General features: G+C 46.8%; 1 long non-coding RNA gene across 1 annotated transcript; it reads right to left on the reverse strand.

Moving 5' to 3' along the window:
* Positions 1-10,072: 10,072 nt before the first annotated feature.
* Positions 10,073-72,172, reverse strand: LOC134935185 (uncharacterized). The gene is made up of 4 exons (XR_010179970.1): positions 72,044-72,172; positions 11,723-11,853; positions 10,857-11,252; positions 10,073-10,355 (listed from the first exon to the last, which is right to left on the reverse strand). It is a non-coding gene; the product is annotated as an uncharacterized LOC134935185 (long non-coding RNA).
* Positions 72,173-144,179: the final 72,007 nt, after the last annotated feature.

Here is a 144,179-nt window from a genome sequence, read left to right on the forward strand (position 1 = left end):
ATGGAGCCCTTAATTCGCTTAACAAGGATTCACGGGTGGTCAATCTGTTGAAATCAGAGCACTACATTTTGGCCACCGTGCTCGATCCTAGATTTAAAACCTACCTTGGATCTCTCTTTCCGGCAGACACAAGTCTGCTGGGGTTCAAAGACCTGCTGGTGAGAAAATTGTCAAGTCAAGCGGAACGCGACCTGTCAACATCTCCTCCTTCACATTCTCCCGCAACTGGGGGTGCGAGGAAAAGGCTCAGAATTCCGAGCCCACCCGCTGGCGGTGATGCAGGGCAGTCTGGAGCGACTGCTGATGCTGACATCTGGTCCGGACTGAAGGACCTGTCAACGATTACGGACATGTCGTCTACTGTCACTGCATATGATTCTCTCCCCATTGAAAGAATGGTGGAGGATTATATGAGTGACCGCATCCAAGTAGGCACGTCACACAGTCCGTACTTATACTGGCAGGAAAAAGAGGCAATTTGGAGGCCCTTGCACAAACTGGCTTTATTCTACCTAAGTTGCCCTCCCACAAGTGTGTACTCCGAAAGAGTGTTTAGTGCCGCCGCTCACCTTGTCAGCAATCGGCGTACGAGGTTACTTCCAGAAAATGTGGAGAAGATGATGTTCATTAAAATGAATTATAATCAATTCCTCCGTGGAAACATTGACCAGCAGCAATTGCCTCCACAAAGTACACAGGGAGCTGAGATGGTGGATTCCAGTGGGGACGAATTGATAATCTGTGAGGAGGGGGATGTACACGGTGATATATCGGAGGATGATGATGAGGTGTACATCTTGCCTCTGTAGAGCCAGTTTGTGCAAGGAGAGATTAATTGCTTCTTTTTCGGTGGGGGTCCAAACCAACCCGTCATTTCAGTCACAGTCGTGTGGCAGACCCTGTCACTGAAATGATGGGTTGGTTAAAGTGTGCATGTCCTGTTTATACAACATAAGGGTGGGTGGGAGGGCCCAAGGACAATTCCATCTTGCACCTCTTTTTTCTTTAATTTTTCTTTGCGTCATGTGCTGTTTGGGGAGTGTTTTTTGGAAGGGCCATCCTGCGTGACACTGCAGTGCCACTCCTAGATGGGCCAGGTGTTTGTGTCGGCCACTAGGGTCGCTTATCTTACTCACACAGCTACCTCATTGTGCCTCTTTTTTTCTTTGCGTCATGTGCTGTTTGGGGAGTGTTTTTTGGAAGGGCCATCCTGCGTGACACTGCAGTGCCACTCCTAGATGGGCCCGGTGTTTGTGTCGGCCACTAGGGTCGCTTATCTTACTCACACAGCTACCTCATTGCGCCTCTTTTTTTCTTTGCGTCATGTGCTGTTTGGGGAGTGTTTTTTGGAAGGGCCATCCTGCGTGACACTGCAGTGCCACTCCTAGATGGGCCAGGTGTTTGTGTCGGCCACTAGGGTCGCTTATCTTACTCACACAGCTACCTCATTGCGCCTCTTTTTTTCTTTGCGTCATGTGCTGTTTGGGGAGTGTTTTTTTGAAGGGCCATCCTGCGTGACTGCAGTGCCACTCCAAGATGGGCCCGGTGTTTGTGTCGGCCACTAGGGTCGCTTATCTTACTCACACAGCTACCTCGGTGCAAATTTTAGGACTAAAAATAATATTGTGAGGTGTGAGGTATTCAGAATAGACTGACATTGAGTGGAAATTATGGTTTTTGAGGTTAATAATACTTTGGGATCAAAATGACCCCCAAATTCTATGATTTAAGCTGTTTTTTAGGGTTTTTTGAAAAAAACACCTGAATCCAAAACACACCCGAATCCGACAAAAAAAATTCGGTGAGGTTTTGCCAAAACGCGGTCGAACCCAAAACACGGCCGCGGAACCGAACCCAAAACCAAAACACAAAACCCGAAAAATTTCAAGTGCACATCTCTATTACACACACAACGCCCCATATACCAGTGACGCTTACACACGAACACCCCCTGTACCAGTGATGCTTGCACACGTAACGCCCCCTGTACCAGTAATGCTTACACACATTGTGCTACACAGTCACACATACACCACACCCTGGAGGGAGAATAAATAGTGTGGCGCGCGTAGCTCTTTTGCGCTCACCCAACTGCCTACATGCCGACGGTCAGGATCCCAGACGCCGGTATGCTGGGCACCGGGATCCCAAGTGCCGGCATAACAGAGTACACCCGTCAAAATGTATTGGTGGCAGTGAGGATATCAAGTATGTCAGTTTGCTATACTCTCCTACTCTCAAATTGTTGGAAAATCCTATAGACTTCCAGGAGACTAGTTAGCCAATAGCCTCTCACTCACTTCCTAGTGAAATGAATGGTAATGACGCGTTTCGCTGAGAATTGTGACATTTTAGCACTGCCTCCTCTTCACAGACCTGCAATTTGTGCGATTATGCAGTGAGGAGCAGCGCCTAATAACAGGAAGTGCCACCTCATGCCCCACCCCCACAGGGATCAGCCGTTTCTTTTGCAGATTTGAAATTTGGTAAGTTTGCAGCTAGATTTGTGCATCTGGCATGCAATTGCTCAGTCCATTTTAACACTAGAAATAATAATGTATTCCTGATATGTGGTATTAATTTGCAGCTCCTATATATGAATGCTGTAATGGCATATCTCTAAAACATACCAGTTGTAATGCTGAAGTGGTTTATCTCTATGACATTACCTTAGTGAGAAAATAATTATATTGATCCCAATGGAATGTTTGCACTTACACAATCTCAACAACTATCAGCCAATCTTCATTTAGTAACTAAGCATGTGAGCCTTAGGATTTGCTTTGTTCTAGAAACGTATTAGAGTCATAATTTGCTAAACTGTGGTAGTTATGTTGGCTTGTTATCACATGCAAGTCTTCGATTACCTAAGGCAGAGCTTTAGTGTGAGAGTAGCCCACAGTAGTATGTCACGGGTGTGGTTCGTTTTATTGACAGTATCTAGGTCGTCAATGTTTAGGTCGACCACTATAGGTCAACAGTCACTAGGTCGACATGGATGGAAGGTCGACAGGGTTTCTAGGTCGACATGTGCTAGGTCGACAGGCCTAAAGGTCGACATGAGGAATGTTTTTTTTTTTGGTGTCGTTTTCTTCGTAGAGTGACCGGGATCCCAAATTAGTGCACCGCGTCCCCTCGCATGGCTCGCTTCGCTCGCCATGCTTCGGGCATGGTGCCTTCGCTCCGCTACCGCTTCGCTCGGCACACTTTACCATTCCAATTGTAGTCCACGTGGATCGTTAAGTATGAAAAGATCCAAAAAAAATTAAATTTGAAAAACTCATGTCGACCTTTAGACCTGTCGACCTAGCACATGTCGACCTAGAAACCCTGTCGACCTTCCATCCATGTCGACCTAGTGACTGTCGACCTATAGTGGTCGACATAAACATTGTCGACCTAGACACTGTCGATCTTCAGACCGGATCCCGTATGTCACTGTGCTGGAGTAATATTGCATATACAGTAGTACAGGTCAAGTAACAGGGTTAAAACTATGGAAGATTATGGTAAGAGGATAAATGTTGGCGAGGATTTACTGCAAATTTGGGAATAAATTACAGTAAAAATCAATGTTATTTTATTACTCATTAATGAAACATACATGATGGTGGGAAACTGCACAATGGAAACATTATGGATAAAATGCCAATGCTCTACACCAAATACAGCACTGACATATACTATCATTACCAATTACTTTAAAGTGGTTGTATTAAAGTTTCTATCATTAACACATTTTATGATGGTACAAGTGACAGGGTTGGGTAATTTGCATTCTATAAATAATGAATTTACAGTTGTATAACATTGCACTAATAACAGAAGGAAGTGTCACTAGAACATTCTGTAGAGTTACGGCCCGCATACACTTGTGCGATTGCATTCGACGCAATATCAGGCCCGATTTCCCTTGAAGCTCACCTTGAGATAAATCACATCGAAAGTGATTTTTTGTGTGCATTCGATGCGCATACAATCCTGAGATTTATCTCATGCCCCTTACGACCGGAAATCGTGTGACATCATATGATCGAATGCAAGCGCATCGCATGCTGACCAAAGCACACCAGATGTATCTGCAAGATCTTTAAAAATGTAAATAGAGGGCTGGGCTATCTGGGGGATATATAAACAAGCAGCCATTTTAACTCTGCACTTCTGTTTGCTGTGTGACTAAAGAAGTTTGGTTTATACCTGCTGCTCATTCCACATTGCTAGCTACTGTGCACTGCTTTGTTCTACTTGCATTACAAAGTGTTTCTATACTGCTGTGTGTAGACATGGATTCTAGTGATGTGCACAGGAAATTTTTCGCGCTTTGTGTTTTGGTTTTGGGTTCGGTTCCGCGGCCGTGTTTTGGATTCGGACGCGTTTTGGCAAAACCTCACCGAAATTTTTTTATCGGATTCGGGTGTGTTTTGGATTCGGGTGTTTTTTTCAAAAAACCCTAAAAAACAGCTTAAATCATAGAATTTGGGGGTCATTTTGATCCCATAGTATTATTAACCTCAATAACCATAATTTCCACTCATTTCCAGTCTATTCTGAACACCTCACACCTCATAATATTATTTTTAGTCCTAAAATTTGCACCGAGGTCGCTGGATGGCTAAGCTAAGCGACACAAGTGGCCGACACAAACACCTGGCCCATCTAGGAGTGGCACTGCAGTGTCAGGCAGGATGGCCCTTCCAAAAAATAGTCCCCAAACAGCACATTATGCAAAGAAAAAAAGAGGCGCAATGAGGTGGCTGTGTGACTAAGCTAAGTGACACAAGTGGCCGACACAAACACCTGGCCCATCTAGGAGTGGCACTGCAGTGTCAATCAAGACAGGATGGCCCTTCCAAAAAATTGTCCCCAAACAGCACATGATGCAAAGAAAAAAAGAGGCGCACCAAGGTGGCTGTGTGACTAAGCTAAGCGACACAAGTGGCCGACACAAACACCTGGCCCATCTAGGAGTGGCACTGCAGTGTCAATCAAGACAGGATGGCCCTTCCAAAAAATAGTCCCCAAACAGCACATGATGCAAAGTAAAAAAGAGGAGCACCAAGGTGGCTGTGTGACTAAGCTAAGCGACACAAGTGGCCGACACAAACACCTGGCCCATCTAGGAGTGGCACTGCAGTGTCAATCAAGACATGATGGCACTTCCAAAAAATTGTCCCCAAACAGCACATGATGCAAAGAAAAATGAAAGAAAAAAGAGGTGCAAGATGGAATTGTCCTTGGGCCCTCCCACCCACCCTTATGTTGTATAAACAGGACATGCACACTTTAACGAACCCATCATTTCAGCGACAGGGTCTGCCACACGACTGTGACTGAAATGACTGGTTGGTTTGTGCCCCCACCAAAAAAGAAGCAATCAATCTCTCCTTGCACAAACTGGCTCTACAGAGGCAAGATGTCCACCTCATCATCATCCTCCAATTCCTCACCCCTTTCACAGTGTACATCCCCCTCCTCACAGATTATTAATTCGTCCCCACTGGAATCCACCATCTCAGGTCCCCATGTTCTTTCTGGAGGCAATTGCTGCTGGTGAATGTCTCCACGGAGGAATTGATTATAATTCATTTTGATGAACATCATCTTCTCCACATTTTCTGGAAGTAACCTCGTACGCCGATTGCTGACAAGGTGAGCGGCTGCACTAAACACTCTTTCGGAGTACACACTGGAGGGAGGGCAACTTAGGTAGAATAAAGCCAGTTTGTGCAAGGGCCTCCAAATTGCCTCTATTTCCTGCCAGTATACGTACGGACTGTCTGACGTGCCTACTTGGATGCAGTCACTCATATAATCCTCCACCATTCTTTCCATGGTGAGAGAATCATATGCAGTGACAGTAGACGACATGTCAGTAATCATTGACAGGTCCTTCAGTCCGGACCAGATGTCAGCACTCGCTCCAGACTGCCCTGCATCACCGCCAGCGGGTGGGCTAGGAATTCTTAGCCTTTTCCTCGCACCCCCAGTTGCGGGAGAATGTGAAGGAGGAGATGTTGATGGGTCACGTTCCGCTTGACTTGACAATTTTCTCACCAGCAGGTCTTTGAACCTCTGCAGACTTGTGTCTGCCGGAAAGAGAGATACAACATAGGTTTTAAATCTAGGATCGAGCACGGTGGCCAAAATGTAGTGCTCTGATTTCAACAGATAGACCACCCGTGAATCCTGGTTAAGCGAATTAAGGGCTCCATCCACAAGTCCCACATGCCTAGCGGAATCGCTCTGTTTTAGCTCCTCCTTCAATGTCTCCAGCTTCTTCTGCAAAAGCCTGATGAGGGGAATGACCTGACTCAGGCTGGCAGTGTCTGAACTGACTTCACGTGTGGCAAGTTCAAAGGGTTGCAGAACCTTGCACAACGTTGAAATCATTCTCCACTGCGCTTGAGTCAGGTGCATTCCCCCTCCTTTGCCTATATCATGGGCAGATGTATAGGCTTGAATGGCCTTTTGCTGCTCCTCCATCCTCTGAAGCATATAGAGGGTTGAATTCCACCTCGTTACCACCTCTTGCTTCAGATGATGGCAGGGCAGGTTCAGGAATGTTTGGTGGTGCTCCAGTCTTCTGTACGCGGTGCCTGAATGCCGAAAGTGGCCCGCAATTCTTCGGGCCACCGACAGCATCTCTTGCACGCCCCTGTCGTTTTTTAAATAATTCTGCACCACCAAATTCAATGTATGTGCAAAACATGGGACGTGCTGGAATTTGCCCAGATGTAATGCATGCACAATATTGCTGGCGTTGTCCGATGTCACAAATCCCCAGGAGAGTCCAATTGGGGTAAGCCATTCTGCGATGATCTTCCTCAGTTGCCGTAAGAGGTTGTCAGCTGTGTGCCTATTCTGGAAAGCGGTGATACAAAGCGTAGCCTGCCTAGGAATGAGTTGGCGTTTGCGAGATGCTGCTACTGGTGCCGCCGCTGCTGTTCTTGCTGCGGGAGGCTATACATCTACCCAGTGGGCTGTCACAGTCATATAGTCCTGAGTCTGCCCTGCTCCACTTGTCCACATGTCCGTGGTTAAGTGGACATTGGGTACAACTGCATTTTTTAGGACACTGGTGAGTCTTTTTCTGAGGTCTGTGTACATTTTTGGTATCGCCTGCCTAGAGAAATGGAACCTAGATGGTATTTGGTACAGGGGACACAGTACCTCAATCAAGTCTATAGTTGCCTCTGAATTAACAATGAATACCGGAACCACGTTTCTCACCGCCCAGGCTGCCAAGGCCTGAGTTATCTGCTTTGCAGCAGGATGACTGCTGTGATATTTCATCTTCCTCGCAAAGGACTGTTGGACAGTCAATTGCTTACTGGAAGTAGTACAAGTGGTCTTCCGACTTCCCGTCTTGGATGACGATCGACTCCCAGCAGCAACAACAGCAGCGCCAGCAGCATTAGGCGTTACACTCAAGGATGCAGCGGAGGAATCCCAGGCAGGAGAGGACTCGTCAGACTTGACAGTGACATGGCCTGCAGGACTATTAGCTTTCCTGGGTAAGGAGGAAATTGACACTGAGGCAGTTGGTGGTGTGGTTTGCAGGAGCTTGGTTACAAGAGGAAGGGATTTAGTGGTCAGTGGACTGCTTCCGCTGTCACCCAAAGTTTTTGAACTTGTCACTGACTTATGATGAATGCGCTGCAGGTGACGTATAAGGGAGGATGTTCCGAGGTGGTTAACGTCCTTACCCCTACTTATTACAGCTTGACAAAGGCAACACACGGCTTGACACCTGTTGTCCGCATTTGTGTTGAAATAATTCCACACCGAAGAGCTGATTTTTTTTGTATTTTCACCAGGCATGTCAATGGCCATATTCCTCCCACGGACAACAGGTGTCTCCCCGGGTGCCTGACTTAAACAAACCACCTCACCATCAGAATCCTCCTTGTCAATTTCCTCCCAAGCGCCAGCAACACCCATATCCTCATCCTGGTGTACTTCAACAGTGACATCTTCAATTTGACTATCAGGAACTGGACTGCGGGTGCTCCTTACAGCACTTGCAGGGGGCGTGCAAATGGTGGAAGGCGCAAGCTCTTCCCGTCCAGTGTTGGGAAGGTCAGGCATCGCAACCGACACAATTGGACTCTCCTTGGGGATTTGTGATTTTGAAGAACGCACAGTTCTTTGCTGTGCTTTTGCCAGCTTGAGTCTTTTCTTTTTTCTAGTGAGAGGATGAGTGCTTCCATCCTCATGTGAAGCTGAACCACTAGCCATGAACATAGGCCAGGGCCTCAGCCGTTCCTTGCCACTCCGTGTTGTAAATGGCATATTGGCAAGTTTACGCTTCTCCTCAGACGCTTTTAATTTTGATTTTTGGGTCATTTTACTGAACTTTTGTGTTTTGGATTTTACATGCTCTCTACTATGACATTGGGCATCGGCCTTGGCAGACGACGTTGATGGCATTTCATCGTCTCGGCCATGACTAGTGGCAGCAGCTTCAGCACGAGGTGGAAGTGGATCTTGATCTTTCCCTTTAACCTCCACATTTTTGTTCTCCATTTTAAATGTGTGGAATTATATGCCAGTATCAATAGCAATGGCCTACTACTATATTTACTGTGCAAAACTGTCTAAAATGCACCACAGGTATATAATGTAGATGGATAGTATACTTAATGGATGACGAGTGACGAGTGACTGCTATAAGTATATATATAATAAACTGCTGGACACTGTCAGCAAACTGCAAAACTAAAATGCACCACAGGTATAGAATGTAGATGGATACAGGTTGAGTATCCCTTATCCAAAATGCTTGGGACCAGAGGTATTTTGGATATGGGATTTTTCCGTATTTTGGAATAATTGCATACCATAATGAGATATCATGGTAATGGGACCTAAATCTAAGCACAGAATGCATTTATGTTTCATATACACCTTATACACACAGCCTGAAGGTAATTTTAGCCAATATTTTTTATAGCTTTGTGCATTAAACAAAGTGTGTCTACATTCACACAATTCATTTATGTTTCATATACACCTTATACACACAGCCTGAAGGTCATTTAATACAATATTTTTAATAACTTTGTGTATTAAACAAAGTTTGTGTACATTGAGCCATCAAAAAACAAAGGTTTCACTATCTCACTCTCACTCAAAAAAGTCCGTATTTCAGAATATTCCGTATTTCGGAATATTTGGATATGGGATACTCAACCTGTACTAACAGATGTGGTGCATTCTGATACTACGGTATTTAGTGTCACTGGTGCCAGGGGTGCAATGCACACATGCAGCTAGGGGCAGGAAGATGGGTCCCCGGTACCATCAACCTGTCCCTAGCAGCATGTGCATTGTCCGCCTGAAAGCGTTGACACGGTAGTATCAGAATGCACCACATCTGTTGGTATGTACCGGTATAACAAGGGCAGCAGTAAATGAGAATCACCCTACATTTGAAAGAGACTTGTCTCCTCCACCTCCTCCTGATCCCCCTGTGACATCAAGGAGGTCAAAGTTGCAGAGGGGACGGTGGATGTGTGGCTGGTTTGGGAAGGGTTGCTGGTTTGAGGAGGAAATTGGATAGTGGGGGGAAGGGTGGGTGGATGGGGGTGGGGGTTGACGATAATGGGAAGGGTGGCTGGTTTGAGGAGGAGGATGGAAATTGGAGGAAAGGTAGGTGGGTGAGATCTGCGGTTGCGGATAACCGGAATGGTAGCTGGGATGCGGAGGAGGATAAGTACTGGAGGAAGGGTAGGTGGGTGGTGAACTGAAGGTAAAAGGGAGATGAGGAGCAGGTGCTTGCATGAACATTCCACTCTGATGTCAGTTGCCCTGTGAGTGTTTTGTACAAAACCTGTGACACCAGGTGCATGCTGCTTGGAAACCTTACGCATGGTTTTACTAACATATGACGCAAAGTCATCAAATTCATCAGGTTTCCATAGCAGCTGTGAACGGGCCTCCAATTGTAGCAGGTCTTCAACAAATTTGTTTTTTCCGTGGCTTCCTCCTGGCACCCTGTCGCTTTGGAGATTTTAGTTCCTCTGGTGATGTGTTGTTGAGGTCGGGGGTATGGTTCACTACAAGCGTGGAAGAATGGAAAACTATTGCCAAGGACTTTAACAGACGCTGGAATTACCCAAACTGTGGTGGTGCGATAGACAGGAAACATGTGCGCATCACCAAACCCACCAACAGCATGTCAGACTATTTCAATTATAAAGGCTACTTTAGCATTGTTCTCATGGCGGTGGTCAATGCAGACTATGAATTTATTTTCCTGGATGTTGGGAAAAATGGTTGTTGCTCAGATGGTGGATCCTTGAAAAATACATGCTTCTATGATAGGCTTACCACCAACTCCATTCATCAGCCGCCTATTGAGCAAACAAAGAATTAGCTGGGATTTGTGTTTGTGGCAGATGAGACCTTCACACTGCACGAACACATAATGAAGCCCTACCCGGAAAGAGTCCTGAACCATGATAGGCGCATTTTCAACTACCGCCTTTCTAGGGCCCATCGGTTTGCTGAGAATGCATTTGGCATTCTCAGCAACCGGTTCAGGATCTTCCACTGACCCATCAACTTGAGGGTGGACAAAATAGACTGTGTCATAACAGCATACAGTATACTGCACAACATGTTCCAACGCAAGACCACAAGGCAAATGCCTTTGCTCCCGGCAGGACCGGAAGACCCCAACCAGCCATTGGGGAAAGTGCAGATTTCATCGGTGGGACCACCTGCAGTAACCTTACGCGGCACTGCAAGGGCAGAAGAGGTCAGTGAAAATGATAATGCCTTTTTCAATGGGGAAGGAGCTGTGGCATGGCAGGAAGAATATATTAGCTAAGAAAAATTTATAAGCAACTTACCCCTTCGGCTACCTCCACATCCAGACTTCCCTCCTCGGGCTCTACCATCACCACTAGGGACTCCTTAACTGACCGTTTCTCCAGGAGGAAGTTTAGTTCATTGTAATACCACAGCTGCGGCTCATAGACCTTGTCTGCACCGGCCCCTGACCTTTTCGACTCCTCCACCTTGCGGTTCTCTTTTACGAACACTGTCTTTATATTCGCAATTTACTTCCGGACCCAGGTCACTGAGGCCCCAGAGAAGGTGGGCTTGGAGTACTCCTCCAGGCAGTTGTAAGCAGCCTCCCTCTTCTGATAGTTGCTGTAGTCCGGTGAGGACGTCAGCCAGAGACACTCCTTCCCACGGTACAGGCTGATAAAGCCTAATAGAAAATCGCGGCTCTCATAGGACATCTGCAGAATGCAAAAAAAGGAAATGAATAAACATGAAAAAAGTTCCATTATTCTGGTTAAATAAAGTTTGTTTTCTAGTTACTGCTGTGAGAGTTATCTGAAATATGTTGTGATAAAACACTGGTGTGCAGGGTGCAGCAGTAAAATGGTGGGCATTAGCTTGCAGTAGGGCAGCATAAAGGCAGGCAGGGCGCGGCTAGTGCCTTGCAGTGGTGCAGCATTTTGGGCAGTGGGCCAGCATAATTGCGGACAGTGGCTTGCAGTGGGGCAGCATTTTGAGCAGTGGGCCAGTATAATGGTGGGTAGATAAGCATATTGGTGGGCAGTGGAGCAGCATAATGGTGGACAGGGCGTGGCCAGCAATTCGGGCAGTGGGTCAGTATAATGGTGGGTAGAGAAGCATAATGGTGGGCAGTGGTGGTAAAATAGCATAATAATCATTGGTGGCCAGTGGTGTATAGCCTGCCTACCTTTTCTGCTGTTTGGGAGCTCAGAAGCGTGCTTACAGCCTCCTCTCTAGTCATGTGCACAGTGGGTGGAAGAGGAGTGGCCAGGAAGTCGGCTCCTATCTTCACAGATCGCACATCGCAGTGTGATAAATCTAAAATGATAAAAAACAGCATGCGATCGCACTGCAATTCGATAAATATTAAGTGCAGCACATAATATCTTGAGACACGACATTCGACTGACGTGCCCACGCACCACGTCGCATGGTACCTAAAATGTGCATACAATTCTGCGATTATCTCACAGATGCGGTCGAAATCTGAGGATTGTACCTGATATCTCACAAGTGTATGGGGTGCATTAGGATGACTTTAAATTCCTCCCTAGTTTCCTACTAGATCCTGTTCTGTGTTTACCTCAATAATAATGAAAATCATATAACACTAACGTTTAACATCGACAAAAAAGAGGTGAACTTTTTGGATCTTACCATTTATATTGAAGACGGTCTGATTAAAACAAAATTTTTTATCAAACCTACTGACTCAAGATCTTATATTAACAGATCAAGTTGCCACCATGACAGCTGGTTGAATAGTGTTCCTGTCAGCCAGTTTAAGAGATTACGACGTAATTGTACAGATCAATCAGTCTTTAAGGCACAGGCCTCATCTATGGAGGAAAGGTTTATTAATTGTGGTTATGCTAAGGGACCTGTAGGGAAATCACTAGAAGAAGTTGCCATATTGGATAGGACAGATCTACTAACCACTAAGAAGAAAAATAAAGAGACAGACAATAGATTCAAATGGGCATTTATTTCTGACTATTCTTCTCAATATAAGAAAGTCCAAAACATTCTGAAGAAACACTGGCCAATACTTAAAAAAGATCCAGTTATTGGAATGGATCTACCAGATAGGCCGACATGTATATATAGGAAGGCACCAAATTTGCAATCTAAATTGGTACATAGCTTCCATCAACAGCCCCTGTGGGACCTAGAATAACATCAGAAGGTTTCTACAGGTGTGGTTCCTGTATTGCCTGTAAAACCATTCCTAATAACTTCGGGAATAAAAAAAACGAAATTATCATTAATGAAAGAAAACTTATTATTAAGGGGTTTATCACATGTCATTCCGTCAGTGTAATCTATGGCGTTGAATGTACGTGTGGTAAATTTTATATTGGACGTACTAGCAGAGCTTTGAAAGTAAGATTGGGAGAGCACTTCAGGAACATAAAAAAAGGGTTGGAAACCCATGCTCTCTCAGCCCATTTCAAAAAAATGCATGGCTGTGACCTTAGAGAAATAAGGAATTTTTATGCCCTTAAACAAGTGAAGCCTGATATTAGAGGAGGTGATTTATCACAAAAATTAGCTAGAACTGAGATGCAAACTATTTTTAAGTTTAAAACTTTAGAACCAGGAGGTCTCAATAAAGATTTCGAGACCAAATGGTTCCTTTGAGTTTGAATAATCAATTAAGATGTTGTGGCATTTAGTAGATATGAAATTATTTTACGAATCTAATTGGTTTTTATTCTTGTATTTTATGTATATATGATTTGGCTACAACAAAATGGCTCCGCGGAATGAGATCTCTAACAGTACATGATCCCTGCATTTCCGGTGAGGGGTGTCGTGGACGTGAATTATAAGCATGTACGCTCACGCTAGCGGGACTTCCGTATTCCGGTCAGGTGACTTCAGCTATCCGCGTCACTTCCGGTGATGGGACGCCGCATCAAGACGGGCGTTGACGATTTAGCATTACAGGTCCCACGTCACTTCCGGTTTCGGAGAACGTAGAGAGACGGACAAGGAAACCCTCTCTCAAAAGAAAACAGCTATCTGGACCGCATTAATAAAGCCTATGACCACTTCCGCAGGAACTGAATACATGCTATTGGAGGACGATTTCGGGCGGGAAATAGGTTTCCAAAGAAAATCGGGAATACATGGAATGGACTTTTCTCATTACTGTTTTTTATTAGGTGTTTAGGCTTTTTAGTGACTAGGTGATCCATGTCTGGCATTAGGTTTTAGATTAATTAGGATCCTGGGAGGATAAATACTTAGGGCCTACTGCTACCATCTACACCTTGAGGAAGATAACCTGTGTTATCGAAACGCGTCGGTGAGTGTAGCAGGACTCTGGTGGACCTCTTGCCTGGCTGGGGACGATTACTCCTGGGGACGCCTGGTAGTTATCCAAAACAAAACGCTTTTGTCTACTTCGGTAGACCACTCAGTCTGGTGAGAATCCATCTTTTAGACAATATATGTTGTTTGTGGAAATACATTTTTAATGGTAATACACTATCCTAGTGTTATTTCCTTCACATATGTCAAATTGGTTGAATAAGGAAAAACCATCTATGCAGTAAACAGACTCAGAATATTTCCAAGTCGGTGATCCGCTCCATAAAAAGCGAATTTGTCTACTATCAGTAGACCACCTCTTCTGGTACAAGTCTGGACCTTTTATCCATTTATTGTGTACTTTACTGTTGTCACAGTATTACGCTATGTCTGTGTTATGTTCTATCTTTCAAGGGCAATCATCCCTATAAACATTGAGATTGAACATCCACCTGACGATCTATTAAGAAGCGCCTTAAGATAAAGGGTGGTAAATTATTTATTCCAGTGTATGTTTTTGAAGTATTGGTGATACTTTTAACCACCCCTTGTGTTGGCTGCTGAGCGCACTGATTGTTATCAACCATATACATAAGAATTTTTGCAGTAAAGTACAAGAAGAGGCCGGGGCCAGGGCCATCTTGACAGGATTGTAGGCCCTGGCAAAGCAATGCACTGGGGACTGTACCCAACTGTTTACAGGAACAAATTAAAAAAACAAAAACATAACACACCCCTCCTGTTGCTCTGAGCCATCTCTGCACATGCTTCCATACAGTGAATGGCGGTCAGCTCTCTGATTTGTGACTCCGCTAACACCAAACCCCCCAACCCCTGAGTATACCTGTGGCCGGCCGATGGTGGTGCCATTTTTCCAGTGATATCTTCAGGAAGATGACGTTGCACATAGAAAGCAAAATCTTTGATCTCTAATGACCAGAATCACCTTCTCATATATTACTGGGAAGATGGTGCTGGCCCGGGAAGGAAGGACCCTCTCTCAGATCAAGTAAGGTAGGAAGCGGGTGCCCTCTCCCTTGCCCCTCCCCTCTGTTAAAATGACAACCCCCCCCCCCCCCCCCACCTGTTGTGGAGCACACGGGCTCTTTAGGCTCTCTACGGCCCTGCCTGCACCTCCTATCTCAGCTTCCCCTCTGGCATCTCCCAGGCAGCTTGGCTAAAACAATCAGTAACTATGGTCGACATTGTAGAGTTCCAGTTTACTAGATTTTTATTTCTCTCTGACAGCAACTGCCTATATCGACATCTTCCATTCAGAATCTCTTAGCTCCTCTCTAGTAGAATGACCTGTGTACGTTTCTGTACCATAATTTGCAGCATTGCTTGTTGGCCGGACATAGACATGCATTGATTTATTTTCAATGCTTTATAGCATACAGAGGAACACTGTTAAAAGTAATTACGTCTAGCTAATTTTCTTACATGTATTGCTCTATTCTAAAGTAAACCTCTATACACATTTTAGAAAATGTGCAGGCTAAAAACATATTTCTTACACTGTCCAACTACGTGAAAGCACTTTATTTAAATAAGCATAATAACAAAGTTATTCACATTAGACATAAGTGTACCTTTCTGGGAGATAATTGTATGAAGCAGTGTGAAGTGGAGAGTAAACACAGTAGATGAAGGGGAATAGAAAGTCTAGACTAGGCACGATGATACAAAAGAAAGTCATAACCTGCCTTTTAGAGAAGTCTGGTCTACAGCAGTCTTCAGTTGTAGAATTTGGAAGTGATGGTTTATTCATGAAGCTTGCTGATGTGTGGCTACATACTGAAAATTCTGCTGATGGAAACCCTTCCTGAGAAACAGACCAGAATCTCCTTATGAAGGTGACCTCTGCGGGAAAGCACAAAAGTGCTAAGGCAGCAGCTTTAGGTGAGGGCATGTAATACCTGCATGTCGTTAAACCTGAGGTTTATTTCATACATAAAAAGGCAGTTATTGCCACTACTAAGTATGCCTGTAATTATAGATATAACACACATATACTACATTGTGATAGATTTGTATTTCAAAATAATGTGAACAGGTTTTATTACTTATTTTAGTCATGGGTATTTGAAGACCTGGAAGCATCAACTGGAACTGCTTGAAACAAAAGTCATTGTGGGACGCAGTAGGTGAGAAGTGGGACTCCCGTCTGGGAGATCCTGGAGGGGGAGGTCCCCGGGGCAACTGCATTGTGTGTGGTGCCGTGAATCACAGCATCACTGGGCCCACTGGAGGCTGGGTCACAATCGCAACCCTACCTTGCCTGCGACACTGCAGTAGCAGACACGGTATAGGAGGGTTGTCTACATTCCTGGGATTCCCAGAGAGCTCCCCAAAAGTCAGACATTCAGTAAGAGTAGGCAAATAAGACTATGATATGGCTCCATGGAAGCAGGAAGAGGCCAGCTGTAGTTGTGAATACAATTATTTGGGCAGTGTCAAAAAGAGCAGACCACACTGATCACTTGTGGTGCGCATTAGTCACCTTACAAATGAATGCGCTATTGTTAGTTTTTTTAGATTATCAATACTTTGTTATAGTATTATACTCTAATCCAATATCACTGCCACCCCTCTGCATATTACGTCAAGTGAGAGCCCTTAATCTTAGGTATAGGCTGGTGCAGCACTGCATCTCTACATCTACACAGTTAATAATGGTCATAGCCCTACTGGTATCAGAATACAAATAGCATAAATGTTCTATCTCTCCTCAGATTTCTACCCACATTTTTAGTATAAACTCCTAAATCAGACTCTTATTCCAAACAACCAGATATATGAAGACTAGTGCAGAGGTAAAAAATGTTTTGTGCTCAAGCAAATAATAGGATTTTAATACCTACCGGTAAATCCTTTTCTCCTAGTCTGTAGAGGATGCTGGGGTCCACTTCAGTACCATGGGGTATAGACGGTTCCGCAGGAGCCATGGGCACTTTAAGACTTTTCAAGGGTGTGAACTGGCTACTCCCTCTATGCCCCTCCTCCAGACCTCAGTTATAGGAACTGTGCCCATGGAGACGGACATTTCGAGGAAAGGATTTACTTTCATACTAATGGTGAGATTCATACCATCTCACATCCCAACCATGCCGCACAACATGGCATTCAACATGACACACGCCAACAGGCATGAACCATTTACAGCAAAATGCTGAAAACAAATGAAACACAACTTGTGTAACTATAAAGAACAAACTGCAGGTAAAGTACGCACTGGGTCGGGTGCCCAGCATCCTCCACGGACTAGGAGAAAAGGATTTACCGGTAGGTATTAAAATCCTATTTTCTCATATGTCCTAGAGGATGCTGGGGTCCACTTTAGTACCATGGGGTTATACCAAAGCTCCAGTACGGGCGGGAGAGTGCGGATGACCCTGCAGTACCAATTGACCGAACTTGAGGTCCTCATCGGCCAAGGTGTCAAACTTATAAAATTTAGCAAATGTGTTTGGACCCTGACCAAGTAGCTGCTCAGCAAAGTTGTAAAGCCGAGACGCCCCGGGCAGCCGCCCAGGATGAGCCCACTTTCCTAGTAGAATGGGCCTTCACCGACTTCGGTACTGGCAAGCCTGCCGTAGAATGAGCGTGCTGAATTGTCCCTCTGATCCAGCGCGCAATAGTCTGCTTAGAAGCAGGACACCCAATCTTGTTGGGAGCATACAGGACTAACAGAGCCTCTGTTTTCCATAATCGAGCTGTTCTTGCAACATACATCTTCAAAGCTCTGACCACATCTGAGACTGTGACTCAGTGAAAGTGTCAGTAGCTACTGGCACCACAATAGGTTGGTTTATGTGGAAGGACGAAACCACCTTTGGAAGATATTGTTGACGAGTTCTTAACTCTGCCCTATCTTCATGGAAGATCAGGTAAGGGCTCTTGTGACAAAAGGCCCCCAACTCAGACACCCGCCTTGCGGATGCCAAGGCCAAAAGCATCACCACTTTCCAAGTGAGAAACTTCAATTCTATCTCCTGCAGAGGTTCAAACCAATCTGATTGAAAGAACTGCAACACCACATTAAGGTCCCATGGTGCCACTGGAGGCACAAATGGAGGCTGGATGTACAGAACCCCTTTCACGAACGTCTGAACTTCTGGAAAGGAGGCCAATTGTTTTTGAAAGAAAACTGATAAGGCCGAAATCTGGACCTTGCTTGACCCCAATCTAAGGCCCGCATCCACACCAGCCTGCAGAAAATGGAGAAAACGTCCCAACTGAAACTCTTCCGTAGGAGCCTTCTTGGATTCACACCAAGACACATATTTTCTCCAAATACGGTGGAAATGTTTAGACGTTATTCCTTTCCTGGCCTGAATAAGAGTGGGGATGACTTCCTTGGGAATACCCTTTCGGGCTAGGATCCGACGCTCAACAGCCATGCCGTCAAACGTAGCCATGGTAAGTCTTGATACACACACGGCCCCTGCTGTAGTAGGTCCTCTCGAGGAGGAAGAGGCCGAGGATCTTCTATGAGCAACTCCTTAAGATCTGGATACCAAGCCCTTCTTGGCCAGTCTGGGGCAATGAAGATTGCTCAAACTCTTGTTGTACTAATTATTTTGAGAACTTTTGGAATCAGTGGAAGTGGAGGGAAAACATATACCGACCGAAACACCCACTGGGTCATTAGTGCATCCACTGCTATTGCTTGAGGGTCTCTCGACCTGGAACAATATCTCTGAAGCTTCTTGTTTAGACGAGATGCCATCATGTCTACTTGAGGAACTCCCCAAAGACTTGTCACCTCTGCGAAGACTTCTTGGTGGTGGCCCCACTCTCCTGGATGGAGATTGTGTCTGCTGAGGAAGTCTGCTTCCCAGTTGTCCACTCCCGGAATGAAAATTGCTGACAGAGCTCTAACATGTCTTTCTGCCCAGAGAAGAATCCTTGTCACCTCTGCCATTGCCGCTCTGCTTTTCATTCCGCCTTGCCTGTTTATGTACGCGACTGCTGTTACGTTGTCCGACTGGATCTGCACGGGATCTTGAAGAAGATGTACCGCTTGTAGAAGGCCGTTGTAAATGGCTCTCAATTCCAGAACGTTTATGTGAAGGCTGACTTCCTGACTTGACCATTTTCCTTGAAAGCTTTCCCCCTATGTGACAGCTCCCCAGCCTCGGAGACTTGCATCTGTGGTTATTAGGACCCAGTCGTGAATCCCAAACCTGCGTCCCTCTAGTAGGTGAGAACTGTGTAGCCACCACAGGAGCAAAATCCTGGCTTTGGGGGACAGGATTATTTTCCGGGTGCATGTGTAGGTGGGATCCGGACCACTTGTCCAACAGGTCCCACTGGAATACTCTGGCATGAAATCAGCCAAACTGTATGGCCTCGTAGGCCACTACCATTTTCCCCAACAACCGAATGCATTGATGGATCGACACGCTTGTTGGTTTCAATATTTGTTTAACCATTCTCTGGATTTCCAGAGCCTTTTCCACTGGAAGAAATACTCTCCGTACTTCTGTGTCCAGAATCATCCCTTAAAAAGGACAATCTTGTCGTCGGTTCCAACTGCGACTTTGGAAAATTCATGATCCAACCGTGTTGTTGGAGTATTGACCGGGAGCAAAGCCGGTCCTAGGCATAGGCAAATGCCTAGGGCATTTGGCATGCCTAGGGGCACAAGCTGCTTCTGCTGATTAAAATGATATGCGGCATGCCTATATTCTGTGTGTGACTGTAGCTGTATCTCTTTACAAAATGCTACATTACAGTGTATTCCTGGAAATCACTGTAACGTAGCATTTCGTATGCAGATACAGCCACAGTAGCACACAGAATACAGGCATGCTGCATATCATTTTAATCAGCAGAAGCTGCTTGTGCATCCTAGCCACATAGTAATGAAAATAAGACGCATTTTCGTCAAAAAGGGCACCTGACGTTAACAGAGCAGCCAGCTGACTCATGCCAGGCATCTCCTGCTACATGGTGTATTAAGGCAAGATGTATGAGGACATATCTGTATCCACTCCAGAGGCAGAGGTCACAGTGTTAGCAGCCATATGAGTGCTGTGTGCAGGTGGTTGGTTGTGCAGTAGTGTTCGGCATATGTGTAAGGGGCATTATGTGTATAAGGCAGTGGTTCCCAAACTTTTTTGAATCACGGCGCCCCAGAATATCAGAATTTTTTTCACGGCACCCATAGGCCAAAAATTTCTTATTGAGAAATAAATATTACATTAACTAGATCATGTTTATAGGTCATCCTTAGGGTCAGTTGTGTGGTGAGGGACAAGATTTGCTTCTGTTTGGCCACATATTTTATGACTGGCAGCCACCAGCACTGGTTTTGCCTATTATATTGACCATGAATAATTTGAATTGGTCCTGGACCACCAACCCAGGGCACCCCTGCAAGTGTCCCGAGGCACCCCAGGGAGCCACGGCACACAGTTTGGGAACCTCTGGTATAAGGGCATTAATAAAGAGTGAGGAGTGATGGTGCTGGGAAACGGGTGCAGGATCAGAGGCAGAACTAGCGGCGGTGCTAGAGGGCACCAGCCAAAATCTTGCCTAGGGCATCATATTGGTTAGGGCCGGCTCTGACCGGGAGAGTGCGATGTTCTGCACCAACTGTTCCCTGGATCTCGCTTTTATCAGGAGATCGTCCAGATAAGGAATTATATTGACTCCTTTTTAACGAAGGCGGACCATCATCTCCGCCATCACCTTGGTGAATACCCTCGGTGCCGTGGAGAGTCCGAACGGCAACATCTGAAACTGGTAATGGCAATCCTGTACTGCGAATCTCAGATAAGCTTGGTGAGGAGGATAAATGGGAACATGCAAGTAAGCATCTTTTATGTCTACTGACACCATGAAGTCCCCCTCTTCCAGACTGGAAATCACTACCCTCAGGGATTCCATCTTGAACTTGAATCTTTTCAGGTAGAGATTCAGATTTTGCAGGTTTAAAATCGTCTGACCGAGCCGTCTGGCTTCGGAACTACGAAGAGGCTTGAATAAAAAACTTTCTCCTAACTGTGCCAAGGGTACCAGGACAATGACCTGATCCTGACATAATTTTTGAATTGCCGTTGTTACTGCCTCTCTTCCCGGAAGAGAAGCTGGCAAGGTCGATTTGAAAAATGGGCATGGGGGGACGTCTTGAAACTCTAGTTTGTACCCATGGGACACTATTTGTAAGACCCATTGGTCCAGGCCAGATTGAATTCAGATTTGGCTGAAAAGTTTCATACGTGCTCCCACCCGAGCGGACTCCCGCAAGGGAGCCCCAGCGTTATGCTGCAGAATTGGCAGAAGCAGGGGTGGATTTCTTCTCCTGCGATCCGGGAGACGCTGCAGATTTCTTTCCTTTTCCCCTTCCCCTACCTGCAAAAAAGTGGGAACCTTTGGCCTTTTTGTATTTGTTGGGCCGAAAGGACTGTATGTGAGAGTGATGTGTCTTTTTCGCCGGTGTAGGAGCATAAGGCAAGAATGTTGAATTACCTGCGGTAGCCGCCGAGACTAACGCATCCAGCCCATCACCAAACAAGGCCTCACCTTTATACGGGAGAGCCTCCATATTTCTTTTGGAATCTGCATCTGCATTCCACTGGCAAATCCACAAAGCCCTCCGAGCCGATACTGCCATGGTAGCGGTTCTTGATCCCAAGAAACCAATATATTTCATGGTTTCTAGTACGTACGCAGCAGCATCTTTGATATGATCTAACGTTAGGAGTATCTCGTCTCCATCTATTGTGTCAATGTCTAATGACAAGTTTTCTGACCACTTTTCAATAGCCCTACTCACCCACGCACAGACAATGGTAGGCCTGAGTAGTGTCCCATTGGCCACATCAATAGATCACCTCACTCACTTGCGGTCTGTCGGCTCCTTAAGTGAAGCCATTCCAGACGCAGGGAGAAACACCTTTTCTCTTTTATGAGAGGGCCCTGTCTAAAATGCGGGGTGACTCCCACATTTTGGAAAAAGGTAAGCTGCCTGAATTTCTTTTGGGAATCTGAAATTTCTTTTCAGGTTAAATCAGTCTCCCTCCAAGAGACTGTTCAACTCCTGAGGTGGAGGGAAAATTACATTACTTCTTTACTAAAGTAAACCCTCTCCTTGTGGTAAAAGAGGGGGCTTCATAACTTCTAACACCGCGTGTGGCCGGAGAGACCCCCAGCCCACGTGGACAATGGGCGCTGCAGCACTGAAGGGGTTAACCCCTAGTGCCCGGCGCCATGTTGCGGACAATAGGCGCTTGGCGTCACTGTTAAATGTACTAACGGCGCTGGCGCAGACTGTTTAAAAATATGTTTAATGATGTGTCTTAACATGTCATATGTAGTGCTCTGTGCACAATTGCAGGAATGCATGTTTAAATGTATTTATATTTAAGATGTGGTCACCTGTATTTTAAAGGAAAAATTCACTTACTATAGATGTCTGAATAATCATCTCCTGTCAGTAGGAAGTAGGAAGTGGCATGCTAATGTCCCTGCCCTAGCAGAGAGGTGTGAATGACAAAACCTTTTGATGTGTAAGTTCCTTAGAGAGCGGTGTTACTGACGGGGAATCTCCTTATCCCATATGTAAAGTAGTTTACCCCCCTGTGGTACTGTGTGGAAATGTGACATAAAAAGGAGGCCTGCGTGCCTCCAGATTGTATTATACCATCTTCATTCTGCTGGAACATCTTGCTGTATGCTGTTGCCCCTAGCAATAGGGAAGAGTCTTTTTTAAGGCTATTATTGAGCAAATAAACATCTCATCTGCCTCAAGATTGCTTCATCCTCCGGCTGTCCAGGGAAGCACCTAACGTCTCCAAGTTCCGCCTTCCGCCAGCTACCGGTAGAGGCCTAGCAAGTGGCTAGTGGGGATTCGTCAACACCACACAGGTGTGGTAAGGCAGTGCGTCGGCACATACAGAGCAGAACCGTGGTTCCAAACGCCACGGCAGGTTAGGAGTTTGGTGGTGGCAGCATAAACCCGCCCACAACGCAGTGGGTGGAGTCAGTAACAGGCGGTTACTGACGGTAAGCGGGAATCCCCTATGGGGTCAGGCCTTGTGTGACCTGACCCTCCATTCTGTGCGCAGGAGACGGGACGCGAAAGCGGCGAGTGCTTTCGTACGGGACCGTCCTGTCACAGAAATTGGTGGCAGCGGTGGGATAATCCCAGGCGGCTTTTCATCACCCGATTGGAGAAGCCGAGTTACTCAGGGGAGGAGTAACTGCAGTGCAGGAAAACGCACAAGATGGCAGAATTTAGCAGAATGTCCAAGGATGATCTGGAGATCGTGTGCCAGGAGAAGGGTGTGGATATCCCTTTCAACGCGTCCAGAAGCGTCATGAAGGCGGCGCTCATGAGCGTGGAGGAGTCCCATCGGGCGGAGGTGGAAAGCACTGACGGCATCAGCATCGCAGAGGACGGCCCAACAGTGGACCTTCGTAAGGAACCGGTCAGACCCACAAGCCCCGCCCTCTCTCACAGCAGCAATGTTTCCCAGCAATCCCTAGCAGGGCCAGGATCCCAACGTCCCAGGGGGACGGTCCGGATACCCTAGCAGATCGGCTAGCAGATTTGGGGGAAAGGGCAATGGAGCAAGAATGCATTCTTGTCATTCGGATGTGGCATGCGGAGCGGGCACCACAGGCCGTGGTACCCCGGGAGCCGTTGTCAGCTGTTGTACACAGATCAGGACGCATTCAGTTTGCCAACTTTGCAGACAGTGATGGGGACATTGATGGACATTTACAAGTTTTTGAAAGGACTTGTAAACTACACGATTTACCCAAGTCGGAGTGGGTGAGACACCTTGTGCCCACTCTGCATGGAGAGGCCTTGGAGGCCTATCGAGGAGTGGCCACGGAGGACTGTGGGGACTACGACGAAGTCTCACGGGCCCTCCTCCAGCGATTCTTCATCACTCCAGAGTCTTACAGGAAGAAGTTCAGAGACTTGCCCAAGAATCCTAGCAGCACCCATGAGCAGTTCGCCACCCAGCTGCGGCAGTATGTGGTGAAGGATTCTGAAGCCACTACATGGGACGCACTGATTGACTTGATCTGCAGGGAGCAGTTCTACCGCAGGTGTGCCCCAGAAGTGAAGGAGTGGGTGCTAGACCGGGAGCCACCCAGCTTAAAGATGGCTGCCCAGTTAGCAGACAAGTATATGGCAATTCGGCCACAGGGGCAGAAGCGCCCCGCCAGCAGCCAGCTCCAAAAGACTGTACCATCAGGGGGACACCCCTCTTCAGCTCATCGCCCCCCAAAGCAAGCATCTTCCAACCCGGGTGCTCTTGGCCAGCAACCGCACCGCAGCATCCCTGCAACTGATCAGAGATCATCGGTGCCACGACTGGAGAAGAAGTGCTACGGCTGTGTGAAAATCAGACATCTGAGGATGAACTGTCCTGCATCCCAAGCACCCCAGACTCGTGCCCCAAATCCGAGTGCTGGAGCCCGGCTTGCTTGTTTGACGAGTGGAGATGTGCCTACAGAGACTGTTCCCCCTCCAGTCAGTCCGATGGAGTGTGGCGAGAGACAGGTGCACTCTGCGGAGAGAGTCACCTGCATGGCCAAACAGCCCCTACATAATATGTGGAGGCACCTGCAGCCGGTCCACGTGAGATCCCTGCAGGGGGAAGGCCAAAGAGACTCCGGGGCCTCAATCACTGTGGTGAGCCCCCATCTTATAGATCCTGCTGCAGTATTGCAGGGTCGCACTGCCAAGGTCACCCTGGCAGATGGAACAGAGAAAGAGGTTCCCATGGCAAGAGTCTACCTGGACTGGGGAGCTGGACCAGAGTTGCGAGAAGTTGCCATCATGGATGGTCTCCCAACTGATGTGGTCCTAGGAAATGACCTGGGTGGTGGTATCGTCACCACGTTTGCTGGCGCCATTCCCCAGAGTCAAGTTCCACAACCACCGTTGACATCAGCTACTCCAGCACAGCACAGCCCAGAGGAAAAGACTACAGCTGCTAGACAACTGCCAGCACAGCCAACCACAGCATCAACCAGCCCAGAGGAAAAGATTACAGCGGCTAGATCGGCACATCGACCCCGCATGACTTTTGCCTCTGGTATGCCTACGTCCCCTAGCAACGCAGAGGATGTCGGTTCCAGCTCGTTTGATCCTGTGGGGGTGCCCAATGATGCTCCTGACCCAAGTGGTTTGCCAACTTTGGCGGTGAGTATGAGAAACCACACTGACTTTTCCATGACTGACCCCTACCAGACTGACCCTAGTAGTCCCCACCTAGATCCCCCTGTAGAGTGTCCCAATTTACGAGAGATTGAGGGCCACAGGCAGGAGTTTAGGGAGGCTCAACTCTCTGACCCATCCCCGAAAGGCATGAGGCGCCACTCTGGCAGCGGCCTTGACAGGTTTGGGGCAGGAAGTTTGACCTGGCGGGAAGGGTTAAGGTACAGGGTAGACAGGAAAGTGGGAGGGGATAGACCAGATAGGGAATGTGTCCAACTGGTCCCCCCAGGGAACTTTCCTGCGCAACCGGTGTCGGTTGCCAGCGAAACCCCTTTGGGCAGTAACCCTGAGATAGGCCGTACCCTGAAGTGCCTGACACAGTGCTTACCCTGGTCTGGAATGTCGGATGACGCCCAGACCAACTGTAAGGCTGGTGCCATGCGTTGGCAGCTGGGGCACTCCAGCAGTTGTGTTGTCTCTGGGCCTCTGCCCATAGGGGAACCCTTGCAGCAAGTTGCTGTGGACATAGCAGGTCCCCTGCCTGTGCGCAGTAGATCGGGGAAGACACGCAGCCTCCCTGTAGTGGATGCCACACAGGATCCAGAGGCTGGTGGTCTGGCCGCCATCACTGTGGCACAGGTCGCGGACGAGGAGGAAGGAGTAGGCCTAGGTGACAGGGTAGGTTTCCCGAGTCATAGGTCGACAGAGGAGGATTGGAGGGCAGACAGTTGCCAGATAGAAATGACGGAGGTGCAGTGCCTGGGGCACCATGTGGGAGGAGACAGGGGTAGGCCCAAAGCAGAGGCCACCAGAGGCTGTCCCCGAGCCACATCACTCAGACAGGTACTGACCTTAGAACCTGTAATGACCTACGGACACGTTGTCCTTGACTTTAGTCCTGTAGTGAAACCCTGTACAGAGATGGCTAGGAAGGGCATTCCCAAGTCAGTGGACTTTGCACCCGCTTGCGAGTTGGCATTCCAGTCATTGAAGGAGGCTCTGGTACCCGCTCCAGTGCTGATGGCGCACATTCTTGACCAGGACTGTGTTTTACGAACTACTGCGCCACTGCACGGACTGGGAGTAGTACTGAGCCAGGAGGAGCCATATGGGCAGGAGCACCTTGTAGCCTATTTGAGCAGAAAGCTGCAACCGCGGGAGGTGGGTTATGCCACAATTGAAAAGGAGTGTTTGGCTATTGTTTGGGCTGTGAAGAAGCTTCAGCCCTATTTGTATGGCCGCCATTTTACGGTGGTAACGGACTCCAGCACACCACGGGGGAAAACGGCAGACTGTTGCGGTGGAGCCTTGCTTTTCAGGTTTATGACTTTCATATTATCCACAAGCAAGGCAAGGCTCATAGCAATGCGGATGGACTGTCACGTCAGGAGGAGCCTGAACCCCCAAAGAACTCCCGGTAACCTCATTAAGGACTGCGGGACCAGGGACCAAACCGTTGGGACATGGGTCACTGGTTGACCCGCTTGAATGGGGGGGAGGAGTGTAGCCGGAGAGAACCCCAGCTCACAAGGACAATGGGCACTGCAGCACTGAAGGGGTTAACCCCTAGTGCCCGGCGCCATGTTGCGGACAATAGGCGCTTGGCGTCACTGTTAAATGTACTTACGGCGCTGGGCGCAGACTGTTTAAAAATATGTTTAATGATGTGTCTTAACATGTCATATGTAGTGCTCTGTGCACAATTGTAGGAATGCATGTTTAAATGTATTTATATTTAAGATGTGGTCACCTGTATTTTAAAGGAAAAATGCACTTACTATAGATGTCTGAATAATCATCTCCTGTCAGTAGGAGTGGCATGCTAATGTCCCTGCCCTAGCAGAGAGGTGTGAATGACAAAACCTTTTGATGTGTAAGTTCCTTAGAGAGGGATGTTACTGACGGGGAATCTCCTTATCCCATATGTAAAGTAGTTCTGGGCTTGGAACCTGTTTCATGTAATGATTTAATTTATATACGAACCCTGAATGGCAGATGCAGGAAGGAAGACTGTTTGATGTGTTGTATAGCCTTTCCTGTTGTAATCCCAAACACTGGGTTTGCCTGAAGATGTGAATGACCAGAAACATTTGTATTTTGAAGCTATGTGATAAATTTATCAATAGTGAATGTTAATCTGATACCAAACGTTGTCTGGGTGACAGGAAGAAGGATATTGTTTTTGCACTTACTGACATCCTTGTAAAATGTAATTTATTTATATTTTGTGCGATAACCTGATTGGTTGGAGAAGACAGGGAGGGCTTACCCCCCTGTGGTACTGTGTGGAAATTTGACATAAAAAGGAGGCCTGCGTGCCTTCAGATTGTATTGTACCATCTTCATTCTGCTGGAACATCTTGCTGTATGCTGTTGCCCCTAGCAATAGGGAAGAGTCTTTTTTAAGGCTATTATTGAGCAAATAAACATCTCATCTGCCTCAAGAAGATTGCTTCATCCTCCGGCTGTCCAGGGAAGCACCTAACGTCTCCAAGTTCCGCCTTCCGCCAGCTACCGGTAGAGGCCTAGCAAGTGGCTAGTGGGGATTCGTCAACACCACACAGGTGTGGTAAGGCAGTGCGTCGGCACATACAGAGCAGAACTGTGGTTCCAAACGCCACGGCAGGTTAGGAGTTTGGTGGTGGCAGCATAAACCCACCCACAACGCAGTCGGTGGAGTCAGTAACAGGCGGTTACTGACGGTAAGCGGGAATCCCCTATGGGGTCAGGCCTCGTGTGACCTGACCCTCCATTCTGTGCGCAGAAGACGGGACGCGAAAGCGGCGAGTGCTTTCGTACGGGACCGTCCTGTCACACCTCCTTTATAGCTAAAACATGTTTTGAATGCTTTTTGCTAACTTAGGACCTATTCCCCTGGAATCACTAGTGTTGACACAGGAATCAGAGTCCGTGTCGATATCAGTTTGTACTACTTGTTTGTATGTGACCCAGGGGGGTCCCTGTGGATGAAAGGTAGAACTATTAAAAATCACATCTTCAACAGATTATATTCAGTTTTCTGTATGAGATTCAGTCCAACCTCTTACTGATATGATTCACACTATCATGTAACCTTTCACCCAGTCTCATAGGCAAAGGTAGGGGGGGTTTCTGGTTGCCCGAAACCCCCCACCCCTTGTCTTGGCAATTGGCTCAAATTATGACAATAGCAACGGTATATAATACGATTACTAGAGCTGCTGCCACATCATGCAAGTTAAGAGACATAGCGGAGCTGCTACACATGCCCAGTGGTAGCAGCTTCTTCTATCAAGTTTGCTGTGTGTGGATCTGAGCACTCAATCAGTGCACTGGACCAGGGAGTAGCTACCCGGAAGAAGAGACAGGAGCCTTATCATGAGGTGGAAGAATGTGTGCTTAGAAAGTGTAGTACTGGTTCCATTGTGTTGGCGTATTTATTTGTTATAGTATGTTTAACCTTTTTCATGACCACTTATCTTATTTATATTATTTAAATGTTTGATACAGTCTATACTATAGACCGTCTATAGTGTTACATATTAATACTGTATTCCATGTTCTGCAGAGTGGCAGACTGTGGATTACATTTGGAAACCCCCCTCTAGAAATCCTGCGTTTGCAACTGTACATATATAGAGATACTGTACATAGGTACAGTCATACACGTAGAAATAAACACACACACTGACACTTATATACATGCAGTATATATTCTCTTTTATATTTATATTTTATATCTTTTATTCCAGTGCACAGAATCAATCACACAGGAGACACCCTGGCGTGAAAGAATGCAGTATTTAAGGTGATCCTTTCCTCCCAACCATACTAATTATATCTGACTTGCAGTGTCAAAGATCACCCAATAAGTCAGGCCTGGCCAACCTGTGGATCTTCTACTGCTGTGAAACTACATGTCCCAGCACACTGTGCCACCTACCATCTGGTAAAGTATGCTGGGACCTGCATGCTTGGTAAAGCAGCTGGAGAGCCACAGGTTGGCCAGGCCTGCGATAAACTGTTAACAGATTATAATTCATACTACAAATCTTGTACTTGAGTTAACATGAATGGAAGCTGATATCATAATAAACTGTATACATCCATATCAAACTATGGGTTAAAACATACACATCATAAATGCATAGGTTTAATGCATCACTGGGGATCTGGGGGAAGAAGTGGCTTAAATATACCCTGACCTGCGCCTGTAAGGGGTTCACTACGATCTGCCGGCGGTCGGGCTCCCGGCGACCAGCATACCGGCGCTGGGAGCCCGACCGCCGGCTTACCGACAGTGTGGCGAGCGCTAAATGATCCCCTTGCGGGCTCGCTGCACTCGCCACGCTACGGGCACGGTGGCGCTATTTTATTCTCCCTCCAGGGGGGTCGTGGATCCCCACGAGGGAGAATAAGTGTCGGTATGCCGGCTGTCGGGATCCCGGCGCCGGTATACTGTGCGCCGGGATCCCGTCAGTCGGCATACTGAATACCACCCCCTGTAAGTGTGGCACATTAATGGCAGTGACAAGATAGCTGGTTCTTTCCCCACCTCTAGGGGCTGATTCAGAGCACACTGCTGAGAACGCTTTACCACCTTCTGACATAGGGGCTTATTCAGACCTGATCACTGCTGTGCGTTTTCGCACAACGGGCAATCAGGTCTGAACTGCACATGCCTATGCACCGCAGTGCACAGGCGCGACGGACTCCAGCGCTGGGGAGTGTCAGGCAGCGATGAGATGGTGCGACAAATCTGATCGCATCGGTGATCGCAAGAAGATTGACAGGAAGAGGGCATTTGTGGGTGGCAACTGACCATTTTCAGGGAGTGTCCGGAAAAACGCAGGAGGGACCAGGCGTTTTGTGGCCCCGATCATCGCAGCGGCTGAGTTTGTCCTGAGCTGTGCAGAGGCTGCACAAACTTCTGTTTGTGCAGCTCTCCTGCACATGCGATTGCACCCCTGCACAGCGAATTCCCCCTCCCCCTGTAGGCAGCAACTACCTGATCGCATGGATGCAAAAAACGCACCCTAGCAATCGGGTCTGAATTACCCCCTCGGTCACGTCTGCAGCTTAATGCTAAAGCTAGTATCAGCCCTTCTACTGGTGTACAAGTGTGTGTCTGACTGTGCAAGGACTGGTGTACAAGTGTGTGTCTGACTGTGCAAGGACTGGGACTCCCACTTTGTGCGTCTTTAGATGCAACAGTCACCATTGATGTGTCTGTAGATGCTACCATCAGACGCACCATAGAAACCTCTGACGTAAGCGATTAAGTGGTCTATGCACTAATGGGGAGATGTACTAAGCAGTGGAAAGAGTGAAGTGAGCCAGTGGAAAAATTGCTCATGGCAAACAATCAGCTGCTCTATATAATTTTATAGTATGCAAATTATAAATGTATCCAAACAATGGTAGTTCCTCGGTCATTCCTGGAGATAATTATGTATCAGGTGCTGGAAAGGGTGAGGGGTCACAGACAAACAACAGACAGAGAGGGGCGTGGGTGCAAAATCCCCACCCCTAAATTTCCCTTCAGCACACTAAAAATTACCTGTAACCATACCTGAACCTATCTGGTAATAGAAATTCAGAGAATTAGTCACACATGTTTGCAAACGCATGTTTAAGCTGGTGAGCCACTTCACAGCTTCTCTGATATCAGCAGTCCTAACACTACATAATAGCAGTGCCCACATTATAAATGTTACTTCGGTGCTGATTGGTTGGAATCACGGCGCCCTAGAATATAAGAATATTTTTCGTTGTACCCCTAGGCCAAAAGTTTCTTATTGAGAAATTTAAAAAGAAATATGAAACTAAAGCAAGTAAACCAGCACTGGTTTAGCGTAACACATTGACCATAAATTATTTGAATTGGTCCTGGGCCCAGGGCCGGTGCAAGGTGTCTCGGCACCCTAGGCAAAACTTAAGCCTACTCCCCCCCCCCCCCTATATATATACACACACACAAATATAAATGGAATGCAGTTAATTTGCTGGCTGTCGGGATCCTGGCGGTCACGATACTGACGCCGGAATCCCGACAGCTGACAGTGCCATCGGCCAGAATCTTGGCGCAACAGGTCTATTCCCACTCGTGAGTGTCCACAACACCAATAGAGTGGGAATAGAACTGTGGCGAGCGCGGCGAGCCACTTAGCCCGCAGTGTGGCGAGCACAGCGTGCCCGTGAGGGGACTCGTAGTGAACGCCCTACTGCTGGCATTCTGGCGGGTGGGATGCCGCTGTCGGGAATGTGACAACCAGCATCCCACCTGCTGGTAAACCATACAGAACCCATATAAATATATATTGTGTGTATGTATATGTGTGTGTGTATATATATATATATATATATATATATAGTTTAGTATAATTTTGTGTAACCCCTTATATACAAGGGCGTAGCTGCCATAGGTGCAGGCAGTGCAGCTGCTATGGGGCCCAGAGCTGAGAGCGGCCCACCTTCCCTGTCAAAAATACATGTGTTATATACATTTTTTTGCCATTGGGTGGTACGTAAGGGTCCTTTTAAACTTTTTCCTTGGGGTGGGCCTGCAATATATTTAGGTATGCCCTTGACTTGCTTATTGTTGTGAGATATAAGATGAACTGGAGGGCATTTTTTATATTATATAATACAAACCAGGGTACTGTAATCAGGCACAATATAAATGGGGAGCACTATATATCATAATGTGAATTGAGGGTACTGTGCAGCATAATGTGTACTGGCAGCTCTGAAATGTGACACAGGGTGAATTTAAGCACTACTACGATTCATAAAAGAAACTAGGGCACTACTATGGGGCATAACATTAAATAAGGCTCTACTACGGTTCGGAAAATGAAACTAGGGCACTATTATAAGGCATAAAATTAACAACTGCTGCAGAGAAGTGTCTCGCTAGAAGTATTGAGATGGGGGCCTCTTCAAAATGTTGCTATGGGTCCCACAAAGTCCTGGCTACGCCCCTGCTTATATATGTTTTGTTAATCACCCCCCCATCTCTTTTATACATTGTCCCTATTACACCCCCCCCTTCCTTTATATAAATTATACCTATCAACCCTTATGTAGTTCAATATCATGATGCCATACATGATTTCCACTTACTTATTTTTATGACTGTTGCTGGGGAGACTTTTTGTCATAGATGAGTGGTTCCATGGCAGCACTCCATCTCTCCTGTCTGCACACTGAGGTTGCAGGGACAGGAGGTGGAGCTGGCCGGGGTCAGGCAGATACAACGGAGCTGGGAGCAGGCTGGAGGCCGCCAGCAGCTTGCGGCAAACGGTGGGCGGCTGAGGGCAGTGACCGAACCTCCCTGCCTACGGCCTTGAGAGGGGCTGCTGCAGGGCGAGGAGGGCGAATCCGCTGCTGCCTGTCAGCAGCAGCGCAGCCTGGCTGAGCTCTAGCCAATGCGGCGGCAGAGGTGAATGGGAGCCGCAGTGGTTCCTGCTTGTTGCCGGGCGGTTGTGTCTGGGGTTCCTCAGCAGAGTGGGTGCGGCAAGGTGAGGATGACTAACAGTGGCGGCTGCGGCTGGCCAGACCAGTGCCGCAGAAGCCACTAGGATAGCCCAGCATAACATAATTTGTAAGTAAAACTGGTTCAGCAGGAGCCTGCCGCCCTCCAGTGGCCGGCGCCCATAGGCAGCTGCCTAAAGCTGCCTAATGGTAGTGCCGGCCCTGCCTGGACCACCAACCCAGGGCACCCCTGCAAATGTCCTGAGGCAACCCAGGAGGAGAGATAAAGTGGGCGGAGGTAAGTACTAACCAACCAGCCAACCAACCAGCCAGCTCCTAACTGTTATTTTTCAAACACAGCCTGTAACATGGCATTTAGGAGCTGGTGGTTGGTACTTTATCTCCATCCACTTTAGCTTTCTCCAAGGCTTAGTACATAGACTCCATAGTTCACAACCACTCCTACAACACATCTGTGACATTCCATAACGCGGCTATGAAACTGTATATCTCTGTGCACCTGAATAGCCACTTAGCTGTCACTGCCCAGGATCGCCCAATACATTTCTGAGATCACATGCCTCAAACACTACCACCCTCTGTGCTTACACACCATGGGACGCATGCGCTGTGTGGCTTTTTAACATCACAGACGCGTGAGCAGTTGAAAAACATCCACCATTTGTGCAAGTATTGGCCCCTAGTGTATATGTGTAGTCTGTGGGTGTAAATCAACACAGGCTATAATCAAGTCTGTAATATAAAACTGATAATAGTAAATTTCAACATATCTACAATATGTGTATATGTGCAATCAACAAATATTTCCTCTGCAGAAATGTTCTATTTTTTATGGCCAATCAAAAGGCAAGCAAATGTGTTCTTCATCTCCATTCATTTACAACGTTCTAGCCTAGACTTAATTTTCTTATAGTTTAGTCCTACTAAAATATTTGAAATGAGTTTCTCTTGGCAGACTTCATATAGCAATCTCTGCTCAGCAGAGGCCAATTTGAAGGGCGTAAAAGGAAATAGTTGTTATTCTTGGTGCAGATGAGCAGTGGTACATGGTACTTGCAGAAGATGAGGAAAAGTCTAATTAAAGCTGTACATTGCATAGAGTGTGATTATGTTTGGTAATTTGTACTCTAAAATATTACTGTACTAAACTGAATTACTTGTAAATACATAGCTGGGGTTTTTTCATTTATACTTCTATGCTTGTGGGTCACTAAAGTGTAAACAAACAAGCCCTGTTCTATAATGGTTAAAATAATTACCTGCTAAACAACTGTATTCCATTATTTATCTTCTTACTGAAACAAACTTGCCAACAAAAGAGACACATGCCACAAAATTACTTTCAGAATATAGTTAAATGTATAATTAAATATACCAGAATCAGTATTTTGCTGCTGGTGATAAATAGGCAAATGCCACAATGTTAGAAGGTAGACACTAATGGCAGCAAAAATTAAAAATCCATGGGGTATATTTACAAAGATTTGTATTTTTGCCGTTTTGAAGGGTGTTTGATCTCAAATGGTATCGGGTGCATTTTACTGCAACTTTTTGAATCCTGATACGGTCATTCACTAAGCTGCCGACTTTTCACAATTCGTATTTTCCGATGTCGATGTGATTCGTAATGTCAGGCAGTGTTTTACGGGAGTGATGAGTAAAACACTGCCTGACAAAACACAAGGAATCCCGGCCGGATCTGTGAGAGCCAAGCAGGGCTTCATTGTGTACCTTAAAAAGGTGTTTAAAGTCTTTAAAATTCTGAAAAAAAATGCGTGGGGTCCCCCCTCCTAAGCACGACCAGCCTCGGGCTCTTTGAGCCGGTCCTGGTTGACAAAATATGGGGGGGAAAATGACAGGGGTTCCCCCATATTTCATCAACCAGCACCGGGCTCTGCGCCTGGTCCTGGTTCCAAAAATACGGGGGACAAAAAGCGTAGGGGTCCCCCGTATTTTTAAAACCAGCACCGGGCTCCACTAGCCAGGTACATAATGCCACAGTCGGGGGACACTTTTATAGTGGTCCTTGCGGCCCTGGCATTACATACCCAACTAGTCACCCCTGGCCGGGGTACCCTGGAGGAGTGGGAACCCCTTAAATCAAGGGGTCCCCCCCTCCAGCCACCCAAGGGCCAGGGGTGAAGCCCGAGGCTGTCCCCCCCATCCAAGGGCGGCGGATGGGGGGCTGATAGCCAAGTGTAAAAAATCTGAATATTGTTTTTAGTAGCAGTACTACAAGTCCCAGCAAGCCTCCCCCACAAGCTGGTACTTGGAGAACCACAAGTACCAGCATGCGGTGGAAAACCTGGGCCGCTGGTACCTGTAGTACTACTACTAAAAAAATACCCCCCCAAAAAACAGGACACACTCACCGTGAAAGTATAAGTTTATTACATACATGCACACCTCCATACATACATACTTATCTATGTTCCCACGAGGCTCGGTCCTCTTCTCCATGTAGAATCCTTGGGGGACCTGTGAAAAAAAATTATACTCACATAATCCAGAGTAGATTCTGTCCTTTGTTTAATCCACGTACTTGGCAAAACAAAAAAACGGAAACCCGACCACGCACTGAAAGGGGTCCCATGTTTACACATGGGACCCCTTTCCCCGACTGCCAGGACCCCCCCTGACTCCTGTCAGAGAGGGTCCCTTCAGCCAATCAGGGAGGGCCACGTCGTGGCACTCTCCTGATTGGCTGTGTGCTCCTGTAGTGTCTGTGAGGCAGCACACGGCAGAGATACAATGTAGCGCCTATGCGCTCCATTGTATCCAATGGTGGGAACTTTGCGGTCAGCGGTTGACCGAGAGTAACCTCACAGCTGACCGCAAAGTTCCCACCATTGGATACAATGGAGCGCATAGGCGCTACATTGTATCTCTGCCGTGTGCTGCCTCACAGACACTACAGGAGCACACAGCCAATCAGGAGAGTGCCACGACGTGGCGCTCCCTGATTGGCTGAAGGGACCCTCTTTGACAGGAGTCAGGGGGGGTCCTGGCAGTCGGGGAAAGGGGTCCCATGTGTAAACATGGGACCCCTTTCAGTGCGTGGTCGGGTTTCCGTTTTTTTGTTTTGCCAAGTACGTGGATTATACAAAGGACAGAATCTACACTGGATTATGTGAATATTATTTTTTTCACAGGTCCCCCAAGGATTCTACATGGAGAAGAGGACCGAGCCTCGTGGGAACATAGGTAAGTATGTATTTATGGAGGTGTGCATGTATGTAATAAACTTATACTTTCACGGTGAGTGTGTCCTGTTTTTTTGGGGGGTATTTTTTTAGTAGTAGTACTACAGGTACCAGCGGCCCAGGTTTTCCACCGCATGCTGGTACTTGTGGTTCTCCAAGTACCAGCTTGCGGGGGAGGCTTGCTGGGACTTGTAGTACTGCTACTAAAAACAATATTCAGATTTTTTACACTTGGCTATCAGCACCCCATCCGCCGCCCTTGGATGGGGGGGACAGCCTCGGGCTTCACCCTTGGCCCTTGGGTGGCTGGAGGGGGGGACCCCTTGATTTAAGGGGTTCCCACTCCTCCAGGGTACCCCGGCCAGGGGTGACTAGTTGGGTATGTAATGCCAGGGCCGCAGGGACCACTATAAAAGTGTCCCCCGGCTGTGGCATTATGTACCTGGCTAGTGGAGCCCGGTGCTGGTTTTAAAAATACGGGGGACCCCTACGCTTTTTGTCCCCCGTATTTTTGGAACCAGGACCAGGCGCAGAGCCCGGTGCTGGTTGATGAAATATGGGGGAACCCCTGTCATTTTCCCCCCCATATTTTGTCAACCAGGACCGGCTCAAGGAGCCCGAGGCTGGTAGTGCTTAGGAGGGGGGACCCCACACATTTTTTTTTCGCTTTTGACACTAAACACACCCTTTCCCATAGATAACCATGCACAGATCTCACTGATCCATGCATGGTTATCCAAACTCGACTGGAAAAAGCAGGTCTATTTTTTTCCTGCTTTTTTTAACGAATCGAAAAAAAATAGACCCGCACTTGAGCACTCAGAGACTAACACCCAAATACGAATGAATAGTGAATACCCGTATTGTATGAAATAACAGCCGCGTTTGACCGATGGTCTATTCATTCGTATTTCAAAACTTTGCCAATCAAACCATTACAAATAGACCAGACACTGCTGAGTTTTCTGCTTAGTGAATTCCATGATTCGGACTTAGAAAAAAAAATAAGAATTTACTTACCGATAATTCTATTTCTCATAGTCCGTAGTGGATGCTGGGGACTCCGTAAGGACCATGGGGAATAGCGGCTCCACAGGAGACTGGGCACATCTAAAGAAAGCTTTAGGACTATCTGGTGTGCACTGGCTCCTCCCCCTATGACCCTCCTCCAAGCCTCAGTTAGGATACTGTGCCCGGACGAGCGTACACAATAAGGAAGGATTTTGAATCCCGGGTAAGACTCATACCAGCCACACCAATCACACCGTATAACCTGTGATCTGAACCCAGTTAACAGCATGATAACAGAGGAGCCTCTGAAAGATGGCTCACAACAATAATAACCCGATTTTTGTAACAATAACTATGTACAAGTATTGCAGACAATCCGCACTTGGGATGGGCGCCCAGCATCCACTACGGACTATGAGAAATAGAATTATCGGTAAGTAAATTCTTATTTTCTCTAACGTCCTAAGTGGATGCTGGGGACTCCGTAAGGACCATGGGGATTATACCAAAGCTCCCAAACGGGCGGGAGAGTGCGGATGACTCTGCAGCACCAAATGAGAGAACTCCAGGTCCTCCTCAGCCAGGATATCAATTTTGTAGAATTTTACAAACGTATTTGCTCCTGACCAAGTAGCTGCTCGGCAAAGTTGTAAAGCCGAGACCCCTCGGGCAGCCGCCCAAGATGAGCCCACCTTCCTTGTGGAGTGGGCATTACAGATTTTTGGCTGTGGCAGGCCTGCCACAGAATGTGCAAGCTGAATTGTACTACAAATCCAACGAGCAATAGTCTGCTTAGAAGCAGGAGCACCCAGCTTGTTGGGTGCATACAGGATAAACAGCGAGTCAGATTTCCTGACTCCAGCCCTCCTGGAAACATATATTTTCAGGGCCCTGACAACGTCTAGCAACTTGGAGTCCTCCAAGTCCCTAGTAGCCGCAGGCACCACAAATAGGTTGGTTCAGGTGAAACGCTGAAACCACCTTAGGGAGAAACTGAGGACGAGTCCTCAATTCCGCCCTGTCCGAATGGAACATCAGATAAGGGCTTTTTCAGGATAAAGCCGCCAATTCTGACACGCGCCTGGCCCAGGCCAGGGCCAACAGCATGACCACTTTCCATGTGAGATATTTTAACTCCACAGATTTAAGTGGTTCAAACCAATGTGACTTTTGGAACCCAAAACTACATTGAGATCCCAAAGTGCCACTGGAGGCACAAAAGGAGGCTGTATATGCAGTACCCCTTTTACAAACGTCTGAACTTCAGGGACTGAAGCTAGTTCTTTTTGGAAGAAAATTGACAGGGCCGAAATTTGAACCTTAATGGACCCCAATTTCAGGCCCATAGACACTCCTGTTTGCAGGAAATGTAGGAATCGACCCAGTTGAATTTCCACCGTCGGGCCTTACTGGCCTCGCACCACGCAACATATTTTCGCCAATTGCGGTGATAATGTTTTTGCGGTTACTTCCTTCCTGGCTTTGATCAGGATAGGGATGACTTCATCCGGAATGCCTTTTTTCCTTCAGGATCCGGCGTTCAACCGCCATGCCGTCAAACGCAGCCGCGGTAAGTCTTGGGACAGACAGGGTCCTTGCTGGAGCAGGTCCCTTCTTAGAGGTAGAGGCCACGGATCCTCCGTGAGCATCTCTTGAAGTTCCGGTTACCAAATCCTTCTTGGCCAATCCGGAGCCACGAATATAGTGCTTACTCCTCTCCATCTTATCAATCTCAGTACCTTGGGTATGAGAGGCAGAGGAGGGAACACATACCCTGACTGGTACACCCACGGTGTTACCAGAGCGTCTACAGCTATTGCCTGAGGGTCCCTGGACCTGGCGCAATACCTGTCGAGTTTTTCCCAACGGTTTATAATCATGTGGAAGACTTCTGGGTGAAGTCCCCACTCTCCCGGGTGGAGGTCGTGCTGAGGAAGTCTGCTTCCCAGTTGTCCACTCCCGGAATGAATACTGCTGACAGTGCTATCACATGATTTTCCGCCCAGCGAAGAATCCTTGCAGCTTCTGCCATTGTCCTGCTTCTTGTGCCACCCTGTCTGTTTACGTGGGTGACTGCCGTGATGTTGTCCGACTGGATCAACACCGGCTGACCTTGAAGCAGAGGTCTTGCTAAGCTTAGAGCATTGTAAATGTCCCTTAGCTTCAGGATATTTATGTGAAGTGATGTCTCCAGGCTTGACCATAAGTCCTGGATATTCCTTCCCTGTGTGACTGCTCCCCAGCCTCGCAGGCTGGCATCCGTGGTTACCAGGACCCAGTCCTGAATGCCGAATCTGCGGCCCTCTAGAAGATGAGCACTCTGCAACCACCACAGGAGGGACACCCTTGTCCTTGGTGACAGGGTTATCCGCTGATGCATCTGAAGATGCGACCCGGACCATTTGTCCAGCAGGTCCCACTGGAAAGTTCTTGCGTGGAATCTGCCGAATGGGATTGCTTCGTAGGAAGCCACCCTTTTACCCAGAACCCTTGTGCATTGATGCACTGAGACTTGGCTAGGTTTTAGGAGGTTCCTGACTAGCTCGGATAACTCCCTGGCTTTCTCCTCCGGGAGAAACACCTTTTTCTGGACTGTGTCCAGGATCATCCCTAGGAACAGAAGACAAGTCGTCGGAACCAGCTGCGATTTTGGAATATTGAGAGTCCAACCGTGCTGCAGCAACACTACCTGAGATAGTGCTACACCGACCTCCAACTGTTCCCTGGATCTTACCCTTATCAGGGAATTGTCCAAGTAAGGGATAACTAAAATTCCCTTCCTTTGAAGGAATATCATAATTTCGGCCATTACCTTGGTAAAGACCCGGGGTGCCGTGGACCATCCATACGGCAGCCTCTGAACTGATAGTGACAGTTCTGTACCATAAACCTGAGGTACCCTTGGTGAGAAGGGTAAATTTTGACATGAAGGTAAGCATCCTTGATGTCCCGAGACATCATGTAGTCCCCTTCTTCCAGGTTCGCAATCACTGCTCTGAGTGACTCAATCTTGAATTTGAACCTCTGTATGTAAGTGTTCAAAGATTTTAGATTTAGAATCGGTCTCACCGAGCCGTCCGGCTTCGGTACCACAACAGTGTGGAATAATACCCCGTTCCCTGTTGCAGGAGGGGTATCTTGAATATCACCTGCTGGGAATACAGCTTGTGAATGGCTTCCAAAACTGTCTCCCTGTCAGAAGGAGACATCGGTAAAGCCGACTTTAGGAAACGGCGAGGGGGAGACGTCTCGAATTCTAATTTGTACCCCTGAGATATCACCTGAAGGATCCAGGGGTCTACTTGCGAGTGAGCCCACTGCGCGCTGAAATTCATTGAGACGGGCCCCCCACCGTGCCTGATTCTGCTTGTAAAGCCCCAGCGTATACTGAGGGCTTGGCAGAGGCGGGAGAGGGTTTCTGTTCCTGGGAACTGGCTGATTTCTGCAGCCTTTTTCCTCTCCCTCTGTCACGGGGCAGAAATGAGGAACCTTTTGCCCGCTAATCCACGAAAAGACTGCGCCTGATAATACGGCGTCTTCTCATGTTGAGAGGCGACCTGGGGTACAAACGTGGATTTCCCAGCTGTTGCCGTGGCCACCAGGTCTGAAAAGACCGACCCCAAATAACTCCTCCCCTTAATAAGGCAATACTTCCAAATGCCGTTTGGAATACGCATCACCTGACCACTGACGTGTCCATAACCCTCTACTGGTAGAAATGGACAACGCACTTAGACTTGATGCCAGTCGGCAAATATTCCGCCGTGCATCACGCATATATAGAAATGCATCTTTCAAATGCTCTATAGGCAAAAATATACTGTCCCTATCTAGGGTATCAATATTTTCAGTCAGGGAATCCGACCACGCCAACCCAGCACTGCACATCCAGGCTGAGGCGATTGCTGGTCGCAGTATAACACCAGTATGTGTGTAAATACATTTTAGGATACCCTCCTGCTTTCTATCAGCAGGATCCTTAAGGGCGGCCATCTCAGGAGAGGATAGAGCCCTTACAAGCGTGTGAGCGCTTTATCCACCCTAGGGGGTGTTTCCCAACGCACCCTAACCTCTGGCGGGAAAGGATATAATGCCAATAACATTTTAGAAATTATCAGTTGTTATCGGGGGAAACCCACGCATCATCACACACCTCATTTAATTTCTCAGATTCAGGAAAACTACAGGTAGTTTTTCCTCACCGAACATAATACCCCTTTTTGGTGGTACTCGTATTATCAGAAATGTGTAAAACATTTTTCATTGCCTCAATCATGTAACGTGTGGCCCTACTGGAAGTCACATTTGTCTCTTCACCGTCGACACTGGAGTCAGTATCCGTGTCGGCGTCTATATCTGCCATCTGAGGTAACGGGCGCTTTAGAGCCCCTGACGGCCTATGAGACGTCTGGACAGGCACAAGCTGAGTAGCCGGCTGTCTCATGTCAACCACTGTCTTTTATACAGAGCTGACACTGTCACGTAATTTCTTCCAACAGTTCATCCACTCAGGTGTCGACCCCCTAGGGGGTGACATCACTATTACAGGCAATCTGCTCCGTCTCCACATCATTTTTCTCCTCATACATGTCGACACAAAAGTACCGACATACAGCACACACACAGGGAATGCTCTGATAGAGGACAGGACTCCACTAGCCCTTTGGGGAGACAGAGGGAGAGTTTGCCAGCACACACCAGAGCGCTATATATATACAGGGATAACCTTATATAAGTGTTTTTCCCCTTATAGCTGCTGTATAGTTAATACTGCGCGTAATTAGTGCCCCCCCTCTCTTTTTTAACCCTTTCTGTAGTGTAGTGACTGCAGGGGAGAGCCAGGGAGCTTCCCTCCAACGGAGCTGTGAGGGAAAATGGCGCCAGTGTGCTGAGGAGATAGGCTCTGCCCCCTTATCGGCGGCCTTATCTCCCGTTTTTTTATGTATTTTGGCAGGGGTTAAATGCATCCATATAGCCCAGGAGCTATATGTGATGCATTTTTTGCCATCCAAGGTGTTTATTATTGCGTCTCAGGGCGCCCCCCCCAGCGCCCTGCACCCTCAGTGACCGGAGTGTGAAGTGTGCTGAGAGCAATGGCGCACAGCTGCAGTGCTGTGCGCTACCTTGTTGAAGACAGGACGTCTTCTGCCGCCGATTTTCCGGACCTCTTCTGCCTTCTGGCTCTGTAAGGGGGCCGGCGGCGCGGCTCTGGGACCCATCCATGGCTGGGCCTGTGATCGTCCCTCTGGAGCTAATGTCCAGTAGCCTAAGAAGCCCAATCCACTCTGCACGCAGGTGAGTTCGCTTCTTCTCCCCTTAGTCCCTCGATGCAGTGAGCCTGTTGCCAGCAGGTCTCACTGAAAATAAAAAACCTAAACTAAAACTTTCACTAAGAAGCTCAGGAGAGCCCCTAGTGTGCACCCTTCTCGTTCGGGCACAGAGATCTAACTGAGGCTTGGTGGAGGGTCATAGGGGGAGGAGCCAGTGCACACCAGATAGTCCTAAAGCTTTCTTTAGATGTGCCCAGTCTCCTGCGGAGCCGCTATTCCCCATGGTCCTTACGGAGTCCCCAGCATCCACTTAGGACGTTAGAGAAAACACAAATCGTCAAAACTCTGATTTTTAGTAAATACTGGCTCATGTATGTGTTTTCTGTACCTCTTCCACTGAGCCCCTCATGTAATGATGATAATAATAGACACTATGGGTCAGATTCAAATGTTATTCCTCCCCTCCCAGCCCTAGATCACGCCCGCCGACGGTATTCTAATGTTACTGCTGAGGGGCGTGACAAATTAATTTCAGCTCGCTACTCCCAGAGGTGGGCGCCCAAGTGTGTCTTTTCACGATTGCCCCCCTTAGTTTAGTCGGCTTTAGGTGCTTTGCGTGCCTAAACTCGAATGTACTGAGCGCGATAGGGGCGATAACAGGGGACATTTGAATTTCGTCCCTCTATCTCCAGTCACTTTAAACGGGAGATAGGGGGCGCGTTAAGATTTGAATCCGGCCCTTTGAGGCTGATTCTGAGTTTCACATATATTGGCCACATTGCACCCACGGAAATAAAAACACTATAACTACCCAACATTCCCTGCACCCTAGAAATGATCAGAATATAGTTGTATTGTGCTCTACATCTAGCCAACATGACCCATAATGTAGTACTCTTACACTCTATATAGACATACTGCGCCTTCTTTTCCCACTTTTTTTAACTTTTCCATTTCTTTACCAATATGTCGCTTGTTTGACCGTCTTTGTTTTGTAAAACATTGAACGTAAGATGACACTGTTGATTGATTTATTTCATATTAATAAGAATTATTTAATAATATACATTGGTTTATAAGAAAGTATCTGTATTGCTAATGCCTAATTTATGGTTTACTTTAACTAAGATGAAGCAGAGAATTTGTTTTAATTATTTAAAAATAGTGTGTGGTGATTTATCAAAGATTGGAGAGAGCTAAAGCACCTACCAAACAGCTCCTGTCATTTTTAAAATGCAGCCTGTAAAATGACAGGATCTGATTGGTTGGTATGGGATGTAGTTAAGTGACCGATGGTCAGGAGACAGCCGGTCACATTACCAATGCCGGAATCTCGTAACACTTAATCGCCCGACAGTAAGCATGACACGACACCCATAACACCCATAGAGAGGGAATAGAACCTGCAGCGAGCCCCCAAAGGGCTACGTTGCACTTGCCCCCCCCCCCCCCTGCTGGCATTCTAAACCTTGGGATCCCGGCGTCGGTATGTTGTCTGGCGGGATCCGAAACACCGGTCACCAATACCCAACCTGTTGGTACACTGTGGCAGATGTATTAACCCAGAGAAGGCATATGGAAGTGATAAACCAGTGATAATTTACATATTGGAGCTGATTGGCTGGTGCGTTTATCACCTTACACTTATCACTGGTTTATCACTTCTCCAGGTTAATACATCTGCCCCATTATCACCAAGTTGTCACGGCTGAGGTTATTTGTGAACTCGGTCTAGGTCTGGTCTCTGGCTCTGGACTTGAGAGTTGCAGACAGAATTGCGCAGGCTTAAGATACGATCTACTCATGCAGACGTGGCAGTTGGCTTAAGGCAGTACTGCCTTAACTTTAGGACGATGTGATTCCCAGTCCTGTGAATGTATAGCAATGTCATGTAGATAGGTGGCCACATAGGCAGTATGCGGTTTCAGTACCATGTTCGTTACCCTTTACCTTGTTCAGTACCCTTTGGAAAGTGGGTGGTGCTACATACAAACCAAAAGGGTAGGACCCTGTACTGGAAAAGGCCTTCAGAAATAGAAAAAGATGTATTTTCCTTGGCTGCTGGTGTAAGAGGGATCTGCCAGTAGCCCTTGGTGGGATCAAGACTGGTCAAATATTTGCTGGTTGCCAACTTTCCACCAATTCGTCCACCCATAGCCTGGGGTAGGCATCAAACTGGAGTACGCTGTTTCATTTTATAAAGTCATTGCGGAACCATAAGCTGCTATTGGGTTTTTGTAACCAGCACAATTGGTCTGCACCACTCACTGGCATGGAGGTAGATTCCTCAATTACCCCCAGTTGGACCATGCTCTCCACTTCCTTTCTAACTGCATTCCGCCTAGCTTCAGGGATCTGGTAGGGCTTTTGCTTCACTACTACCCCGGGACATTTAACAACATCACGTTCAATCAAGTGTATGTAGGGAAGAGAATATGGGGCTAATTCAGACCTGATCGCTGCTGTGCGTTTTTGCACAGCGGGCGATCAGGTCTGAACTGCGCATGCGTATGCACTGCAATGCGCAGGCATGATGGTCCGCAGCGACGGGAGTGCTGGGCAGCGACGGGATGGTGCGATCGCAAGAAGATTGACAGGAAGAGGGCGTTTGTTGGTGGCAACTGACCGTTTCTAGGGAGCGTCCGGAAAAACGCAGGAATGACCAGGCGTTTTGTAGGAGGATTTGTGACATCAGCTCCGGCCTCAATCATCGCAGCGGCTGAGTAAGTCCTGGTCTGTGCAGAGACGGTACAAACTGCTGTTGTGTTTATGCAGCTCTCCTGCACATGCAATCGCTCATCTGCACAGCGAATTCCCCCTCACCCTGTAGGAGGCGACTACCTGATCGCAGGGAGGCAAAAAACGCACTCTGAATTACCCCCAATGTCCTTTTCCAACTGTACCATCTCCTCTGCCTGCCACTTTTGCTCTGTAGACAAAGTAGGCTCTATGGTAATTAAGGACTTTTCCACTGCCGTACTCATCATTCATTTATAAGTAGATTCTTACAAAAATGGTGTCATTCATGGGATCCTTCTGCCAGCCGCGTTCCGTGTGGCAGAGTCCAGCCACTGCCTTGCTGGGCCGGTGAGTGGGGTTAATTGTCCCGTAAAAATCGGTTTATTTGCACATCTAGAAACGTTAGGCATAGTGCAAATGTGTAAAGTCAATGCTGTGTTCTTGTAGAGAATAAGAATAAGACATCCTAAAACCTAGCTAAAGCTAGCCTTATTGAACAAAAGGGCGCCCTTCACTGTAGTGTATGTCACAGATCAGGCATCCTCCTGAGACGCGGCAGGTCCTAGAGACCGCCAACTTATGACATCTTGCACAGAATGGATGAGCTCTCCTCATCTAACAATAATGAGCATGATGCGTGGTGGAAATGAGGCATAAATCTGTCTATACACATAGCAATTTCCAAACTGTTTAGAAGTTTAGTATATAAATCATGTTTGTTGATCCAGAGCTGTATAATCAGACTGTAATCACTATGCTATATTTATTCTTAGAAGAATCTTCATTTTTCCATTCATTCTTTAATCTTGAAAAAACTAGAGATGAGCGGGTTCGGTTTCTTTGAATCCGAACCCGCACGAACTTCACTTTTTTTTTCACGGGTCAGAGCGACTCGGATCTTCCCGCCTTGCTCGGTTAACCCGAGCGCGCCCGAACGTCATCATGACGCTGTCGGATTCTCGCGAGGCTCGGATTCTATCGCGAGACTCGGATTCTATATAAGGAGCCGCGCGTCGCCGCCATTTTCACACGTGCATTGAGATTGATAGGGAGAGGACGTGGCTGGCGTCCTCTCCATTTAGATTAGATTTAGAAGAGAGAGAGAGAGAGAGATTGCTGTGATACTGTAGATTAGAAGAGAGTGCAGAGTGCAGACAGAGTTTAGTGACTGACGACCACAGTGACCAGTGACCACCAGAGACAGTGCAGTTGTTTGTTTTATTTAATATATCCGTTCTCTGCCTGAAAAAAACGATACACAGTCACACAGTGACTCAGTCTGTGTGCACTGCTCAGCCCAGTGTGCTGCACATCAATGTATTGTATATAAAGCTTATAATTGTGGGGGAGACTGGGGAGCACTGCAGGTTGTTATAGCAGGAGCCAGGAGTACATGATAAATAATATTATATTAAAATTAAACAGTGCACACTTTTGCTGCAGGAGTGCCACTCCCAGTGTGACTAGTGGTGACCAGTGCCTGACCACCAGTATATTAGTAGTATTGTATACTATCTCTTTATCAACCAGTCTATATTAGCAGCAGACACAGTACAGTGCGGTAGTTCACGGCTGTGGCTACCTCTGTGTCGGCACTCGGCAGGCAGTCCGTCCATCCATAATTGTATTATATACCACCTAACCGTGGTTTTTTTTTTCTTTCTTTATACCGTCGTCATAGTCATACTAGTTGTTACGAGTATACTACTATCTCTTTATCAACCAGTGTACAGTGCGGTAGTTCACGGCTGTGGCTACCTCTGTGTCGGAACTCGGCAGGCAGTCCGTCCATCCATAATTGTATTATAATATATACCACCTAACCGTGGTTTTTTTTTCGTTCTTTATACCGTCGTCATACTAGTTGTTACGAGTATACTACTATCTCTTTATCAACCAGTGTACAGTGCGGTAGTTCACGGCTGTGGCTACCTCTGTGTCGGAACTCGGCAGGCAGTCCGTCCATCCATAATTGTATTATAATATATACCACCTAACCGTGGTTTTTTTTTCGTTCTTTATACCGTCGTCATACTAGTTGTTACGAGTATACTACTATCTCTTTATCAACCAGTGTACAGTGCGGTAGTTCACGGCTGTGGCTACCTCTGTGTCGGCACTCGGCAGGCAGTCCGTCCAACCATAATTGTATTATATACCACCTAACCGTGGTTTTTTTTTCATTCTTTATACCGTCGTCATACTAGTTGTTACGAGTATACTACTATCTCTTTATCAACCAGTGTACAGTGCGGTAGTTCACGGCTGTGGCTACCTCTGTGTCGGCACTCGGCAGGCAGTCCGTCCAACCATAATTGTATTATATACCACCTAACCGTGGTTTTTTTTTCATTCTTTATACCGTCGTCATACTAGTTGTTACGAGTATACTACTATCTCTTTATCAACCAGTGTACAGTGCGGTAGTTCACGGCTGTGGCTACCTCTGTGTCGGCACTCGGCAGCCCGTCCATAATTGTATATACCAGTGACCTAACCGTGGTTTTTTTTTTCTTTCTTTATACATACATACTAGTTACGAGTATACTATCTCTTTATCAACCAGTCTATATATTAGCAGCAGACACAGTACAGTGCGGTAGTTCACGGCTGTGGCTACCTCTGTGTCGGCACTCGGCAGCCCGTCCATAATTGTATATACCACCTAACCGTGGTTTTTTTTTCTTTCTTTATACATACATACTAGTTACGAGTATACTATCTCTTTATCAACCAGTCTATATATTAGCAGCAGACACAGTACAGTGCGGTAGTTCACAGCTGTGGCTACCTCTGTGTCGGCACTCCGCAGCCCGTCCATAATTGTATATACCAGTGACCTAACCGTGGTTTTTTTTTCTTTCTTTATACATACATACTAGTTACGAGTATACTATCTCTTTATCAACCAGTCTATATATTAGCAGCAGACACAGTACAGTGCGGTAGTTCACGGCTGTGGCTACCTCTGTGTCGGCACTCGGCAGCCCGTCCATAATTGTATATACCAGTGACCTAACCGTGGTTTTTTTTTCTTTCTTTATACATACATACTAGTTACGAGTATACTATCTCTTTATCAACCAGTCTATATATTAGCAGCAGACACAGTACAGTGCGGTAGTTCACGGCTGTGGCTACCTCTGTGTCGGCACTCGGCAGCCCGTCCATAATTGTATATACCAGTGACCTAACCGTGGTTTTTTTTTCTTTCTTTATACATACATACTAGTTACGAGTATACTATCTCTTTATCAACCAGTCTATATATTAGCAGCAGACACAGTACAGTGCGGTAGTTCACGGCTGTGGCTACCTCTGTGTCGGCACTCGGCAGCCCGTCCATAATTGTATACTAGTATCCAATCCATCCATCTGCATTGTTTACCTGAGGTGCCTTTTAGTTGTGCCTATTAAAATATGGAGAACAAAAATGTTGAGGTTCCAAAATTAGGGAAAGATCAAGATCCACTTCCACCTCGTGCTGAAGCTGCTGCCACTAGTCATGGCCGAGACGATGAAATGCCAGCAACGTCGTCTGCCAAGGCCGATGCCCAATGGCATAGTACAGAGCATGTCAAAACCAAAACACCAAATATCAGTAAAAAAAGGACTCCAAAACCTAAAATAAAATTGTCGGAGGAGAAGCGTAAACTTGCCAATATGCCATTTACCACACGGAGTGGCAAGGAACGGCTGAGGCCCTGGCCTATGTTCATGGCTAGTGGTTCAGCTTCACATGAGGATGGAAGCACTCAGCCTCTCGCTAGAAAACTGAAAAGACTCAAGCTGGCAAAAGCACCGCAAAGAACTGTGCGTTCTTTAAAATCCCAAATCCACAAGGAGAGTCCAATTGTGTCGGTTGCGATGCCTGACCTTCCCAACACTGGACGTGAAGAGCATGCGCCTTCCACCTTTTGCACGCCCCCTGCAAGTGCTGGAAGGAGCACCCGCAGTCCAGTTCCTGATAGTCAGATTGAAGATGTCAGTGTTGAAGTACACCAGGATGAGGAGGATATGGGTGTTGCTGGCGCTGGGGAGGAAATTGACCAGGAGGATTCTGATGGTGAGGTGGTTTGTTTAAGTCAGGCACCCGGGGAGACACCTGTTGTCCGTGGGAGGAATATGGCCGTTGACATGCCAGGTGAAAATACCAAAAAAATCAGCTCTTCGGTGTGGAGGTATTTCACCAGAAATGCGGACAACAGGTGTCAAGCCGTGTGTTCCCTTTGTCAAGCTGTAATAAGTAGGGGTAAGGACGTTAACCACCTCGGAACATCCTCCCTTATACGTCACCTGCAGCGCATTCATAATAAGTCAGTGACAAGTTCAAAAACTTTGGGTGACAGCGGAAGCAGTCCACTGACCAGTAAATCCCTTCCTCTTGTAACCAAGCTCACGCAAACCACCCCACCAACTCCCTCAGTGTCAATTTCCTCCTTCCCCAGGAATGCCAATAGTCCTGCAGGCCATGTCACTGGCAAGTCTGACGAGTCCTCTCCTGCCTGGGATTCCTCCGATGCATCCTTGCGTGTAACGCCTACTGCTGCTGGCGCTGCTGTTGTTGCCGCTGGGAGTCGATGGTCATCCCAGAGGGGAAGTCGTAAGCCCACTTGTACTACTTCCAGTAAGCAATTGACTGTTCAACAGTCCTTTGCGAGGAAGATGAAATATCACAGCAGTCATCCTACTGCAAAGCGGATAACTGAGTCCTTGACAACTATGTTGGTGTTAGACGTGCGTCCGGTATCCGCCGTTAGTTCACAGGGAACTAGACAATTTATTGAGGCAGTGTGCCCCCGTTACCAAATACCATCTAGGTTCCACTTCTCTAGGCAGGCGATACCGAGAATGTACACGGACGTCAGAAAAAGACTCACCAGTCTCCTAAAAAATGCAGTTGTACCCAATGTCCACTTAACCACGGACATGTGGACAAGTGGAGCAGGGCAGGGTCAGGACTATATGACTGTGACAGCCCACTGGGTAGATGTATGGACTCCCGCCGCAAGAACAGCAGCGGCGGCACCAGTAGCAGCATCTCGCAAACGCCAACTCTTTCCTAGGCAGGCTACGCTTTGTATCACCGCTTTCCAGAATACGCACACAGCTGAAAACCTCTTACGGCAACTGAGGAAGATCATCGCGGAATGGCTTACCCCAATTGGACTCTCCTGTGGATTTGTGGCATCGGACAACGCCAGCAATATTGTGTGTGCATTAAATATGGGCAAATTCCAGCACGTCCCATGTTTTGCACATACCTTGAATTTGGTGGTGCAGAATTTTTTAAAAAACGACAGGGGCGTGCAAGAGATGCTGTCGGTGGCCAGAAAAATTGCGGGACACTTTCGGCGTACAGGCACCACGTACAGAAGACTGGAGCACCACCAAAAACTACTGAACCTGCCCTGCCATCATCTGAAGCAAGAAGTGGTAACGAGGTGGAATTCAACCCTCTATATGCTTCAGAGGTTGGAGGAGCAGCAAAAGGCCATTCAAGCCTATACAATTGAGCACGATATAGGAGATGGAATGCACCTGTCTCAAGTGCAGTGGAGAATGATTTCAACGTTGTGCAAGGTTCTGATGCCCTTTGAACTTGCCACACGTGAAGTCAGTTCAGACACTGCCAGCCTGAGTCAGGTCATTCCCCTCATCAGGCTTTTGCAGAAGAAGCTGGAGGCATTGAAGAAGGAGCTAAAAGGGAGCGATTCCGCTAGGCATGTGGGACTTGTGGATGCAGCCCTTAATTCGCTTAACAAGGATTCACGGGTGGTCAATCTGTTGAAATCAGAGCACTACATTTTGGCCACCGTGCTCGATCCTAGATTTAAAGCCTACCTTGGATCTCTCTTTCCGGCAGACACAGGTCTGCTGGGGTTGAAAGACCTGCTGGTGACAAAATTGTCAAGTCAAGCGGAACGCGACCTGTCAACATCTCCTCCTTCACATTCTCCCGCAACTGGGGGTGCGAGGAAAAGGCTCAGAATTCCGAGCCCACCCGCTGGCGGTGATGCAGGGCAGTCTGGAGCGACTGCTGATGCTGACATCTGGTCCGGACTGAAGGACCTGACAACGATTACGGACATGTCGTCTACTGTCACTGCATATGATTCTCTCAACATTGATAGAATGGTGGAGGATTATATGAGTGACCGCATCCAAGTAGGCACGTCACACAGTCCGTACTTATACTGGCAGGAAAAAGAGGCAATTTGGAGGCCCTTGCACAAACTGGCTTTATTCTACCTAAGTTGCCCTCCCACAAGTGTGTACTCCGAAAGAGTGTTTAGTGCCGCCGCTCACCTTGTCAGCAATCGGCGTACGAGGTTACATCCAGAAAATGTGGAGAAGATGATGTTCATTAAAATGAATTATAATCAATTCCTCCGCGGAGACATTGACCAGCAGCAATTGCCTCCACAAAGTACACAGGGAGCTGAGATGGTGGATTCCAGTGGGGACGAATTGATAATCTGTGAGGAGGGGGATGTACACGGTGATATATCGGAGGGTGAAGATGAGGTGGACATCTTGCCTCTGTAGAGCCAGTTTGTGCAAGGAGAGATTAATTGCTTCTTTTTTGGGGGGGGTCCAAACCAACCCGTCATATCAGTCACAGTCGTGTGGCCGACCCTGTCACTGAAATGATGGGTTGGTTAAAGTGTGCATGTCCTGTTTTGTTTATACAACATAAGGGTGGGTGGGAGGGCCCAAGGATAATTCCATCTTGCACCTCTTTTTTCTTTTCTTTTTCTTTGCATCATGTGCTGATTGGGGAGGGTTTTTTGGAAGGGACATCCTGCGTGACACTGCAGTGCCACTCCTAAATGGGCCCGGTGTTTGTGTCGGCCACTAGGGTCGCTAATCTTACTCACACAGTCAGCTACCTCATTGCGCCTCTTTTTTTCTTTGCGTCATGTGCTGTTTGGGGAGGGTTTTTTGGAAGGGACATCCTGCGTGACACTGCAGTGCCACTCCTAGATGGGCCCGGTGTTTGTGTCGGCCACTAGGGTCGCTAATCTTACTCACACAGTCAGCTACCTCATTGCGCCTCTTTTTTTCTTTGCGTCATGTGCTGTTTGGGGAGGGTTTTTTGGAAGGGCCATCCTGCGTGACACTGCAGTGCCACTCCTAGATGGGCCCGGTGTTTGTGTCGGCCACTAGGGTCGCTAATCTTACTCACACAGTCAGCTACCTCATTGCGCCTCTTTTTTTCTTTGCGTCATGTGCTGTTTGGGGAGGGTTTTTTGGAAGGGCCATCCTGCGTGACACTGCAGTGCCACTCCTAGATGGGCCCGGTGTTTGTGTCGGCCACTAGGGTCGCTAATCTTACTCACACAGCTACCTCATTGCGCCTCTTTTTTTCTTTGCGTCATGTGCTGTTTGGGGAGGGTTTTTTGGAAGGGACATCCTGCGTGACACTGCAGTGCCACTCCTAGATGGGCCCGGTGTTTGTGTCGGCCACTAGGGTCGCTTATCTTACTCACACAGCGACCTCGGTGCAAATTTTAGGACTAAAAATAATATTGTGAGGTGTGAGGTATTCAGAATAGACTGAAAATGAGTGTAAATTATGGTTTTTGAGGTTAATAATACTTTGGGATCAAAATGACCCCCAAATTCTATGATTTAAGCTGTTTTTTAGTGTTTTTGGAAAAAAACACCCGAATCCAAAACACACCCGAATCCGACAAAAATAATTCGGTGAGGTTTTGCCAAAACGCGTTCGAACCCAAAACACGGCCGCGGAACCGAACCCAAAACCAAAACACAAAACCCGAAAAATTTCAGGCGCTCATCTCTAGAAAAAACCCTCAGGGACACTTTGCTGATGAACCAAGGAAATGCGATACTGTCACTAGTCTAGGACAAGGATAAGTAGAATGACAGCTTAATAAGAGCAGCCTGTGTCAACAAAATAATCAATATCATTTATAATCCCTATAGATGCCATAAACACTGTCACAGCACATACATCAGGATACCAAAGGTAACAGGTCTGTGTCAGTACCATACGGCAATGTCATTTATATGTCAGCCAACATCTTGTAATATTTTTGCAAATATCTTCCCATCTACTACATAAATGTTGCCGTAAGGTATCCTGTGCTTCTATGGCTTCCAATTGCATCTAATCACGTGAGATGTCTTGAAGCAGATTTTTACAGAAGCAAGACTTTCTCTGTTGGAAGCTACAGCTGATCTCTGCAAACCCTTCTGGCAATGTTTGTGGCAAATGCATTTTTTTTTCTTCTTAAACTGTATTCAGGAAAACTGTGGTATCCTGAAAGCGATATGGTAACTTATCTACTGATAGAAGGCTCACAACATCTGCATAAGTGAGGAAATGTTAAAGATCTCACAATCTTTACCGATCTTACATTTCTAAGACATTACTATGCAAAAAAGCCAAGATTGCTAATATAAAGCTATACATTCTATGTATTAAGGGTGTTACTTTGAAAGGCTGGAAATCTTTGGCAGCATTGCAATACTTCTTGATTGGCTAGGAAGGCACCAGAGTCAGATGTGATCCACTGCAGACTTCATCTTGGCCAATCATAATGAATATTACAATGCGGCTGGAGTCTCCATTTCATTAGAGAAATGTCAAACGTATGAAGCTTGGCATGCCAAATAGTAATTATTTAAAAATTTGAGCTCTCCATTTTATTCAACCATTGTTATAGGCCGAATGAAACCGTAGGCATTTTTTTTTTTTAAATAAACTGGTTAGTAATGACATCCAGACAAACAGTAATATAAATAATATAAAGCAAGTGTACTGTTTGTGTGATACATAATAGCAAAAGTCATGAAGATATGCTTAACTATCTCTGTAATAGTTTTAGAACAGCATTTAAATGACTGAATGGAGTAATTACTGTGGCAAAGGTGATGAAAGATATTAAAGGATAAAAAATATTTACTTGTGTTTCCGCATATTTTATGTAACAAACCCATTCATTATTAGGGGCCTGATGGGGCTGCCTAGTATTCAGCAAACTCCAAAAAAAGAGAACATTTTCGTAGCTTGCTTGTGGGAACCAGTGCCATCTTCAGATGGCATTGACTCCCAGAACCCCGCTCCTTCCCATTAAAAGGAGGCCCGGGGTTGTGAAGACAGATTTGCCGCCTTTACACTGTGAGACTGATGGCCATGCCCATGTGTATGCAGACTGAGCCAGATTGGAAGTGGTAAGAACACTGCTATTTTGGTAGCACTGTTAGCGGTAGCAGTGTTAGGTATTGCGGAAACAGACACTTTTCAGAGCAGCTATCCCCGTACTGCAGCAATATTGAATTGCTCTGGTTCTTAACTATCAACCACCTGAACTCGAGGCGGATTGTATACCTAATTTCAGAGGCCACCTGGCTACAATGATGAATATGGCCCCTAAATATGAGTGCTATCCTAACTTGTAACCAGCTTCTTTATTATGTTTATAAGCATTTATTTTTCCTTGTTTTACCATTTCCAAGAAAGTGCCCATATGAACGCACACATCAGGCCGCTTTCTAACGTTTAGAAAAGTTATCAGTTTCTTCCGATGTAAAGGAAGAAGACTTGTGATATTTTGAGATTGGCAGAAGATGGAGACGCACTTGTATCAGAGGGGCAGTGTACAATAATAATTTTGCTAAGTTGCTCCCTCCCCATTAATACCCCTTTCAGACTGACAAGAGCCGGGTCGTACCCGGGAATGTGTACACGGGTGCTTCCCAGGTGCGACCCGGCTGAGACCCCTTCAGACTTGCGGCCCGACCCGGCATATTGCTCGGTTGGTGACGTCACCGCTGACGCTACCGCTGACCTCCTCCTATGCAGAGAACGGGTGCTGGTTCGCCTTGACCGGGCATACCCGTTCACATTGCACCGCATATCGGGACGATCCCGGATTCAACCCTGGTCGAGACCTGGGATGAAATGCCGTAATGCTCATCCCAGGATATTCTTACAGGACCCTTTTACACTGAGCAAATTCCCGGGTTGATGCGCATTCATGTGCAATATCCCAGGAAATATTTGTCAGTCTGAAAAGGGTATTAATGAGAATTAGGGACAAGCTATAAAAGTGTAAAACAGATGTGAGGGTCATGCTTAGAATTTGTGTCCCAATATTTTAAATACAGTATGTGAGTCTCACTTATTGGCAAGTTAAGGGTTAAAGAGTTTATTCTCACTCCTGGTGCAAAGCTCATCTAGTGTACAGTCTGACAGTGATTGGGTAATCTAACCTATGAAGGGATGTCCGTATTTTCTCATGAGGAAGGTTAGAGAAATACCAACCGGTCACAGTGACAGGCCAGTCACGTGCTGATTTCTACTGAGATGTCAGGTCTCTCCTTTCAAATCTCCTAGGGCCTAAATCAGACCTTATCGTAGCAGCAAATTTTGTTAGCAGATGGGCAAAACCATGGTGGTCATTCCGAGTTGTTCGCTAGCTGTTTTCGGTCGCTGCGCAGCGATCAGGCAAAAAATCGCCAGTTATGCGTATGCGGCGCAATGCACATGCGCAACGTACTTTCACAACATCCAAAGTAGTTTTACACAAGGTCTAGCGACACTTTTCAGTCGCACTGCTGGCCGCAGAGTGATTGACAGGAAGTGGGTGTTTCTGGGAGGTAACTGACCGTTTTCTGGGAGTGTGTGGAAAAATGCAGGCGTGTCACATACAAACGCAGGCGTGCCTAGGGAAACGCAGGCGTGGCTGGCCGAACGTAGGGCGTGTTCGTGACGTCAAATCAGGAAGTAAACAGTCTGAAGTGATTGCTAGCTAGGAGTAGGTCTGGAGCTGCTCAGAAACTGCACAATCTTTTTTTGTAGCAGCGCTGCGATCCTTTCGTTCGCACTTCTGCTAAGCTAAGATACACTCCCAGAGGGAGGCGGCTTAGCATTTGCACGGCTGCTAAAAGCAGCTAGCGAGCGAACAACTCGGAATGAGGGCCCATGTGCAGTGCAGGGGGGCAGATATAACCAGGGCCGGTGCAAGGTTTCTCAGCACCCTAGGCAAATAGTCAGCGGCCGCCCCTGCCAAAATACCGAGCCCTCAGGTAAAATTTAGGGATAAGATATTAGGACTGTTTTAGCAGTTTGGGTTTAGGTGTCCAGATTAGGGGCTATTATTAGGGAGGTGTGTGTGTGTGTGTGTGTGTGTGTGTGTGTGTGTGTGTGTATATATATATATTAGTGATGAGCGGATTCGGTTTTACTCGGTTCTCAAAACTGCATCTTATTGGCTCATGAATGTCATGTGTTTTGGATAGCCAAGAAGATGCCGTTTTGAGAACCGAGTAAAACCGAACCCGCTCATCACTAATAAATATATATATATATATATATATATACACACAGACAAACACACACACACACACACACACACACACACACACACACACACACAGTGGTTGAAGTGGAAATTTTGAAGTGGGGGTATGGAAAAGTGAAGGTTGTAATTATGCGCACGCTACTCCGAAAAAAGGGTGCGTGGCCACTTAAAAGGGGGCGTGCCCTTCAGTGTAGTTTACCACCCCTTATACACATTTTGCACCACAATAGTAGGACCCCTTATATTTTCTAGTACTGGTGCTCCTTTCACATTATACCACACAGTATGAGCTGAAAATCACATTATAGCACACTCTATGAGTCAAAAATCACATTATTGCACACAGTATGAGCCGAAAATCACATTATAGCACACGGTATGAGCCGAAAATCACATTATAGCACACGGTATGATCCGAAATTCACATTACAGCACACGGTATGAGCCGAAATTCACATTAGAGCACACTGTATGAGCCAAAATTCACATTATAGCACACGGTATGAGCCGAAATACACATTGTAGCACACGGTATGAGCAGAAATTCACATTAGAGCACACGGTATGACCCGAAATTCACATTAGAGCACATGGAATGAGCCGAAATTCACATTATGCCATGTGGAATGAGCTGAAATTCACATTATGCCACACACAAAGCCACATATCTACATACTCACAGCCACATACAGTATACACACACACATATATACATATAAACACACAGCCACATACATATATATACACACACACAACCACATTTACACACACACACTGTCCCCACCCTGACACTCTCCTCCACCAGTTCCCCTCTGCTCACCAGTTGCCAGGTAGCCGGGGGTATCAGCATACGGGAGCCGGAGCTGGGCAGCTATGCTGTGGAGTGGGAGCTGGCCACCCAAGTTGTCATCAGGAGAAAGCCGGAGCTGGGCAGCCGAGCTGTCAGGGGGGTGGGAGCCGGAGCCTTGGCATAATCATGCCGCATGCAGGAGCCGCAGCAGATTTGAAATAGTAGCGCCGCGGTCAGCTTGATGTGGCGGCGGACCGGCGGGGGACAGTACTTGAAGAAGTGTCGGTATAGCATACCGTTGTACACCAGCTCACTTCAGGCACGGATATATATATATATATATATATATATATATATATAAAATTGATACTGCGGCACTCAGAGTCGTACAAAAAGTGCAAAGTGTAGTCAAAAAAATTTACATCACATAGTCCAACATTTCGGGGTGCCTAACCCCATTGTCACACCTTGACAAAGGGGTTAGGCACCCCGAAACTTTGAATTGTGTGATGTAAATCTTTTGGACTACACTTTGCTCTTTTTAAATGACTCCGAGTGCCGCAGTATCAATTCTATATACTATCCTCCGCACTGAGAGCACCGGGCCAATCAACATCCAAAACGGAGTGCCGGGCTGATGGTAATATATATGAAAAATATATATGGAATACATATGATATCTTGGCGCTTAGGATGCCAAAATACTGACAGCGGTATCCCAGAGATTAAAATCCCAACACTTTCTAATTAAGTAAGCTCACCCTGACCCCTAACCCCCCCTCCCCCAAACCCTAACACACCTTTCGCGCAGCCTGACCCTAATTGCCCCCAGCTTAATCCTAACCCTCCCCGTTGGTACCTAACCACCCCCTTCCTGCAGCCTAAACCTATCCCTCCTTCTCCCCCAGCCTAACCCTCCCCAGGTGTGCCTAACCCTGACCCTCCCCCTACCCGCAGCTTAACCCTAATCCTCCCCCCCCAAGCCTACACCTAACCTCTCCCCTCCCTCCCCAGTCCCACCCACCCCCCACCCCCTGCGGCTTACTTCTCTAGGGTCGTGGCAGTTCAGGATCCCAGCAATCGGAATAGCGGCTCCGACATTTAGATTCAAGTTGGGACTCCGGCGTAGGTATTCCGAGAAGTGGCCGGATTCTGAACACAGAGATCCTGACTGCATTCCATATAGATTTTATGCATTAGCAACTTAGACCCATCCTAACTATATATATATATATATATATATATATATATATATATATATATATAATATATATATATATAAACACAGGGTAGTGTGATGCTGTGTGACACTGGGGCTGTAACTCACACTTCTGTAATGTTGCACAGAACCCAACCTCACTCCCCAACCACATAGACGTCCCCCTGCGTGTCCACAGCACCGGTGGGGGGGTGGGGGGGCAACATGTCGGGATAGCGTCCACACGGCAGTCACGGTGTAGGAGGAGGTGGCTCAACCCCGTCTGCACGGAGCAAACAGATGTAGGCCAGGGAGAGCAGATGCCGGACGTTGACAGGGAGCAATGTATGGTGCAGCGCCTGCACGTACCTTCGCTGCTACTCACCACTCGGCAGGATGAGTTGCGAGGTGGGGACAGGCAGGAGGGGGGGGGGGAGTGAGAGACACACAGCCCGAGCTCCCGGTGAAACAACCACGAGAGTCACTTTACCCGTGCTGCCAGTTAAAGAAAGGTATCATAAATAGCAAGGGGATCCACCAGTGGTTGGGGAAGCCCTCTTCGCATCGGGTTAAGGTCCCGCCCCCCGCCTCCTCCACAGGCTCCGGCAGCTTTGTTGCCTCCTTACCTGGTTTGTGGACCCAGCGCCGGCGGAGGGAGCAGATCATCTGCTACATACTCATCAGGTCGGGAGGGTGGGGGGGCAGTGAGCGACACAAGAGGGGCAGATGGGAACAGCTCTAGAGCGGTGGCGAGCACAGAGCGGTCACTTCCTTTTTTTTTTTTTTTCTTTGCTGCACTCAGAGCCGCCCGTGAAGTGTTGCCGCCCATAGGCAGCTGCCTAAAGCTGCCTAATGGTGGCGCCGGCCCTGGATATAACACGTGCAGAGAGAGTTAGATTTGGGTGGGGTGTGTTAAAACTGAAATCTAAATTGCAGTGTAAAAATAAAGCAGCCAGTATTTATCCTGCACAGAAACGATATAACACACCCAAATCTAACTCTCTCTGCACATGTTACATCTGCCCCCCCACCAGTGCACATGGTTTTGCCGATCTGCTAACAAATTTGCTGATACGATCAGGTCTGAATTAGGCCCATAGTCTTGTTCTTTAGGCACATGATAGCTAGCAGATACACTGAATCGGTGGAGAAACCCATTAGATCTGCTTGTGTTCGTTGACTTTAACCACTGATGAGTCATTGTATACAATTTGGTAGTGTACCACATAATGTTTTATGAATTAACTGAGATGCATTACTGTGTCATTTTATCATCTTATTTCTAGTTCTACTGTAAAGCCACAGAATGCACAGAGCCATTTGTATTCCATGCAAGGTTCTATTGAGTTAATTATAGCAAGATTGATCGCGTACGTTTCTGCTTCTCCCCAATGCATATAATTTACAGCAAGTAATGTATAAACTGTATGACTGCAGCTGTTGGGATTCTTTATGTCATGGTTTTATTGTATTGTAAGAGAGGAAGAGAAAGAGAGAGGAGAAGAGCGGGAGAGAGAGAGGGAGGTCGAGAAAGAGAGAGAAAGAAGCGAAAGAGAGGAAGAAAGAGGAGAGAGAGAAGAGATTCACATATTTCCTATAGGATTTTGTAATTCCCCTTACTATAAAATGCTTCACATATGTTAGAAAAACATGAATCTAGAAATACAGTTTTGGTTTAATTACATGCAATTTACTCTGGTAAATTGGGTAGAATTTATATATGATTGTTCAGGTGTTTGGCTGTAATCATATGTTTTGTTACATGCAGATTGCACAAGATATGTCACATTGCAGATTCACAAGAACATTTTATCTGTGATTATAACCAATTTCATTCACTTTAGTGTAGAACAATATCTTTTTATTTGGGTTCTTCAAAAGACTATATAAACTTGTACAACTCTGAGTTTCCTGAATGATGAACAGGGCTGAAACTGCCATTAGGCAAAACTACATGGTGGCCTGGGGTGTCAGTAGTTAGGAGTGTTTAAAATACTCAACAAGAGAGTCATCCAGTGTTTTCAATAACCATGTGGCACTTGCCACATGGATCGTTGAACATTGGCATTTGGAAGAAGCAGCTAGCACAGTGGTTCCCAAACTGTGTTCCTAGACACCCTGGGGTGCCCCGGGACACTTGTAAGGGTGCCTTGGATTGGTGGTCCAGGACTAATTAAAATTATTAATGGTCAATGTAACAGGCAAAACCGGTGCTGGTGGCTGCTAATCATAAAATATGTGGACAAGCAGAAGCAAATTGTGTCCCTCACCACACAATTTATCTTATGGATGACATATAAACGCAATTTACTTCATTCAATATTTTTTCTAAATTTCTCAATAAGAAGCTTTTTGTCCTGGAGGTGCCATGAAAAAAATTCTGATGCTCTAGGGCAAAAAGTTTGGTAACCACTGACCTAGCAGTTTCTTAACCACGTGGTGTTACTGGACTATGATGTCACACTCAACATCACTCTTCCCAGACTGAGTGGAGCGGGAGACGTCACCTGACCTGTATGCTAAGGTAAAAAAGCAATGGGGGTGCTCTCTCTGGTGACCCTACTTATGAACTTTGGTGTCTTTTAAAAGCCAAAGGGGTAAAATTGCTGTTCAAGGTTGTGAAGAACCTTTTAAAACAGGTAGCATTGATCCCTTGAATGAATGACTAGTGCCATCACTTCATCTTGGGGCTGATTTCAACAGGTGCCAAAAAGTAATGGGTTCTCTTTGCAATGTGATTTGTCAGCTTCAGTTGTTTACAACTGCACTATGGGGAGCCCAGCCTTAATGTGCTTCAATTCAGCTGCAATGAATCCTAAGAGACAAATTCAGTTGTCAGTGGGCTTTGCTACGTGGATTCTGCTCTCTAAGTGCCAGGGAGCTATTCAATTAGAATCCCATGATCAGCCCATGACCAGACCCGAGGAAGCGCAGGGTTATTGTGGACTCTAATTGAATATCTCCCAGAACTAACAATTCAGTAGGGGCAGTAACCCATAGGGGTCAGGAAGCTTTATTTAGTTGTTTATTTCTGTGCTACCCATCTACGGCAACCTGCTGAATGGGCTGAAGCTCCATCATATTATGACAGCATAAACACACGGCAGGTATCCGTATTGTAACATAACTGGCCAGACCTGGAGTTAGTTGCCACTGTTGCTGAGGTCTCCCCATGCTTATTGTTCTCTGTTTTAGTTTTTTGGGGTGAGGTAGTTATTAAAGCCTAGCAGCAACCCAGTCCAGCAGCAGCGCTGTGGTGGTGGTGGTGGAGGATGACGCTTGTGGCGGTGAGCACTACTGGGGCATTATGTGCATCTGGCAGTACTCAGGCATTATGTGTATCTGGCACTACTGGGGGCATTAAGTGTAGGGAATTGCTACTAATCTGTGGCATAATGTATAAAAGGCACTACTGCTGGGTGGCTTAATGTTCAAGGGGCACTACTACTAAGTGGCTTAATTTTCAAGGGGCACTACTACTGTGTGGCTTCATTTTCAAGGGGCACTACTACTAAGTGGCTTAATGTTCAAGGGGCACTACTACTAAGTGGCTTAATTTTCAAGGGGCACTACTACTAAGTGGCTTAATGTTCAAGGGGCACTACTACTAAGTGGCTTAATGTTCAAGGGGCACTACTACTAACTGGCTTAATGTTCAAGGGGCACTACTACTGTGTGGTGTACCGTGCTAGATACACTACTACTGTGTGGAATACCATGCAAGGGGCACTACTACTGTATGACACAACTTATGTAAAGGACACTACTGTGTGGTGTTACTTGAATTGGGTGTTATTTCTCTTATGTCCTAGTGGATACTGGGGAATACTAGATTACCATGGGGTATAGATTGGGTCCACTGGAGCCTGGCACTTTAAGAAACTAGTAGTGTGTGCTATGCCCCTCCTAGCAGTCTCAGTTTAGAAAATGTGCCCAAGGAGCCAGTGCATTCTGTTGCTCTCCAGAGAGTTTTCTTCATAAATGTATTTTACTTTATTATTTTCAGGCACACTGGTTGGCAAGCAGTCTGCCTGCGTTGTGGGATTTAAGGGGGGACCGAACCAACTTTCTAAGAGTTAATGGTTCATCATCCCAGCTGACAGATTACTGAGCTCCTGAGGTGGTGATCTCACACTCCCAGAGGGTGAGCCCATGCCAGGAGCATGCCGCCACCCCTTAACAGATGCCTAAGACAGACGTGGTGCGGTGAGTGTTACACCGGGGACCCGGTTGCTGGTCCCCGATGCATGATGGCGGCATGAGGGACAGTGCTCACCTGGCTCCGATGCACGGTGCACACTGAGTACCCAGACTGGCAGCGGTGATAGCGGGCTCTGTACTCTCGTTTTCACAGTTAAATATGGAGAAATCCAGTATAAAAGTAATACAAAGACCGTGCGCCATTATGGGGGCGGGGCTTCCCAGAGAGTGAGACCAGTAGCCAAATGGCTCCATATCCTGCTGCTGCTGCACAGGCAGCACGCAGAGACTGCTCCTCCAGGACCCACTGAATCACCATTGTAACTGGTACCAGGGGGTTATAGTGAGGGGATAGCTTATACTCAACGGTTCTACCGCTGTGTGGGAAATTACACTCAAACGTCACCCAGCGGGCCACTGCTCAGCTTGTGGTGTAGTGTGCTGGTTCCAACTTCTCTCTGTATCACTCCATTCAGGGTAGTCTGGGTTAATGTGCATATTTCACTAATACGGCACTGTGTTTAAATACTAATCTGTGTGTTTCTTTTCAAGCACCTTCCTCACAGGGGTCCCTTATGTGTACCCAATGCTCAATTCCTTCACAAGGTAGTAATGTACAGGCTCCAGAGTGGATAGAATCATTTCACACTATGATTTCCAATATTAATTCAGAGTTAGCTACGGCTAACAAACAAACAATGGCAGTTGCTCTATCATTCCTGGAGATAATTATATCAAATGCTAGAAAGGGGGAGGGGTCACAGACAAACAGCAGACAGAGAGGGTGTGCTTCCCCCCGGTATCCCCCCAGCACACTAAAAAATTACCTGTAACCATACCTGAACTTATATGGTAATAGAATTTCAGAGAATTAGTCACATGTGTTTGCAAAGACATGTTTAGCTGCTGAGCCGCGCCAAGGCTTCTCCGATATCAGCAGTCCTAACACTACATAATAGCAGTGCCCACATAGGGCCATGTAATTTGTCTACAGTAGACCTCATGATAAAGGCTCATACCAAAACACATCCAGACAGAGAGCTAACTTACCTGGGAGCCACCCCCAGGATCCCCCATTAACACTACAAGGAACAGCATGCCTTCCAAATACTGCTTCCATTCAATGCCTTTCTCAAACATGCAGACAAACAATGGCAGTTGCTCTATCATTCCTATATCAGGTGCTAGAAAGGGGGAGGGGTCACAGACAAACAGCTGACAGAGAAGGGGAGTGCTTTCCCCCCCCCCTTGGCATCCCCCCAGCACACTAAAAAAAATTCCTGTAACCAAAGCAAGAACAGCAAACCCTGAAACAAACTATGGACACGTTTATGGTAACTGCTGTCGACCGCAGGCAGGCTCCCTAGCCTCCCTTGTTGGTCTCTCACAAACGCACGCACCCTCTATTGTTACAATCTGACTCTGATTCTGAACTACCAGAGCTTGATGAGGGAGAGGCTGAGGTGGTCGAGGATGATTCCCTGTCCCCGGGGCTTGAAGCCATCATTTATGCCATCAGGGAGGTGCTTAATATCCCTAATAAGGAGGAAGAGCAGGCAGAGGAATTGTATTTTAATGTGAAACCAAAGTCCTCTGCAAACTTCCCGGTCTCTATAGAATTAGATTCCCTGGCTCGGGCAGCATGGTTAAATCCTGACAAGAAATTGATTACCCCTAAACGGGTGTTAAATACATTCCCTTTCTCTAGGAAAGGAGGATTGGAAAGTCTGGGAAACCCTGCCAACAGTGGATACCTCTGTGTCTAGGTTGTAACGCAAGATAGTTTTACCTGTACCTGGGGCTGTTTCCCTGAAAGACCCCGCTGTACGCAAAATTGAAACCACTCTTAAATCAGCAGGTGGAGCCCAACGCCCTACCATAGTATGCGGCTGGATTTCTAGAGCCATGGTAAAATGGTCTGATGAAATTTTGAAAGGGTTGCTCACACTACCTCAAGAAGAGATAGTTACATTACTACAACACATACAAGATGCTGCAAACTTTAGGAGTGAGGCCATTAAGGAACTTAGTATCATTAATGGCCGTACCACTGCTATGGCAGTATCGGCTCGTAGAGCCCTGTGGCTGCGTCAATGGTCAGCAGATGCTGATTCCAAAAAAGGGGTTGAAAACATTGCTTTTACAGGTGATGCCTTGTTTTGGGATGAACTGAACAAGTGGATATCTCGGGCAACTGCAGGGAAATCTACATTTCTATCATCTGCTCCGCCACCTGCCAGGCGTCCCTATCCTGGACACTCCCTGCAGTCCTTTCGGGTGGCCAGATTCAGAGGCAGGGCCAGAGGTGCCTCCAATGCTGCTAGAGGATCTTGCGGTAAGTCCTGTAAACCAGCTGCTGCTGGACCTCCAGACCAGGCCTCAAAATCCTCTTCCACGAAGCCCTCCGCGTGATGGTTGGCCCCAGCAGCAAGGTGACTTTCAGGTAGGTGCTCGCCTTCAAGACTTTGCCCACATATGGGCAGAGTCCTGCTGGCATCCTTGGGTGAGGGACCTTATTTCCCAGGGATACCGGCTGGAATTCCAGGAACTCCCTCCGCTCAGATTCTTCAGGTCAGGCTTACCAGCTTCACCGGAAGCAAGGGTTTCCTTACAGCAGGCGGTGCAAAAACTGCTTTCTACAGGAATTACTGTTCCAGTGCCTCCTCAACTGCACACAAAAGGGTTTTACTGAAGTCTCTTTGTGGTTCCGAAGCCAGACGGCTCGGTACGGCCTATCTTGAACCTCAAATCCATGAACCCGTATCTTTGGGTGTTCAAATTCAAGATGGAATCCCTAAAAGCAGTGATAGCAAATCTGGAGGAGGGGGAGTTTCTGGTGTCCCTGGATATAAGGGATGCATACCTACATATCCCAATTTGGCCCCCTCACCGAGCATTCCTCCGGTTCACGATTCTGGACCAAGATTTCCAATTTCAGGCCCCACAGACCCAAGGGTATTCACAAAGGTTATGGCGGAGATGATGCTACAACTGCACATGGGGGTGTTCAAATAATTCCATACCTGGACAATCTCCTGATAAAGGTGGTGTCCAGGGAACAGCTGCTGCACAGCATCGACTTGCTACTCGTTTGCTTACAGGTCACGGCTGGATACTCAATTTCCAGAAATCTCACTTGTAACCATTTCAGAGAATTCAGTTCCTGGGGATGATCCTGTCTCAGAAGGTTTACCTTCCCAGGGACAAGGCCTTGACTATTCAGTCTGTGGTCCAGATGGTGCTGAAACCTCCTGTGGTCTCGATTCATCTTTGTATCTGCTTGCTGGGCAAGATGGTGGCCTCCTACTAGGCAATACAGTACTGCAGGTTCCATGTGCGACCGTTTCAGCAGGATTTGTAGGACAAATGGTCGGATCTCACCTGCACATGCATCAGCATATCACCAAAAACACAGATATCCCTACTACGGTGGCTACAAGTGGTCACATCTAATGGAGGGTCGGAGTTTCAACACCCTATCCTGGACGCTGTTGACAATAGATGCCAGCCTCCGGGGTTGGGGGGGGGGGGGGGGGGGCTGTGACTCAAGGGGCGCAGTTCCAGGGGACGTGGTACTTTCAGGAATCTTCTCTTCCAATCAACATCCTGGAACTCAGGGCAATTTACTACGCTCTTGTACAGGCCTAATCCCTCCTTTGGAATCAGGCCATCCAGATGCAGTCAGACAACGCCACAGCGGTGGCGTACATCAAATGGCAGGGAGGTACCAGAAGCAGGGCCACAATGCGAGAGGTGTGAAGAATACTTCTCTGGGCGGAAGCCAACGCAAGGGCCATCTCAGCCACTTACATTCCAGGAGTGGACAACTGGGAAGCGGACTTCCTAAGCAGACACGACCTTTATCCGGGGGAATGGGGCCTCCACCCTCTGGTGTTTCAACAAATCGTTCACCAGTGGGGTTGTCCACAAATAGACCTGATGGCTTCTCTCCTCAACAAGAAGCTCCGTTGTTACTGCTCCAGAACGAGGGACCCGCAGGCGGTTGCGGTAGACGCTCTGACGACGCCATGGAATTACCACTTCATTTACCTGTTTCCTCCAATTCCTCTAATCTCAAGAGTTCTAAAAAGCCTCAAAAAGGAAAGGGTTCAGGCAATTCTCATTGCCCGGATTGGCCTCGACGGGTCTGGTGTGCGGACCTTCTGACCCTGTCGTTGGAGGAACCCTGGCCTCAGCCACTGCTCAGGGACCTTCTTCAACAAAGACCCTTTGTCTATCCAGATTTACAGAAGCTATATTTGACGGACTGGAGGTTGAGAGGGAAATTTTAACCAGGAAGGGTCTTCCTTCCAAGGTGGTTTCCACTATGGTTCAGGCCTGTAAGGGGGGGTTACCTCCAGACCTTACCTCCATATTTGGAATAAGTATGTTTCTTGGTGTGAGGATCAAAAATGTTCTCCTGTGGGATTTCGTCTGGGCCGGTTTCTACTGTTCCTGCAAGCAGGAGTGGATAAGGGCCTCCGATTAGGCTCCATCAAGATTCAGATCCCGGCTCTCTTTATCTTCTTTCAGAAACAACTGGCAGTACTTCTTGAAGTACAGACCTTTCTTAAGGTGGTGTTGCACATTCAGCCACCCTTTGTTCCTCCCACTGGTCCATGGAACCTCAATGTGGTGTTGACCTTTCTCCAGTCGGATTGGTTTGAACCCTTGTATAAGGTTGACTTAAAATACCTGACGTGGAAGCCAGTCATATTACTGGCCTTGGCTTTGGCCAGGCGTGTGTCAGAATTGGGGGCTTTGTCCTGCAAGAGCCCATACTTGGTGTTTCACAAGGATAGGGTGGAGCTCAGAACTCGCCCTCAGTTCTTGCTGAAGGTGGTATCGGCTTTTCATGTAAATCAACCAATCATGGTTCCTGACTTATCTGACACTTCAGTTGGTCCAAAGTCCCTGGGTGTTGTGAGGGCTTTGAGGATTTACATCAAAAGGACTCCTCGTCACAGGAAGTCTGGCTCACTTTTCGTCCTTTATGAATCTGTGAAAATTGGTCGTCCTGCCTCCAAGCAGTCCATTGCTCGTTGGCTCAAATTGACTATTCAACAAGCCTATACTTCGGCAGCTCTGCCGCTGCCGAGTTCTATTCAGGCCCACTCCACAAGGTCGTGGGTTCTTTCTGGGCGGCTGCCCGGGGTGTCTTGGCCTTACAATTGTGCCGGGTAGCTACTTGGTCTGGTGTGAACACCTTTGTTAAATTCTACAGGTTTGACACCTTGGCCAAGGATGACCTTCAGTTTGGTTAGGCTGTTTTGCAGGGGTTTCAGCACTCTCCCACCCGTTCTGGGAGCTGTGGGACATCCCCATAGTAATCTAGTATTCCCCAGTATCCACTAGGACGTAAGAGAAAATAGGAATTTAATACCTACCGGTAATTCCTTTTCTTGTAGTCCGTAGTGGATACTGGGCACCCGCCTCAGTGCTTCGTTTCTGCTTACCTGGTTGTAAGTATTATTGGTTTGGGTTGCTATTGCTTCCTGGTTCCATGTTTGGTTGGTGTGAAACCCTTATATTGTTAGCATTGCTTTCCCCTGTTCTGGTTAGCTCTGCTTCTTATTGTTGTGTGTTGGTTCGTTACCTCACCGCTTTATGTGTTATATCCTTCTCTCAAAGTATGTCCGTCTCCTCAGGCACAGTTTCCTAGACTGAGTCTGCTAGGAGGGGCATAGAGGGGAGGAGTCAGCACACACTATTAGTTTCTTAAAGTGCCAGGCTCCAGTGGACCCGATCTATACCCCATGGTAATATAGTATTCCCCAGTATCCACTACGGACTACGAGAAAAGGAATTTCCGGTAGGTATTAAATTCCTATTTTTGTGGCTACACCCCCTTCCCCACAACACTATGCCCCTTGTTTGGTGCATGCCTGCTGTCCCTGTTTAAAATATAGAGGGGCCACCAATGCTCTTTCTGGCACAGGGCACCATAATGTCTAGTTATGGCTCTGTTGGGGAGTGAGCATCTGGTGGCCAGAGCTGCATGATGCAATCACTGGGATATACAGCACAATCACCTGTGGGCCCCTATCACCACTAACCGCTCCCCCTTCCCCTATCGTGGTGCCCTCCTGCCATTTTTTTCTGGATCAATATTGTGTAGGGTATACAGGGGTCAGTGATGTAGTGTAGGGTATAGAGAGGTTAGTGATATAGGGTGGGGTATAGAGGGCTCAGTGATATAGTGTAGGGTATACAGGCGTCCGTGATGTAGTGTAGAGTATAGACGGGTCATTGATGTGGTGTAGGGTATACATGGGTCCTTGATTTAGTGAAGGGTGTAGAAGGATCGGTAATGTAGTGTAGGGTATACAGGAGTCCTTGACGTAGTGAAGGCTGTAGAGGGGTCAGTGATGTGGAGTAGGGTATACAGGGGTCAGTGATGCAGTGTAGGTTATAGAGGGGTCAGTGATGCAGTGTAAGGTATAGAGGGGTCCAGGATGTAGTGTAGGGTATAAAGAGGTCAGTTAAAATACTAATCCCAAGTACTTAGTACACCAATATTGAATTAAGGGCCTAATCAGACCTGATCGCTGTGCTGCAAATTTGCAGAGGTCTGCGATCAGATAGTCGCTGCTCAGGGAGAGTGAAAACCCACACCGTGCAAGTGTGCAAATGCATGTGTACGCCATGCGAAAATTCCGCCAGACAGCGGACAGCTGCAAATCCGTTCGTAACTCACTCACCATTGAATGATGTTTCCAGTCTGTGCAGTCTGTGTGTAGCCTAAGACTTACTCCTACAATGCAATACAAACAGGCTGATCGGGGCCAGAGCTGATGTCACACACGCGCCCTGAAAAAGCTGAAGTCATTTGATAATCGGCCGATGTGCGAATTCGCACAACAATCAGGTCTGAATCTGGCTCTAAGACGCAAAATGCAGAGAAAAGTATGCAATCTAGGTAAAAAAAAGGTCAGCGATTCAATCCGACCTGTGCCCTGGCTTGCACCACATATCGTTTTGGGGGTGGGGGCGCCAAAGGAGATTTTCGGCCTGGGGCTCCGCTTGATCTAGAACTGGCCCTGTAGCTAGTACATTCTATAAAATAATAGCTTGCATCTGATTGTACATACAGTACTTTAATGGTTTTATTTCCATAGTGATGGAAAATAAAGTTTTTAGCATTAGCTATTTTTTAAAAGAATTAATAATTAGCCTGGTGCAAAGTGCTGATCGTCCATTTTTTTTGCTGAGATACAAATGCGTTTTGTGGCGTTTTTGCTTGAAATTAAATTGCTTTTATTGACCACTAGTTTGGCAGGGGATGAAGGTGCTGAGTCAAATGTCTTTCATTGGTTTTCTGAATTTTGCTGCCTCGTTGGGGTGAAATTATTAGATTTGCTTTGTGCCATGCCTTTTCATTTTGTTTGCTACTTCTCTGAATTGCGAGGGTATCGGACACTATTTATTGAAACAACCGTGTGTTGGGATTAGCAATTTCCTATATGGATCTTATGCTTCATCTCCTGTTCATCCGAAGGATATGGTTGCTCAGTTGGTCTGTCAATACGTGTCTAGTGACAGGTTGATAAATCTTGCTTTGTTTTGACGTTTCTGCAATAAGCAAGGCACTTACCCGATATTTACCTGCAGGAGTCAGGTGAAATTGTCTACAATAGTGACTTTCCTGACTTATCAGTGGTCTGTTACGAGAATCACCTCAACTCATTACATGCTTACTGAACTTTGCGCTACTCTTTGAGAGTAGCACTTAGAAAATCCCTTGCTTTGTTTGTATTTTACTCAGGATGAAAGCATCAAGGGTATATTTCTAAAAATAAATGCACAGCGCTTAGCAAATATTCTGTGTTCTTATTGCTTATTTAGTGATAAAAGTGTATAAAGGGGAAATGCTTCTTTGATTTTTGAATGAAGCACCCTTGTAGCCTTAATTCTATTTCTCAGCATCTATGTAATTCAATTTATCTGTGGGAATGAGCATTTTTACAGATAGCGCAAAGTGGTACTAAATCTAAACGTAGACCATTAACTAAAACGCACAATTTAAAGAAAAAGATGCTACATTACAGTGCTCGGAACGGCTCAGTCTCGCCAGGTGTCTCGCACCATACGGCGTATTGAGGCCAGCTGTACAAGGGCAGACCTGTATGCTACTACTCTTGAACTTTGTAATGTTGCTATGTTCCTCCACTTTGTACCGCACTGTGGAACTGTTGTGGTGCCTAATAAAAAAAAGATGCCACAGACAAACACAAACAAACAAACAAACAAACAAACAAACAAACAAACAAACACACCAGATAAATAAAGAAAAAACACTTGTTACATTATTAGAGAGCCAGGGAACGATAAGACCAGTTATTTCATAAATATGGAGTCTGGGAATAAGGATTCTGTCCTTGACAAAGATAAATGGGCCCATTTATTAACTGTTTTTTGATCCGATAATTATAATTTCTTATTGCCACTTTTAACGGTAATAAGGAATTATGGGGCCCATTTATCAACAAGTGATAAAACCATACTTGCCTACTTTTGAAAATAGTTTCAGGGAGATTTTAGTCAGCATCAGAATGCGCCATGCACAGCACGGACCTCTGTTTAGGGGGCGTGTCATTCTCCACCCAAAGGGCATACCTATTGCCTCTCATGGGTTTTCTGCAGTGGCAGGTATTAATTTAAGTGCAGCGTGCTACCAGAGAGGGATTTTGTATGGGTGGCATGTGCAGTTGTAAAAATTGCTAATTTACATTGCACCCAAGTCAGAATGATCCCCAGTATGTGACAATGAGTCCTGAGTAGTAAGTATTTATAAAACCTCCACTGTTTGGGCACCCCAGTGGGCAGTGCCATCCTACACACACACACACACACACACACACACACACACACACACACACACACACACACACACGTAGTGCTATCCACACAAACACACACGGGCAGTGCCATCCAACACACAAACACACACACGGGCAGTGCCATCCTACACACAGGGGCAGTGCCATATCACACACACACACACACACACACACACACACACACACACACACACACACACACACACACACACACGGGGCAGTGCCATATTACACACACACACACACACACACACACACACACACACACACACACACACACACACACACACACTGGGGGCAGTGTCATATTACACACATGCACACTGGAGGTAGTGCCATAAAACACACACACTGGGGCAGTGCCATATTACACACACACACACACACACACACACACACACACACACACACACACACACTGGGAGCAGCACCATCCTACACACACACACACACACACACACACACACACACACACACACACACACACACACGGGGCAGTGCCATCCTAAATACACACACTGGGAGTAGTGCCATCCTGAACACACACACACACACACACACACACACACACACACACACACACACACACACACACACACTGGGAGTAGTGCCATCCTGAACACACACACACACACACACACACACACACACACACACACACACACACACACACACACACTGGGGGCATTGCCATATTACACACACTGGGAGCAGTGCCATCCTACACACACAGGGGGCAATGGGTGGGCAGAACTATGTAGCCCTGTGTGTGGGGGGTATGGCTGTGGATAGAAGTAGAATGAGCAGTGTAAATGACCAGATGTAAGGAGTGGGTGGGGGCAGGTGAGTACGTAGTAGCAGGGAAGGTGAGCACCCAGTGTTATGGGAGGGAGAGAGGAGCTGGGGATTACCAAGTGGCGGGGGAGGAGGTATTCACTCACTATGTAGTAGGGGGCGTCACTGCTGCTCTCAGCTGTCCTCCTGGCTCCCCGGCGGGCTGTTGCTGTCACAGCGCTGAGCGGTTCTATGATTACTGCAGAACAGTACCACGGCCAACATTTTGCTCCCTCTATGCGGGACATGTGGTACTACACTGCCCAATCACTGCCCAAAAATGTCATCACTAGAGGCAGCATGTAATCAGCTGCTGTGTCTCCAGCTAGGCTGCTATTTCCTGTTGCTAAATGCTATGTACTGTTCTCCAGGAAAATGGTTACCTGTGCATGCATGACAGTCCGGACTCTGCAGTGAATAATCCGGGGGATTTGCGTGGTGTGTCGGGGCAGCGTGAGACTCCAATGCGATCCGGGAGTCTCCAGCAGGATGCGGGAGGGTAGGCAAGTATGGGCTGACTGGAATGTGAATCTGGGAGCTTTGATACATAACCAGGATATGGTAAACTTGAATGTGAATCTGGGAGCTTTGATACATAACCAGGATATGGTAAACTTGAGCATAGCCCCGAAGGCGTAACCAGAATGGAGGAGAATATACAATAAAAGAAGTCTTTTATTCAGCACGCAAGATGGTACAGATAGCGGCAGATGGTATTAGACTCAATGATCGGTATCACAGATAATGCAGTAACATTGGCACAGGAACCAGGTAATGCAGAAGCATATGTAACTGTAAAACTTGTTGTATATGCTAAATAGTGCTCCAGCCAATCTGCTCCTGTCATTTTTCAGACACATGACTGTTAGGAGCTGATTGGCTGGAGCACCATTTATCATGCACAACGAGTTTTATCACTCATAGATAATTGGGCCCCTAAGTACTGTCTGGATGTATCATCTATGATAGGAGTCTGTCCCTACAATGTGTATAAGTAAAATGATTACGATAGGCCGTCCTGTAGAGCCACAACCCTCATTTTCATTGCATCAGGCGCATGGGGTTCAAACAATAAACAAGACCATGACCCTTAGTGTTAGTATACTTTCCGAACAGGTGTCAGAATCCTGCGCATCGAGATGCTGCTGTTGGTATTCTGACCGCTGGTATCCCAAACACGGGGGTCCCGATACCAACTTGTTTAAACTTACTGCCACAGCCCTCACTCTCTGTAGCCCTGCACACGCTCTATTGTTTCCAGCCCCCTTCTATCTCATGCTCTGCAGCCCTGCACTGACACTCTAATGCTTCCAACCCCATTATGTTTTACTCTCTGCAGTCCTGCACTGACACTGTTGTTTACAGCCCACTTCTTCTCAGCCACCATGATATGAAACTTACCCTCCTTCTTCTGTTGCAGGCTCCTCCTCAGGCGCCGAGGCTCCTATCTCCTTCAGTGGTGCAGCGTCATGTCATGGAGCCAGATAATAAACTTTACTGTACGGCGACAATGGGCAGTGGCGGGCAGGTAGTACTGGGTCTTTTCAGAGGAAATCCTGCAAATAATAATTGATAAATAGGCCACAAAAGCTGAGATAATGATACCTATTAAATGGAAATAACATTTGAAGATGATAGTACAATTGTAGTACAAAGCATTAACTGCACAACAACACGGTGATATAGCATTCAGTACGGCTTTCAAAGATGAGCATGCATCGTTATCATGCATACACACTTGATGATATGCATTATAATATCTTTATTTTTATCATGCATATCGTCCACTGAAATCGTCTACTGTGTATGCCCCTTTAGATTTGGGTGTGGTGTGATCAAACTGAAATCTAAATTGCAATGTAAAAATAAAGCAGCCAGTACTTACCGTACACAGTAACAATATAACCCACCCATCAGTGGCGGAACTAACGAGCGGTGGGCCCAGGTGCGACAAACTGCTTTGGGCGCCCCGTCCCATCCAAGTCCACCCCCTCACCCCTGGAGAGGACCTGGTGAGGGGGACCTGCTCAGGGCCAGAGAAATGGATATCTAGCAACAGTGCCATAACTAGACATTTTAGCACTGTGTGCAAAAAACGTCATCGGAGCCCCACCCCTGCATGCAAAACAGGGGCAGTGCGCGCCGTAGCCGCGGGCAAAAATACATAGTGGCGTGGCTTCGTGGGGAAGGGGTGTGGCCACAAAATAATACCAATTCATAAAACGGTGCACAGTAGTCTCCATTATTCAAATTACGCCACACAGTAGCACCACTACACCAGGTAGAGACCCTTTTACACCTTACGGCAGACAGATTCCTCTTTTTACACATTACAACAGACAGTGTCCCCTTTTTACACATTACGGCAGACAGCGTCCCCCTTTTTACACATAACGGCAGACAGCGTGCCCTTTTTACACATAGCGGCAGACAGCATGCACTTTTTACACATAGCGGCAGACAGCGTACACTTTTTGCACATAACGGCAGACAGCGTGCCCTTGTTAAACATAGCGGCAGACAGCGTACACTTTTTACACATAACGGCAGACAGCGTGCCCTTGTTACACATTACGGCAGACAGCGTGCCCTTTTTACACATTACGGCAGGCAGATTCCCCCTTTTTACACATTGCGGCAGACAGCGTCCCCTTTTTACTAGAGATGAGCGCCGGAAATTTTTCGGGTTTTGTGTTTTGGTTTTGGGTTCGGTTCCGCGGCCGTGTTTTGGGTTCGACCGCGTTTTGGCAAAACCTCACCGAATTTTTTTTTGTCGGATTCGGGTGTGTTTTGGATTCGGGTGTTTTTTTCAAAAAACCCTAAAAAACAGCTTAAATCATAGAATTTGGGGGTCATTTTGATCCCAAAGTATTATTAACCTCAAAAACCATAATTTACACTCATTTTCAGTCTATTCTGAATACCTCACACCTCACAATATTATTTTTAGTCCTAAAATTTGCACCGAGGTCGCTGTGTGAGTAAGATAAGCGACCCTAGTGGCCGACACAAACACCGGGCCCATCTAGGAGTGGCACTGCAGTGTCACGCAGGATGTCCCTTCCAAAAAACCCTCCCCAAACAGCACATGACGCAAAGAAAAAAAGAGGCGCAATGAGGTAGCTGACTGTGTGAGTAAGATAAGCGACCCTAGTGGCCGACACAAACACCGGGCCCATCTAGGAGTGGCACTGCAGTGTCACGCAGGATGGCCCTTCCAAAAAACCCTCCCCAAACAGCACATGACGCAAAGAAAAAAAGAGGTGCAATGAGGTAGCTGACTGTGTGAGTAAGATAAGCGACCCTAGTGGCCGACACAAACACCGGGCCCATCTAGGAGTGGCACTGCAGTGTCACGCAGGATGTCCCTTCCAAAAAACCCTCCCCAAACAGCACATGACGCAAAGAAAAAAAGAGGCGCAATGAGGTAGCTGACTGTGTGAGTAAGATAAGCGACCCTAGTGGCCGACACAAACACCGGGCCCATCTAGGAGTGGCACTGCAGTGTCACGCAGGATGGCCCTTCCAAAAAACCCTCCCCAAACAGCACATGACGCAAAGAAAAATAAAAGAAAAAAGAGGTGCAAGATGGAATTGTCCTTGGGCCCTCCCACCCACCCTTATGTTGTATAAACAGGACATGCACACTTTAACCAACCCATCATTTCAGTGACAGGGTCTGCCACACGACTGTGACTGATATGACGGGTTGGTTTGGACCCCCCCAAAAAAGAAGCAATTAATCTCTCCTTGCACAAACTGGCTCTACAGAGGCAAGATGTCCACCTCATCATCATCCTCCGATATATCACCGTGTACATCCCCCTCCTCACAGATTATCAATTCGTCCCCACTGGAATCCACCATCTCAGCTCCCTGTGTACTTTGTGGAGGCAATTGCTGCTGGTCAGTGTCTCCGCGGAGGAATTGATTATAATTCATTTTAATGAACATCATCTTCTCCACATTTTCTGGATGTAACCTCGTACGCCGATTGCTGACAAGGTGAGCGGCGGCACTAAACACTCTTTCGGAGTACACACTTGTGGGAGGGAAACTTAGGTAGAATAAAGCCAGTTTGTGCAAGGGCCTCCAAATTGCCTCTTTTTCCTGCCAGTATAAGTACGGACTGTGTGACGTGCCTACTTGGATGCGGTCACTCATATAATCCTCCACCATTCTTTCAATGTTGAGAGAATCATATGCAGTGACAGTAGACGACATGTCCGTAATCGTTGTCAGGTCCTTCAGTCCGGACCAGATGTCAGCATCAGCAGTCGCTCCAGACTGCCCTGCATCACCGCCAGCGGGTGGGCTCGGAATTCTGAGCCTTTTCCTCGCACCCCCAGTTGCGGGAGAATGTGAAGGAGGAGATGTTGACAGGTCGCGTTCCGCTTGACTTGACAATTTTCTCACCAGCAGGTCTTTCAACCCCAGCAGACTTGTGTCTGCCGGAAAGAGAGATCCAAGGTAGGCTTTAAATCTAGGATCGAGCACGGTGGCCAAAATGTAGTGCTCTGATTTCAACAGATTGACCACCCGTGAATCCTTGTTAAGCGAATTAAGGGCTCCATCCACAAGTCCCACATGCCTAGCGGAATCGCTCCGTGTTAGCTCCTCCTTCAATGTCTCCAGCTTCTTCTGCAAAAGCCTGATGAGGGGAATGACCTGACTCAGGCTGGCAGTGTCTGAACTGACTTCACGTGTGGCAAGTTCAAAGGGCATCAGAACCTTGCACAACGTTGAAATCATTCTCCACTGCACTTGAGACAGGTGCATTCCACCTCCTATGTCGTGCTCAATTGTATAGGCTTGAATGGCCTTTTGCTGCTCCTCCAACCTCTGAAGCATATAGAGGGTTGAATTCCACCTCGTTACCACTTCTTGCTTCAGATGATGGCAGGGCAGGTTCAGTAGTTTTTGGTGGTGCTCCAGTCTTCTGTACGTGGTGCCTGTACGCCGAAAGTGTCCCGCAATTCTTCTGGCCACCGACAGCATCTCTTGCACGCCCCTGTCGTTTTTTAAAAAATTCTGCACCACCAAATTCAAGGTATGTGCAAAACATGGGACGTGCTGGAATTTGCCCATATTTAATGCACACACAATATTGCTGGCGTTGTCCGATGCCACAAATCCACAGGAGAGTCCAATTGGGGTAAGCCATTCCGCGATGATCTTCCTCAGTTGCCGTAAGAGGTTTTCAGCTGTGTGCGTATTCTGGAAAGCGGTGATACAAAGCGTAGCCTGCCTAGGAAAGAGTTGGCGTTTGCGAGATGCTGCTACTGGTGCCGCCGCTGCTGTTCTTGTGGCGGGAGTCCATACATCTACCCAGTGGGCTGTCACAGTCATATAGTCCTGACCCTGCCCTGCTCCACTTGTCCACATGTCCGTGGTTAAGTGGACATTGGGTACAACTGCATTTTTTAGGACACTGGTGAGTCTTTTTCTGACGTCCGTGTACATTCTCGGTATCGCCTGCCTAGAGAAGTGGAACCTAGATGGTATTTGGTAACGGGGGCACACTGCCTCAATAAATTGTCTAGTTCCCTGTGAACTAACGGCGGATACCGGACGCACGTCTAACACCAACATAGTTGTCAAGGCCTCAGTTATCCGCTTTGCAGCAGGATGACTGCTGTGATATTTCATCTTCCTCGCAAAGGACTGTTGGACAGTCAATTGCTTACTGGAAGTAGTACAAGTGGGCTTACGACTTCCCCTCTGGGATGACCATCGACTCCCAGCAGCAACAACAGCAGCGCCAGCAGCAGTAGGCGTTACACGCAAGGATGCATCGGAGGAATCCCAGGCAGGAGAGGACTCGTCAGAATTGCCAGTGACATGGCCTGCAGGACTATTGGCATTCCTGGGGAAGGAGGAAATTGACACTGAGGGAGTTGGTGGGGTGGTTTGCGTGAGCTTGGTTACAAGAGGAAGGGATTTACTGGTCAGTGGACTGCTTCCGCTGTCGGCCAAAGTTTTTGAACTTGTCACTGACTTATTATGAATGCGCTGCAGGTGACGTATAAGGGAGGATGTTCCGAGGTGGTTAACGTCCTTACCCCTACTTATTACAGCTTGACAAAGGGAACACACGGCTTGACAAATGTTGTCCGCATTTCTGGTGAAATACTTCCACACCGAAGAGCTGATTTTTTTGGTATTTTCACCAGGCATGTCAACGGCCATATTCCTCCCACGGACAACAGGTGTCTCCCCGGGTGCCTGACTTAAACAAACCACCTCACCAGCAGAATCCTCCTGGTCAATTTCCTCCCCAGCGCCAGCAACACCCATATCCTCCTCATCCTGGTGTACTTCAACACTGACATCTTCAATCTGACTATCAGGAACTGGACTGCGGGTGCTCCTTCCAGCACTTGCAGGGGGCGTGCAAATGGTGGAAGGCGCATGCTCTTCACGTCCAGTGTTGGGAAGGTCAGGCATCGCAACCGACACAATTGGACTCTCCTTGTGGATTTGGGATTTCGAAGAACGCACAGTTCTTTGCGGTGCTACTGCTTTTGCCAGCTTGAGTCTTTTCATTTTTCTAGCGAGAGGCTGAGTGCCTCCATCCTCATGTGAAGCTGAACCACTAGCCATGAACATAGGCCAGGGCCTCAGCCGTTCCTTGCCACTCCGTGTGGTAAATGGCATATTGGCAAGTTTACGCTTCTCCTCCGACAATTTTATTTTAGGTTTTGGAGTCCTTTTTTTACTGATATTTGGTGTTTTGGATTTGACATGCTCTGTACTATGCCATTGGGCATCGGCCTTGGCAGACGACGTTGCTGGCATTTCATCGTCTCGGCCATGACTAGTGGCAGCAGCTTCAGCACGAGGTGGAAGTGGATCTTGATCTTTCCCTAATTTTGGAACCTCAACATTTTTGTTCTCCATATTTTAATAGGCACAACTAAAAGGCACCTCAGGTAAACAATGGAGATGGATGGATACTAGTATACAATTATGGATGGACTGCCGAGTGCCGACACAGAGGTAGCTACAGCCGTGGACTACCGTACTGTACTGTGTCTGCTGCTAATATAGACTGGATGATAATGAGATGTAGTATGTATAAAGAAGAAAGAAAAAAAAAACCACGGGTAGGTGGTATACAATTATGGACGGACTGCCGAGTGCCGACACAGAGGTAGCTACAGCTGTGGACTACCGTACTGTGTCTGCTGCTAATATAGACTGGTTGATAAAGAGATGTAGTATGTATGTATAAAGAAGAAAGAAAAAAAAACCACGGGTAGGTGGTATACAATTATGGATGGACTGCCGAGTGCCGACACAGAGGTAGCTACAGCCGTGGACTACCGTACTGTACTGTGTCTGCTGCTAATATAGACTGGTTGATAAAGAGATGTAGTATGTATGTATAAAGAAGAAAGAAAAAAAAACCACGGGTAGGTGGTATACAATTATGGATGGACTGCCGAGTGCCGACACAGAGGTAGCTACAGCCGTGGACTACCGTACTGTGTCTGCTGCTAATATAGACTGGTTGATAAAGAGATGTAGTATGTATGTATAAAGAAGAAAGAAAAAAAAAACACGGGTAGGTGGTATACAATTATGGATGGACTGCCGAGTGCCGACACAGAGGTAGCTACAGCCGTGGACTACCGTACTGTACTGTGTCTGCTGCTAATATAGACTGGATGATAATGAGATGTAGTATGTATAAAGAAGAAAGAAAAAAAAACCATGGGTAGGTGGTATACAATTATGGATGGACTGCCGAGTGCCGACACAGAGGTAGCTACAGCCGTGGACTACCGTACTGTGTCTGCTGCTAATATAGACTGGTTGATAATGAGATGTAGTATGTATAAAGAAGAAAGAAAAAAAAACCCACGGGTAGGTGGTATACAATTATGGACGGACTGCCGAGTGCCGACACAGAGGTAGCTACAGCCGTGGACTACCGTACTGTACTGTGTCTGCTGCTAATATAGACTGGATGATAATGAGATGTAGTATGTATAAAGAAGAAAGAAAAAAAAAACCACGGGTAGGTGGTATACAATTATGGATGGACTGCCGAGTGCCGACACAGAGGTAGCTACAGCCGTGAACTACCGTACTGTGTCTGCTGCGACTGGATGATAAATAATGATATAAAAAATATATATATATCACTACTGCAGCCGGACAGGTATATATTATATAATGACGGACCTGCTGGACACTGTCTGTCAGCAGAATGAGTTTTTTATTTTATAGAATAAAAAAACACCACACAAGTCACACGACGTGTGTTTAACTTTTACAGGCAGACATTCACAATACAATATAGTATACTATATACTGGTGGTCAGGTCACTGGTCAGTCACACTGGCAGTGGCACTCCTGCAGAAAAAAAGTGTGCACTGTTTAATTTTAATATGTACTCCTGGCTCCTGCTATAACCTAACTGCTCCCCAGTCTCCCCCACAATTAAGCTGTGTGAGCACAGTCAGATATTATATACATAGATGATGCAGCAGCACACTGGGCTGAGCACAGATATGGTATGTGACTGAGTCACTGTGTATCGTTTTTTCAGGCAGAGAACGGATTATATTAAATAATATAAAACTGCACTGGTGGTCACTGGTCAGTCACTAGTATAACTAACTAATACTATCAGCAAAATTCTGCACTCTCTGTCTGAGTACTCCTCCTAAGCTCCAGTAAATGAAGTGTCACTGTCTCACTCTGTCACTAGTATAACTAACTAATACTATCAGCAAAATTCTGCACTCTCTGTCTGAGTACTCCTCCTAAGCTCCAGTAAATGAAGTGTCACTGTCTCACTCTCACTCTCCTATCTATTTCTTCTCTAAACGGAGAGGACGCCAGCCACGTCCTCTCACTATCAATCTCAATGCACGTGTAAAATGGCGGCGACGCGCGGCTCCTTATATAGAATCCGAGTCTCGCGATAGAATCCGAGCCTCGCGAGAATCCGACAGCGTCATGATGACGTTCGGGCGCGCTCGGGTTAACCGAGCAAGGCGGGAAGATCCGAGTCGCTCGGATCCGTGTAAAAAAAGCTGAAGTTCGGGCGGGTTCGGATTCCGAGGAACCGAACCCGCTCATCTCTACTTTTTACACATAACAGCAGACAGCGTGCCCTTGTTACACATAGCGGCAGACAGCGTACACTTTTTACACATAACGGCAGACAGCGTGCCCTTGTTAAACATAGCCCTTGTTAAACATAGCGGCAGACAGCGTACACTTTTTACACATAACGGCAGACAGCGTGCCCTTTTTACACATAACGGCAGACAGCGTCCCCTTTTTACACATTACGGCAGACAGTGTGCCCTTGTTACACATCACGGCAGACAGATTCCCCCTTTCTCTGACGTCCTAGTGGATGCTGGGGACTCCGTCAGGACCATGGGGATTAGCGGCTCCGCAGGAGACAGGGCACAAAAATAAAGCTTTAGGATCAGGTGGTGTGCACTGGCTCCTCCCCCTATGACCCTCCTCCAAGCCTCAGTTAGGTTTTTGTGCCCGTCCGAGCAGGGTGCAATCTAGGTGGCTCTCCTAAAGAGCTGCTTAGAAAAAGTTTTTAGGTTTTTTATTTTACAGTGAGTCCTGCTGGCAACAGGCTCACTGCAACGAGGGACTTAGGGGAGAAGAAGTGAACTCACCTGCGTGCAGGATGGATTGGCTTCTTAGGCTACTGGACACCATTAGCTCCAGAGGGATCGAACACAGGCCCAGCCATGGAGTCCGGTCCCGGAGCCGCGCCGCCGACCCCCTTGCAGATGCCGAAAAGTGAAGAGGTCCAGAAACCGGCGGCAGAAGACTTTTCAGTCTTCATGAGGTAGCGCACAGCACTGCAGCTGTGCGCCATTGTTGTCACACACTTCACACCAGCGGTCACGGAGGATGCAGGGCGCTGCAGGGGGCGCCCTGGGCAGCAATGAGAATACCTTGTTCTGGCTAAAAAATACATCACATATAGCCCCTGGGGCTATATGGATGTATTTAACCCCTGCCAGGTCTCAGAAAAACGGGAGAAGAAGCCCGCCGAAAAGGGGGCGGGGCCTATTCTCCTCAGCACACAGCGCCATTTTCCCTCACAGAAATGCTGGTGGGAAGGCTCCCAGGCTCTCCCCTGCACTGCACTACAGAAACAGGGTTAAAACAGAGAGGGGGGGCACTTATTTGGCTATATGATTATATATATTAAGATGCTATAAGGGAAAAACACTTATATAAAGGTTGTCCCTGTATAATTATAGCGTTTTGGTGTGTGCTGGCAAACTCTCCCTCTGTCTCTCCAAAGGGCTAGTGGGGTCCTGTCCTCTATCAGAGCATTCCCTGTGTGTGTGCTGTGTGTCGGTACGTGTGTGTCGACATGTATGAGGACGATGTTGGTGAGGAGGCGGAGCAATTGCCTGTAATGGTGATGTCACTCTCTAGGGAGTCGACACCGGAATGGATGGCTTATTTAAGGAATTACGTGATAATGTCAACACGCTGCAAGGTCGGTTGATGACATGAGACGGCCGGCAAACCAATTAGTACCTGTCCAGGCGTCTCAAACACCGTCAGGGGCGTTAAAACGTCCTTTTACCTCAGTCGGTCGACACAGACACAGACACGGACACTGACTCCAGTGTCGAAGGTGAAGAAACAAACGTATTTTCCTTTAGGGCCACACGTTACTTGTTAAGGGCAATGAAGGAGGTGTTACATATTTCTGATACTACAAGTACCACAAAAAAGGGTATTATGTGGGTGTGAAAAAACTACATGTAGTTTTTCCTGAATCAGATAAATTAAATGAAGTGTGTGATGATGCGTGGGTTTCCCCCGATAGAAAATTATTGGCGGTATACCCTTTCCCGCCAGAAGTTAGGGCGCGTTGGGAAACACCCCTTAGGGTGGATAAGGCGCTCACACGCTTATCAAAACAAGTGGCGGTACCGTCTCCAGATAGGGCCGCCCTCAAGGAGCCAGCTGATAGGAGGCTGGAAAATATCCTAAAAAGTATATACACACATACTGGTGTTATACTGCGACCAGCGATCGCCTCAGCCTGGATGTGCAGCGCTGGGGTGGCTTGGTCGGATTCCCTGACTGAAAATATTGATACCCTTGACAGGGACAGTATTTTATTGACTATAGAGCATTTAAAGGATGCATTTCTATATATGCGAGATGCACAGAGGGATATTTGCACTCTGGCATCAAGAGTAAGTGCGATGTCCATATCTGCCAGAAGTTGTTTATGGACACGACAGTGGTCAGGTGATGCAGATTCCAAACGGCACATGGAAGTATTGCCGTATAAAGGAGAAAAAGACAACGTCTTTTCAGCCTCAGTCCTTTCGTCCCCATAAGGGCAAGCGGGCAAAAGGCCAGTCATATCTGCCATGGGATAGAGGAAAGGGAAGAAGACTGCAGCAGGCAGCCCATTCCCAGGAACAGAAGCCCTCCACCGCTTCTGCCAAGTCCTCAGCATGACGCTGGGGCCGTACAAGTGGACTCAGGTGCGGTGGGGGGGTCGTCTCAAGAGTTTCAGCACACAGTGGGCTCACTCGCAAGTGGACCCCTGGATCCTACAAGTAGTATCCCAGGGGTACAGATTGGAAATTCGAGACGTCTCCCCCTCGCAGGTTCCTGAAGTCTGCTTTACCAAAGTCTCCCTCCGACAGGGAGGCAGTAGTGAAAACAATTCACAAGCTGTATTCCCAGCAGGTGATAATCAAAGTACCCCTCCTACAACAAGGAAAGGGGTATTATTCCACACTATATTGTGGTACTGAAGCCAGACGGCTCGGTGAGACCTATTCTAAATCTGAAATATTTGAACACTTACATACAAAGGTTCAAATCAAGATGGAGTCACTCAGAGCAGTGATAGCGAACCAGGAAGAAGGGGACTATATGGTGTCCCGGGACATCAGGGATGCTTACCTCCATGTCCCAATTTGCCCTTCTCACCAAGGGTACCTCAGGTTCGTGGTACAGAACTGTCACTATCAGTTTCAGACGCTGCCGGTTGGATTGTCCACGGCACCCCGGGTCCTTACCAAGGTAATGGCCGAAATGATGATTCTTCTTCAAAGAAAATGGACGATCTCCTGATAAGGGCAAGGTCCAGAGAACAGTTGGAGGTCGGAGTAGCACTATCTCAAGTAGTTCTACGACAGCACGGGTGGATTCTAAATATTCCAAAACCGCAGCTGTTTCCGACGACACGTCTGCTGTTCCTAGGGATGATTCTGGACACAGTCCAGAAAAAGGTGTTTCTCCCGGAGAAGAAAGCCGGGGAGTTATCCGAGCTAGTCAGGAACCTCCTAAAACCAGGAAAAGTGTCAGTGCATCATTGCACAAGGGTCCTGGGAAAAATGGTGGCTTCTTACGAAGCGATTCCATTCGGCAGATTTCACGCAAGAACTTTTCAGTGGGATCTGCTGGAAAAATGGTCCGGATCGCATCTTCAGATGCATCAGCGGATAACCCTGTCTCCAAGGACAAGGGTGTTTCTTCTGCGGTGGCTGCAGAGTGCTCATCTACTAAAGGGCCGCAGATTCGGCATTCAGGACTGGGTCCTGGTGACCACGGATGCCAGCCTGAGAGGCTGGGGAGCAGTCACACAGGGAAAAAATTTCCAGGGAGTGTGATCAAGTCTGGATACTTCTCTCCACATAAATATACTGGAGCTAAGGGCAATTTACAATGTTCTAAGCTTAGCAAGACCTCTGCTTCAAGGTCAGCCGGTATTGATCCAGTGGGACAACATCACGGCAGTCGCCCACGTAAACAGACAGGGCGGCACAAGAAGCAGGAGGGCAATGGCAGAAACTGCAAGGATTCTTCGCTGGGCGAAAAATCATGTGATAGCACTGTCAGCAGTGTTCATTCCGGGAGTGGACAACTGGGAAGCAGACTTCCTCAGCAGGCACGACCTCCACCCGGGAGAGTGGGGACTTCATCGGGAAGTATTCCACATGATTGTGAACCATTGGGAAAGACCAAAGGTGGACATGATGGCGTCCCGCCTGAACAAAAAACTGGACAGGTATTGCGCCAGGTCAAGAGACCCTCAAGCAATAGCTGTGGACGTTCTGGTAACACCGTGGGTGTACCAGTCGGTGTATGTGTTCCCTCCTCTGCTTCTCATACCCAAGGTACTGAGAATTATAAGACGTAGAGGAGTAAGAACTATACTCGTGGCTCCGGATTGGCCAAGAAGGACGTGGCACCCGGAACTTCAAGAAATGCTCACAGAGGACTCATGGCCTCTGCCGCTAAGAAGGGACTTGCTTCAGCAAGTACCAGGTCTGTTCCAAGACTTACCGCGGCTGCGTTTGACGGCATGGCGGTGGAACGCCGGATCCTAAGGGAAAAAGGCATTCCGGAAGAGGTCATTCCTACCCTGGTCAAAGCCAGGAAGGAGGTGACCGCACAACATTATCACCACATGTGGCGAAAATATGTTGCGTGGTGTGAGGCCAGGAAGGCCCCACGAAGAAATTTCAACTCGGTCGATTCCTGCATTTCCTGCAAACAGGAGTGTCTATGGGCCTCAAATTGGGGTCCATTAAGGTTCAAATTTCGGCCCTGTCAATTTTCTTCCAGAAAGAATTGGCTTCAGTTCCTTGACAAGTCTAGAAGTTTGTCAAGGGAGTATTGCATATACAACCCCCTTTTTGTGCCTCCAGTGGCACTGTGGGATCTCAACGTAGTTCTGGGATTCCTCAAATCACATTTTAAACCGCTCAAATCTGTGGATTTGAAATATCTCACATGAAAAGTGACCATGCTGTTGGCCCTGGCCTCGGCCAGGCGAGTGTCAGAATTGGCGACTTTGTCTCACAAAAGCCATATCTGATTGTCCATTCGGACAGGGCAGAGCTGCGGACTCGTCCCCAGTTTCTTCCTAAGGTAGTGTCAGCGTTTCACCTGAACCAGCTTATTGTGGTACCTGCGGCTACTAGGGACTTGGAGGACTCCAAGTTGCTAGATGTTGTCAGGGCCCTGAAAATATAGGTTTCCAGGACGGCTGGAGTCAGGAAAACTGACTTGCTGTTATCCTGTATGCACCCAACAAACTGGGTGCTCTTGCTTCTAAGCAGACGATTGCTCGTTGGATTTGTAGCACATTTCAACTTGCACATTCTGTGGCAGGCCTGCCACAGCCTAAATCTGTCAAGGCCCATTCCACAAGGAAGGTGGGCTCATCCTGGGCGGCTGCCCGAGGGGTCTCGGCATTACAACTCTGCCGAGCAGCTACGTGGTCGGGGGAGAACACGTTTGTAAAATTCTACAAATTTGATACCCTGGCTAAAGAGGACCTGGAGTTCTCTCATTCGGTGCTGCAGAGTCATCCGCACTCTCCCGCCCGTTTGGGAGCTTTGGTATAATCCCCATGGTCCTGACGGAGTCCCCAGCATCCACTAGGACGTCAGAGAAAATAAGATTTTACTTACCGATAAATCTATTTCTCGTAGTCCGTAGTGGATGCTGGGCGCCCATCCCAAGTGCGGATTGTCTGCAATACTTGTACATAGTTATTGTTACAAAAAAATCGGGTTGTTATTGTTGTGAGCCGTCTGTTCAGAGGCTCCTACGTTTGTCATACTGTTAACTGGGTTCAGATCACAAGTTGTACGGTGTGATTGGTGTGGCTGGTATGAGTCTTACCCGGGATTCAAAATCCTTCCTTATTGTGTACGCTCGTCCGGGCACAGTATCCTAACTGAGGCTTGGAGGAGGGTCATAGGGGGAGGAGCCAGTGAACACCACCTGATCCTAAAGCTTTATTTTTGTGCCCTGTCTCCTGCGGAGCCGCTAATCCCCATGGTCCTGACGGAGTCCCCAGCATCCACTACGGACTACGAGAAATAGATTTATCGGTAAGTAAAATCTTATTTTTTACACATTGCGTCAGGCAGATTCCCCCTTTTTACACATTGCGTCAGGCAGATTCCCCCTTTTTACACATTACGTCAGGCAGATTCCCCCTTTTTACACATTGCGGCAGGCAGATTCCCCCTTTTTACACATTGCGGCAGGCAGATTCCCCCTTTTTACACATTCCGGCAAGCAGATTCCCCCTTTTTACACATTGCGGCAAGCAGATTCCCCCTTTTTACACATTGCGGCAGGCAGTCCCCCATTTTTACACATTGCGGCAGGCAGTCCCCCTTTTTGTACATGGAAAGAAAGAAAGACAGAAAGAAAGAAAGAAAGAAAGAAAGAAAGAAAGAAAGAAAGAAAGAAAGAAAGAAAGAAAGAAAGAAAGAAAGAAAGAAAGAAAGAAAGAAAGAAGAATTATACTTACCCTCTCCGCTGGCTCAGGCTCCTCGGTGCAGCTTCTGGTCACGATTCCCAGGCAGGAGAGAAGGAGGAGGAGGGAGGTGGAGGAGGGAGCCGCAGCAGCGCTGTGTTATTCGTGGAGGCGCTGCTGCTGCTGTCCCTCTGCTTCACTATAGGCTGTTCTCGGAAGACAGCCTATAGTGAAGCAGAGGGACAGCAGCAGCAGCGCCTCAACCAGCAGTAAAGCGCTGCTGTGGCTCCCTCCTCCACCTCCCTCCTCCTCCTTCTCCCCCGTACCGCTGCGCTCCTCTCCTCTCTGTCCGGGCGGCTGTGTGCTGCGGGCAGCGGTTGCCCGCAGCACACAGCGGCATGTAATGAGTCAGTTTGACTCATTACATGCTTTGGGCACTGGTTGCACTGGTGGTAGTTCCGCCTCTGCCACCCATATCTAACTCTCTCTGCACATTACATCTGCCCCACCTGCAGTTCAACATGCCGTTGTCCAATTGCTAACTTTTTTGGTCTTTAAGTTAGAGATGAGCGGGTTCGATTCTCAAATCCAGAACGAGGCAAAACGTCATCATCCCACTGTCGGATTCTTGCGGGGTTTGGATTCCATGTGAGGACCCACGCGTCGCCGCCATTTTCACTCCGGCATTGGAGAGTGTAGAGAGAGGACGTGTCTCCGTTCTCTCAGTGTCCTCAGTGTCCATGTCTTGTGCTGCATCTGTCCAGTCACAGTGGTTGTGTCCTCTGCTGCCATATGTCCAGTGCTGTCCAGTGGTGCTGTGTTGTGCTGCATCAGTTCAGTGGTGATGTGTTGTGCTGTGTGTTGTGGTGTGTAATCCTGCCGTATAATTACAGTAATCCTGCCGTCTAATTACAGTGGTACTGGTGTATAATTCCAGTAATCCTGACGTATAATTCCAGTAATCCTGACGTTTAATTACAGTAATCCTGACATATAATTCCAGTAATCTTGCCGTATAATTACAGTAATCCTGCCATATAATTCCAGTGATCCTGCCATATAATTCCAGTGATCCTGCCGTATAATTCCAGTAATCTTGCAGTATAATTCCAGTAATCCTGCCGTATAATTACAGTGGTACTGGCATATAATTCCAGTGATCCTGCCGTATAATTACAGTAATCCTACCGTATAATTCCATATAAATCCATATAATTCTGTGTAAATCCAGTCCAGTGGTGCCATATAAATTCAGTGGTTCTGTATATTAATTACTCCAAATAAAGGGGTTATTAATATTTAATCCAAATAAATTTTACTGGGTTTGCCCTGTGAGGTGTAGGGATACGCTCTCCTGTGCCGCATATTGGCCCTCATTCCGAGTCGTTCGCTCGGTAATTTTCTTCGCATCGCAGTGAAATTCCGCTTAGTACGCATGCGCAATATTCGCACTGCGACTGCGCCAAGTAATTTTACAATGAAGATAGTATTTTTACTCACGGCTTTTTCTTCGCTCTGGCGAACGTAGTGTGATTGACAGGAAATGGGTGTTACTGGGCGGAAACACGGCGTTTTCGGGGCGTGTGGATAAAAACGCTACCGTTTCCGGAAAAAACGCAGGAGTGGCCGGAGAAACGGGGGAGTGTCTGGGCGAACGCTGGGTGTGTTTATGACGTCAAACCAGGAACGACAAGCACTGAACTGAACGCAGATGCCGAGTAAGTCTGAAGCTACTCTGAAACTGCTAAGTAGTTTGTAATCGCAATATTGCGAATACATCGGTCGCAATTTTAAGAAGCTAAGATACACTCCCAGTAGGCGTAGGCTTAGCGTGAGCAACTCTGCTAAATTCGCCTTGCGAGCGATCAACTCGGAATGAGGGCAATTGTGTTATATAACTCCAGAAAAATAATGGAAAACAAAAATTTGTAGGATAAAATATGGAAAGATCAAGAACCACTTCCTCCTAGTGCTGAAGCTGCTGCCACTAGCCATGACATAGATGATGAAATGCAATCAACATCCCCTGCCAAGGCCGTTGCCCAATGTGATAGTAGAGGGCGTGTAAAATCCAAAAAGCCAAAATTCAGTAAAAAGAACCAAAAAAAGAAATTTAAATCGTCTGAGGAGAAACGTAAACTTGCCAATATGCCATTTACGACACAGAGTGGCAAGGAACGGCTGAGGCCCTGGCCTATGTTCATGGCTAGTGGTTCAGCTTCACATGACGATGGAAGCCCTCATCCTCCCGCTAGAAAAATTAAAAGAGTTAAGCTGGAAAGAGCACAGAAAAGAACTGTGCGCTCTGAGATGGTATCACAAATCCCCAAGGAGAGTCCAAGTGTGTCGGCGGTTGCGATGCCTGACCTTCCCAACACTGGACGGGAAGAGGTGGCTCCTTTCACCATTTGCACGCCCCCTGCAAGTGCGGGAAGGAGCATCCACAGTCCAGTTCCTGATATTCAAATTGAAGATGTCACTGTTGAAGTACACCATGATGAGGATATGGGTGTTGCTGGCGCTGAGGAGGAAGTTGACGATGAGGATTCTGATGGTGATGTGGTTTGTATAAGTCAGGCGCCGGGGGAGACACCTGTTGTCCTTGGGGTGAAGAAGCCCATTGTGATGTCTGGGCAAACTACCAAAAAAGCCACCTCTTCGGTGTGGAATTATTTCTCCACAAATCCGGACAACAGGTGTCAAGCCATCTGTTGCCTCTGTCAATCTGTAATAAGTAGGAGTAAGGATGTTAACCACCTAGAAACATCCTCCCTTATACGTCACCTGCTGCGCATTCATCAGAAGTCACTGTCAAGTTCAGAAACTGGTAAGAGCGTAAGCAGTCCACTGACACCTAAATCCCTTCTTCCTCCTGTACCCAAGCTCCTGTAAGCCACACCACCAACTCCGTCAACGTTAACGTCCTCCTCAGTCAGGAATGTCCATAGTCCGGCAGGCCATGTCACTGTCAAGACTGAGGAGTCCTCTCCTAACCGGGATTCCTCCATAGGATCCTTGTGTGTTACGCCTGCTGTTGCTGCTGGGAGTCGATCATCATCCCAGAGGGGAAGTCGGAAGACCACTTGTACTACTTCCAGTAAGCAATTGACTGTTCAACAGTCCTTTGTGAGGAAGATGAAATAGGACAGCAGTCATCCTTTTGCAAAGCGGATAACTGAGGCCTTGATAGCTATGTTGGTGTTATAGGTGCTTCCGGTATCCACCATTAGTTCAGAGTCACTTAAAGATTTGATTGAGATAGTGTGTCCCCAGCAGTGGCGTGCGGTGAGGTCAGTGGCTGGTGAGGCACTGCAGCCACAATGTCCGCTGAATCCCGCCGATGACCCCTACTGCAGCCAAGCTGATGCCTTCTACCGCCCCCAAGCCAATGCCTGCTACTGCCATCGCCCCTGATGCCTGCTACTGCTAAATGCTGCCACCACCGCTAATGGCCTACAAAATTGCCGCCATCAATTGCCCTTGCCACCATTTCACATCTCAGTCCGATGCCACCAACGCCAGCAGCATGGCTGCTCACCAAACAGGCGGCTAATATGTTGTACATTTTTATAAAATAAAAAACAAATATTAGTGTTTGGGACTGGGGAGGGAGTGGAAGGAGCACGTGAATGCAATTTTGTCCATTGCTGCAGTAATCCCACGGGGTTGTGTCTATGTTACCTTCGTGCTCAGGACCTGGAAGTGACAAAACGAGAGGGCAGGAGAGAACTTCCGCCCTTACAGCACTTAAATGTTTTCTTCGTTCTCCGTTCGTTTAGGGTAATTATTTTTTTCTATGCAGCATTGAACCCTCCCGGGCTTGCTTCGCTCGCCGCGTTCGTGCTCGGTGTCTCGCTTCGCTCGCCACCGTTTACTATTCCAAATAGATTGTGACATGGACCCAGGGGGTTATGGGAAAGGTCCTCTCCACGAAGGTAAACTAGACGCTACCAATCCACCATGGGCAAACGTAAGAGTTGCGAGGGGGGGTTTCCGTGTGTGTTACACACACACATATAAATTCTCCTCCCACCATTTAACCCTAACACACACACCCCGTGCCCAGCCTACGTCTAACCTACCCCACCCCTGTAGCCTAACCCAAACCCTCCGCTGGTATACTGACTGTTGGGATCCCGACTGCAGGGATCTTGACCGCATCCCAGTATAGGTCTATTCCTAATTTGGACTGCAGAATGCCGCGATCCCTACCACGCTTTGACTGCGGACTGTCTCCACACCGCACACACACTTTCACTGCAGAATACACACACACACACACACACACACACACACTCGGACTGTAGACTGTCGCAGTCCCACATACATACACATTACACACACACTCAGACTGCCCTCACACACACACACACACACACACACACACACACACACACACACACACACACACTGTGACTGCAGGCTGCCCCCCTCCCCCATACACACTAGGACAGTGCTGGTCACACACACACACACACACACACACACACGCACACACACACTCTGTGACTGCAGGCTGCCCCCCTCCCCCATACACACTAGGACAGTGCTGGTCACACACACACACTCTGTGACTGCAGGCTGCCCCCATCCCCCATACACACTAGGACAGTGCTGGTCACACACACACACACACACACACACACACACACATACACACACACACACACACACACACACACACACACACACACACACACACACACACGCACTCTGTGACTGCAGGCTGCCCCCCTCCCCCATACACACTAGGACAGTGCTGGTCACACACACACACACACACACACACACACACACACTGTGTGACTGCAGGCTGCCCCCATCCCCCATACATACTAGGACAGTGCTGGTCACACACACACACACACACACACACACACACACACACACACACACACTGTGTGACTGCAGGCTGCCCCCATCCCCCATACACACTAGGACAGTGCTGGTCACACACACACACACACACACACACACACACACACACACACTCTGTGACTGCAGGCTGCCCCCCTCCCCCATACACACTAGGACAGTGCTGGTCACACACACACACACACACACACACACACACACACACACACACACACTGAGTGACTGCAGGCTGCCCCCATCCCCCATACACACTAGGACAGTGCTGGTCACTCACACACACACACACACACACACACACACACACTCTGTGACTGCAAGCTGTCCCACTCCCCCATACACACTAGGACAGTGCTGGTCACACACACACACACACACACACACACACACACACACACACACACACACACACACACACACACTCTGTGACTGCAGGCTGCCCCCCTCCCCCATACACACTAGGACAGTGCCACTGCCAACACACAAACTCTGCCTGCCCCACTCCCATGCTATAAGAGGAAGCTGGTACCTGTGTACTGGTGGCAGCTGTGCTGTCTTGAAGTCCGGAGTCTGGAGCTGAGGAGGAGGGCTGCCTGTTCCCCTGCTGCACTGCTCGGTACACAACACATGGGGGCTGGGAAGAGCAGCCGAGGACAGCTCACATTACAGCCCCAGCGTTCAGTGCCCAATCACATAAGATCAGGGACAGGGGCGTGCTTTCATATGAGCTGACAGCACGCCCCTGTCAAAGAGGCACTGCTATTAGGTGCCGCTCTGGGGGGTTTTCTTCATGAGTTTTTGCTGCACAATGCTTGGCCCCGCCCCCCGCTTCCGGACCATTCACACTGACATCGGGAGGCACCAAGAGCAGTGCCTCCCACACACATTAAGACGTGTTTATACATAGTAAATTTATATAAATGCTAAAGGATTAACTATTAAAATAATACTAAGAAGATATTCTGTGTCATAAGTATCTTCTTAGTATTATTTTAATCATTATGACAGGGGAGGCACTGCCTCCCCTGCCTCCCCTGACTGCACGTCCCTGGTCCCCAGTATCAAATCCCATCTAGGTTCCACTTCTATAGGCAGGCGATACCGAGAATGTATACAGATGTCAGAAAAAGAGTCACCAGTGTCCTACAAAATGCAGTTGTATCCAGTGTCCACTTAACCACAGACATGTGGACAAGTGAAACAGGGCAGACTAAAGACTATATGACTGTAACAGCCCACTAGGTAGATGTATGGCCTCCCGCAGCGGCACCAGTAGCAGCATCTTGCAAATGCCAACTCGGCAGGTTACGCTATGTATCACCTCTTTTCATAAGAGGCACACAGCTGACAATTTCTTACGGAAACCGAGGAACATCATCGCAGAATGGCTTACCCAAATTGGACTCTCCTGGGGATTTGTGATATCAGACAACGCCACCAATATTGTGCGTGCATTACATCTGGGCAAATTCCAGCATGTCCCATGTTTTGCACATACAATTAATTTGGTGGTGCAGAATTTTTTGAAAAATGAAAGGGGTGTGCAGGAGATGCTGTCGGCGGCCCACTTTCGGCATTTTGCCACTGCGTGCTGAAGACTGGAGCACTAGCAAACACTCCTGAACCTGCCCCACCATCAACTGAAGCAAGAGGTGGTAACGAGGTGGAATTCAACACTCTATATGCTTCAGAGGATGTAGAAGCAGCAAAAGGCCATTCAAGCCTATACATCCACCTACGCTATAGGCAAAGGAGGGGTAATGCATCTGACTCAAGCATAGTGGAGAATGATTTCCGTCTTGTGCAAGGTTCTCCAACCCTTCGAACTTGCCACACGTGAAGTCAGTTCAGACACTGCCAGCTTGAGTCAGGTCATTCCCCTCATCAGGCTTTTGCAAAAGCAGCTGGATAAATTGAAGGAGGAGCTAAGACGGAGCGATTCCGCAAAGTATGTGGGACTTGTGGATGGAGCCCTTTATTCGCTTTGCCAGGATTCAAGGGTGGTCAATCTGTTGAAAACCAAGCACTACATTTTGGCCACCGTGCTCGATCCTAAGTTTAAAGCCTACGTTGTATCTCTCTTTTCAGCAGACACAAGTGTGCAGTGGTGCAAAGACCTGCTGGTTAGTAAATTGTCAACTCAAGCGGAACGTGACCCGACAACAGCTCCTCCTTCAATTTCTCCCGCCACTGGGGCTGCAAGGAAAAGGATAACATTTCCTAGCCCACCCGCTGGCAGTGATGCAGGGCAGTCAGGAGCGAAAGCTGACATCTGGTCCGGACTGAAGGACCTGCCAATGTTTACTGACATGTCTACTGTCACTGCATATGATTCTGTCACCATTGAAAAAATGGTGGAGGATTATATGAGTGACAGCATCCAAGTAGGCATGTCAGACAGTCAGTATGTAAACTGGCAGGAAAGAAGCAATTTGAAGGCCCTTGCACAAACTGGCTTTATTTTACCTAAGTTGCCCCCCCTCCAGTGTGTACTCCGAAAGAGTGTTTAGTGCAGCCGGTAACCTTGTCAGCAATCGGCGTAGGAGGTTACTTCCACTAAATGTGGAGAAGATGATGTTCATCAAAATTAATTATATAGTGCTCCGGGAAGACCTTTACCAGCAATTGCCTCCAGAAAGTACACAGGGACCTGTGATGGTGGATTCCAGTGGGGACGAATTATTACTCAGTGAGGAGGATGTACACGGTGAAAGGGGTGAGGAATCGGAGTATGATGATGAGGTGGACATCTTGCCTCTGAAGAGCCAGTTTGTGCAAGGAGAAATGGTGGGGGCCCAAACAAACCAGTCATTTCAGCCACAGTCGTGTGGCAGACCCTGTTGCTGAAATGATTGGTTTGCTAAAGTGTGCATAAGGGTGGGTGGGAGGGCCCAAGGACAATTCCATCTTGCACCTCTTTTTCTTCTTTGCATCATGTACTGTTTGGGGACTAGTTTTTTTTAAGTGCCACTCCTAGATGGGCCAGGTATTTGTGCCGCACACTTGTGTCGCTTAGCTTTGCCATCCAGCTACCTCATTGCACCTCTTTTTCTTCTTTGCATCATGTGCTGTCTGGGGCCTATTTTTTAAATCTGCCATCCTGTCTGTAACTGCAGTTCCAGTCCTAGATGGGCCAGGTGTTTGTGCCGCACACTTGTGTCGCTAAGCTTGGCCATCCAGCTACCTAATTGCACCTCTTTTTCTTCTTTGCATCATGTGCTATTTGGGGACTAGTTTTTGAATAGTTCCCTCTTGTCTGCAACTGCTGTGCCACTCCTAGATGGGCCAGGTGTTTGTGCCGGACACTTGTGTTGCTTAGCTCAGTCATACAGCCACCTTGGTGCAACTTTTAGGCCTAAAAACAATGGCCCTCATTCCGAGTTGATCGGTCGCAATGCGAATGTAGCAGAGTTACACACGCTAAGCCGCCGCCTACTGGGAGTGTATCTTAGCTTCTTAAAAGTGCGACCGAAGTAATCGCAATATTGCGATCACAAACCTCGTAGCAGTTTTGGAGTAGCTTCAGACTTACTCTGCCTGTGCGATCAGTTCAGTGCTTGTCGTTCCTGGTTGACGTCACAAACACACCCAGCGTTCGCCCAGGCACTCCCACCGTTTCTCCGGCCACTCCTGCGTTTTTTCCGGAAACGGCAGCGTTTTCAGCCACACGCCCCTGAAACGCCGTGTTTCCGCCCAGTAACACCCATTTCCTGTCAATCACATTACGATCGCCGGAGCGATGAAAAAGCCGTGAGTAAAATTACTTTCTACATAGCAAAGTTACTTGGCGCAGTCGCAGTGCGAACATTGCGCATGCGTACTAAGCGGATTTTCATTGCGATGCGATGAAAAATACCGAGCGAACAACTCGGAATGAGGGCCAATATTGTAAGGTGTTAGGTGTTCAGAATAGACTGGAAATGAGTGGAAATTATTGTTATTGAGGTTAATAATACTGTAGGAGCAAAATTACCCCCGAATTCTGTGATTTTAACTGTTTTTATGTTATTTTTTCAAAAATCATCCAGATCCAAAACCAAACCCAACACACGAAAGGGTGGTTTTGTCAAAACCAAGCCTAAACCAAAACACGAAAGTGGAATTAGAACCAAAACCAAAACACAAAACTTGAAAAGTGCCTGCCACACATCTCTAATTTTCACCCATGCCGATTAGACGAAAAAAAGTTAAACGGCATGGGCAAAAATGGATTCAAAAATGGGTGAAAATGGCACTTAATTGAATTACCCCCATAGAAGGAACACCCCCCTGCCCCCTCCCTTCCCCTTATGAATCCTGCGTTTGCCCCTGGTAGCGATGATCCGGAATGATCCAGAATATCTTGGTGAAAAAAACGTTCCCCCTGTTCATTACTTACACTACCCAAGTTGTCAGGGTAAAAGTCTATATGTGAATATATAAAGTGAATGTAGAGTGACTTTCTATAACCCATATTCTTGTAGTTGTAAAATAGTTCATTCATAATGGACAGGCAGTTGGCCTTTTTCTGTTCTCTAAGAATCCACGCACAGCATCCTTGAAGGAGGAGGAAGCAGGAGACTCAATTTCCATCAATTTAGCGTTAAATATCTGTAAGCCTTTTTTGTTATTTGGAGGCCAACAAATATGCCGCCTTTTAGCTTTGCTTCGCTTAACTTCGGAATCTTTTCCTTCAGATAACTGAAAGCCTGGCCTTCTTTATAGAGAATGTAAAAAAGACACAGTGGTGTGTATGCACTTCAAATGAATACACACAACAGTGAATGGATCAGCGCTATATATAGGAAAAAACACCAGTGTGACTGAATTAAGACTCAGCAAACTGAGTGCCCATAAAAACTTTTCTGTATTTAATTATAAAAGATGAATTAATGCGCATATATATAAAACTTATTGCAATTGCAACTCGAAATACAAACATATACACCTCTTATTTAAAAACTATTAATCAGATGCACTCCAGATTTAGTATGTGGCTCATAAACGTAGCTTATTTCTGTGGAACTACAAGTCCCATATTAGAAAGCACCATGGTTTGAAATAGTCACACAGCAATGCATTGCAATAAACAAAAAAAGTATAAATATTGCTGGTATACTACCAACCGCTGATTGCGGCTGGGTCTTTTGATGTTGCTTTGATGTCCACTCTGTTGTATACGCTTTGGAGCGGATAGCCTGAGTCTGCAAAAGAAAAGATGACACCACCGGGATCCCTAGATCTTCCACGGCTCCAGATACCAGCTCCTCCCTCACCTTAGGTGAGTATATAGTGTGACTGCTGGCCCCAGAGACCCGGCTGACCCATCACAGTTTAGGGCTGGAGTGTGAGAACTTTCAAACCCAGTTGTGCGGCTCAATCTCCGTGCACTGAAGTGGTCCCACTATAAAGGTGTGTGGGCATACACCGATCCTTACAGACTGCAGAGGGAGAATTCCGACCACCACAGTCAGAGCCGGCCCTAGGCATAGGCAAACTAGGCAATTGCCTAGGGCATCTGGTATGCCTAGGGGCACAAGCAGCTTCTGCTGATTAAAATGATATGCGGCATGCCTATATTCTGTGTGTAGCATTTCGTATGCAGATACAGCCACAGTCGCACACAGTATATAGGCATGCCGCATATCATTTTAATCAGCAGAAGCTCATAGTGCATCCTAGCCACAGAGCAATGCAAATAAGATGCATTTTCATAAAAACAAGTGCCCAACGTTATCAGAGCTGCCAGTTGACTCACGTCAGGAACTATATGTGTCATTATGTGTATAAGGGCATTAATAATGTGTTACATATGTGTAAGGGGCACTATGTGTGTCATTATGTGTATAAGGGCACTAATAATGTGCGGCATATGTGTAAGGGACATTATGTGTGTCATTATGTGTATAAGGGCATTAACAATGTGTGGCATATGTGTAAGGGAAATGATGTGTATAAAGGCATTAATAAGGGTTGGCATAATTTGTAAGGCACATTATGTTTATAAGGACATTAATAATGTGTGTCATATGTGTAAGGGGCATTACTGGTATTATGTGTATAAATGCATTACCAATGTGAGGCATTATGTGTATAAGGTGCTCTACTGTGTGTGGCGTAACGTATAGAAAGGGCACTACTGTGTGGTCTAATTTGAGTAAAGAGCAATAGGGTGTGGTGTAATGTGAATAAGGAGCAATTCAGTGTGATGTAATGTGAATAAGGGACACTATCGCATTATAAATTGTAATTAAAGTTGCAGTACTGTGAGGCATAATTTTAACTGGGGGCACTATTGTGTGGCCATGTCCTTTGCCAGCAAAAACACACCCCTTTTTGGGCTGTGCACCGGCTGTGCACACTGTTCTTATTTAAATTACAGGGGGTAGGAAAACAAAAATAAGGACTGCTATGGGTGAGGGGTGATGGTGCTGGGAAAGGGGTGCAGGGTCAGAGGCGGAACCAGCGGTGGTGCTAGGGGGCACCAGCCAAAATCTTGCCTAGGGCATCATATTGGTTAGGGCCGGCTCTGACCACAGTGGTGTGGAATGTAGACCTTTGACGCATTTCACCTACCTACCCGTAGGCTTTATCAAGAAGTATTCTTTATAGAGAGCTTTCACGAAATTCTTCATTAGGCCCAACTTAATGTGAAGCATTTTTTTAATCAATAGAGTGTACTTGACGTTTTTCTCTCAAGCAACATACAGTAGGTTTTTCTCTCTGCCCAGTGATAGAGTGATTTTTAGTGTCTTTGCTGTTCCATAAACAAAGAAAACAGCAAGCAACATGGCATCCAGAGCTAAGAGGAGGGTACTGCCCCAGGACCAGCACGTGGAGGAGAATGAGGAAGGTGAGGAGGGGGATTCTGATGACAAAGAGGATGAGGAGTCTGGGCAGGATGCATACCCTGTAGTGGAGGCAGAAGGGAGTGTTGCCGAGAACTTATTGTGATTAAATACTTTCATTTTTTAATTTAAAATTTTATAAGATATCTCAAAAACCTGTGATAACAAATGTCTGATGGTATATTTTGAGCCTATGCAGAAAACTGCACAGAAATTGATATATATCATATATATCATGTATCATGTCAGATGCAAAATAGCTGTTGAGTAGTGTTAGTAGATAGCAGCGTATCATTTTGAGAGTAGCTACAACTGTAATTCTGAGAGTAATGAGGATTTACGTTAAGCCTATCAATAAATAACAATAATTTAGAATATGACTCTCCCTCTCTTTCTAAAAGATAATGATGATGATGATGGTTGTAGTTCCAAAATGTGTAGTAGTCCCAGCAATGATGGTAATTTGTGCTAAGGATCAGGGATAATAGATTAGCAGTAATCGCGCTGAGTGAAAAAAAAAATGTGGGTCCCAGGAATCCCTTATTTTAAAAGTTGTGTCCTACTCCATTGTGTCCCATCACAAATTATGCTATTAAGCTCCCATTATGCCTTCCCACATAGCATCAACCACCCTACATGCCTTACTTATAAGAGCATGTGGCAGTTGGGATAGGAAGGGGGGGTATGGGTAGATAGAAGCTGGGGCAGTACTGGAGACTAGGAGGGAGTTAGGGCCAGGCAGTACTGGGGTAGGGAGGGAGTTAGGACCAGGCAGTACTGGGGTAGGGGGCAAGTTAGGGCCAGACAGTACTGGGGTAGGGAGGGAGTTAGGGCCAAGCAGTACTGGGGTAGGGAGGGAGTTAGGGCCAGGCAGTACTGGGTAGGGAGGGGGCAGTACTAGGCACAGTATTTAACTCCCTTCCTGGTGGAAGCACCCAGCCGGGTCACCAGAGCGGTTTCATCCAGCATGAGCTGCAGCCTCAGTTTGTTCCTAAGTATCTGGGTGTAGAGTTCCAGCTCCCTCCTGGCCTGGACAGTGTCCTCCTCCCTAGCTGTGTGCGGAGAGCTGGTGAAAGGAACTCTAAGGAATGAGCACATGCTGCTGGAGGCGTCCGATATTGCCAACATGATACTGGCAACAACACTGCTGCTACAGCACGGAGTTGCCGGTGGATACGATGTGCTGAGCCCAAGGAGGAGGATGCAGAGGCGCCCTTGGAATGCTGAATTCTGAAGTGGAGTGATGCGCTGGTGCGAAGGGAGGTGGAGACACTGCAGATGGCAGTTGAGATACTGCAGGCAGCAATTGGCTCGGGAGACACTGCAGGAGGCATATGGCTGTGCCGTGGGTGCACACAACAGATCACAGAGTGTCCTGAGGGATCCACTCAGTTCCTAAAAGTGGGTCCTAGCGGCAGCCATTTCAAGATAAAAGACATGCTATAGTGGGTTTTTGTGATCACTGGATGCGTGAATGGTCTTAAATGGACCCCCAAAGTTGGTCCATTTAAGACCAGGGGGTATATGCAATATGGTCCGAGTTGCCGGAGGTGCGGTCAATTCTGACCCTATAAGATTTACTCCCAGGCATCTTGCTCAGGTCGGCCAAAGCCTGATGTGTGGTGCAGTATGTAGCATATTACTCACAGCGGAGAAATCTGCTGCTGTCACCTATGTACCAAGATCTGGAATTCGAAGCACTAGCAAGTGTAGCCTTTGGGCTACATTCCATAAAATGTTTCTGGAAGAGGGATCCGGTACAGTCCGCTCACACATGTAGTCTAATGTGCATGTTCAGTAGAGCGACTGGGATCCGCACATGAAAGTAAAGTGATTGCATTTCTTTAACATTGCAGGGATGGGCTCCTATTGTGCCCCTGTACCTGCATGTGAACACTGATATATGCAGACTATTCTTAATTTCTTATTGCCGCAATAAGAAATTATAATTATCAGGACCAATCCCTGATAAATGTTAAATATGCCCCATAGTATCATTACTGTCACTAAATTATTCTCATCATTCTGGTTTTGTTAGAACTCTTTAACCCCTTTATGAGCTTTTAGTGTGGAGCATTAGGAGTCACAAATTAATTTTAATATTATCCGGCTTGGAACCTATTCAGCGAAGTAAAGATACAAAATCTGACTGACGGCACCACAACATCACACTGTCAGAGTATATATAAATGAGTTTCCTGCATACTGATATCTCCCTGCTATCAGAGCCAGATTTAGACCTTATGGGGCCCTAAGCAAGATATCAGTTTGGGGATCCCCTCCCTCACCTGCATGCATACACACAGTGCCCCCATAGCCACACACACACACTGCCCCCATAGCCATATGCACACACACTGACCCCATAACCACAAACACACACTGCCCTATAGCCACATAGCCACACTCTGCCCCCCTTAGCCGCACACACACACTGTCCCCATAGCTGCACACTCTGCCCTCATAGCCGCACATACACACACTGTCCCCATAGCTGCACAATCTGCCCCCATAGCCGCACACACACTGTCCCCATAGCTGCACATACACACACTGTCCCCATAGCTGCACACTCTGCCCCCATAAGCGCACACTCTGCCCCCTTTAGCCTGATAAAGCCAAATATTTATCTTATATAACACCCTATAAAGAGGTTAAGAAACACAGTACGCAATTGGCGCACGAGGTACCGTAAGGGTACGCTCTTAGCGTAGCGGACGCTGTATCGGGAGCGAGCCGCTCGAGCGACACAAACGCTCGCGAGAATACGCTGTTGGTATCGGGCACACTATAGGTGAGCGACTACCGTAATGCTACGCTATCAGCGTAGCGGACGCTCGAGACCACGAGGAGATCACGAGCGGCGCAGACGCTCACAAGATAACAATCAGTAGACCTTGAATGTAACACACAGAAATGATATTCTTATACTGTAAACCTTGTACTGAAACACTGTAGCGATATAACGCTGCTTAACCTTGTTTACACTAAAGCTGTTTGAGCGATAGAGACGCTCCTATTACCCACTGCAATATAATGAACACACAATACCGGTCTAAGGGTCTAACGCCTTTTAAGGAAATGAATGAATGTTCAAAAGAATAATACAATACAAGTCATACACTACCAAAATAACATTGAATATCTAACCAAGTAACTACACTTAAAATACAATAGCAGTACAATAACACTTTGAGAGGAAAAGAGAGAGAAAGAGGAGAGAGAGAGAGAGAGAGAGAGAGAGAGAGAGAGAGAGAGAGAGAGATATGGCTCACAATAACAAGAAAGACAATATGATTGCGGAGAAACTTACGCACAAAGGGTAACAATCGCATGCGCCTTCTGGATATCCAGCTCCCGATTATCAGCAATGAGAACCGTTGAAGAGAATAGAGAGCTGGCCCAGATCGGCTTGTCCTTTTATACCCTACACAAAATACAGTACAATGGTCCCTATATTCTTATTGTTCATTGGACACAGGAATTTGTCTTCGCATTATAACAAAAGGTCATAGGTTGATTCATACAGGTGGGCTGTGACTATTTCCAACTGCTCAGGTGGGTGGGAAACTAGGTTTCCCGCCGCATGGATAATAAAGTGCAAATATAGTAAAAGTCCATAAACTTCTTATGTCCATAACTATTCGCACGAGCGAGTTATCCGCTTCAAACCAACACCGGAATATTGCTAATTAAATACTCTTCCGATGGATACTAAACACCACTGTATAACCCTTGTCTGACCCTTCGTATCAAACAAAGAGGGATCTCTTTGTCCATGAACATGCTACATTAACTAAACTTTCAAATTCTATCAAAGAGACCATGATCTACAAAATACATTATATGGTTAAAATATGTAACGATTTAGTCGCACGCTAGACGCATACAAACTCTACCGTAAATGCGCATACCGTGCGCCTGCAGGTGCACGCACCAGCGAGTATGCGCACGCACGGGAGAGCTCATGCACACGCAGCGGGGACACGCATGAGGTGCAAATATGGCAGTAATTGGTGACAGTCCACCCTTTGGCAGTCACCAATTACTGCCACTTTCTAAAACATTTCAAAAAGAGAAAAATATATGTCATGTATAATACATTTCTATGATTGGGTAGGGGAGGAGAGGAGAAGGTAGGAAAGGGTATGACCTAGTGAGATAGCAGAAGCATGTGTGTATGAATCCATGTTTGGGGGGTCATGTATCATCGTGCCGTACGTGTTTTAAAATCAAGCTTCGAGGTATTGCGAAGTATACATTTGAATTCCTTCTTATCCCGTGGTACGGGTCTGTGGATGGGCTATCAAACTTTACCGAGCTCTCTTCGGCTTTTGGTTGCAACAAAATGGGGGAGCACATTTTAGTTGATGATACATGAATGGGGGAATATGTGAGTGCTGATATCTGTGCCTGTATTCCCTATCGACTATGTGTGTCATTACCTGAAGGTTGTAGAGATGAAGATAAAGAACACTTATGGTAAATGCATTGATATTCTATGTGAGGTTAATATACATTTGCCGATTGAGGTCTTGTCTGAAGTCTTGTCTGAAGTACATGTTGACTGTAGTCTCTTTGTGCTTTTGCCAATAAACGTAAGCAAAGCTTTATCAATGTCCATAGACTTACAAAAAGTGTTGGGCTAGCTTAAAATTAAAAGTACTAGGGATATGGGGGTCTATGGCATAGTCCATCAGTTGTCTGTGTAAAAGGTTGTCAAACTTCTTCTTTAGTCCATCTGTTGTCTGTATACAAGGCTGTCAAAATCTTCTTCCAAGCGGGTCTTTTTACCTTGGAGAAAAACGAGAAACAGGTGAAAGAAACGGACCGTAGAATCACATTTTCATCACAACAGTGTCTCTATCGTTGGGTCATAAATCACATCAGTCGTTGTTACTACAGTATCTTCACTCCTTAAACTCATCACTCGGGCGCTACGTTTACACTTTGTTAAAACCCGAACGCATCTAAATATCAGACCGACTAATATGATGACACCCAGAACACACAAAAGGAATTTCCCTACCTCCATGATAATACCTTGGGTCTATTCTCCTAAACCAGAGAACCAATTTCGCGGGTTCAACCATGACACCCAACTGGTCAGCTCATTACCCACAGCGGCAAGGGTGAGATTGTGTTTCCTTCGGAACTCCCATTTTAATTGGAGAATGTCGTCCATCTTTTGGTCTATGACCTCGACCGGGTCCTCGGTGCTGTTTGTGATATACGTGCAGCACTTTATTCCATACTGAGTTGCTAGGGTGACACAATACCCACCCGTCACAGCTGTGAGATAATTGAGAATCATCCTATGCTGAACCAGTTCTGTTTTATAAGCTTGGAGCTCCCTTCCAGTATACCTGAATGTGTCATCATACATTTCAGTGATGTTGTCTAATAAATTTGCGAGCGCAGATATATATTTATAATTTATCACTCCTCTGGCGGTACGAGTGATATCTAACGCGATTAGGAACTGAATCCCGGTGGATTCACTGATCAGGTCAGAGGCCGGATGCTCTGTTCTCTCTATCAGGTGCCGTTTAATGATGTGCTCGTAATGAGTGTGAGTATAAGGAGCTTGGGCACTGCGGTGAATATCTTTCATTTTTGTATGTGATACAGTCATTACTTCAGGCAGTACTTTTCCAATATAACACAATCCTTCAGAGTTTGGGGCAAGCCACTTATACGCCTTCCTCCCGCATATGAAATATGCATCATCGGGGAGAACATATGGGACGGAGTAGGACATAACCATATTACACATTTTCCATATGAAATCTCCTAACCCTAATTCTCCCATCTGTTTAGTACACCTATCAGTTTGTACGATCTGTGCACTGTATCCTGGTGATACTTCTCCAACTCTCATGGTCCTACTTCTTAGGGTATACCTATATCGGAAATATTTTCCACTATCGGCTATGTGGCGTATGAGCTCTGTATCTGTAGGCATTCTATCGGAAAAGGTCATGGTTTTGTTATTCCATGACACTTCCCAATTTCCCGGCTTTCGGGGATTGGAAATGTTAAAACATACTAGGGATCTATCCACATGATATTGGTGGAGCTTCAACTAGGAGGACTAGAGATATTAAACCTCTTATCCACCGGTCTCCCACCACTTAACTCAAGTACCTCCCCTATCGTTAAAGGAAATGGTACTAGTCCTGGCTTGCTGTGGCCTTGAGGTACTTGAGAGCATACCCAACAATCTGTCTGATTTAACACTTTACCCACTAAGGAGTGATAGTCACTCAATGGATGCCGGTCCATGTTAATGTTAAAACTGGACTGACATTTCTTGATGCACCCATCCTCTACTACACTGTCACAGAGTCTACAGATACAGTTCTTTTCAGTTAACAGTCCTTCACAATGTTTACAAATAACATGGCTGCTAGATCGTTTCCGGTACTCGCCTTTGCTCGGTGATTGTGTTGTTATTGGAAATTTACACCTCCGTCTCAGTCATCAGAAACCCATTCTGGATCATTTCTCGACCTCACTGGTACTCTCACTGAAACAGACTGCTCTGGTCAACATCAGGGTCAACATGAAAACACGGATCACAGTCTCTTGAGGCGAGTCCATCTTACAGGAGGAGAAAAGGAGAAATTTGTAATGGGGGTACAGGAAAACAGTTTGAGGGGGAGAGAAACTTGTTACGATAATTAGTTCTCTAGTCTTGTTGTTCTTCTTGTTCTGCTGTCATCTCAAAGGTGCTGTCTCTCAGTCTTCTAAACGAACACTCTGGTGATACAATATTCCTTCCAAACCAGCGATCTTTCTGTAAGGAGCAAAAAATCTTGCATTACCATTTGTCTAACTGATGTGTGACATACCATCTTTAAAATATGAAAACATGAGTGAGAAGAGAGAAAACAAAAAAAAAACAAAAGAGAGAGAGAACAATTCATATACATATATATTACATAAACCAACAATAAACAACAACAGGGAAAAACAAAATTTTTCAAACATTTTAAAACATTGTCAGATCTGCCGTTCATCATCAGGCTGTCATATCTACATGTCCAATGGTATCCTTGCTCAGTCCCTCCCACCAGCACCTCCATACTCCACCCTTTGTATCTGGCCAGGATACATTGATGTGGGTAGGTCATGCTGGGGCTTGGTAGACTTCTGCAAGGACCAAGTAGCTATGCAATGTTTGAGTCCTGCCGATGACCGTCAGAGATGGGGAAAAAGAAAACATTTCACAGATACATTACAAATTTTACCCGGTCATTCCTGTGTCCTCAAGGAATGACCTCCCAACTTGTTAACAATAGCCTCAGGCTTACCATCAGTCCTAATGACCACCTTTCCTGATTGCATGTTACAGGTGCGGCCCAAACTCCTTCCTATGTGATCCCTGATTATAATTTGGTGTGTCATATTCATGTCTAGGGGGTCTGACTTTATGTGGGCTGTTACAGTTACTGGCATAATGCCCTTCTCTTTTACAAAGATAACAAACCCTGGGTTTCCTCAAAGTGTCAATGACCTGAGGTCTTGGTTGATTTGATGCCTCCTCAAACGCTCGGATGCTCATCACCATCAACCGTTTTCCCTGTACTTCCCTGCTTCCTTGGATATCATGGTTATGTTGTTGTCTAGGGGGTTGATATGACTTTTGTCTACTTCCTGATCTACAATCTCTTGCAAAATGACCTTCCTTCTGGCAATTGTAACAGACTTCCACATTTGAATTTCTCGCAGGGGTTTGGGGCTTATGCTGGAGTGGTCTTGTGGTTAGGGCCTGTATACTTGCGGCCATTAACTTATCACTTTGTGACTCCCTGTGTCTGGTGATATTTCGATCATGATCAATAGCGGCCTCTCTTAATGCGGCCACCGAGATATTTCTCCAGTTTGGGTTGGTGGTCTGTACCCTTGTTCTCAATACCTCCTTTAAACCATTCATTAATACCTTAACCGCTATTTCTCTATGCTGTGCGCATGTTTTGATGTCTGTGATCCCAGTGTTCCTAGCCATTACTTGCAGTGCTCGATTGAAATAATTGGAAATACTTTCCCCTTCGTTTTGTCTTATGGAGAAAATTTCATTCCACTTGACAACGGCAGGGAAATATACTTCCAACTGTCGGTTAATCTGCTTAATACATTCCTGATTGTGTTCCTCCGTTTGAGGTACATCTGTGTCTAATTGACAATCAGTAATAAATTTCGCAGGGTCAACACCGGAGGGCAAACATGCCCTCAGCACTGTCCGCCAATCTTTGTTGGTGGGTTCTGTTGAGTTTCCTAGTTCTTTAATGAACCTTTGACATGCGACTAGATTTTTCCTAGGATCAGGAAATTCAGACATAATTGATCTCAATTCGGTCCGGGACCAGGGACAGCGCATTGCACTGTCCCCGACGGGAATGATTCCCTGATCGTCAGTCTTCCCATTGGGGACTGTGACCACCCTGACAGGATCAAACTCAACTACATCATCTTGTGTTGGTCTTACAATATGGGGTACATTTGTTTGTGCGTGACATAAAACATTGTACGTACCTGTGGACACGACCTCACCTGACCCTCCGTTAGGGGGTTTGATTATTGCCTTTACCGATTTGGTCGTGTCCACCTGGATGTCTTGTGTGATGGCTGCTGGAAGAGGTGCCGACATTGTGCTGGGCTCACTTTCTGGCTTGTAATCCTGAGGGAAGTTTGACATGGGGTGCGACTTGCACAGGTTAACATTTGTAATTTTTACACTTTCATTTTCATAAACATTATTACATTTGTTACTTTCATCCTTAATACAGTTACTAAGTGCATTTTTATCGTACAACATTGTGCCTTTCTCCGCAACCATAATCCTCTCCATTGCCATGTCTCTCTTCCCAAGATGAGAGTCAGATATGTCAGTTAAATTTCTTTGTATTTCACTTTCCTTTTGCCATAACTTTAAACAATCAAAATGTTTGATCCGTCTCTTTGCTGATTTAATGAGACATATCCTTCTCCTAAGATTTTGTAACACATCTGGGCTAAAACTACCTACTCGGGGAAACTTTTCTCCGTCATGCACAGTCATTCTTTCCCATTCATCACATAAAACCTCTGTGTGTGAACCGTATTTTTCACACATTACATACCTTGCCGACCCGATTGGCCGGTTTACTGAATCAACCCGAACCGAGGTTGATCGTCCCCTACCCGAACAACTGGCCCCCATACCTGCAGGTGTTGCTTTCACTACCTCTGACCTTCAAATCAGGGTCTTCAGCGAACCCTTACAAAACCAAGATGTCCGGTGTAGGCCGGCGGCGAAGTTTACCGAGTACTCCACTCACTCCTCGCCCATGTTGGCCAGTACTGCAATCACTGTATCCAGAGCTGCTGTACCCAACTTAGGGCCCCTATGAACCTTTACTTACTGAGGCGTGTTGGACCTAGTCCCCACCAAGTATCGGTTGTTGGATAGTTCCTGAGTGACCAGCGAACCTCCCTTAAAATAAAAAAAAATTTCACAAATCACGTTAAAATGTACAAATAGCGTTTATGACCCCTCTAGCGTACGCAAATGGTACTGGGTCAAATTACTAACTAATGCACACAATTACGTGCGGTACAATCGTTCGGCACATAAGCAACTAATCTTATGTGCGGAGCGACCAGTGGAATCGAAAATTACGGCTGCGAATTCCTTCAGCCAGAGCTTTAATGGCCTATATGGGTTCCGCACCAACCCCCTGGGTTGTGCTCTTTTCTCTATAGCGGACTTCTTAGTCTGCTGTACCTGGACCTCCTGGTCTGTTCCGGACCTCCTGGTCTGTGCTACAGTAGACCTCCTGGTCTGCTATACTCTAATGCTCAAATTTATTATTTAACAAGGGATGCCTCCCCAGCCACCATGCACGTCACTTACATGTATGTACCTCACGAGAACTCGACTTCTTGTGGTTCAATCCAAAAATTGTAAAAAAATATATATATGCAAACACTCACTCACCACATGTACACTTTACTTTTGTTTCTATTTCTGCGCAGAAATTTCTTTCCTTTAGACCAGATGAGTCATAAATTTAGAGAAGGATCTATTAGTTTAAATTTCAGACACTAAAATTGATTTGCGCTATTTATCGCGTTGCCACCTTTTCGCCTGTTAAAATAATACTATAGTGTGATTTGAGTTACGTGGGCGTACCCAGACGCTCCGTTGCGTAATATACGCTGCGTGCGTCGGCCTTTACGTTGCGTACACTAGTCTAACCCTTTTGTTAGAAACACGTGTATGCCAGCCAGATATGTCCACAGAAATACAATTAACACGTTTATCAATGTAGATGGTCTTCAATCATCTACCGAGCACCACCCAGGTCTTTCCTTGTATCTTAGGCAAAGCTGTGTGCGTGCTTTACAAATTACCCCTTAATGTATTACTTTTACTCTTTAACTACTAATAGCAACAAATCTTTCTTAGCACGTTATCAATTGTAAAATGGCAAACAGGAGAGTGATATGTGAAAATACACGAATGAAAAGAAATGCAGATATATGCGTGCGTGCGTACGCAAAACAGAAATAAACAGTTTTAAAAGACACTAGCGTGTTGTTCTTACCTCCGGTTCCGGATTCCTTCAGCACCCTTTACTAAGCGAAGCAGACGCTTATCCAGTCAGCACTACGAGGAATATGACCTCCCGCCCTTTGCTGATGGATAATGTCTGCTGAAATTACCTAGTGCAGATATGTGAAGGACGGACGAGCAGCCAATTGATAAAGCCAAATATTTATCTTATATAACACCCTATAAAGAGGTTAAGAAACACAGTACGCAATTGGCGCACGAGGTACCGTAAGGGTACGCTCTTAGCGTAGCGGACGCTGTATCGGGAGCGAGCCGCTCGAGCGACACAAACGCTCGCGAGAATACGCTGTTGGTATCGGGCACACTATAGGTGAGCGACTACCGTAATGCTACGCTATCAGCGTAGCGGACGCTCGAGACCACGAGGAGATCGCGAGCGGCGCAGACGCTCACAAGATAACAATCAGTAGACCTTGAATGTAACACACAGAAATTATATTCTTATACTGTAAACCTTGTACTGAAACACTGTAGCGATATAACGCTGCTTAACCTTGTTTACACTAAAGCTGTTTGAGCGATAGAGACGCTCCTATTACCCACTGCAATATAATGAACACACAATACCGGTCTAAGGGTCTAACGCCTTTTAAGGAAATTAATGAACGTTCAAAAGAATAATACAATACAAGTCATACACTACCAAAATAACATTGAATATCTAACCAAGTAACTACACTTAAAATACAATAGCAGTACAATAACACTTTGAGAGGAAAAGAGAGAGAAAGAGGAGAGGAGAGAGAGAGAGAGAGAGAGAGAGAGATATGGCTCACAATAACAAGAAAGACAATATGATTGCGGAGAAACTTACGCACAAAGGGTAACAATCGCATGCGCCTTCTGGATATCCAGCTCCCGATTATCAGCAATGAGAACCGTTGAAGAGAATAGAGAGCTGGCCCAGATCGGCTTGTCCTTTTATACCCTACACAAAATACAGTACAATGGTCCCTATATTCTTATTGTTCATTGGACACAGGAATTCGTCTTCGCATTATAACAAAAGGTCATAGGTTGATTCATACAGGTGGGCTGTGACTATTTCCAACTGCTCAGGTGGGTGGGAAACTAGGTTTCCCGCCGCATGGATAATAAAGTGCAAATATAGTAAAAGTCCATAAACTTCTTATGTCCATAACTATTCGCACGAGCGAGTTATCCGCTTCAAACCAACACCGGAATATTGCTAATTAAATACTCTTCCGATGGATACTAAACACCACTGTATAACCCTTGTCTGACCCTTCGTATCAAACAAAGAGGGATCTCTTTGTCCATGAACATGCTACATTAACTAAACTTTCAAATTCTATCAAAGAGACCATGATCTACAAAATACATTATATGGTTAAAATATGTAACGATTTAGTCGCACGCTAGACGCATACAAACTCTACCGTAAATGCGCATACCGTGCGCCTGCGGGTGCACGCAACAGCGAGTATGCGCACGCACGGGAGAGCTCATGCACACGCAGCGGGGACACGCATGAGGTGCAAATATGGCAGTGTGTAGCGTGATATTTTTCTGACTTTGACAAGCCGCACACACACACGGTCCCCATAGCCGCACACTCTGCCCCCCTTAGCCGCACACACACACTTTCCCCATAGCTGCACACTCTGCCCCCTTTAGCCGCACACACACACTGTCCCCATAGCTGCACACTCTGCCCCCCTTAGCCGCACACACACACTGTCCCCATAGCAGCACATACACACACTGGGGCAGATGTATTAAGCCTGGAGAAGTGATAAAGCAAGTGATAATTGCAAGGTGATAATGCACCAGCCAATCAGCTCTAATATGTAAATTAACAGTTAGGAGCTGATTGGCTGGTGCATTATCACCTTCCATTTATCACTGCTTTATCACTTCTCCAGGCGTAATACATCTGCCCCACTGTGCCCAAAGCGACACACTCTGCCCCATATCTACGCACACTACTCCCATAGCTGCACACACACAATGCCCTTATAACCACACACACTGCCCTCACAGCTGCACATACACACACTGTCCCCATAGCCGCACAATTTGCCCCCATAGCTATGCACACTACCCCCATAGCCGCACACACATAATGCCCTTATAACCACACACACTGCCCCCATAGCTACATACACACACTGCCCTCATAGCTGCACATACACACACTGTCCCCATAGCCGCACACTCTGCCTCCATAGCCGCACATACACACTGCCCCCATAGCCGCATGCATGATTTATAGGGACTTGTGGTTGCACAACAAACAGGAAGCTACAAGTTGGAGACACTAAAGCATCTAACAAAGACAAAAAAAACAACAAAAACATTTGTATCTTAGGGGGACATTTACTAAGCAGTCATAAGAGCGTAGAAGTGAGCCAGTGGAGAAGTTGCCCATGGCAACCAATCAACACTGAAGTAATATCCATAATTTGCATACTATAAAATTATACAGAGCTGCTGATTGGTTGATGGGGCAACTTCTCCACTGGCTCACTTCCCCGCTCTTATCACTGCTTAGTAAATGTCCCCCTGAATGTCGTAATGAGTATAATAAACAAGGTCTGGGAAGCATCGTATTTCATAGGTGTTTGTCTCCAGGCCGCCCAACCTCCGTCAGATCGCTGCAGCTCTTAAAAGAAAAAAGACCGTAACAAAAAGATATGTTCATAGACCTCCATACGATCCACCCACACAGATAGACATACTGTGGCTAGCAGATAGAAATTGCCGGGTGGAACGCTGGCTACCTTCTCACAATGTTTGTGTAGTATTGCAGTTAGCATGCAGGGGCTGACTGTGGGCTCTGCAATGTCAAGTTCTGCCCCAGGCCCCACAGGGAACACATACCTGCTGCACCAACTAGGGGGGACCCGGGAAGGGGGGGGGGGGGGGCGGGTTCTACATACAGTATATATACAGCCCAGAGTCAGCGTTGCACTGGGGCCCGCCACTGTCCAGGGGCCCAAAGCATGTAATGAGTCAAACTGACTCATTACATGCCGCTGTGTGCTGCAGGCAACCGCTGCCCGCAGCACACTGCCGCCCGCAGGACACAGGAGAGGAGCGCAGCGGTCACGGGGGTAAGGAGAAGGAGGGAGGTGGAGGAGGGAGCCGCAGCAGCGCATTGCTACTGGTTGAGGCGCTGCTGCTGCTGTCTCTCTGCTTCACTATAGGCTGTCTTCCGCCCGAACTTCACCTTTTTTTTACACGGGTCCGAGCGACTCGGATCCTCCCGCCTTGCTCGGTTAACCCGAGCGCGCCCGAACGTCATCATCCCGCTGTCGGATTCTCGCGAGACTCGGATTCTATATAAGGAGCCGCGCGTCGTCGCCATTTTTCACACGTGCATTGAGATTGATAGGGAGAGGACGTGGCTGGCGTCCTCTCCGTTGTATTAGAAAAAAAAAAACCTGAGTGACTTAGTTTTAATTGTGGGGAGGATTGGGGACGGAGAGCAGCTGTTAGGGAGTACAGTGCAGGGTTTTGAGTTTAATCCGTTGTTTCTCTGCCTGAAAAAAAACGCTCCACCATATCTGTGCTCACTCAGTGTGCTGCACTGCTGCATGATATATCTGTGCTGAGTGCACTGCTCACACTGCCTAATTGTGGGGACTGGGGAGCAGTTATAGCAGGAGTACAGTGCACAGTTTTGCTGACAGTGACCACCAGTCCAGTATACGTTTGTCTGCCTGAAAAACACTGTGGTGTTTTTTTTTTTCTTTCTTCATGCTAGTTTGTTTAGCAGTCTGCTGACAGTGTCCACCAGGTCCGTTATACAGTATATTATATATATAATTAAGCACTAAGCAGCAGTACGGTAGGCCACGGCTGTACCTACCTCTGTGTCGTCAGTGCACTCGTCGTCCATAAGTATAAGTAATACTATACTATCCATCCATCTACATTGTATACCTGTGGTGTTTTTCTTTCTTTCTTCATAGTCATACTAGTTTGTTTAGCAGTCTGCTGACAGTGTCCACCAGGTCCGTTATACAGTATAAATATCATATATATAAGCACTAAGCAGCAGTACGGTAGGCCACGGCTGTACCTACCTCTGTGTCGTCACTCGTCGTCCATAAGTATAAGTAATACTATACTATCCATCCATCTACATTGTATACCTGTGGTGTTTTTTTTTCTTTCTTCATACTAGTTTAGCAGTCTGCTGACACTGTCCACCAGGTCCGTTATACAGTATATCATATATATAAGCACTAAGCAGCAGTACGGTAGGCCACGGCTGTACCTACCTCTGTGTCGTCACTCGTCGTCCATAAGTATAAGTAATACTATACTATCCATCCATCTACATTGTATACCTGTGGTGTTTTTTTTTTCTTTCTTCATACTAGTTTGTTTAGCAGTCTGCTGACACTGTCCACCAGGTCCGTTATACAGTATAATATCATATATATAAGCACTAAGCAGCAGTACGGTAGGCCACGGCTGTACCTACCTCTGTGTCGTCACTCGTCGTCCATAAGTATAAGTAATACTATACTATCCATCCATCTACATTGTATACCTGTGGTGTTTTTTTTTTCTTTCTTCATACTAGTTTGTTTAGCAGTCTGCTGACAGTGTCCACCAGGTCCGTTATACAGTATATCATATATATAAGCACTAAGCAGCAGTACGGTAGGCCACGGCTGTACCTACCTCTGTCGTCAGTGCACTCGTCGTCCATAAGTATAAGTAATACTATACTATCCATCCATCTACATTGTATACCTGTGGTGGCTTTTAGTTGTGCGCAAAATATGGAGAACAAAAATGTGGAGGTTAAAAAAATAGGGAAAGATCAAGATCCACTTCCATCTCGTGCTGAAGCTGCTGCCACTAGTCATGGCCGAGACGATGAAATGCCATCAACGTCGTCTGCCAAGGCCGATGCCCAATGTCATAGTACAGAGCATGTAAAATCCAAAACACAAAAGATCAGTAAAAAAATGACCCAAAAATCAAAATTAAAAGCGTCTGAGGAGAAGCGTAAACTTGCCAATATGCCATTTACGACACGGAGTGGCAAGGAACGGCTGAGGCCCTGGCCTATGTTCATGGCTAGTGGTTCAGCTTCACATGAGGATGGAAGCACTCATCCTCTCGCTAGAAAAAAGAAAAGACTTGCGGCAAAAGCACAGCAAAGAACTGTGCGTTCTTCGAAATCACAAATCCCAAAGGAGAGTCCAATTGTGTCGGTTGCGATGCCTGACCTTCCCAACACTGGACGGGAAGAGCTTGCGCCTTCCACCATTTGCACGCCCCCTGCAAGTGTTGAAAGGAGCACCCGCAGTCCAGTTCCTGATAGTGAAATTGAAGATGTCAGTGTTGAAGTACACCAGGATGAGGATATGGGTGTTGCTTGGGCTGGGGAGGAAATTGACAAGGAGGATTCTGATGGTGAGGTGGTTTGTTTAAGTCAGGCACCCGGGGAGACACCTGTTGTCCGTGGGAGGAATATGGCCATTGACATGCCTGGTGAAAATACCAAAAAAATCAGCTCTTCAGTGTGGAAGTATTTCAACAGAAATGCGGACAACAGGTGTCAAGCCGTGTGTTGCCTTTGTCAAGCTGTAATAAGTAGGGGTAAGGACGTTAACCACCTCGGAACATCCTCCCTTATACGTCACCTGCAGCGCATTCATAATAAGTCAGTGACAAGTTCAAAAACTTTGGGCGACAGCGGAAGCAGTCCACTGACCAGTAAATCCCTTCCTCTTGTAACCAAGCTCGCGCAAACCACACCACCAACTCCCTCAGTGTCAATTTCCTCCTTACCCAGAAAAGCCAATAGTCCTGCAGGCCATGTCACTGGCAAGTCTGACGAGTCCTCTCCTGCCTGGGATTCCTCCGATGCATCCTTGAGTGTAATGCCTACTGCTGCTGGCGCTGCTGTTGTTGCTGCTGGGAGTCGATCGTCATCCCAGAGGGGAAGTCGGAAGACCACTTGTACTACTTCCAGTAAGCAATTGACTGTCCAACAGTCCTTTGCGAGGAAGATGAAATATCACAGCAGTCATCCTGCTGCAAAGCGGATAACTGAGGCCTTGACAACTATGTTGGTGTTAGACGTGCGTCCGGTACCCGCCATTAGTTCACAGGGAACTAGACAATTTATTGAGGCAGTGTGCCCCCGTTACCAAATACCATCTAGGTTCCACTTCTCTAGGCAGGCGATACCGAGAATGTACACGGACGTCAGAAAAAGACTCACCAGTGTCCTAAAAAATGCAGTTGTACCCAATGTCCACTTAACCACGGACATGTAAACAAGTGGAGCAGGGCAGACTCAGGACTACATGACTGTGACAGCCCACTGGGTAGATGTATTGCCTCCCGCTGCAAGAACAGCAGCGGCGGCACCAGTAGCAGGATCTCGCAAACGCCAACTCGTTCCTAGGCAGGCTACGCTTTGTATCACCGCTTTCCAGAATACGCACACAGCTGAAAACCTCTTACGGCAACTGAGGAAGATCATCGCAGAATGGCTTACCCCAATTGGACTCTCCTGGGGATTTGTGACATCGGACAACGCCAGCAATATTGTGCGCGCATTACATCTGGGCAAATTCCAGCACGTCCCATGTTTTGCACATACCTTGAATTTGGTGGTGCAGAATTCTTTAAAAAACGACAGGGGCGTGCAAGAGATGCTGTCGGTGGCCAGAAGAATTGCGGGCCACTTTCGGCGTGCAGGCACCGCGTACAGAAGACTGGAGCACCACCAAAAAAACCTGAACCTGGCCTGCCATCATCTGAAGCAAGAGGTGGTAACGAGGTGGAATTCAACCCTCTATATGCTTCAGAGGATGGAGGAGCAGCAAAAGGCCATTCAAGCCTATACATCTGGCCACGATATAGGCAAAGGAGGTGGAATGCACCTGTCTCAAGCGCAGTGGAGAATGATTTCAACGTTGTGCAAGGTTCTGCTGCCCTTTGAACTTGCCACACGTGAAGTCAGTTCAGACACTGCCAGCCTGAGTCAGGTCATTCCCCTCATCAGGCTTTTGCAGAAGAAGCTGGAGGCATTGAAGGAGGAGCTAAAACAGAGCGATTCCGCTAGGCATGTGGGACTTGTGGATGGAGCCCTTCATTCGCTTAACCAGGATTCACGTGTGGTCAATCTGTTGAAATCAGAGCACTACATTTTGGCCACCGTGCTCGATCCTAGATTTAAAACCTACGTTGGATCTCTCTTTCCGGCAGACACAAGTCTGCAGGGGTTCAAAGAACTGCTGGTGAGAAAATTGTCAAGTCAAGCGGAACGCGACCTGTCAACATCTCCTCCTTCACATTCTCCCGCAACTGGGGGTGCGAGGAAAAGGCTACGAATTCCGAGCCCACCCGCTGGCGGTGATGCAGGGCAGTCTGGAGCGACTGCTGATGCTGACATCTGGTCCGGACTGAAGGACCTGCCAACGATTACTGACATGTCGTCTACTGTCACTGCATATGATTCTCTCACCATTGAAAGAATGGTGGAGGATTATATGAGTGACCGCATCCAAGTAGGCACGTCAGACAGTCCGTACGTATACTGGCAGGGAAAAGAGGCAATTTGGAGGCCCTTGCACAAACTGGCTTTATTCTACCTAAGTTGCCCTCCCTCCAGTGTGTACTCCGAAAGAGTGTTTAGTGCCGCCGCTCACCTTGTCAGCAATCGGCGTACAAGGTTACTTCCAGAAAATGTGGAGAAGATGATGTTCATTAAAATTAATTATAATCAATTACTCCATGGAGACATTCACCAGAAGCAATTGCCTCCAGAAAGTACAGGGGATCTGAGATGGTGGATTCCAGTGGGGACGAATTAATAATCTGTTAGGAGGGGGATGTACACAGTGAAAGGGGTGATGAATCGGACGATGATGATGAGGTGGACATCTTGCCTCTGTAGAGCCAGTTTGTGCAAGGAGAGATTGATTGCTTCTTTTTTGGTGGGGGCCCAAACCAACCAGTCATTTCAGTCACAGTCGTGTGGCAGACCCTGTCGCTGAAATGATGGGTTGGTTAAAGTGTGCATGTCCTGTTTATACAACATAAGGGTGGGTGGGAGGGCCCAAGGACAATTCCATCTTGCACCTCTTTTTTCTTTCATTTTTCTTTGCGTCATGTGCTGTTTGGGGAGTATTTTTTAGAAGGGCCATCCTGCCTGACACTGCAGTGCCACTCCTAGATGGGCCAGGTGTTTGTGTCGGCCACTTGGGTCGCTTATCTTACTCACACAGCTACCTCATTGCGCCTCTTTTTTTTCTTCTTTGCGTAATGTGCTGTTTGGGGAGTATTTTTTGGAAGGGCCATCCTGCCTGACACTGCAGTGCCACTCCTAGATGGGCCAGGTGTTTGTGTCGGCCACTTGGGTCGCTTATCTTAATCACACAGCTACCTCATTGCGCCTCTTTTTTTCTTCTTTGCGTCATGTGCTGTTTGGGGAGTAGTTTTTGGAAGGGCCATCCTGCCTGACACTGCAGTGCCACTCCTAGATGGGCCAGGTGTTTGTGTCGGCCACTTTGGTCGCTTATCTTACTCACACAGCTACCTCATTGTGCCTCTTTTTTTTCTTCTTTGCGTCATGTGCTGTTTGGGGAGTAGTTTTTGGAAGGGCCATCCTGCCTGACACTGCAGTGCCACTCCTAGATGGGCCAGGTGTTTGTGTCGGCCACTAGTGTCGTTTATCTTACTCACACAGCTACCTCATTGCGCCTCTTTTTTTTCTTCTTTGCGTCATGTGCTGTTTGGGGAGTAGTTTTTGGAAGGGCCATCCTGCCTGACACTGCAGTGCCACTCCTAGATGGGCCAGGTGTTTGTGTCGGCCACTAGGGTCGCTTAGCTTACTCACACAGCTACCTCAGTGCGCCTCTTTTTTTTCTTCTTTGCGCCATGTGCTGTTTGGGGAGTATTTTTTGGAAGGGCCATCCTGCCTGACACTGCAGTGCCACTCCTAGATGGGCCAGGTGTTTGTGTCGGCCACTTGGGTCGCTTATCTTACTCACACAGCTACCTCATTGCGCCTCTTTTTTTTCTTCTTTGCGTCATGTGCTGTTTGGGGAGTAGTTTTTGGAAGGGCCATCCTGCCTGACACTGCAGTGCCACTCCTAGATGGGCCAGGTGTTTGTGTCGGCCACTTGGGTCGCTTATCTTACTCACACAGCTACCTCATTGCGCCTCTTTTTTTTCTTCTTTGCGTCATGTGCTGTTTGGGGAGTAGTTTTTGGAAGGGCCATCCTGCCTGATACTGCAGTGCCACTCCTAGATGGGCCAGGTGTTTGTGTCGGCCACTTGGGTCGCTTATCTTACTCACACAGCTACCTCATTGCGCCTCTTTTTTTTCTTCTTTGCGTCATGTGCTGTTTGGGGAGTAGTTTTTGGAAGGGCCATCCTGCCTGACACTGCAGTGCCACTCCTAGATGGGCCAGGTGTTTGTGTCGGCCACTTGGGTCGCTTATCTTACTCACACAGCTACCTCATTGCGCCTCTTTTTTTTCTTCTTTGCGTCATGTGCTGTTTGGGGAGTAGTTTTTGGAAGGGCCATCCTGCCTGACACTGCAGTGCCACTCCTAGATGGGCCAGGTGTTTGTGTTGGCCACTTGGGTCGCTTATCTTACTCACACAGCTACCTCATTGCGCCTCTTTTTTTTCTTCTTTGCGTCATGTGCTGTTTGGGGAGTAGTTTTTGGAAGGACCATCCTGCCTGACACTGCAGTGCCACTCCTAGATGGGCCAGGTGTTTGTGTCGGCCACTAGGGTCGCTTAGCTTACTCACACAGCTACCTCATTGCGCCTCTTTTTTTTCTTCTTTGCGCCATGTGCTGTTTGGGGAGTATTTTTTGGATGGGCCATCCTGCCTGACACTGCAGTGCCACTCCTAGATGGGCCAGGTGTTTGTGTCGGCCACTTGGGTCGCTTATCTTACTCACACAGCTACCTCATTGCGCCTCTTTTTTTTCTTCTTTGCGTCATGTGCTGTTTGGGGAGTAGTTTTTGGAAGGGCCATCCTGCCTGACACTGCAGTGCCACTCCTAGATGGGCCAGGTGTTTGTGTCGGCCACTTGGGTCGCTTATCTTACTCACACAGCTATCTCATTGCGCCTCTTTTTTTTCTTCTTTGCGTCATGTGCTGTTTGGGGAGTAGTTTTTGGAAGGGCCATCCTGCCTGACACTGCAGTGCCACTCCTAGATGGGCCAGGTGTTTGTGTCGGCCACTAGGGTCGCTTAGCTTACTCACACAGCTACCTCATTGCGCCTCTTTTTTTCTTTGCGTCATGTGCTGTTTGGGGAGTATTTTTTGGAAGGGCCATCCTGCCTGACACTGCAGTGCCACTCCTAGATGGGCCAGGTGTTTGTGTCGGCCACTTGTGTCGCTTAGCTTAGCCATCCAGTGACCTCGGTGCAAATTTTAGGACTAAAAATAATATTGTGAGGTGTTCAGAATAGACTGAAAATGAGTGGAAATTATGGTTATTGAGGTTAATAATACTATGGGATCAAAATGACCCCCAAATTCTATGATTTAAGCTGTTTTTTAGGGTTTTTTGTAAAAAACACCCGAATCCAAAACACACCCGAATCCGACAAAAAAAAAATTCGGTGAGGTTTTGCCAAAACGCGTTCGAACCCAAAACACGGCCACGGAACCGAACCCAAAACCAAAACACAAAACCCGAAAAATTTCAGGTGCACATCCCTAGTAAAAAGGGGGAATCTGTCTGCCGTGATGTGTAAAAAGGGGACGCTGTCTGCCGTTATGTGTAAAAAGGGCACGCTGTCTGCCGTTATGTGTAAAAAGTGTATGCTGTCTGCCGCTATGTGTAACAAGGGCACGCTGTCTGCCGTTATGTGTAAAAAGTGTATGCTGTCTGCCGCTATATGTAACAAGAGCACGCTGTCTGCCGTTATGTGTAAAAAGGGGACGCTGTCTGCCGTTATGTGTAAAAAGGGGACGCTGTCTGCCATTATGTGTAAAAAGTGCACGCTGTCTGCCGCTATGTGTAAAAAGGGCACGCTGTCTGCCGTTATGTGTAAAAAGGGGATGCTGTCTGCTGTAATGTGTAAAAAGAGGAATCTGTCCGCCGTAAGGTGTAAAAGGGTCTCTACCTGGTGTAGTGGTGCTACTGTGCGGTGTAATTTGAATAATGGAGACTACTGTGCACCGTTTTATGAATTGGTATTATTTTGTGGCCACACCCCTTCCCCACGAAGCCACGCCACTATGTATTTTTGCCCCTGTTTTACATGCAGGGGTGGGGCTCCGAGCCGTTTCTTGTATACGGTGCTAAAATGTCTAGTTACAGCACTGTTGCTAGGTATTCATTTCTCTGGCCCTGAGCAGGTCCCCCTCACCAGATCCTCCCCAGGGGTGAGGGTGTGGCCTTGGATGGGATGGGGGGGCAAAGCATTTTGTCGCACCTGGGCCCACCGCTCGCTAGTTCCACCACTGGTCAGCACATAGGACAGCACCTCTAAGCAGAGCGGTCAGGACTGGGCTGCTGGATATGGATCCCCGCCAATTGTGTGCTTTATATACGATACAAGTGTGGTTGCTGGTGAGGGGTGTTAGCATGCACTTCTTACCTCCAGGTTGAAAGAAGTGGGAGCCGGTCTGCAGAGGATGATCAGTCACTGCGTTGTTGGGTCTGCTGAGCAATCACAGGCAGTGTATCCAGCAGCTGCTAGGAAACTTTCCCCTGCAGAACACCTCTCTCTTCAGCTGCCCAATCAATGCACGGGGCAGATGTTCAGTCAATGCACGCGGGGCCCGGAAGTAAGCAAAAGTGCCATCATTTATACAGCGCAGTCCACAGGCCCCTGAGACCTGCCGGGCCCTAGGCAACCGCTTGTGCTGTCTAGCGGTAAATCTGCTTCTGCCAGGTGCGCTTTAAGAGAGGAGGATGCCCGGGTGCAGCCTCCACCATTCGGGCCCCCTCCTCTCTGCCGGCAGCGCTGAGAGTCTGAGCACTAGAGCGCTCAGACTCTACTGCGCATGCGCAGAACTCCGTGAAAATGGCCGCTGCACCATTTTCATGGAGTTTTAACACCGACGTGGACACCAGCGCAGGACTCCGGAGGGGTGAGTATTTAGGAAATGGGTGCAGCGTGTGCGGTGGGCAGGGCCGGACTGGCCATCTGGCACTTCTGGCAAATGCCAGAAGGGCCAATGGCCATGTGGGCCGGTACAGCAGACCCCCTCTTGTGGCACTGAGACACGCTGCCGCTCAGTCCGGCGGTAGCGTGTCTCAGCTGTCAGAAGCTCAGAGCGCGCCAGCGTGGCTATGTCTGGCGGCGTGTAGCAGACTTCAAACCAGCTGCCGGTTCGTGAGCCAATCAGAGCTCGAGGACCGGCAGCCAATCAGGAGACGCCGCTGCCGGTCCGCGAGCTCTGATTGGCTCACGAACCGGCGGCTGGTTTGAAGTCCGCTACACGCCGCCAGACATAGCGGCGCTCTGAGCTCCTGACACCTCACATCACAGCTGGAGGAGCAGCAGCAGCGGTAAGTAAGCTGCTGTGGGGGCAATTGGCTGGCACTGTGGGGGGCACTGGGGGCATTTGTATACCTGGCATTGTGGGGGCAATTGGCTGGCACTGTGGGGGGCACTGGGGGGCATTTGTATACCTGGCATTGTGGGGGCAATTGGCTGGCACTGTGGGGGCATTTGTATACCTGGCATTGTGGGGCAATTGGCTGGCACTGTGGGGGACACTGGGGGCATTTGTATACCTGGCATTGTGGGGGCAATTGGCTGGCACTGTGGGGGCATTTTTATACCTGGCATTGTGGGGGCAATTGGCTGGCACTGTCGGGGCATTTGTATACCTGGCACTGTGGGGGCATTTGTATACCTGGCACTGTGGGGGCATTTGGGGATGTGGCACTGTGGGGGCATTTGTGGATCTGGCACTGTGGGGGCATTTGTATACCTGGCACTGTGGGGCATTTGTATACCTGGCACTGTGGGGCATTTGTATACCTGACGCTGTGGGGACATTTGTATACCTGGCACTGTGGGGGCAATTGGCTGGCACTGTGGGGGCATTTGTATACCTGGCACTGTGGGGGCATTTGTATACCTGGCACTGTGGGGGCATTTGTGGATCTGGCACTGTGGGAGCATTTGTGGATCTGGCACTGTGGGGGCATTTGTATACCTGGCACTGTGGGGACATTTGTATACCTGGCACTGTGGGGACATTTGTATACCTGGCACTGTGGGGCATTTGTATACCTGGCACTGTGGGGCATTTGTATACCTGGCACTGTGGGGGCATTTGTATACCTGGCACTGTGGGGGCAATTGTGGATCTGGCACTGCACTATTGGGGGCATATAATGTAAATTTCGGCTCATACCGGGTGCTATAATGTAAATTTCGGCTCATACCGAGTGCTATAATGTGAATTTTGGCTCATACTGTGTGGTATAATGTGAAAGAGGCACCAGTACTAGATAGTATAAGGGGTCCTACTATTGTGGTGCATAATGCATATAAGGGGTGTATGGTGTGGTAAACTACACTGACGGCCACGCCCCCTTTTTAGTGGTCACGCCCCCTTTTCCGGAGCGCGCGCCTTCGGCTCGCGCTTAATTACAAACTTCACATTTCCAATTTTCCATACCCCCACTTAAAAATTTCCACTTTAACCACTGGTTGTGTGTATTTTAATAGAGAATGATGTACGCTTGTATGTTGTTAGAATATTAATTATATTTGTAAGAGCATAGACTAATAAGTGGGAGGGGTCAGGAATAGTAAGGGGAGGAGTCACAGAGGTGGGCCTGTGTGCTTCAAAAATGCCAGGGCCTATTTTTAGTCCCAGTCCGGCCCTGGTGGTGGGGGCCCCCTCTGGACTCAGGGGCCCGTGTGCACCGTACACACTGCTCCCATTATAGATACACCAGTAGCTTCTTCCTACGATGACTACTAAATATACTCCTTTCTCTGTCTAGTTTTCTATTGAGTCAAGTCTTTAAGGTGTTGGGCAGAATTGTTTACATTTGTTGCTTGGGATATGACACAAAGCTGCTCTTTTGGATAGAATTGTAGCCATTGCAGAGAGCACAGCAAAGCTCATTTGAGCCCCAGGTCAACGAATACAATCAACTGCAGACTGATGATATTAATGCTTTGCTGAAAATAACTTATGGAAGCCAGAAGGACTGATTATATAAAGCCCTGCCTGTGAGCAGCATGTTCTGCAGAAGCCTGCACAGATCAGTGTGATCAGTAATGCCACAGCCAGGAGACACAGTACAGTGTTCACTGCAGCCAAAGCATGCACAACCCCCAACTAGTCACCCCAGCCCAATAAAGGGGGACGAACGCCCAAGGATCCCCCAGGGCTAGGGTGAGCCCGGTGCCACAGGCTTTACTCTCTGTATGGGTGTTCACGACACCCATAGAGGGAGAATATAACCTGTGGCGAGCGCATCGAGCCACCGTGCCCGCAGCGTGGCGAGTGTGTTGTCATGTGCCCCACCCCCCACATGACAGGCAGTCCACCACACTCGCGACACTGCATTGTCCCCATTCATTCTGTTATTCCATCTCTGCAGTACAGCAACTCTGCCATCCAGTTATGCTGCCATGGCTACACGGTATGTTATACCTCTGGTGCTGCCCATGGCCCTCATTCCGAGTTGTTCACTCGTTGCCGATTTTCACTATGCTGCGATTTGCTACTAAATGCGCATGCGCATGGTACGCAGAGCGCATGCGCTAAGTTATTTAACACAAAACTTAGCAGTTTTGCTGGTGTTCGTACAACGCTTTTCAGTCGCACTGCTGATCGGTGAATGATTGACAGGAAAGGGGCGTTTCTGGGAGGTAACTGAGCGTTTTCAGGGAGTGTGCTAAAAAAACGCAGGCGTGTCAGGGAAAAACGTGGGAGTGTCTGGAGAAACGGGGGAGTGGCTGGCCGAACGCAGGGCGTGTTTGTGACGTCAAACCAGGAACTGAACGGACTGAGCTGATCGCAATCTGTGAGTAGGTCTGGAGCTACTCAGAAACTGCAAAGAATTATTTAGTAGCAGTTCTGCTAATCTTTCGTTCGCAATTCTGCTAAGCAAAGATACACTCCCAGAGGGCGGCGGCCTAGTGCGTGCAATGCTGCTAAAAGCAGCTAGCGAGCGAACAACTCGGAATGAGGGCCCATGTCGGGCCACTTCTACAAAATCTGACCCTAGTCTCAGACACAACTGCAGCAAAAGGTGCAGGAAGACCACAACTGCGTACAATCAAGCCCTATGAGGAGGGATACCACCGTCTCATCAGACCACACCACCATTAGGGCTGCTTCCATACATTTCCCATGCTGGTTTTCCATCCCAATCTGCCCCTGATCCGAGCTCAGTGTCATGCTCCGCAGCCCCCCTCACCTGAGTGCAGGTGTGATTAATGTCATGTCCATGTGTTGCTTCTTCTCGCATGTCGCTGAGCACATAATACATCAGTGTAGTAGTAAGTAGAAGATTAATTTTGTATATTACAGACCTGAGCCGATGTGCCTGGGTCTCTGTCATGGGGCCCAGCCTTCCATCCACCCCCAGTAGAGAGGCCCCCATACATATCAACCATGAAGCCCTGCACCTGATTGGAGCCACGACTCCCTGCACCCAGCAGCGCTGATCGGAGCCCTCCCTCCTGCCCCATCGGCTGCAACCCGGTGGCCACCGTGCCCTGCAGCCTGCAGCACTGCTCATTTGGCTGCTGACCCCCTGCCCCCCCCCACCCCACCCAGCATGCTACCTCACTGGCAGCCACAGAATCTTGTGGCATCTGGGTTCCCTGTCTGGTGCCTGACCTCTGATTGCCGGACCCAAGTACACTTGTCTTGGCGGCAAGTTGCTGCTCCCACCAACTCTGCTCTACTGTCCGCCGGGGTCCTTCATGCAGCTACTAGGGACAACTAAGCCTGGCACCTGAAGCGTGCGGCCTCAGTTTCTGCCCACAGACGCAGTTTTGCTGACCGCTGCAACTGCAGACCGCCTGCTACAGAGACACTCCATTTGCCGGTTTAACTGCCCTGTGACCTCTCTCCTCACGTCTGCCAACCAGACTGGATCCCATTGCTGCCTTGAGGGGAGAGCACCTGAGCAGGGCCTACACCAGCTCCAGGACCACCCATATAGCTGAGAACCATGGGATGGCATGTGGGCCTGCATGACCATCGCAGCAGAGGAATTTCTGGACCCAACTCCGAGTCCCCTACTGCCTCCTTGCATCCACATAGGCCTCTGCCACTTTCTATCACCCAACGGTGTCTCAGAGGAATGTCTCGAGGAGCCGGATTACTTTTCTCTAGAGGTGAGCGGGGAACAGAGGGGGGAGAGCACTGGAACCAGGTCGCTGCTGCCATCTTGCTGCATGCTGGCCTCCACACTACCATCACCACTTCTCATTGCCTTGACCACTAGTTCCCCTGGAATTGCGCTGGAGGAAAGGACCAGTGGATGGCCCACTTATCACCCATTCCTCTGTTTATTACTTTGTTATCACTGACTGTATACTGTTTGCTGAGTATGCTGTTCACTGTTTTGTACCATGTGTTTGTTTTTTGTAACCAATTACATCCACCTTACTGTTTGCTATGTCTGCGTAATTCCACCCCAATGCCTTGAGTCCTTGTATGGCTTATTTCTCACAGTGTCACCTTCATAGTGTACCCAACATAGTTGCCTCACCTTGTCGTATGTAATTAAGATTATATGATAATATGGGCAAAAGCTAACCCATTCAAAAGCACGCCTAATGCGATCACATCTTTTACGTTCGGCGCCACATGACTACAGAAACATCAGCAACATCATAGCACATCAGGTCACCACACAGAGCCTGATTGTCCCTGAAGATATGCATACTGAGCTTCTCTTTCGGGAAGCACAGCCCTTTCAAGTAGCAAGTGTGATTGCAGCTGCTAATATGTGCTTGCGTGCATTAAACGGGACAGTGAGACAAGGGACGAGGATGTAATACAGCCGCTGTACAAATCATTGGTACGTCCGCACCTGGAATATTGTGTTCAATTTTGGGCACCATATTATAAAAAAGATATCGGGGAACTAGAAAGAGTTCAAAGGCGAGGTACTAAATTGATTAAAGGGTTAGAGACACTGGAGTACGAGGAAAGGCTTACTAGGTTAAATATGTACACACTAGAAAAGAGGCGTCTAAGAGGAGACATTATTAATATCTTCAAATATATAAAGGATCATTACAAGAAATTGGCAAGGGAATTGTTTATTAAAAGAACTCTGTATAGGACATGTGGGCACTCGCTGAGGCTAGAGGAGAGAAAATTCCATACACAACGTAGGAAAGGGTTCTTCACGGTAAGAGCAATAAAGATTTGGAACTCCCTGTCGGAGAAGGTAATAATGGCAGACTCTGTAATTGCATTTAAAAACTGATTGGACAAATTTGTAACTGGAAAATGTATCCAGGGCTATAGCATTTAACATCTTGACATTACATAACTGGGTGTGGTAAGAATCATAGTTGTCAATTGGTACTAAACAATTACTTCAGCAGGCACATTATAACATGAACAGCTAAACACAATATAGGTTGAACCCGATAGGCTTTTTACCTTTTTTCAACCTCGATAACTATGTAACTATGTATATGCACACCCAAAAACTCTGTCCGAATGGCTGTGACATGCCTGCATTCACATGACTATTCCCCTTTACCACACCCCCAGATGCTGACTTCCTGTCACTCACTTTGCGACTAAAATCTTGCTGCGACCGCACTCGTGCATCACTCGCTACACGTGCATCACTCGCTACACGTGCACACTGTGGCTCAGGTGCATGCGCAGTTATTACCCAAAATGCCCAGCAATTAAGCTTATAGTTTCCCTAGGTTTTTGTTGTTCTTAATTATTTCTGTATAGTTTAGTACAGTGCTTGATGTATTTCTAAATCCTCTGCATAATGGGGGTATCTATTGTATCTAGTATGTGAGGTCACACTAGGCCCACATTATGCTGTAGTTCAGGTGTTTATGGCTCATGTTTTCATTCATTCAGCTATGATCTGTCTCCTTTTCTGTTGAATGAGTGATGGAAGGCGGGGAGGTGCCATGAGACCATGCCTCTTTGCAGAAAGGCCACCCCCCCCCCCCCTTCCCTTCTAGTGCGCTGCCCAGGTGTGACCCCCTACCCTAAAAGATTCATATAGCAAACTCTATCTACTCCTCTACAACTGCTAAGCCAGGGCTTGGTCAATTGGGCAAATGCCTTCATTTTTCTTTCTGTGTGACCTACACCAATGAAGTGCCAGCTTTACCTAATGAAACAAACCAAATACCGTATGTCTGACTGTGGCATATGTAAGAAAAGAACACTGCGCTATTTAAAACACTTTCAGACTCCAAATAAAGTGAATTCACATGTATACTTAAAATACTTTTTTATTTCTGATTAAATTAATCACATGAATCTATGGAGACTCTATAAGGAAGCTCCAGTGACGATCGAAACGCGTCAGAGGAAAGAAGGGACATCTGATGACAATTTCATCTATTGCGGTTATCACCTAAAAATCACTGCACTACGCCGGACACCAACAAAATTACATCAGCGGCTTCAATTGGGACTGCAGCGGCACTTTATACGTTGGGAGCCGGAGACGTCCGGAGCTCCCTAGCCGCACCTGACCGGCAGTGCAGTATGCTTCCAGCTGGATCCGTCAACGTGTAAGACGGAGAGTTTCTTACTACTTAGCCAGCCTGATTAGGCAATCAGGAACTGTTATCATTACCTATGCGAAAGGAATAGCTCGAGACTTTCTATTAACGAGTGTTCAGTACATTAATACAAGGAGCCGCTTTGAGACTTTGTAACAATAAGCGGTGAACAATACATCTGACCACTCTATCTCTCTACAAATTGTTAGTGGACAATCTGAGAATACCGATTTGCACAGTAATTAATAAGTATATCCCCTATTGCACATACCATGGTTACCATCTATGTATGAGAGCTGATCCACATTTTATCTTTAGGTGTTCATAGAAAGCCGGCTTTAGAAAATAAGAGTCAATTAGAGTTGTTAAATCTATATATGCATATGACAGTTTTTTTAGATTAAGAAATATATGTGGTTCTATCTATTAACTAGTGATGAGCGGGTTCGGTTCCTCGGAAACCGAACCCCCCCCGAACTTCACCCATTTTACACGGGTCCGAGGCATACTCGGATTCTCCCGTATGGCTCGGTTAATCCGAGCGCGCCCGAACGTCATCATCCCGCTGTCGGATTCTCGCGAGATTCGGATTCTATATAACGAGCCGCGCGTCGCCACCATTTTCACTCGTGCATTGGAAATGTTAGGGAGAGGACGTGGCTGGCGTCCTCTCCGTTTATTAATGTTGCTGCAAATATTTGTGCTTATTGCTTAATTGTGGGGACTGGGGAGCAGCTGTATTATAAAGGAGGAGTACAGTGCAGAGTTTTGCTGATCAGTGACCACCAGTTTTATCCGTTCTCTGCCTGAAAAACTCTCCATATCTGTGCTCAGTGTGCTGCATATATCTGTGCTCACACTGCTTTATTGTGGGGACTGGGGACCAGCAGTATTATATAGGAGGAGTACAGTGCAGAGTTTTGCTGACCAGTGACCACCAGTATTATACGTTGTCTGCCTGAAAAACGCTCCATATCTGTGCTCAGTGTGCTGCATATATCTGTGCTCACACTGCTTTATTGTGGGGACTGGGGACCACCAGTATTATATAGGAGGAGTACAGTGCAGAGTTTTGCTGACGTCGACCACCAGTATATATAGCAGTACGGTACGGAAGGCCACTGCTCTACCTACCTCTGTGTCCTCAAGTATACTATCCATCTAGATTCTATACCTGTGGTGCATTTTAGTTTTGCAGTTTGCTGACAGTGACCACCAGTATATATAGCAGTACGGTACGAAAGGCCACTGCTCTACCTACCTCTGTGTCGGCAAGTATACTATCCATCTAGATTCTATACCTGTGGTGCATTTTAGTTTTGCAGTTTGCTGACAGTGACCACCAGTATATACCACCAGTATATATAGCAGTATGGTACGGAAGGCCACTGCTCTACCTACCTCTGTGTTGTCAAGTATACTATCCATCTAGATTCTATACCTGTGGTGCATTTTAGTTTTGCAGTTTGCTGACAGTGACCACCAGTATATATAGCAGTACGGTACGGAAGGCCACTGCTCTACCTACCTCTGTGTCGTCAAGTATACTATCCATCTAGATTCTATACCCGTGGTGCATTTTAGTTTTGCAGTTTGCTGACAGTGACCACCAGTATATATAGCAGTACGGTACAGAAGGCCACTGCTCTACCTACCTCTGTGTCGGCAAGTATACTATCCATCTAGATTCTATACCTGTGGTGCATTTTAGTTTTGCAGTTTGCTGACAGTGACCACCAGTATATATAGCAGTATGGTACGGAAGGCCACTGCTCTACCTACCTCTGTGTCGTCAACTATACTATCCATCTAGATTCTATACCTGTGGTGCATTTTAGTTTTGCAGTTTGCTGACAGTGACCACCAGTATATATAGCAGTACGGTACGGAAGGCCACTGCTCTACCTACCTCTGTGTTGTCAAGTATACTATCCATCTAGATTCTATATCTGTGGTGCATTTTAGTTTTGCAGTTTGCTGACAGTGACCACCAGTATATATAGCAGTACGGTACGGAAGGCCACTGCTCTACCTACCTCTGTGTCATCAAGTATACTATCCATCCATACCTGTGGTGCATTTCAGTTGTGCGCAGTATATATAGTAGTAGGCCATTGCTATTGATACTGGCATATAATTCCACACATTAAAAAATGGAGAACAAAAATGTGGAGGTTAAAATAGGGAAAGATCAAGATCTACTTCCACCTCGTGCTGAAGCTGCTGCCACTAGTCATGGCCGAGACGATGAAATGCCATCAACGTCGTCTGCCAAGGCCGATGCCCAATGTCATAGTAGAGAGCATGTTAATCCAAAAAACAAAAGTTCAGTTAAATGACCCAAAAAAATCAAAATTAAAAGCGTCTGATGAGAAGCGTAAACTTGCCAATATGCCATTTACGACACGGAGTGGCAAGGAACGGCTGAGGCCTTGGCCTATGTTCATGGCTAGTGGTTCAGATTCACATGAGGATGGAAGCACTCATCCTCTTGCTAGAAAACTGCAGTGCCACTCCTAGATGGGCCAGGTGTTTGTGTCGGCCACTTGGGTCGCTTAGCTTAGTCACACAGCTACCTCATTGCACCTCTTTTTTTCTTTGCATCATGTGCTGTTTGGGGACTATTTTTTAAATCTGCCATCCTGTCTGACACTGCAGTGCCACTCCTAGATGGGCAGGTGTTTGTGTCGGCCACTTGGGTCGCTTAGCTTAGTCACACAGCAACTTTGGTGCACCTCTTTTTTTCTTTGCATCATGTGCTGTTTGGGGACTATTTTTTTAAGTGCCATCCTGTCTGACACTGCAGTGCCACTTCTAGATGGGCCAGGTGTTTGTGTTGGCCACTTGTGTCGCTTAGCATAGTCACACAGCGACCTTGGTGCGCCTCTTTTTTTCTTTGCATCATGTGCTGTTTGGGGACAATTTTTTTGAAGTGCCATCCTGTCTGACACTGCAGTGCCACTCCTAGATGGGCCAGGTGTTTGTGTCGGCCACTTGTGTCGCTTAGCTTAGTCACACAGTGACCTTGGTGCGCCTCTTTTTTTCTTTGCATCGTGTGCTGTTTGGGGACAATTTTTTTGAAGTGCCATCCTGTCTGACACTGCAGTGCCACTCCTAGATGGGCCAGGTGTTTGTGTCGGCCACTTGTGTCGCTTAGCTTAGTCACACAGCGACCTTGGTGCGCCTCTTTTTTTCCTTTGCATCATGTGCTGTTTGGGGACTATTTTTTTGAAGTGCCATCCTGTCTGACACTGCAGTGCCACTCCTAGATGGGCCAGGTGTTTGTGTCGGCCACTTGTGTCGCTTAGCTTAGTCACACAGCGACCTTGGTGCGCCTCTTTTTTTCTTTGCATCATGTGCTGTTTGGGGACTATTTTTTTGAAGTGCCATCCTGCCTGACACTGCAGTGCCACTCCTAGATGGACCAGGTGTTTGTGTCGGCCACTTGTGTCGCTTAGCTTAGCCATCCAGCGAATTCGGTGCAAATTTTAGGAATTATTGAGGTTAATAATACTATAGGATCAAAATGACCCCCAAATTCTATGATTTAAGCTGTTTTTGAGGGTTTTTTGTAAAAAATACCCGAATCCAAAACACACCCGAATCCGACAAAAAATTTTCAGGGAGGTTTTGCCAAAACGCGTCCGAATCCAAAACACGGCCGCGGAACCGAATCCAAAACCAAAACACAAAACCCGAAAAATTTCAGGTGCACATCTCTACTATTAACCATAGATTTATGTGATTAATTTAATCAGAAATAAAAAAGTATTTTAAGTATACATGTGAATTCACTTTATTTGGCGTCTGAAAGTGTTTTAAATAGCGCAGAGTGTTCTTTTCTTACATTGTTTAGCTGGTATTTCCCCTTTCTTAAAGGGGAACCACCGAGTTTGTGCTTACACTAGCACAATTAACATTCAGCAGCTGATTAATATTTGTAATTCTATCAACTACTAAGGTTTATTTTAGAATAAATATAAAATGTAAAATTTTATTATTAGCGCCGTGAGACATTTTTGTATGAAGTGACTGTGGCATATGTTTGTAATTTGAATCCCCTGCACAATGAGCTCTGTTGCGTGTATTTTAATACAGAGAATGATGTACACTAGTATATTGTTCTACTATTAATTATATTTGTAAAAGCATAGACTAAGAAGTAGGGAGAATCAATGCTAGGAGCCAGATGCCAACACCGAGGTGGGTCTGTGTGCTTTAAATGCCAGGGCCTATTTGCAATCACAATCCAGCCCTGTTTGGAGGTGATAAATGGTTTGACCAGTGTTAGCCCGGTGCTGATCTTGGAAATATGGTGGACCCCTACACAATTTCCCCCCTGCATTTCTAGCACCAGGAACAACGGCTCAAAGGTATAAAAGTATATTTACCCCTATGAATAATACGCACATGCAATGATTCCATATGAGTAATCCAGAGATTAAAGCTTTTATTGGTACATTTTAATCTTGGGTGTGCATAAAACATCTGGTTGTTAGGATTAATCATCTAATGTGAGGAAAAATGAGTGATGACAGGGAAGAAATCCGTTAATTAAAGCTGGTTTGTTTTTAGAATCTACTTTTCCATACAAGAAGTAAATGTATTAAGCTGCTACTGCCCAGGCCTGGTCTCCACAAAGGCGCCTCAGCTAGCAACAGGTCTACTAATATTTTGATTGAGTTTTTATCCTTTTCACACTCCCACATGCAATACTTATCAGTATACATAATTACCTAGCATTAAAACATAACTCTAACCCACACAATATAAATCCGGATTAGTTTTCTAAGGACAGAAATAAATAATAAAAGACACTTTATCACACTTTTTTTTTAAACTATGCTATGAAAAGAAAGATACACTGTATGTAAAAAGCTCCAATAACAGGGCAGAACCTGTTATGTTTGACATTGTATTTATATTTTCTGTGTTCCTTGGCACAAATTCTTCTGTTATCAGGCCTGTCAGGCTGCGAGAGATGGCTGTAATGCCCTATAAAACGGAAATCCTCAAATAGATATAAAATTGAGCTTCCTCGTTAATCACAGCTTTATCTCAAAGGTATATTTTCACCCAAATTTTGTAATTATCACTTGCCAGGAGCAGGGCTGAATGAAGGCCACATGGGCCTGAAGCTGAAAATGTTTGACAGTCCTATACTGAGAAGGGGAGGAGCTGTGCCCAGTGCTGTGTGGGCGTGGATAGCAGTAAATCTGACAGCTTTGCAGCCCCTATAGAAACCTATGGGAACTGCGGCTGCTGTTGGAACTGGAGGGATGACAGCAGAAATCAGTGCATACCATAGTACATTAAGGGGATACTTAATATTTGTATCTGCCCGAAAATGTCTGTTTCCAGGAGAATGTAGTGCAAATATTATTTGATAAACAGGCCACTATAAGTTTTGATTAGCACCTAAAACTTTTACATATGACTACTACTGTATGTAGTCGTGTGTGCTGTCAAAGCATGCTGGACCCTGTACACATGGAGGCCCACTTGTGGTGAAAGTTAAGGGAGATGTATGTATTATATATGTAACTTCACAATAACCGTGTCATTAAAACAAAAGATGTTATTCAATTGTACAGAAATAGATTGAAGCTGCCCTGTCAGCGTCCAGAGTTCCGGGGACCAAGGTTACACAGAACAGGTGAAGGGTAGATGGAGACTCTTCTGGCATTGCAACAACACTGGCGGTGTGACACCCAATCATATGCTGCAGCAATGGTCATTGTGTTCACCTTTGAATCCAGACCCCTATCTTCGCTAGCTCAGTACTGGTACAAAAATGAAGTCTTTCAGCAACCTAAAAATGGCTGTGTGCCCCTTTGCTCCTAAATACATACCTCCCAACTGTCAGGCTTTGCGCAGGATTACCCCACTTTTCGAGGACTGTCTCGCCATCCCACCTATCGGCTACAGTGTACATGGGGGGTGTTTAAAAAGTTGGGGAGAGCACTCTCACCGCTGCTTTACATATGGCATCTGTTCACACTGTGGCGAGAGTCTGGGGGCAAACCAGCGTCTTTGCTGCCCACTCTGCAGTTTCATATAGTGTATTTGCCCTGCTCTACCAAACTATGCACACTGGTACCTACTCTGTACTTTGCAAGGCTCACTCTGTCAAGCTCAGTCCATTGGTCAGTACAAACCACACAACTTTCACCATTGAACACAAGCCTGGGCAGAAAGGTAGGTGCAAATTCAGGAGCACTAGGGGTACAAAGCTGCTTTTACACTGTGCAATGGATGATTTGTGCTTTGCATATGACATTCAGCATATTTAAAGGACTTAAATAATTGCAAGGACACTTCTTTAATTCCATGTTACATTTAAAGCCCTTAAAATCAATGGCAAATAGTTGTGATAAAAAAAAGCTTGTCTAGCGACAAATGAGATAGCCTTATTTGTGTTCTGGACATATTTCTTTATCCTTATCATTCTCTGGGCAATAATGTCACATACATACAAGCTTCCCTTTCTTCTGCTCCATTAGTTATTTGACTGTTAATCTTGCCAGCAATTAAACTTAATGATGCTATTTGTTTTTCCTTTATATTGGGTTTCATCTATGCCCTTCTGGCAGCTTCTGAATGGTGCCTGGTGTAGTATTACAGGACAAATAAATGTTCTCATAGATCTGATTCTAACATTGCAATAAAATTGTCAAGGAATAGTTGACTTTTAGAAAACTGTTATGAATTGAATCAGCAATCTTTAAAATCCATAATTTTGTTTCAGTGGTATTTGTACCTTTATTTTTTCATCAATTTAAATATGTGGAACAAGTGCATATGCTTGTACAGTGATGTAGGAAAGATTTAGGACATCCTAAAAACAAAATTGTACTAGTTATTAGATAACAAAATTTTTGCATCCATATACAAAAAAAATTCCAATACGTTTGAGCAATTTTCAGATTATATTTTATATTTAACATGCTGTACAAATAGTGTTTTATGATATTGGCTAATCAATTTGCAATACAGGTATATAGTATTTATCCTTATATATCAAATTCCTGTTTCCTGTAGATTGTAAGCTTGTGAGCCCTCTTATGGCCCATACACACGGTGAGATTCGGGATATGCCCGATTCTCACTCTGCGACAGGGGCTAGGTCGGCACATAGTCAGTATCACAAGCACATAATCGGTGCCAATTTTGACTTTCTCTTCTATAGAGATTGTCAAAATTGACTTGCCTGCACAGTCTATCTATTCTTGCGATGCCAACTGCGCGGGACCGCGCATCGGCATCGAATCGGGATCGCAAGGTGGCTTTCACCTTATGATCTGCACTAACTTTTCTTACAATTTTGACTATATAGTCAAAATCGTAAGAAAAAATCTCACCGTGTGTACACACCATTACATCTTTAATCTTATCTTATTACTGTTTTGTACCCAGTTGTAAAGCACAACAAAATATGCTATAGTAATACATATTATTATTATGTTTAATGATGATGATAATCATTATCATCACCCTACTCCTCCTCCTCCTCATCATCATCATCATCATCATCATCATCATCATTTTGGGAGTGTCCGTTGTGGTCAATTACTCTGGTTTGATGCAAATAATGTTAAGGACCAGCAGGGGTGTCTCAGGGTTTGGTGACAACCGGTGCGCTGAACAGCTCCCTGTGCGTACCAAAACGGGACGTTCCCTCACAAAGACACATCTTGCCCTCGTTTTTATCACTCCATGGGCGTGTCCAGCATTGACGGAGATGCTGGGCTTTCCCCAGAGACTCTCCCTACACTTCTGACTCCTCCTCACTGAGAGGAGGTTTTCCCCAGAGACTCTCCCTACATTTCCAACTTCTCCTCAGTGACAGGAGCCGGGTGTAGTCCGATAATGTAAAGCACCCAGCTCCCGGTCACTGAGAAGGAGCCGGCATTTTGGTGACACTGGGTATGGTCTGCACCCTCTTACTGACGCCTCTGGGGACCAGCAGTTTTAGAAACAATAGAGAATGGACTTTATACACCACACCAAGTATTTTTCTATATAAGTAAAATCCAATCTGTTATTTTACTGTATATTATGGCCAAATATGGCCCTTCCCTTGCTGAATTATGGTCCCTGTTCCTCTATCCAGGATTACTCTGGTCATCTTTGTCTGGAGGCGCTTGGCATGGCCCTGCCCTCTTGGCTGCTCTGCTACCAGTCTGCACCACCACCAGTCTGCACCGCCTCTCTGAGTAATACGTGTGTGTGAGTTGATTCAGTGGTGTGGGGCAGATGGACTCATATATGGGCATGAGGGGGCTCTGACTACCGAGACATATAAAGAGGTTTGGCTAAGGGGGCACTGATCATTTGAAAAGGCATGACTGAGGGAGCTCTGATTCTTGCATGTAATTGGGCATGACTGTGGTGGCTATGAGGCTGGCATATAAAGGGGCATGACTGAGGGAGCCCTGAGCATTTAAAGGGGCATGACTAAGCAGCTCTCATTTCAGCATGTAAAGGGGTATGACTGAAGGAGCTCTGAGGTTTGCATATAAAGGGGTGTGACTGAGGGGTCTCAGCCTGGCATATAATGTGGCATGAGTGAAGGAGCCCTGAGGTTGGCATATAAAGGGGCATTATGAAGGGGTCTCTGAGGCTGACATATTGGGCCTTATTCTGAGTTGATCGCAGCAGCAATTTTGTTAGCAATTTGGCAAAACCATGTGTACTGCAGGAGGGGCAGATATAACATGTGCAGAGAGAGTTAGATTTGGGTGGGGTGTGTTCAAACTGAAATCTAAATTGCAGTGTAAAAATAAAGCAGGCAGAATTTACCCTGCACAGAAACAAAATAACCCACCCAAATCTAACTCTCTCTGCAAATGTTATATCTGCCTCCCCTCCAGTGCACATGGTTTTGCCCAATTGCTAACAAACTTGCTGCTGCGATCAACTCAGAATTACCCCCATAATATGCTTGTTTGCATAATTATGAACAGATGCAGAACAACAAGGAGATGCATACGCCTGTCCAAGCTGTATTAAATGAGGGCACTAGAGAGCAGGTGCAAATAGAGGTGTGGTTCTCATCTAGCTTCCTGGCCCACAACATTATTCTATTCAATTTCTGCTGCATTGTGGTAACTCAGCGCTCACAGCTATCTATAGTGACAGTGCACTGTTAACTATATGCAACATCGAATGCTTTTAAGTAGAGTAATATGAGTCTCCGACATTCCTTCAAGCAATCACTGTAGTGCACTGACTGACAGTTTGAGTTAGAATTCTGTCCCTCCTCCTCCCACCGTATCAGTCATTGTGCTTGTTCCTGCAGTGCTGTTCAGTGTGCACTAGTACTACATATTGAAGCCATGACAGCCTTTCTTATCTGTGAAAGCAAGAGTTTCCAGGAGGGATATGCCCTGTACCACCTTCTATACTGTGCTTTATACAAACATGATCTGGTCTTCTAATAGAGTGGCAAAATGCCATCATTTGTTAGTATATATAATGCATAGATGGCACAGATAGTTTGGTCCCTAAAATGTTGAAATACATCTCCATGTTTGTTGCAGTCATTCCCTTTACCTGTCTCACATAAGTAAGCAATATTTTTTCAGCTTTAAGCCTACATTTATGGAAGTACTTATTACACAAATGACATCGAAACTTCGTTCCAGCACACAGAAAGCTACTGCATCCTAGAACCTGTTAGTAAAGCTAAATACATAAGTACATATCTGAAATCATTAATGTAAGTTAAAGTCAGAGCACACATTATAGAAATAACCCGCAGGCTATGGCCAATATTATCCAGAAGACTTCTGTTATGTTCTCTGGCATGTTTCAGGATGTTGCTTCAGCGGTTATTACATAATATATCAGTCAGGACAGTATCAGAGCTCTTCTGGGGGCAGAATTGTCTCAAGCTATTGTTTCAAACTGTGTAAATGTAATATGCCTCTCTGCATTATGCAAATTATTGTGTTACTGTCTCCGACACTGGCTGTGCTTTGAAAAATACTGATGATACATAGCAACAAGTCAAACTGATCACAAAGATTACTATGGAATTTATTTTGGCTCACACACATGGACTCTTTTTTTGTCCTCGCTTTGTTTGAAGGAGATGCTCATAGCCTTCACGCAGTATAGCACTGTATCCTCATGGCTGACAACAAAATCTTAGGGACCAGCAAACTCATGTTTTGGGGGCCTCCTTTCCCTCTCCAGTAGGTAGGCTGGATGATCAATGGCTCCCCAATCCCACCCCCCCCCACACACACACACACACCCCTGTGTCTTTCCAGACTCACCCTGCCAGTGTTGCTCCAGCTTCAAACCCCCATCTCCAAAGTCTCATTTTTTCTTATGTTGCTCCAGCCTAATTTTCGCCTGTGTCTCTCTAGCACCATCCCTGTGTCTCCAACCTCACCCCCAGTGGCAAACGCAGGATTTCTAGAGGGGGGTTTCCTAATGCAATCTGCAAATATCCCACTCTGCGGAATATGGAATACAGTATAGATGATCTATAGTATAGGCTGAATCAAATATATTTCAATAAAATAAATAAGATAAGTGGTCAGGAAAAGAAAACATAATATAATAAATAAATGCACAAACATTATAGAACCAGTACTGCACTTTCTAAACACACATTCTCCAACCTCATGGTAAGGCACCTGTCTCTTCTTACTGGTAGCTACTCTTTGGTCCAGTGCACTGAATGAGGGCTCAGAACCACACACACAGCAAACTTCATAGAAAAAACTGCTACCACTGGGCATGATGCGGCAGTGACTTTAGTAATTGTATTATATACCATTGGTATTGTTGTCATAATTTGGCACTGGCCAAGAGGAGGGGGGTTTCTGGGCAACCGGATGCCTCCCTCCCCCCCTGCGTTTGCCTATGCTCACCCCCTCTATGTCACAACATCTCCAGCCATCCACTTATCTCCCTTGTGTCTCTCGGCCTCATTCACCACTTTGATCCAGACTTATCATGCCTTGGAGAGTGATAGATTGCACGGTGATAAAGTACCAACCAATCAGCAACTGTCAGTTTTCAAACACAGCCTGTGACATGGCAGTTAGGAACTGGATGGTTGGTACTTTATAACCCTGCAATTTATCACTCTCCAAGGCTTGATAAATCTGGGCCTGTGTCTCTCAGCCTCATTCACCACTCTCTGTCTCTTAGCTTCACCCCATCCCCATCATGACATCACGCATACTGCATCAGCAAAAAAACAACAACATTATTGTAGCCAGGCTTTCTGTAACACAGTGTTTTGGTTAAACATTAGAGAGGACATAGGGCCTAATTCAGACCTGATCATTGATATGCAAAAAAAACGCACATCTACGAGCAAATTATTTGGCATGCCAGGGTACGCCCTGCACAGGGCAAGTCTGCCACGCATGCCGGGTCCTGCTCCTGCTCCCCCCCCCTTCCAGTCATGCAAAAGCATCGCACAGCAGCGATGCTTTCGCACTTGAGGAGTAACTCTCTGGCTACCCGCCATGTTTAGGGTCACAGCGGCTGCATGTGACATCACGCAGCCGCCACGGCCCGCCCCCCAAACGGTCTGGATGTGCCTGCATTGTCCGGACAGCATCCCCCATTTGTTGCCACAACGCAGCTGACACGCTGCACGACCGCCTCTACCTGTCAATCCGGCAAAGGCAATTGCACAAGTGAGTTGCCGTCACATCTCACTGTGTGCGCGCGCACACTTCACTGGCCTTCAGTCTGTGTACACTGCCACTGCAGCGACCAGGTCTGAATTATGCCCATAGTCAGCATGCAGTGTGCATGGCTTTTACACTGCGTAGTCTGTGCCGCTTTTTATATAGTTTATACAGATAGTGCATGCACTATAATGTACTAGAATGAATTGAGAAGTAAACTGTAGTGAATACACCATAGTCCTAGGTTAGCAGTATAATGTAATCTATATATATATATATATATATATATATATAATCCGCATGAGTGTGAACCTGCCTACTTAGCACATGATGGAAGTCATTTCAAGTTGATCACTAGCTGCATTTGTTCGCAGCGCAGCGATCAGGCTAAAAAATGGCAGTTCTGCGCAGTGCGAACATACGACGTACGGGTACAACAAACTATGTATTTTCACACAGGGTCTAGCGAAGCATTTCAGTCGCACTGTCTGCCGCAGAGTGATTGACATGAAGTGGGCGTTTCTGGGTGGCAACTGACCGTTTTCAGGGAGTGTTCGAAAAAACGCAGGTGTGCCAGGGAAAACGCAGGCGTGGCTGGGCGAATGCAGTGCGGGTTTGTAACATCACATCCGGAACTGAATGGTCTGAAGTAATCGCAAGCGCTGAGTAGGTTTTGAGCTACTCTTAAACTGCACAAAAATTTTTTGCTGGTGCTGTGCGATACATTCATTTGCACTTCTGCTAAGCTAAAATACACTCCCAGTGGGCGGCGGCATAGCGTTTGCATGGCTGCTAAAAACTGCTAGCGAGCGATTAACTCAGAATGACCCCCAATGTTCAGCACATGTAACATAGTAACATAGTATTTGAGGTTGAATAGAGGCAAATTGCCCATCGTGTTCAACCTGTTTTAAGTTGTGATGATTCTACATACTTGCTAAATAATGTTTTATGACTAGTTAGCTACTGTAACTCATGTTACCCTCGGAGTAACCACGTTGATATTTTAAGTATTATAACCTTGGATAGCTTTTTAATTCAGAAATTTATCCATTCCTTTTTTAAATCCAATTACAGAGTCCGCCATTACCACCTTCCCAGGCAGGGAATTCCACATCCTGATTGCCCTAACAGTGAAGAACCCTGTCCTCCGTTGCGTTCGGAACTTTCTCTCCTTCAGTCGCAGCGAGGGCCCACGTGTCCTAAACTGTGTTCTTTTAATAAATAATTCCTCTGATAACTCTTTGTGATGTCCCTTTACATATTTGAAGATATTAATAATATCTCCTCTTAGGCACCTCTTTTCTAGTGTATACATATTCAGCCTAGTAAGTCTTTCCTTATAGTCCAGTCCTTCTAGGCCTTTAATCAATTTAGTAGCTCACCTTTGAACACTTTCGAGTTCACTGATGTCTTTTTTATACAATGGTGCCCAAAACTGAACACAATATTCCAGGTGCGGACGTACCAATGCCTTATACAGCGGCATGATTACACCCGTCTCAATTCCCCTTTTTATGCATGCTAGCACCTTACTTGCCTTCTTTACTGCGTTTTGACATTGTGTATGGTTATTAAGCCTATTATCAATGAATACCCCCAAATCTTTTTCCAACTCTGTTTCCCCTAAGCGTTCCCCATTTAATATGTAGGATGCAAGTTTGTTTTTAGTCCCAAAATGCATAACCTTGCATTTGCCTGTATTGAGCCTCATTTTCCATTTAGACGTCCAGAGTTCAAGTTTAGATAGATAATTCTGCAAGGACTCCACATCCAATTCTAAACTAATTACCCTACACAGTTTAGTATCATCTGCAGAGATTGACACTGTGCTTTCCAGGCCTATTTCTAGGTCATTGATAAACATGTTGAACAGTAGTGGTCCGAGTACGAACCCTTGTGGTATTCCGCTGACTACTGGGGACCAGGTTGAGGACTTCCAGTTGACCACTACTCGCTGTACCCTGCTATCCAACCAGCTGCTTATCCATGTGCAAATAGTTTTTCCTAGACCAATCTCCTTTAATTTGATCAGCAGTCTCCTGTGAGGAACTGTATCGAAGGCCTTTGCAAAAACAGAGCCATAACTAGAAATTTTTGTCCCTTGTGTCAGAGAGTGCATCGGTGCCCCCCATAATATAAACAGAGAGTGGCAGTGGGTGACAGCGAGAGGAAGAGGGTGGCAATGGTAAACAGAAGAAGACAAAGTGTGACTAGGGAGAAGCAGAGGGTGACAGGGAAAGGCAGAGGGTGTTTAATGTGCACTCCCCTATTCCCCCTCTACATCCCACACTGTGTGCTCCCCTGTTCCCTCATCTACAGACATACTGTAGGGTCTGTGCTCAGTGCTTCCCTCCTTCCCTCTCATGCTCCCATTAACTGTCACACATGCACTTGCTTGCACACACACCCACAAGCTGACTGACGTCCTTCCTGGCTCCGTGCACAGTACAGTCAAATCAATCAGGCAATATGACATTCTTTAACGGAAGGTTCTTTGGTTGCTCGGAACCTTCCGCATGGGAAAGAAACTGGATTATTTAAATAGACAGCTCGCAGTTCCTGTCACTGCGGTAGCAGGCTCTAGGATGCCTGTTCTATGGGGGTCATTCTGACCTGATCGCACGCTGCCGTTCATCACAGCGCAGCAATCAGGTCAGAAGTGCGCATGCGCCGGCGCCGCAGTACTCAGAGCCCGATTCAGGTTTGTTAACCTGAATCAGACTGAGTGCTGTGTCCGAAAGATGCAGCATCAGATGTTGCGATGGTTGCAGCACTCAGTCTAGTAAGCCTCAGCTTACTCAGAATGACCAGTGGAACTGTTCAGCCAGGGCTAGGAACACTGCATCCAAAGACGCAGACCCTGTGCTCAGCACGCCTACAAAATGGGCGCAATACGTCCCCATTTTGTAGAATGTTCTGTGTCTCCACCCCCCAAATACTGCAGCATGTCAATCATGTTGCGGCTAAGGGGGGACTGTGGGTGAACTTACAGAAGGAGCCTGGCATATGCGCTGTATAGACCCTGCACATGTGCCGATCTCTAACAATTGGAGATGTACACAAACCAATGGGTTTGTGTAGATCTCTGAATGAGGCCCTTAGTCCTTGAGTCTAACAATGCATAGTCCTAATGGAAACCAGCAGATAAGGAGGTGGATGTAATCTTTTTCGACTTTGCCAAAGCTTTCGACACAGTACCACACATGCGACTTATCTATAAGCTACAAGAAATAGGGCTAGGGAGCACAATATGCACTTGGGTCAAAAATTGGTTAGATAACAGGGAGCAGCGCGTTGTGGTTAATGGATCATTTTCAAATTGGACTGAAGTACTAAGTGCTGTGCCACAAGAGTCTGTACTAGGACCACTATTGTTCAACATTTTCATCAACGACCTAACAGTAGGTCTAGAGAGCATGGTGTCAATTTTTGCAGATGATAGAAAATTGTGTAAGGTTATAAATGCGGAGGGGGATGCTGAGTCTCTTCAGAACGACTTAGTCAAACTAGAAGCATGGGCAGCCAAATGGAGAATGCGCTTCAATACAGACAAGTGTAAGGTAATGCACTGTGGTAACAAGAACAAAAATAACACCTACCTACTAAATGGGGTAATATTAGGGGATTCTGTACTGGAAAAAGACTTAGGTGTTCACATAGCAAACTAAGCAGCAGTACCCAAAGTAGGATTACAGCAAAGAAGGCTAATAAGATATTAGCATGCATAAAACGGGGAATTGATGCAATGGATGAGAGTGTTATACTCCCATTATATAAATTACTAGTGAGGCCACATCTTGAATCATGTGTACAATTTTGGGCACCATACTACATAAAGGATATCCTGGAGCTAGAATAGGTTCAGAGGACAGCGACCAAACTAATTAAGGGCAAGGAGACGCTGGAATACGAGGACAGGTTTGCAAGGCGAGGCATGTTTGCACTGGAAAAGAGGAGACCAAGAGGGGACATGATCAAAGTCTACAAATATATAAGGGGACAATACACAGAGCTTGCGTGGGACCTGTTTTTGGTAAGATCACCACAGAGGACACGTGGACACTCGCTTAGGTGAGAGGAGATTCCGCACAATGCAGCGTAAAGGTTTTTTCCCAGTAAGGATATATGTGTTTGGAATTCCCTGCATGAGGGAGTTGTAATGGCAAACTCAGTCAACACCTTTAAGAATGTGTTAGATAAATTCCTAATGGATTAGGATATCCAGGGTTATGGTGCATAGTCGTGCACTATAGTTACTATAAAAAGAGGAATAAAACACACTATGGCAAGGCACGTTGGGCATACTTACAACCTTCTGGTTG

The sequence above is a fragment of the Pseudophryne corroboree genome, chromosome 6 (genome assembly GCF_028390025.1).
Source record: "Pseudophryne corroboree isolate aPseCor3 chromosome 6, aPseCor3.hap2, whole genome shotgun sequence".
Taxonomy (NCBI): Eukaryota; Metazoa; Chordata; class Amphibia; order Anura; family Myobatrachidae; genus Pseudophryne; species Pseudophryne corroboree.